The sequence below is a fragment of the Prosopis cineraria genome, unplaced genomic scaffold (genome assembly GCF_029017545.1).
Source record: "Prosopis cineraria cultivar Desert tree isolate PC_DT_omini unplaced genomic scaffold, ASM2901754v1 PC4, whole genome shotgun sequence".
In the NCBI taxonomy this organism is placed as follows: domain Eukaryota; kingdom Viridiplantae; phylum Streptophyta; class Magnoliopsida; order Fabales; family Fabaceae; genus Prosopis; species Prosopis cineraria.
Genome location: NW_026555335.1, coordinates 39,988,348 through 40,132,526, shown reverse-complemented (window position 1 = coordinate 40,132,526; position 144,179 = coordinate 39,988,348). Strand labels below are relative to the sequence as shown.

At 32.4% G+C, this 144,179-nt stretch overlaps 16 protein-coding genes across 21 annotated transcripts in view; 8 read left to right on the top strand and 8 right to left on the bottom strand.

The window, feature by feature from the left end:
• The window catches only part of LOC129309958 (transcription factor MYB86-like), a 1,643-nt gene extending 880 nt beyond the window's left edge, over positions 1-763 (top strand). Inside the window, exon 3 of the mRNA XM_054951749.1 lies at positions 1-763. This exon is cut by the window's left edge and continues 274 nt beyond it. Within this exon, the coding sequence (XP_054807724.1) occupies positions 1-483 (483 nt within the window). The 3' untranslated portion in view covers positions 484-763.
• Positions 764-16,074: 15,311 nt separating this feature from the next.
• On the bottom strand, positions 16,075-18,437 carry LOC129308043 (uncharacterized). The gene has a single exon (XM_054949014.1). The coding sequence runs from the start codon at positions 18,106-18,108 to the stop codon at positions 16,312-16,314; it is 1,797 nt and encodes a 598-aa protein (XP_054804989.1). The 5' UTR covers positions 18,109-18,437; the 3' UTR covers positions 16,075-16,311.
• Positions 18,438-27,857: 9,420 nt separating this feature from the next.
• Positions 27,858-28,643, bottom strand: LOC129309451 (60S ribosomal protein L27a-3-like). Its single transcript, XM_054951033.1, has one exon. The coding sequence runs from the start codon at positions 28,560-28,562 to the stop codon at positions 28,122-28,124; it is 441 nt and encodes a 146-aa protein (XP_054807008.1). The 5' UTR covers positions 28,563-28,643; the 3' UTR covers positions 27,858-28,121.
• A 5,660-nt stretch (positions 28,644-34,303) lies between these two features.
• Positions 34,304-38,937, bottom strand: LOC129308809 (DEAD-box ATP-dependent RNA helicase 20). 3 transcript variants are annotated; one of them, XM_054950201.1, is made up of 10 exons: positions 38,553-38,932; positions 37,734-38,443; positions 37,473-37,652; positions 37,224-37,385; positions 36,968-37,122; positions 36,294-36,386; positions 36,083-36,168; positions 35,774-36,000; positions 34,811-35,044; positions 34,304-34,724 (listed from the first exon to the last, which is right to left on the bottom strand). In XM_054950201.1, exons 1-10 carry the CDS (start codon positions 38,606-38,608, stop codon positions 34,621-34,623), a joined length of 2,007 nt encoding a protein of 668 aa, XP_054806176.1. In that variant the 5' UTR covers positions 38,609-38,932; the 3' UTR covers positions 34,304-34,620. The 3 variants fall into 3 exon arrangements, 2 of the variants coding, with proteins under 2 accessions (XP_054806176.1, XP_054806177.1); XR_008592746.1 differs by lacking the exon at positions 34,304-34,724 and having other exon boundaries at positions 34,904-35,044; positions 35,189-36,000; positions 38,553-38,936; XM_054950202.1 differs by lacking the exon at positions 34,304-34,724 and having other exon boundaries at positions 34,908-35,044; positions 35,712-36,000; positions 38,553-38,937.
• A 2,469-nt stretch (positions 38,938-41,406) lies between these two features.
• Positions 41,407-43,117, bottom strand: LOC129308197 (uncharacterized). Its single transcript, XM_054949243.1, has 5 exons — positions 42,581-43,117; positions 42,244-42,362; positions 42,033-42,151; positions 41,809-41,963; positions 41,407-41,495 (listed from the first exon to the last, which is right to left on the bottom strand). Exons 1-5 carry the CDS (start codon positions 43,068-43,070, stop codon positions 41,476-41,478), a joined length of 903 nt encoding a protein of 300 aa, XP_054805218.1. The 5' UTR covers positions 43,071-43,117; the 3' UTR covers positions 41,407-41,475.
• An 8,212-nt stretch (positions 43,118-51,329) lies between these two features.
• Positions 51,330-54,803, top strand: LOC129307789 (ferric reduction oxidase 8, mitochondrial). The gene is made up of 8 exons (XM_054948698.1): positions 51,330-51,510; positions 51,591-51,684; positions 51,760-51,945; positions 52,032-52,269; positions 52,517-52,844; positions 52,931-53,189; positions 53,277-53,950; positions 54,177-54,803. The coding sequence occupies exons 1-8, from the start codon at positions 51,354-51,356 to the stop codon at positions 54,353-54,355; spliced, it is 2,115 nt and encodes a 704-aa protein (XP_054804673.1). The 5' UTR covers positions 51,330-51,353; the 3' UTR covers positions 54,356-54,803.
• A 2,000-nt stretch (positions 54,804-56,803) lies between these two features.
• On the bottom strand, positions 56,804-59,258 carry LOC129309359 (L-type lectin-domain containing receptor kinase S.1). Its single transcript, XM_054950924.1, has one exon. The coding sequence runs from the start codon at positions 59,091-59,093 to the stop codon at positions 56,973-56,975; it is 2,121 nt and encodes a 706-aa protein (XP_054806899.1). The 5' UTR covers positions 59,094-59,258; the 3' UTR covers positions 56,804-56,972.
• Positions 59,259-86,849: 27,591 nt separating this feature from the next.
• On the top strand, positions 86,850-88,081 carry LOC129309489 (uncharacterized). The gene is made up of 2 exons (XM_054951087.1): positions 86,850-87,080; positions 87,185-88,081. Exons 1-2 carry the CDS (start codon positions 86,939-86,941, stop codon positions 87,622-87,624), a joined length of 582 nt encoding a protein of 193 aa, XP_054807062.1. The 5' UTR covers positions 86,850-86,938; the 3' UTR covers positions 87,625-88,081.
• Positions 88,082-92,618: 4,537 nt separating this feature from the next.
• On the bottom strand, positions 92,619-94,915 carry LOC129309022 (uncharacterized). Its single transcript, XM_054950369.1, has 3 exons — positions 94,832-94,915; positions 94,616-94,735; positions 92,619-93,008 (listed from the first exon to the last, which is right to left on the bottom strand). The coding sequence occupies exons 1-3, from the start codon at positions 94,913-94,915 to the stop codon at positions 92,850-92,852; spliced, it is 363 nt and encodes a 120-aa protein (XP_054806344.1). The 3' UTR covers positions 92,619-92,849.
• A 2,206-nt stretch (positions 94,916-97,121) lies between these two features.
• Positions 97,122-102,757, top strand: LOC129309808 (C2 and GRAM domain-containing protein At5g50170). Of its 3 annotated transcripts, XM_054951528.1 has the most exons (10): positions 97,122-97,696; positions 98,220-99,431; positions 99,567-99,749; positions 99,859-100,142; positions 100,373-100,489; positions 100,650-100,912; positions 101,007-101,178; positions 101,828-102,100; positions 102,321-102,560; positions 102,670-102,757. In XM_054951528.1, exons 1-9 carry the CDS (start codon positions 97,321-97,323, stop codon positions 102,543-102,545), a joined length of 3,105 nt encoding a protein of 1,034 aa, XP_054807503.1. In that variant the 5' UTR covers positions 97,122-97,320; the 3' UTR covers positions 102,546-102,560; positions 102,670-102,757. The 3 variants fall into 3 exon arrangements, with proteins under 3 accessions (XP_054807503.1, XP_054807502.1, XP_054807504.1); XM_054951527.1 differs by having other exon boundaries at positions 97,123-97,696; positions 102,321-102,757; XM_054951529.1 differs by having other exon boundaries at positions 97,354-97,469; positions 102,321-102,757.
• Positions 102,758-104,101: 1,344 nt separating this feature from the next.
• Positions 104,102-106,740, top strand: LOC129309938 (plant intracellular Ras-group-related LRR protein 1-like). The gene is made up of 3 exons (XM_054951722.1): positions 104,102-104,990; positions 105,368-105,534; positions 105,930-106,740. The coding sequence occupies exons 1-3, from the start codon at positions 104,229-104,231 to the stop codon at positions 106,558-106,560; spliced, it is 1,560 nt and encodes a 519-aa protein (XP_054807697.1). The 5' UTR covers positions 104,102-104,228; the 3' UTR covers positions 106,561-106,740.
• Positions 106,741-106,995: 255 nt separating this feature from the next.
• Positions 106,996-107,720, top strand: LOC129307907 (uncharacterized). The gene has a single exon (XM_054948853.1). The coding sequence runs from the start codon at positions 107,183-107,185 to the stop codon at positions 107,546-107,548; it is 366 nt and encodes a 121-aa protein (XP_054804828.1). The 5' UTR covers positions 106,996-107,182; the 3' UTR covers positions 107,549-107,720.
• Positions 107,721-112,906: 5,186 nt separating this feature from the next.
• On the top strand, positions 112,907-116,988 carry LOC129308560 (serine/threonine-protein kinase STY13). Of its 2 annotated transcripts, none has more exons than XM_054949755.1 (6): positions 112,907-113,668; positions 114,028-114,171; positions 114,308-114,503; positions 115,700-115,824; positions 115,943-116,101; positions 116,220-116,988. In XM_054949755.1, exons 3-6 carry the CDS (start codon positions 114,335-114,337, stop codon positions 116,532-116,534), a joined length of 768 nt encoding a protein of 255 aa, XP_054805730.1. In that variant the 5' UTR covers positions 112,907-113,668; positions 114,028-114,171; positions 114,308-114,334; the 3' UTR covers positions 116,535-116,988. The 2 variants fall into 2 exon arrangements, with proteins under 2 accessions (XP_054805730.1, XP_054805729.1); XM_054949754.1 differs by having other exon boundaries at positions 112,908-113,668; positions 114,028-114,160.
• LOC129308559 (pentatricopeptide repeat-containing protein At1g08070, chloroplastic-like) lies at positions 115,504-120,190 on the bottom strand. Its single transcript, XM_054949753.1, has one exon. It carries the CDS (start codon positions 119,920-119,922, stop codon positions 117,823-117,825), a length of 2,100 nt encoding a protein of 699 aa, XP_054805728.1. The 5' UTR covers positions 119,923-120,190; the 3' UTR covers positions 115,504-117,822.
• Positions 120,191-124,655: 4,465 nt separating this feature from the next.
• Positions 124,656-125,267, top strand: LOC129307675 (uncharacterized). The gene has a single exon (XM_054948532.1). It carries the CDS (start codon positions 124,711-124,713, stop codon positions 125,035-125,037), a length of 327 nt encoding a protein of 108 aa, XP_054804507.1. The 5' UTR covers positions 124,656-124,710; the 3' UTR covers positions 125,038-125,267.
• Positions 125,268-125,730: 463 nt separating this feature from the next.
• Positions 125,731-126,481, bottom strand: LOC129307674 (uncharacterized). The gene has a single exon (XM_054948531.1). It carries the CDS (start codon positions 126,312-126,314, stop codon positions 125,856-125,858), a length of 459 nt encoding a protein of 152 aa, XP_054804506.1. The 5' UTR covers positions 126,315-126,481; the 3' UTR covers positions 125,731-125,855.
• Positions 126,482-144,179: the final 17,698 nt, after the last annotated feature.

The window sequence follows — 144,179 nt, the reverse complement described above, 5'->3', positions numbered from 1 at the left end:
TCAGCACTTGCAGGAAGTGATAATTCGAACCAATTCGAGAATAACGGTTACGACCCGTTGGCCTTATTTGAGTTCCAAATGGGCGGTTTAAACCAGTCTGAGTTCGGATTCAATATGTGCTCAATAATGCCACCAGGTCTGATCACCAATTACATGGCGGATCAGTTGCCATCGGATAACAATTCGGGTTCGCGAATCATTTCGAGCAATAGCTTGAGCAGCTATTTTCAAGGAGGAGGGTGTCAGATGATCAGTAATAACGGCTTGATGATGGATCCATTAATGTATCAGTTTCAAGTGAATGGGATGAAGAACGAAGAAGATTATCATCAGTTGATGATGAAGACGACAGGGTCGTCGTCGTGGGAAGAAGATGGCCAGATTCTGAATCAAACCTCCGTGGATTTCACCGCCACCTATCCGTTAACGTCACTGTCAGAAGATCTAACGCCCGCGAATTTTGATGCTTTCCACCATATGTGAACTGTAAAAATTCTTTCTTTTTATTTTTGATTGATTCTTAACATAGGAAGAAGACGGTGATGTGATAGTACAGAAAATCCCCTCCCTCCCTTTTGGATTGTATTTTTTTTTTTTTGGGTTTTTTCATTTCCAATTGATGATGTATTTGCCATCTGGTTTCTTCTTGGAGATTTCATGTGACGATTCTTGCAGATTAATTAATTAATGAGTGATGGTAGCTAATTTTGTGGCCCTAATCTTTCTTTCCCCCAATTGTCCAACTAATCAATTATTACGTGAAGTCACAGTGCTTTTCTTCTTCTCTCTCCTTTCTTTCTTTGTTTTTTTTTTTTTTTGGGGGGGCTTTACGTTTGCTGTCATTTAGACATCATACATATAGCATCAGCTGGTCAAACACTCTTTTTTTTTTTTTAATTTATTTATCAACTTTCGGTATCTCAATTCTTGGACAACTTGCGGGCAAGTCTTCACAGCTCGAAATCTCTAGTTAAAGTTAAACTGAATTAATCCCTTTACTGATTAATCCAAACACATTGTAGTGTCAAAAACTCCATCAAAAAGATTAAAAATACCCATTCTTTTATTAGTGTGCATGTGTGTGTGTATAAAACTATATATCGAGAAGCCCGTGTGATGTTGAATTATAGACGGGTCCATAATTAAATATGCATATGTATATATATAAAAGCGGTGGTAGAGCTTGAATAAGAAAGTTATCATTATGGGCTAGATAATGTTTGTCTATATATACAAGTGTGTGTGTGTGTGTGTAAACTGGATTTGTAAGGCTGGCAATATATCTTGGTGCTGGGGACTCCAAACAGTCTGAAATTGGGTGTCCCATACATAATTCGCATTATTGGGGAGAGGCGCGTGTGTACATGTACGAACGCAGCTTATTATAGGGTAGGGCCTCTGAGTACAATAATATTGCTTTTAAGGTCATCTTTTTGCTCTACAGTCAAGCCTGCCATAACTCCATGCTTCTTTTTATGATCATCTAACAGTACATGCAGATCATTGTATTGTTTCCTGCATGGCCTTACCCTTTTGGATCATCACACTTGTCACATATCGTTCAGCCCAAATTCTGCATTTTGTTTGAGTGATTTCATATATAGATGAAAGTTTGTCAAACTAACAGGTGCACAGAGTTTAATTAAGATAATTCATCTTACTGATGATTTATAAATAATCCTCCTATATATTATTCATAATCAATTTTATTATATACTCCCCTTGGCACTATTTATAAAAATAAGATACAAGAACTTTTATTTATAAGTCATGTTATTAAATTTTTAAATAAAATTTTTTCTTTTACTCCCAAATTAAATATTGGTGGGAGAAACTTACTCCGGTCCTTAATAAAGGTAAAATTAACCAATTTCACACTTTTAAAAAATATATGTTTTCCAGTTTCACACTTCTTTGCATATTTAATTATTGTTGTCTATAAACTCAAACCATAATAAATCAAGAAGAGGGTAAAATTATTGGGAAATAAATTAATTACTCTAACTTTGCCTTATACCAAGAACTCAAATAAACTTTCAAAGTTTGACTCATATTAAGGACTAGAGGAAGCATATTATTAAAATATGTATATTCAATAAAACTTAATAAATTTTTAGACATAGTTTACAGGTTTTAATATTTTCCTTAATTATGATAAATTATGTTCAAAATAACTTATAAATAAGATTATAAAAATAGTGTTAATATTGATGGTATTGATTGAGATGAGGAAGACATAATTAAATATGCATTAAGTATGAGATAGTGTAAGTAGCTGGAGGCAAAGCAAAAGTGAGAGAGTGTACTACTAATTAAGGGGGATTTAATTGAAGCATTTAAAGGTAAGTGAAGAGTCAAGGATGAGAATAATTAAAGCTGCTCCAAAATTGCACGCAAGACCCGCTGTAAAAAGTCAGATGAAGATGGAGGAGGAAGTGAGGAAGACGACGATGATCATAACTGCATCAAGGCAGTACCGAGTTGGTGGGTTTGTGTGTGTTGGAGGCTAAAAAACAATTCAAAAGAGTCAAAACTCTTGTACCACACATATGGTCCTCTTTGGCTGTTCATACTTCATACCCCTGTTCGCCTTAGTTGGCGTTGAAAATCACTGTTACAATTCTAATTATGATTCGATACACGCACACGCGTCGCGTACACTAGTATTGTACTCATTTGCATCTAAATATAATCATTTTTTCCTAGTTAATTTTAATTCAATATATAAACAATTTAATACATATATATTTTTATTTTATCACTTATATTTATTAACTTAGATATTTATGTAAATACATCTCTCACTCATCATGTAAAATATATTGGTAATTGAGATTAAGAATAAAAAAAAATAATATATATTTTTTTATAAAAAAATTTTTATTGATATGTGAATTATTTTTTAAAAAAAATTGCTTATATTTAAATCAGAGGGTGTAACATCTAAATTTTCCAATCAGATGCCACATGCACAACTAACACTACTGTTCAACGCACGACTTTGGCTATGGTGTTTCTCATTCTACTATGGACTTGGATTTGGGGCTCTTAATACACTCCAGTGCTCTAATGCCTTTGTGCTTTTCTAAAGTTTTAAGATATTAATTACATCCCCTCAACTAGTGGTAATTAATGTGTATATATAAGAGGCATGATCATGGATAGAGAAATTAGGAATAGTCAAGTGTTGATAATTCTGTCACGTAAGGAAGAGAAAGCTGGAATTGTGCTTCTCACTTGGCTAGTCTGCTGTGTTTGCTTAAAAAAAAAAAAACACTTACAATCACATTATTTCTATTTATTTTACATTAAAAAATGCAGATACTATATTTTACTATTAGATCTTGTAAGATTTAAATTTTTATATTTCATGTTCTTGATATTTTACACACCTTACACTTACTATTATTTGAAGTCATTTGTTCCTAATTCATATCAAAATATATTTTATTTAAATAGTTTTTTTATATGTACTATATGTGTGTGTTATAACTTAAATCACAACCTAATAAACTTTAAATATAAATTTTAAACTCACTAATTTTATATTGAATATGCCATTATTTTTTTTATTTTCATATATCAAATAAAAAATGTTCATAACAATTTTTTAAAAATATATTTATTTTTAATTTCATATTCAATGTTTTTTAAATGTGAAATCACAATTATAAGATATGAAATTAATTATTAATTATTTTATTTTATTTTTAAAATTATTTATTTTTAATTATATCGCACATTCGAGTAAGGGTCCTGACTCCGCCAATGAATGTATGAGAAAGTATATATATGTATAATGAGAATTTACCGCCTCTTTCACACTATATATGACAATGCATGTTTAACGGCAAGAAATATGAGGGGTAGAATCTAGAACAAGCTAAGTGAAGATAAAATGATCGTATTTGAAAAGAAGAGGTGGGGACGCATGGTTCACATAATCATAATTAAGGGCGAAACTTGATTAAAAGCAAGGTATTAGTTGTAAGATTGACGTTGACAATAACCAAGATGCTTAACTCACAACATGTTCACACTCACATCCATGAAAATTAACTGCTAAAGGATCTGCCGCCAAGGCAGGCATAAAATGATTAAACCAGAGATAGCAGATATATTTGGAGGCTGTGTGTGTCAGAATGATTCGGGCTTTAATTAAGCAAAGTTAATTTTCAGGCGTTAAAAGCAAGTCATCATCGAATTATCTTCCGAGACATAGCATCATAATAATACACTGACTTTAGATATACCTTTCAGCTTTTATGTTAAATCATGCCAAGGTGAGGAATTAGTCGTCCAAGCTAATCATAAACGAGGTTATATGCCGACGCAGCTACATGAGAAAAGCTGTGTGAGGAGATTGAGGGAGAGGACTACTCTCGAAATGGTCAATAAAGGTTAGCACAGGAAGACGCACATATATTTCGTTTTTTTTATTTAAAAAAAAGGTTAATTATGTGCGTTGAATTGAGTAAAATAAGATATAATGGTCACTGGTCAGCCAGGGTTTCTCCGACAAGTAATATTGGAATGGTGGCTTTTGCTGAATTTGTGCCTTTTAACTTTCCATGTTCTAGCTACCCGAGATTCCCACGCCGACGACATATGTTCTCCCATAAAGGCAAACCCAGCGATTAAATATGTTGCATGCTAGCTTCCTTGTAATCCCAAAAATCTACTCTTTGTGGAGTCTTACTTATTAGTCGTTGTTATTGTTGATTACTCTATTAATATGCTCGATCTTAGGAATAAAGTGCTTTTTAGAAGAATTTTTTTGTTGTTAATATAAGGCACTTGATGATATATTAATTACATTTTCTCAATACGGCTCCTATTTAAATTCATTAATTATGAGAGAGAATATAATGTAAATTTAAAAACTTTCTTTTGAATATGTGTAAAATTAAAAGTTTATTATATTTTCAGACAAAATTATATTTTCGTCTCTTTTTTTTTAATATATTAAATGATGAATATTTTTAAAAATTTATATTTATATTTTAAAAAGATAAGATTGTTAAATGTAGTTAATAAAATTTATTAGTATATAAAATTTTATCTAAAAGTATTTTATAATTTACAATAGAAGGAGTAATAGATATCGAAGAAAGTAAAATATAAAATTTTATAACAAGTTTTACTCTTTACAGATCATTACAAGGGGTTTTGCTTGATTCAATTCAACTCATGCATAATATTTTGGAAAAAATCACTCTAAGGTCCCTTGCACATATTCTAATTACCAAGAGGCTTCATAAACCGTACAAAATACTTTCAAGTCCCAATTTTATTATTTTAAATATTTTTTATGTTAAATTACTAAAATATCCTTGTTTTGCCTTTCTTTTTTTTTTTTAAAAAAAAAGGACTTACCACCACCGATTGTCATAGCTTTGACCAACCACCACTCATCAGAGCTTTGAATAGTCCCTATCACTAGCAGACTAACCATCGGAATGCCCACTAGCGACATTGGCAATGAAATAATTTTGGCAAGGGTGGTCTTAAAAGATTAGAACCCAGGATCACATGGTTCCCTAAAAGGAATATGAACCACTAGGCTATCAAAGCCTTATATATGTATGTATGTATGTACTCATACATACATACATACATATTGTTAACCTAATAAAATTGATGCCAATTCCATGCATTTTTCTATACTTTCATTGATTAACTGGTTCAATTGTGAATATTTTGGATTTAAATATGGACACTACATCAAAACAATAATTTTCTCATAGCATATTTCTATAAGAAAATGCCTAAAATTCCATGAGAACATCATTTTTTACGCCAAAAGATCTGTCACTAAAATAGTCAAAGAAAAAAATATTCCACACGAACAAAACAATGAGAATCATTTCTCACACCATTATTTGTAAGAAATTCTCACGACCTTTGAAACCGCAAGACATTCTCTCGAAATGGTTTTAAGAGAAGTTCTTTCAATGTAAATATGAGACAATTTCTCATACATAAATGGTGTGAGAATTTCTCTCATATTATTATATTGTGAAAATTTTCTATAACCATTTTTTGTGAGAAATTCTCACGTAGAACAAATCTGAGAGATTCCTTTTGAAATATTTTTAAGAGGAATTTGTTAGTCTTTCATAATAATGTATCGTGAGAAGTATTACAACTAATGCCACACCACCTGCCACCTTGTGTCATGTCAGTTTTCTGGTATGCATCAATTAATCCCACTTTACACAACACCTCACGCCACATTAGGCACCACATGTGCATCTAGCTCATGCCACGTCACCTACCACCTAGCGCCATGTCACTCATCATGTGTGGGTCAGCTTATACCATGTCATCTGCCATGTTACCTCCTCATATGTCACATGTCACTTACCACCTTGCGCCACGTCACCTCTTCATGTTATGCCATTTATTTGTTGCAAAATATATCAATGTCAAGACTTGAACCTTTGACCTTTTACTTTCTAAATCTTGTGCTCTCTTTTGCTAGTTGAATTAAAATGCGCCTGTAATCATCATATGTGAAATTAATATATATTAACTTCACACACACATATTAAATAATATACTACTAAAAAGATATACATATATTTTATTTTATTTTTAATTAATAATATAATAAAAACTTATATGACTACTTATATTACATTTTTAATAAAATATTATTTTTTATCAATAAATATTATTTTTGTTATGAAGATGAACTTAAAAGAAGAAAATTTTAAGTATTAAATTATTTCTTATAAATATTTTAACCAATTGACAATTTTTATTTTTATTTTAAAATTAAAATAATTAAATATATTATTTATTTATCATATGTATTATATTAGTTTATGTTAGTGACCAAAAAAAAATTTATGTTACATATATATATATATATATATTACTTTTATTATTTCCCCATATTTTTCTCAAAATCTAATAAATGAATGATTAAATTTGTATCTTCTCCCAAAATAGTTAAATGTTTTCCCTCCTTTCTTAAAAATAAATTTTATCCACAAATTTTTAATTATCTTAAAAAATATTTTAATAAAAAATTAATTTTAATCATATAAATTTTGTTAATAATTATTTTAAAAAAATTTTAATTTTTAATGAATACCAATAGCTTACAATACAAAAAAATTATAAGGATATCATATGTGTTCAATCTAGATAACCTCTAATCATTACCTATTTCAAAACAATAAGTCAAAAAAATTCAGGTCAAGCCTAAAAAGCCAAATTCTTTTTTGTCATTAATAAAATAAAATTCAAAAATTAATTTTTTAAGAATATAAATTGAAATTGACTAAAAAATAAAAATAAAATAAAATAATATTTAACAATTTGGTTATTTGGTTCAACCCAAAAGCACGAGTTACGAGGACTAAGTTTGGTTATATGACTTTTTTTTATAGAACTAATAAGCATCTATACATTATTGTTTATTTAAGGATACTGGAAGCTTTTAGAGAAAAAAATTTCAATATTTTTGTACTTTATTGTAAAAAAAATGTATTTAAATAACTTTCTCAAACTCATTATCAATGAGAATTTCTCATATTTAATAATACAGTGAGAAATTTTTAATAAAAATTTCTTATGGGGTAGAAATTTGAGAGAGATTCTCTTAACATATAAATTGTGAGAAAAACATATATTTACTTTATTTTATTTTATAAATTACTTATTTATTTTATTTGTAACAAAAATAAAATATTTCTATGCTTAAAAATGTAGATAAAAATATTTATGGTTTGATTTTGGACAAAATCAATATTATTTGAATTTTTTTAATTAGTTAGTAACAAACTTCATATAAAATTAAAAAAATATACACTTAAATATTTTTTTCATAAAACTAATTTTTAGTTAATTGATATTATTTAACAAAATTATTGAAAAAAAAATATACACTTAAATAACTTTCTCACAATGATTATCAATAAGAATTTCTCACCACTAATAAACTGTGAGAAATATTCAAGATAATAATTTCTCATAGGAAGAAATTTGACAAAAGTTCTCTACTTCTCTTGATATATTATCTATGAGAAATACTTGAAAGGAATAATTTGAAAAATTTTCTCACAGACAATGTGTCAAAAGAAGTTCTCATTGTTAAGCTAACTGTGAGAAACGTTTGCTTAAAAAACTTTCTTACATAAACTATTTGAAGGTAATTTCTCATAGTATAAAATCTGTGAGAATTACTTATAGGCAAAAATTTTGTGAGAATTTATCATCGATAAAAAGCATCGAAACTCTATCATTTAGAAATGTTTTTCATGAGCACAAAATCCGTGAGACTTTTTTTTTTACATTTATTTTCCATGAGAAGTTGTTTTTATCATATTTTGATAATATTCCTTTGGCTTTCTCATGACTAACAACCGTAAGAAAGTTGCCACCAAATTAGTGCCATAACACGCTACAATTCTTGCAAAATTTCTCACACAATTCTTACAAATATTTCTTTTATATCATAGTTGTGAGAAAAAAGGTATGAAACATCATGCATAAATTGATTTTTCATGAGAAAAGCTACAAGAAATTCTCATGTTTCAATTTCTGTGAGAAATTTCCTTGAGAAAAAGACTTTTTTCTTGTAGTGAGAAAAATGGGCTTTAGTTTTTGTAAAGAATCTTACCTTGATTTAAACTTTAAAAGATCTCATAATTGTATATATTATTTCATGTGATTTCTAATGGGTATTCGTAACGATAGAGAGCCATATGATGCTTGAAGATGCATTTGGAAATATAAATGCAGTTAAAATTGAACAATAAATGAAGACTGAGAGCTCTATGCCATGTATCCTAGCATATGCACAGTACGCCACAGCATGTGGCATAGAGAAAGGCTTCCAAAAATTGCACAGGCACTACGATTTATGTACATAACATCGTGGCACACTTTCACAATTTTGCACATGCGTCGCAACGTAATAACAACATGCCACGGTGCATAGCTTAAATACTACTTGCGTTTTAAGCTGTAGAATGCAAACTAGGTTACATAAGCCTATCTCAATGCCTCCAGATGGATACACATGAATTTTAGAGGCTCTTTAAAGCTTACTCTACTAGGATTTAAGGTTTTTGAGGGAGATTTGATCAAGGATTGAAGATTTGAATAGATTCAAGTGAATTTTTTTTATATGGGTGTTGAATAAGTCATTGTTTATTTCTCTTTTCTAAATATGAGCAGCTAGTTTTCTTGCTCTAGGATTATTTTGAAACTTTGTATGAACTAAGACTTGAATATTCCTCTCTTTTAATAGTTAATAATGTGTGTGTGTTTTTATTTTATTCTATGCTTAACGCTTCTAAGTGCTTGATCATCATTTAAACTGTTTTGTTTATGTAAGTTGTGCTTGAAAAAGCTAACTTGAATAAAATAGTGTTAAATTTGAAGTTTACAAAGATAAATGGATGACTTGTTTGTACAAGAGATATTTTATAAACCCTTCACAATCACATTAAGGTTGGTGCTTAAAACTTATTTTTGCTAATCATTTTTAAGAGATTGTAAAATTTTAGTATTGGAAAATATATTTGATTTTGACTTAAGAAAGCTTTTTTAAATATATTAAAATCTTATTCTAACACTTATTTTCATTACAAATCATTTTGAAAGGAAATAAATAAAGTCTTATGAAATTCAAAGGGGGGAGATAATCTTAAGTTTTTGTCTCTTGAATTTGTAGTATAAACTAAATTTCTAAAATACCTTTTTAATTTTATTTTTCATCTTTTCACACAAACACTATACTTAATTTTGCTCAACCTAATCCAAAGCCTAATAGTGAATTTTTAAATCTCTTTTGCTTAAATTCTTGTGGGAACGATAACTTGAAAAAACTCTATATACTTGTAACAACTTGTACGCTTGTGGTAACGCTTGATGACAAACATATGTACACACACACACACACACACACACACACACACACACACATGTATATATATATATATATAAAACTTGGGGAGATAAGATTGGTGAAATAGAATTTAGTAGTCAATAATGTATAAAATAGTTGTTATTTATATAGGATAACTTGTCAATGAAAAATATACACATCCAGTAGTGAATGAAGTATAAGATACTCGTTATTCACGTTGGGTGATTTGTCAATGGAGAATATACACATTTATTAGTCAATAATGTATAAGGTACTAATTATTCACGATGAGTCACTTTTCAATAGAAAATATGCACATCTAATAGTTAATGATGCATAAGAGACGATGCATAAGAGACTTATTATTCAAGCTAAGTGACTTGTTAATGAAAAATATGCACATTTAATAGTTAATTACATATAAGATACTTTTTATTTACTAAGTGACTTGTCAATGAAGAATATAGATATTTAGTGATCAATGATGTATAAGATACTTGTTATTTATGTTGAGTTGCTTGTGAATGGAAAATATGCACATTTAGTAGTCAATGATGCATAAGATATTTATTATTCACTCCGAGTGACTTGTCAATGAAGAATATACACATGCTATAGTAAATGATATATAAGGTACTTCTTATTCACGTTGAGTCACTTGTCAATGGAGAATATGCACATTCAATAGTCAAATATGTATAAAATACTTGTTATTCACAATAGATCACTTGTAAATAACCATATCTTTCATTAACAAGTCACCCAATATGAATAACAAGTATTTTATACATAATTGACTATTGAATGTGCATATTCTTCTTTAGCAAGTTATCAACTAGCATGAATAACAACTACCTTATACACTATTGACTGCTAAATTCTATTTCACTAACCTTGTTTTCCCAAGTTTAATATAAGAACTTCAATAAAGACCCCTTGACTACACTTATTAAAATTCAAATCTTCAAAATTTTTGAAATTTTACTATAGTCCAAGGGTACTGATTTGATATTAAATTTTTTTTAAAAATGATAAAATTGTCCTTCATTTAAATTAATATCAAAGTTACCTTACTTCACTTGTTCACTTACTTATGAAATATTATTAATTACTTTACTTCACTTATTTATTTTCCTGTGATGAAATTAAGTGAAAGTTTGGCAATGAACAAGTGAAGTAGGATAATGAACAACAGTTCATAAATAAATGAATAACATATAATATAGAAATTAATAAGTTGTTTTAAAATGATTAAACACTTAAAATAAAAAGAAGTTAAGTAGGACAATTAATAACATTCTATAAGTAAATGAATAAGTAAAGTATGATAATGAATAAGTGAAGTAGAAAAATGTTGATATTATTTAAATTTCTAAAATTCCAAGCTTCTAAATTTCAATAAAGACCTCTTGATTACACTTATTGAATGATTTTTCCTAATATTTTTTATTATAGAGACTCATATGAACATAATTTATACTTTAGAATAAAACATAGTTTTATCATGAGAATTTTCTTTAAAAAAATATTTTCAATTCTTACAAAAAATTTAGGAAAGGTTCATTCAAGTAAGAATAATAATAAAATTTTGAAAGAAAGAATTAATAACAATTAAGTTTTCGATAAAATATTTTAAAAATAATTTTTGAGTATTGATTTCAATAGTTGTGAAAAAAAATTCAATTACTAATAATTTTTATATTATAATTTAAATAATTTATTTATTATTAAAAATCATGAATTTGTAACTGATTTAATTGTTATTAATTCGTTCTTTTGAGAATTGTCATTCTTTTAAAATACAGGTGCACGGCCTGGACTTGAATTTCAAATTTTGAAGCCCAATCTCAAATTGAATCCAGTACCTGTTAAGACGAAGTTCAATCCCATCAGCATCCATTTTCACGTTCCAGCCTTTAAACGGTGAAAAATAATCAATTAATTTTTTTATCACACGTCACAAAGTAGTTAAAAAAAAAAAAGTCATGCTTATCTTAAGTTTTGCTGAGCTTGTTAAATACTTATGGTGTGATTATTGTGGAGATTTTCAACTCATCAATAATGGAGTGCAGTTTATCGACAATATAATTAGTTGGAGTTATAGTATTTCAGGAAATCATTGAATAATTTTGTATCAGTAAGCCAATCTCCAATTAATATTAATTGGATGTAAAAGGAATAAATAATCATGAAATCCGATGAAAAAAATTACAAACTGCAGGAAATATTAATTCAAAGTTGAAACTAATGACATGATAATAACTTGTATTCCACATATATGAATCATATTAACAGCTAGGGGGAACTTGAGGAAATGTAATAATTAGGCATAGAGAGACAGACAATGATGACGCGTTGAACTTAAACAGAGGTTTCTGGAAGCCTTAGACGACGAAGGATTAGACAAAGTGAAAGTTAGTGTGACACACTGTGATCAGTGAAAATTGTGGAATGATGGATCATTAATTGGGATTAAGACCCTAAGGACTATATATATTAATATAATTAGGAGCATAAGTTGGGGTGGAAACACATAATTGCGAAATATCTGAGGGACGATTGTGTTTGACATCGTGTAGCTCTTTTACTTAGTAGAGTAAAAGTGCCAAGGTGGGCTGCTTTCGTTGAATTAAATTCGGCTTTTTGGCTTGACAGTGATTATGATCTTAAACGCCACAAGGGAAACAAGCTGCTTTTTTCTTTTCTTTGGGAAACATTATATATATATATATATATATATATATAAGCCAACAAACTCGAAAGTACATAAAGCTTGCAATTCCTTAATTTGAACGTCTCAATAATGGCTTCTCCATCAACAATAAGCTCCGAGTTGATACATCTATTTGGATGTGTCTTTCACTCATTGGTCTTTCCTTCTTCCAAATTCATTACGAAACTTCTTATCACACACACATATTCAGTCATTCCATTGAGCTCCATTGATCGTGTGACATGATGAGGGAGCCATTTTAAACCTTAGCTCTCATGTTGAATTCATATAAAAGAGAGTGAATTTTTCTCAAGATTGAATGTAGATAAAGCCGGATTCAAATGTTGTTCGCTGTTAAGATCATGTTTTAAATATACAATATGAAGTTGTATATCACCATATGAAATCGGCTGCATGAATCTTGTTCACTCATTTTCTAAATATAGATCAAATATTATTATCATGATAGGTTGATCAGTTGCATTTAAAGGCATGTTTGATAGTAAATTATTCTTTTTTATAAAGAATAAAAACAATGGGAAATGTGAAAAACAAATTATTTTTGCGTACACATGCGCACACACTATTTTTATCATCATGACGTAGAGCAAACCCTTTTTGTTCTGGCAAACACAAGTCTCTTTTTATTACTTCTGTCTAATTTAAGAAATCATACGGTTTTTTTTTTTTACAAAAAAATCACATTCTTATTTTCTTGATTTTTTTTTCTCTCTTAAAGATCCTTCACACAAAACATGCCTTAAATAATATAATACCCTATGAGCAACTTTGTGCCAACGAAACCTGAATTGCAAACCATGTTGGGAAATGGGAAATGGCATTCGGCTTTTTGAAAACACAGGAAAAGACCTAATCAACAAACTGATGTTGCCGGTCTAACATTAAAAAATGGCCAACCCTCCGTTTCTGAACAGGCCAATTGTCCTCTTTCTTTCAGTTTTTGTTAACTTCACAAGTACAATCTGTTCCCACCACACTAAGAATTATATTCCATAAGAGATAGCAATGAAAAAGACCCAAAAGTAGTTTTTCCCATATTAATCCACAAGATTCAACAGTGACATTGACGCACATGTCTGTTCCCTGTGTCCATCTTGACGACACAAAACTTGCTCCTGGAAGAATCTTTTTCCATTTTTTATACACAAGATGCGTTACACGCAAAAAAAAAAAAAAAAGGAATAATCACATTATTTTAAAAAAAAATGCACCACAAATTAAGCAAACAAGGCATTTCTGCACTTCACTGTTTCGACTGGACCGAATTGGCCTGGCCCAACCCCAGTCGAACCAAGGGCTGAATAGAGCTGGGTGGTCCAATATCTTGATCCATGAATGGTTTTCACAGTTCAATATTTGTCCAAATAATGCGCCCAAAAAAATATTGTCCAACTATAAGTCCATCGAGAGTGCCAGCTGCCTGCAGGCTATGGAGATTGGAGATATATTTAAATTAATTGGGTAAAATAAATGACTGCAAATGCTTTGAAGCTAAATAAAGAAGTAAGAGATGACGGATATAAGAAGTGAAAGAGAGCCCTCTGTAAAGTAATACTGTCCCCTCCCCCACTCTCTCTTTCTCCAAAAACAAAAACAAAAACAAAAACAAAAACAAAACCCTCTTTTTTCCTACATAACAGCAAAATTAAAGAAGAATTAGTTTTCAAACCATGATATCTTAATCCTCTCTGACGAAGACATTTTTAATTAAATTTTACCATTCAATGAATTAGTTAATTATTTTTAAACTAATACTATTTTTTATATTTATTTTATTTAATAGGATGTTTTACTTAAAAAATGAATATAAAATAATTTATTTATTAAAGACATTTAAAAAAAAATACATTAATTACACCTTAAACATTAATAATATCTTATATTTTTTAATTTCAAACTCTCAAGAAAGAGAGGGAGTTCAACATTTGAGATAGATAAATATAGTGAGCACATACAGGGGACTCTGTAGATTTAGTTTCTCTCGCACTGCAACGCTGTGTCACCATCCCCTTAATCCTCAAACATTGGATTCATTCAACAAGTTACCCATTTTAACCCTCGGCGTGTTGAGTGATAGAGAGTCAGTTACGTCAGAAGCATGACACAACAAACAGATACAAGTGACTAGAAAAATCCACGACCACATCAGTATCCTGCACAAACTCCTTGGTAATTAAAAAAAAATGAAAAATGTAAAATTAAAGCGTTGGAGTTGGATACACTATTCCATCAGCCCCGTCCATTAAAACGAGGGTATTCACAAATCATACTCCAATCTACATTACCACTTGCTAGTACAGCAAAATACTATCAGCAACGGCAGCCTTGTAGGCTAAGAAGCACGGACACACCCAAATGGCTGCTGTATATATGACACGGACACGTGTCTTGAACGCGGATGCAGTGTGTCCATATTTTCAATTTTCTGCCGATACGGTTAGGAACGGGAGAGTATGGCTAGATTCGGCAAACCGCGTTTTGGTGTTTTTTCCCCTAAAAACAAGATGCCCTTCGTTGACTCTGAAACTTTCATTCCTAAATCCCCTCGTCGCCTAGCTTGACTCGTGTCGCTCTACAGCTACCACAACAACTTCGTATTCGTGTCTTTGCCTTTGAATCTGATTGGAGAGTTTGGTGACCATTCCTAAAGCAGTAGCCCCGATCAACTCGCCGATGACAGTTCGACCTTCTCTGCCTACTTCGTCACCCTTGCTCGTCCTGTCAACTAGCATAGTGGCGTCCCTCACCACCGCCGCTTTGCCACTCCAACCTTCTCTCCTCTCCTCAGTCGATCTGTCTCTCAAGTCTCAACTATTCACAACATACGTTACTCGCAAAACTTGGTTCCTTTCCCAGCAAGGATTACCTCATCATGCAATAATATAGTTTAATATTTATAAATTGTGACATCATGCAATAATATCCATTTCTAGGTGGCTGCCTTCTTTCTTTGTATCAGTACTTAATATTTTAACAAAAAAATATCTATAAATTTGCCAAGTCTGTCTTTATCAATATCATAGCCCACAGCTTGTTCTAACTTTAGATAATATATATTTGTTTGCTTTAAATATTTATCTTTTGTTATTTGATATTGCTTAATTATTTAATTGCTTATTGTATTGAAATTGAAAATATATTCAAATATTGAATATTTAATTATATATAACTGTACCTGCATCTTAAAATTTTTGAAAATTATTGTGTTTGCATATCATGCTGTACCATATTGGATACTTATACCTGTATCAGTGCTTTATAGCTTGTAAGTTTATATAATGTTAATACTAATTCAATCAACAAAGTCTAGAAAGTTTACGATAAATTATAACCATGTTACTTGGGACATTTTCATAGGAAGAAAAGGAAGGATGACATCAGTGAGTGCGTATGCATGTATGTATGAAAACACATACCACGATACAAGGGCAAGAAATTACCAAAGAAAGTTACATTACGTGCAATTATTTCTGGATAGAAAATTTGTACATTCATCTGTTTCCTCAATGAATAAGCTATGCCAGGCCAATGGATAAATAGTTCGTATGATCAGTCAGTAGTCCATGATGGTCCATAAATACTTACTTCAACAATAAGGGGCATTGCATTGAACTTTGCAATTCCACATCGTTAATAAATTCGGTATAAATACACACTTGCTTATTTGAAACACTTACAGAACAGGGATCGATTATGACACAAAAGGTTGTCTGTGCAATTGAGCTCCCGCTTGATAAAGAGTGAGGTTGTGAATGGCTTTTGTGAAAAGATCCCTCAACTCAGGATGTTGAGCTATAACAGGACGAGCCAGCCCCTCGAGAGTACTCAAGGCATGTTCTTGCTCAAGAACCTTACTATTGCCTACGTGGATGGCAAGGTAACAAAGTAGAACTAGGCCATGTTTTTTGGCACGATCGTTGACCCGAAGCAATCTCATTAGACTAGGAACTCCATTGAACTCCATTATTGTGTTAGAATGATAGGAAAAATTGTAGTTCTCAGGGCACACAAATTTACCCAAAGCAATAGCAGCTTCAATGGCAACATCCACTTCCCTATTACCAAGTTGAGCAACTAAAGGACCAATAATTTGCGGAACTTTTCCAGGAAAATTTCGAGCCACTGACCCTATTGATTTAATGGAAGGAATTTGCAATGCCGGATTGGTCTCCTGCTGAATCACTCTCAAAAGCTGATCCACGACTGCCTTTGCTGCTGGAGCAGTAGGCTTGAAAGCCACTCTTCTAAAGTCAGCATTGGATTCTGCTACCGCAGTTATCTCCATGATTGCCATAAGGCAATTGAGCTGCAATATACCTGTTTCTGTCTCAATCATTTTAGCCAAACAAAGCAAACCTTTGGTCTCTGTAATTTTCTTGCTGGTTGATAGACTTCCTCTCGAGAGTTTCCACAAGGCCTCTGCACAACTTATTTTGATCTTTTTCTTCATGTCAGAACTCTCAACCTCCCTTTCCCTCCTGTAATTCCCACTTCCTTTGCTACTTCCATGATCAGAATTCGCAGAAAACGATGATGAACCAGAAGATGACAAATTCACAACCAATGAATGAATACTTGCTCTTCCCGCTTGAAGCATGGGGTCACTGAGAACTGTATCCATGGACAACAAGGAAATCAGTGGTCTAGTCACATTTGCTCTCACAAACTCCTCCTGAGCAATTTGACCCTGTTCTGCCATCTTTGACACCAAATTTGCTACAGCAACCTGAACCCTCATCGGAGAATCGCCGAGAACCTGAACAAGAATCGGAACCCCAAGAGATGCTACGATGAACCCGACCACTCTCTCCTGGTCAGTAGCGATATTGACCAAAGCATTAGCAGCAGCAAGTTGAGCATCGGGGGAAGCAGACTCCTTCAGTAACTTCAGCAAAGGTAGAATCCCACTTTCTTCCATGATAATAATCTTGTTGCGCTCGTTGTCTTTAGCGATTGAAGCGAGCTCGTTGGCCGCCTCGGCTCGGTCCTTGAGCTGGCCCATTTGAATTGTGGCTGTGTAGGACCAAACCCAAGCGAGAATCGGGTCGTTGCTAGCGATCGGAGGGAGAGTCAATTCGATACCACCGTCGGAATCAAAGATACTGAGAAGCCACTTCATGTCGCCGATAGAAGATTCGAGAAGGGTGGAAACCTTCCGGAAGTCAGCGGTGGAGGTGATGGAGAAGACTTGACGAAGAACCCCACTGTGCTTCTTACATTTGCGGACAAGGGTTAGGGCTCGTTCGAGGTTCTTGGAGACTTCGGCGACAATCCGGCGAACGGGTGGCTCGTAGAGAGAGGGAGTGGTGGAGGCAAGTCGGACGATGGACCGAAGCATGGTCGAGAGGTGTTCCACTTGCTTGGCGAGTTCGGAGCAATCCGGCTTCGAGGATTCGGCCTCCTTGGCGGCTTTGATAACTCTGTCTCCGAATAAAATGGGAAACGAGAGTTCTTCTTGGATGGTCCTTTCGTCTTCAAGGTTCGCCATCGGAAAGAAGACGACGACGACAATAAACACTGGGGCAGCAGAGACGAATGGCTTCTCTGCTTCGTTTCGTCGTGTTTTTTAAAATAAAAATTGAAGAGCGAGAAAGCTACTATTAATTAAGATTGAAGGAGGATTCTGGGTAGTGCTAGTTTGGCAGTGAGAAGGGAGGAGAGTATCGCCGGCGAGGATAACGATGAAAAAACTGAAACGGGAAAATAGCTTGTGAGGTAAAACTGAGGGGTTGAGAGGAATGAAGCGAGGAACTGCAAGTGCAACGTGCAAAAGACGTCAATGGTCAAAAGGAGCAGCTTTTGATTGAATTATTGAGTTGCTTTGAAAATGTTACCATTCTATGTTGCTGGAAAATAGGCGCGGGGTGGGTGGACCTGGCCTCTCTCAATTCCCTCTTCTTTCCATTTCCTTCTCACTTTCAATCTCAACTAAAGCCAGTCAGTTTGATGGATTCAATTTTAATTTTTCTCAAAATCAATCGAATGAATTAGACAAAAAATTTAAATTAAATTGAATTGAAACATTTGTTCAAACTGAATTAAAACTAAATGAAATTATAATGGTTCAATTCAGTCAGTCTATTTAATATATAAGATTTAATTTGGGTCTATGAAATCTAATTGTTCATATATTTTTCAATCTATTTTTTCTTAATATTAAAGGTCCAATAAAAAAATAACAATCTTATATCATAATTCATGAAAAAATTTATAAAATTTAGTACTATTGCGTTAAAAATTAAATTATAAAAATAAAAAAACAAAACATCACATTAAACAAAAAAAAATACTACTACTACAAGTGACAGAAAAATGTTTCTTACTCATTTATATGAAAATTTATTCACCTTTTTAAAAATATGAAAAAAAAAATATAATTTAATCAATTTAATTTATTTGATTTAAGAATTTTCAAATCAAATCAAACGGATCAATTAAAATTCTTATTTAAAAAATTGAATCAAATTATATAACTGGATAGATCAAATCAAATAAACTAAATTCGATTTGATTTGATTCAATCTTTGATTTTAATTTGGTTTTGCTCACCCTTAATCTCAACCATTTTTAAATTATTTAAATTTAATATTTTATAAAATTAATTGTTGAAATGTGAAGTGAAGAGTGGAGAAGAAATGAAGAGGAGAGGGAACAGAGAAAAGCCAAGTTTGGTATGACTAATGACAAGGACTGTAATTTAATTTAAAAAAATTATTAAAAAGACTTGAACAAAATATTTATTGATCATAAGACCTTAAAATTTGGTCAAGATCTTGGATCCTTCAATGACAATATGTTTAAGAAGTAGATGACTTAATTACTTCTAACCAAATCCCCACCTCTCCTTTCCGACTTTGATGTGATTTTTTGTATTGTTCTTGCCGTAGCTCTATGATTCTAACAACGATCATCGAAGGTCATGATTCCAAGAGTGATAGTGACAAAGGAGGTTAAGGTAAGGTCTTGGTTTTATAAATAGCTAAAAAGGCTATGAAGAACAACATGCTTCTGTGTTTATAATGGCGATGACAACTGCAAAGGGAGGGGGAGTGAAGAGTTGAAGAGATAGGGAAAAAGCATGCCATACTTCATCAAGCGCTATCCACCATTATTGGGCTTGCATGGTTGTTTTGGAGCAAGCAGTGAAGAAGGCTTGAACATTAGGTCCTCTTTTATTCATAAAGTCCGGCGAGATTGATTTTTTTCAATCTAACTTTGAATCTATATTTGAATTTTTTCCTTGAATCTCTTTCCCTTCAATTTATGCCATTTACACTTTGGTCTCCAATTTTTGCACCTCAGTCTCCAAGATTTGTTCTAAGTCATTGGAATTTTTTTGTCTCCCAAGCTTTTTCCCATAGTTGTGCAAAGCATCCTTAGCTCATGCCTTTTAACTCCTCAAGAAGTCGTTGCCAATGGTGCTGGTGTTATATTAAGTGTTTGTGATGATGAAGTTTCTCGCTATGAAATTGCTACTTTAACAGCGACTGTTGTCCCCACACTTTTGCATCCTCCTCCCACAACAACTTTGGATGATTATGCATTTGGCATAAGGATAAGTTGTATATTTTGCTGCATTGATACTAAAGCTTACGTTATGATGCCAAGCTAGTAATCTTTATGCATCAGTTTTCATTTTATGTTATTCATCAATACCTTTATGAGAGAATCAAAGACAACCATCACCTCAAACATGCTATTAATGTCCAGAAGAAATCTCAAATATGCATTATAGGATCAAAGTAGTAACTCATTTATTTATTCTGAATTTTGATTATTAAATATTTGGTTTTGCCGCTAGATATGAGTGAATTGGTTTTCTAAATCTGGTCCTTGAATATCTTCAAATTTTGTTGTGTCAACTAAGGGATAGAAATTGGTATTTAACTAAATCTCTAACATGTGTCGCCACGTTTTTAGATTGAGAGGTTGAAAAGTTTATGTCCTAGCTCTAGAATAACTTGACACAAATAACTTCATCAAAGTGCTTAGTTGAGTGTGCTTGTTAAGTGTTATCTTTTAATTCTCCCTTTGTTGTTGTTTTTTTTTTTTTTTGGTATTGTTTCCAATTGGCCACAGTCAACATTTCATTTTGTTAGAACTAGGATTAATTTTTCCTTATTATGTGGGATTGGATTTACAAAATCACTTGTGACCAATATCCCAAATTTGTTATTTGTATTAGCTTCTTCAACAAAGTCATGTTTGGTTATTAAAAATGAATGGAATATAATAGATTGAAAAACAATCAAAACAAAAATTTTCTTAACGGTAAGTATGATAAAAATTATTAATATATATTACAAATATAAAAATCATCACACCCTCTAAAAACCTTATAAATCATGATTCCCAACCTTATAAACTAAATTACCCTCTCCCTTTTAATGATCTTTTTTTTCTCTTTTATTTTTTTAATTTATTTCATTTCATTCCTTTTTACTAACCAAACAGAACCTAAATGATAAAAGATGTGTTTATATTATGAAAACCATTTTTAAGAATTCTCATTTTATAATCTATTTAATCCTTTGCTTTCTTCTTGTTGGCAAAAATAAATTCTCTATTTTATTGATGATTGATTATTCCCATGATTGTAATCTAATTTAGTCCCTTAATATGGCCTTGATATTTAAAATTGATTTCATCACATTATGCAAGGCCTATAATTTATTATTATTAAGTCCTATAATGTTTGGCATTAATTAAGTCTTTTGATTGAAGGATTGGAGCTGTAAGTGGGAAAAAATGAATGGTGGTGGTTTAATTTTAATAATCTTCTCAATCATTATTAATGGAAAATCCAACCCTTGTTTATGCATTGGGGTTATAATAAGGGGATACTTATTGGAAGAATACACATTTTTATGAATTCATACTCGACGCTACAGTCAAGAAAGTGTCTTTGCCTACTTCTTTAATATGTTATTTGATAAACAAGAAGGAAAGGCTAAATATATGAAATAGAGCATTCGTGATGAAGCTAAATCTACATTAGCAATTTGTTTGAAGGAGCTTAGACTGAAATACTTGCAATCCATTGTTAAATGCTAGTGTATATATAGGAAATTGTTGTAATTTATAAATGTTATGTTGAAGTATTGAACTAAGCATATAAAGCTAAAAAAAGATGCAATATCTTGTAATTTAATGTAATTTATGTTATCAAAAGATGTAAGAACATATTACTATTTAGTGATAAATGTATTTGTTGTTATTCAATTGTTTTTCATGCTTTAAGTTGATGTGATTATATTTAGATATAATACGCAATAATGACTAGTAAGAATATTCATTAATATTTTTAGAATATTCATTTGTTTTTCCGTAAAAAATGATAAAATTTTCATAATATCTATTTGCATTTTCATGAAAATTGAAAAAATTTTTAGAATATTCATTTGTATTTTCATGAAAATTAAAAACATATTCTATTATTTCTTTCTGTTCATATGCAATAAACTTCCATGATGTATAAATTTTTTTTTTTGGCCATATGCAACACTCTTTCACTTATACAACACTATCTTGCATATGCAAATTTCTTTCGTGATATGTAATTTTTTTTCATTATATGCAACAACTCTTTCACATATGCAACACTTTCCCTTCATATGAAATGTTCTTTTGTATATGCAATACTATCTCATAAATGCAAGTTTCTTTCATGATATGTAATGTTTCTTTCATTATATGCAATCATTCTCTTATCATGTGCAAAACTCTTCCACATGTATAGATTTCTTCCACGATATACAATGTTTTTGCTGTCATAAGCAACACTCTCCCACATGTGGAACACTCTCTTGAAAATGTAGATTTCTTCCACAATATGCAACATTTTCCCTATATATGCGACAATCTTTCGTTAAATGCAATACTCTTCTACATATGCAAATTTCTTTCACAATATGCAATGTTTCTTCCATCATACATAAGACTATTTCATTATATGCAAGAAACTTCCAGAGGCACATAATAGATGCAGACAAATTAACACTAACCAACCTTATGTGACATATTAAAATTGAAAGATCTTTTTTAACATATTGACACTAAAGTACCTTATGCTATGTTCAATAAATTATCATCGAAGGATCTTGTGTGATATATTGATAACAAAAAGTCTTGCTCAACCTTATCCATTTTTTTTTTTGCCATTAAGGGCATTTAAGTTATTTATCTCCAAATTATTGCCAATAAAAGACCTAATGTCTTAGCTCCTTTTTTAAAATAAATATGCTAGTAAAGTCTTTTTAAACAATTTTCCTTTAAATTTATGTTGAGAATGAAATAAATCATTTAAAAAAAAAACTACACAAACAAGAAAATAATGGTTGGCATTTAAAACGGATCCAATCAACCTTAGTAAAAATTACTACTCCTATAACACTTATATTAAGTTTTTTTAATAATTAGTTTAAATATACAACTCATGCACCCGGATGCCAAAACAAGGTTCAAACCCTAAACCACATTTGCAAGAAGGTAACATTGTCGTTGAGACAACTTGCCATTGGCATCACTTATATTAAGTTAATCTTTTGTAACTTGACTTGTCTTAGATCATTGATATTAAATTTTAATGACATGTAAGATATTGTATATCTAGTAAAACACGTGCTTTTCACTTGAATTGCATATTTGTATAATTGAATAAAACTTATTACAATTTAAATCAAAATACATAAAAATTAGAGAAAATATAACTTCAGTTTTGTTAAATTTTCATCAATTATCGATCTTCTTCTTGAATTTTAACTCAAAACTTAATTTTTGTAATTAGGGAAAGAAAAAAAAATGATATAAAAAGAAAAGACAGATGATGAAAAAGAATTTGAAAGCAAGTTAAAGGGAATAATATAATTGCATTCGAAAAGGCAGTGGGAGTGAGTGAGAGAGTGATGCTTTTACAAGGAAGAAAGGAGGCAAATATGAAAGGTTACACAGAAAAAGAGAGAGAGAGAGAGAGAGAGAGAGAGAGAGAGAGAGAGAGGATGTAATGTATGGGTCCAAGACAACTTTTTTTGTGGGTTAAGCATGTGAGTTTAAATTAATTCTGATTGAGTCGGGGTTGGACTCTTTCACGAAAAGAAAAAAAAAAAACTATATTGTTATTATATTTTAAAAATTTAAATTTAAGATGAAACTTAAGATCTCTAATTAAGTTGATAGCATGATACAACTCTCTTATCAATTTCGTTTAAAACAACTTTTGGTGGGATAACCTGCTCAAAGCTTTGACATTGCCAGCCACTCACACGCTCTGCATGGCTAGGAAAATGGAGAGCCGATTCACATGCATTCAGTTGGGAAACAGTTTCCATTTCAATTCACTGGTTTTGTATTTATTCTTGGTCCATCCTGGATTTGGTTACTCTGTCAAAACCCGTCCATTCATTGATCAATCTTTTTCACCTCAAATACTGACTTCACAACTGAATACCTCTCTTTCATTAAACATGAGTACCTTTTTAATCTTAATTTATCATATTGTGAAGGATTAATCTCTTTCGCTAATTCTAATCGTGGTTAGTAAATTGCAACACAATTTTGATGATAGTATTTTAGCAACTATATTCAAGATGACCTCCACATTTTATAGATTATGGATATTTTTTTTTATATACAGAAGGAAAATTATGAAGATTAACATACACATGAGCTGACGATCATTCATGGATCCGATCAAATTAGGCCACATAAAGCTTATTCAAGTTAGATTGGGCTCTTGCTGTGCGAGCCTAATCTAATCCTCCCCCTTTTCTTTTTTTAAAATAAACATTATCAGGATTTTAATAAAAAGGAAAATATCATTCAAGGATTATGAAAGCAATTTAATATCAATTAAGGACTACAAGATTATGAAAAATCACTACAATATCAAGGAACTGATTTAAAAATAATTTTAGATGAAAAAAGATTATAATATCTCTACTTTTCTTTTTTAAAAAAACTTGTCAACTAGAAAATAATTTGTTATTAAATGCAAATGAGTATTTATTAATTAATGAATGGTTACTTGTTAAAACTTGATCTACACTTGTCTCTTCCTACAACCAAATTTTTTCAAATTTTTAAACTTATCAATTAGCAAATGACTTCTTGTTAATTAATTAATAACTACTTGCTGAAACACGATCTATATTTATCCCTTCACACAATCAAATTCTTTCATATTATTGAATCTGTTAATTAACAAATAACTTCTTATTAAATACAAATATGTATTTGTGAATTAACAAATGATTACTTGTTAAAACAAAATTTATAATTATCCCTTCTCACAACCAAATTCTTTAGATTCTTAAATTTATCAATTAATAAATGATTTTTTATTAAATACGAATGAATATTTATTAATTCATGAGTAACAATTTGTCAATTAAAAAAAAAAGGCAAGGGTATTATAATCTTTTTTAATCTAAAATTATTTTTAAATGAATTTTTTGATCTTGCATTGATATTTTAAAATCTTTTAAGCCTTGATTGATATTAACCTACATAAAGTTCCTTGAATGATATTTTCCCTTTTAAAAAATATACGGCAATCTTTAAGTGATCAAGTTTCACTTTTTTCATGTGACAAAACAAGGTTCACATTTTCATCAAGAATACCGGCATTTAGTATTCAATTGTAAAAGAAAAAAAAAATATATATATATATAACGAAAATAACAAACACAATCAACATGAGTCGTGGGATCTAACCTAATAATTTTAAGCCAGGTCTTTCAAGAAAAAAGCATACATGTTTTCTAATATACTTCCTTTCAATTATTATTTTTTACTTGTTTTTTTATATAAAAAAATCATCTATTTTAATAAACATTTATTAGACATTTTCTAAATCACTTATCATTATTTATATTAACGAAAAATAATTAATATATTTTTATATTAATTAATACAGAACATTTTAATTCAATTTTTTTATTTTTAAATATAATTATTATTGTTAACCGACTTTTTTAAACTATATAATATAATTTTTTTATATAAAAATACAGAAAAGAGTACACTAATTTTTTTTTTTTTTTGCAGGTGGGGGGGGGGAGGAATATGATGTGCATTCCTTTCGAGTTTATTTATAAAACCCTAACTATTGGTCCCGAATACAAGATCTTTTATGAAATTTAATGAAACATCAGTCTCACTCCAGAAAATGCCCTCTTAAATAATGGTTTTTCCATGCCCCCTCCCTCCCCCAATGAACCCAGGAGTCATTTTCGAAGTTTGTGAAAATTTTGGGCATTTAACTAATTCCAACGAACTTCCTCAGTCTCCTGAAGGTAGTTAATAGGCCCTCATAAGAAACACAGGAGGGAGTATTTTTTGTGATTCCAAACTTATCAAAAAATACTTATATTTGGAAGAATTCGAATCTTGATGCCTCGTCTTTATCAGCTAACAGGAGGGCCTTCAGAAAGCAGGCGACGAGGAAGATAGCGGAACCAGGTAAATTAGTTGAATTATTACTGACTTCAATCTCACTTTTTCCCAGTACCATTTCTCCTCTTCACCCTCATCACCTAAATCTACCAAATACCACACACGAATTTCATCTAACACTGGAATCAACAGATGCAACACCATGAAGCTCAGCTTGAAGTATTGTCTATCCTACAAGGAAGAGGTTATGTTCTTTCAATCAACAGAAATGGTTATCTAACGTATGAAACTAGCTGTGGTTTCCCAGGAACACCAGACAACCAGTAACACGAAGATAATTTCATATGATGCCATTAAGTAGGTTACAAATATGAAAGTCATAAAACACATGAAAACTAGATGGACGTGCTGTACGTTGCAATGCACCAGGTCTGATAAATGAGTGACAAGCTTGCTATAGTTCTACATCACAGTTTGGACAATCACTTAACATTCATTCCACATTAAGCAAAGCCAAAGTAGTAGTAGAGCTAATGTAATTTTTCAAAATCCAAACCCAACGATGAATTGCCACATAGAACCTATGATCATATTTGCGTTGTCTATGAGGGGTAAGCATCATCTTCATATCAACTGCCATTCTTCCCCCACTCAATCTGATATGGTCAAACCAGTTCAGGTGTTTGATTCACTGGTTTACCAGCCGGTCAGATCTGAATCTGATGTTAAACCGAACCCATGTAAGTCCAGTTTTTGGTTCGTTTTTTGGAGCCTCTAGAGTAGGAATCTAGATCATAATCAATTGAATTATTACCAATTTCAATCTTTTCACATGAACATTTACCACAAAAAATTTAAACTGACCCTAGAATCAAAAGATACCACACGGAAGCTCACTGTATGAAGTAGTGTCCATCCAAAAGGGAAGAGGTTATGCTCTTTCAGTAACTAGATTTTACTACATATTATGAATAAAATTTATATTTTATAAAAATTATATTAGAGGAAGGTCTAAAAGACAGTGAAACCACAATTATCAACATAAAACCATAAAAAAACTTGTAGTAGATATGGGCATAGCAACAACTATGTACACACTAACTTACAATATTACTGGATGCAATTAAAACTTCTGGAGCAAATACGTTTAGGCTACCCCCCCACCCAAAAAAAAACCTCGGATGAATAATATTAACTTTCATATTTAAGAATGGTACCCTCATCTGATCCCTTTGCCTTCCATGCACCAAAATTACCTCTTCAATTTAATCGAAAATAAAATCTCCATAGGATCCAAAACAAACATTATTCAAACATTTACTCCCCATTTAATGCATGAAAAGGTTAGACTTACATAATGATCAATTATTTATTGAAAGGTTAATATTTATTATAACTAATAATAAAATTGTGTTTTAAGGGTTGTAGGACAAAAGCTAGAATGACAACTTTTTCTTAATTAAGCTAAGATTCATACTCTAGAAAACCTTTATACACGTGCTAGAATGAGTCTTGTAACAATTAACTGATTTTCCCATCACATTGCCTTTGATCTTTGATGAGATGTAATTTTTTCTATATAATCAAATAGATAAAAGCCACACTATTAGCTCAATCTCATTGGTAGAAGAGGTGAGTGAACTTAGATGTATATGAGACAAAAAAAAACAAAAAACTCTTGATATCTTTTTTTCTTTTAATTTTTCTTAGATACATAGCAAGACTTTATTACCCATGCAAGAAGATTAAAAAAAAATTGTGCATTGAACTAAGTCAGATCCCGTCGGACGATCACCTAATATTCTTCTCAAATTATGCAGACCAAAGTAGCAGAGCTCGTATGCATTTTCAAAAATCAAAATCCCAACCAAACAATGTATTGCCACATAGAACCTATGATCATGTTTAGCTTGTCCAAGGTAGATAAGCCATAATAAATCAAATATTATGTGTTGCAAGTAGGCCAGTTCACGCTAACTAATAAAAATATATTTAAATCCTCACATGTTGACTGAAAACAACATCAGAGGTCTCAATAATTCAAAATCGATATTGATAGTGTCTAAAAACATCGGAATTTCAACAAAGTTGTAATACAACATTTTAACCTTAAGCAGTGAGGACAACAGCTCCTCCGGCCTCCTTGATCTTCTTCTCAGCAATCTTGGACACGAGCTTGGCCTTCACGACGACGGGTTTGTTGTCAGGCAAAACCCCTTTGCCCAACACCTTGAAGTACCCAAATTGAGTGACGTCAATCAAAGGGGCGTTATCCTTGGAAGCCTTATCCTTCGCTTCTTGGGGAAGAAGGGACCAGAGCTTGTCGATGTTGACAATGGGGCAGTAGAATTTGTTGCGAAGCTTGTGAAAGTATCGCATACCAACCTTACCGAAATAACCAGGATGGTATTTATCGAAGAGAATTCGGTGGTGGTGCATACCGCCGGCGTTACCTCGACCTCCCGGATGCTTCCTGTGCTTCCCGATACGGCCATGTCCAGCGCTCACATGCCCTCTCTTCTTTCTGTTCTTCTTAAATCTCGTCGTCATCCTCCTTGCTCCTCTTCTCTTCCCTCCTTCCTGACTTGCAACCACGGAGCTGCAGCTCGGACCAAATTAGGGTTTCGGTATTTACATGAGATTGTTTTTAAGATTTGAGCACTTTTGGTGGGCTTAGTAGGCCAGCCCAGTTGTACAACACCAGAATAATCTCTCTCTCTCTCTCTCTCTCTCACAACAAAACAAAACAAAAAAAAGAGTAAAAGAATTAATAACAAATCAAAATTTAAATTCCTATTAAAAAAATGTTTATATATCAGATTTTATTATATCTTGAATAAGATTATCGCTGTTAAAAAAATATCCTTAAATAATTAAAAAAAGGGGGGCGCTGCTCCATAGGCTAACTCATAGTCCAAGTAATCAACATGTTTTTTTTTTTGGGCAAAAAAAAATTATCAACAAAATTATATTATTTAAGCTGGATTCTTCCATTTGCATTCATTTATTCTATCAATGTATAATGTATCAAATTTTTTATTTAATATTCAAACAATGTATCTTGTGTTTTTTCAAACCATGTATAATGTATCAAACTAGTTATTTAAATCATGTATCTTGTGCTTATTCATCAAAATAAAATCCTGCGGACTTATATTTATAATAATGTTTTACATTTTTAAGATGTTGATTTTTTTCCTTTTTATGAAAGGAGATGAAAGGGAAGGAAAAAAGAACAGTAAAAAGAGGAGAGAAAAGAAGTGTTAAAATTTGTTGGGCTGGCAAAACGGCCCAGACATTATTTTACGTTAGACAACATATTTCTAGTTCCTAATTTTAGCTCGTATTTTTAGCTCCACCCTCGTGTTAAATTATTATTTTATAGAAATTATCTTGCTTTAAAATAACGTTATTTATGCTTGACAATATAAAGTTACATGCTCAGGCTGAATTACTTATGATATTTGTTACTTGTGAATGATATAATTTAGGAATTTTTATAGGTATCAATCATGTTATAATATCAAATCAAACAAACAGCCTAACATTTATTATATTTTATATTATAATTAATTTATTATATTTATCAATGATATACAATTATATATCAATGATAAATACTTTATAAATTTTTAAAATTTTAATGATAAACCCATTGTATATTAATAATAAATTATTTATATATTAATGTGAACTAACTATACTTTTAAATTTTAAAAAAATTAATTCATATTTTTTCGACACAATTTTTTCAACTGGCAAGCCAATTTATCATATAATTTATATTAATTTTATATTATATATGGATTAATACAGACGTATTGATTGCGCCTAAGAAGTAGGCTAGAGGGCAAAACTTTTAAAAATTATCTTTCATTAATTGGTTTTGATTAAGGTTGTGTTTCGATTTGTTATTTCTCACTTTTCAAAAGTCTTTTCCTGCTTTTCAAATCCCAAATATTGTTTGGGTGATTATAATATGTGTAAACTAATTTTGTAAAATGTTTTGAAAATGGATTTGGCAACGTTGAATTTGGGGGCATTTGAAATAGAGATGTATAGTGAGAGCATTTTCTCATCTGACCGTGCTATCCCTGGTTTTTCTTTGGTGTATTTGACAATGCACTCACAAGACAGAATATGAATTTTCCACATTTATTTCAAAATATATTTAATATTTAATCAATTTAAAATCATCTGTTTGAACTTTTAATTAATTTCTATATTGATAAAAAAGAATATTTAATTCATTTCTATAATTTCTATTTTTTATTTGTTAGGTAAATATTTTTTATTGGATGCTGGCTATCCAACATCTAGCAGATATTTAGGTCTTTATAAATGTTATAGGTATCACCTCTTAAATTTTAGATGTTCATCTAAATTTGCAAATGATAATGAGATTTTTAACTATTATTACTCAAGTTTAAGGTGCACGATTGAAATAGCCTTTGGGATTTAAAAAAATATATTTGCAATCTTATATCACCTATTTAGTTATTTGTATCTAATGCAAGTTCATTTAGTTGGTGCTACAATAGTTATACATAATTTTATTGGAAGAAAATTTAAAACTAATTTTGACTTTTTGCATTTTAAGGATGAAAATATGATTGACCCTTATGATGATAGAGATGAATAGAGTTTGCAATTTAATTAAAGAGCAATTTGTATATTATAAATTGAAAAATCATGTTAATTTTCAATATTAATATATATTGAATTATTTATTATATAGCATTTTTTGATATGTCAAACTTTATATTTTTTATTCTTATTATTTAACACATCAAATTTTATGTTATTTAAAATTTTTATCATATTTTTTAAACATTTTTAATATGCTACATCTACAAATCATTATAAATTAATTTTTTTTTATAATTGTGTACTCAAAAGTATATTTCACCCTATACAATCCAAACAATTTTTAATTTATCAAATTAAATTTTAAAAAAATATATTCAAACATAAATTTTGTTATAACAATTAACTTTTACTTAACTTATTTTTGTCAAATAAATTTTTGATAAATTGATTTTTTACCAATGAAAAACAAACACACACTAAATTAAGTTGTGCAAATCCATCAAAAAAAATTAGGTCATGCAAAATTAAACGGTAGGAAATTTAAAAAATCAAAGAATCAAGGAAGCTAGTCCAAATTAGTTTTGAGTTTATCAGGTATCCTAATATAATTTTCAAATTTTGAAGAAAAATAAAAAAATTATTAAAATTTCTTATTTTTACAAATATTTTAAATTTAATTGTCTTGATAAATGGATGGAAACTTTTGCAAAGTATCTTGGCTTCAAACCCATGACTGTTATTAGGGTTTTTTTATTCTACTATCTTTTGGTACACTGGAAACGGGGAGCATAAAAATGAAATTAGAGGTGGAAATCAAATTTTAAATTGTTTGGTATGTCGTATTTTAATTTTATATGGAATTCAATTCAATCAAAAATGACAGAAATGAATTTCATCTGTCGACCTATGGAATTGAATGGAAGTCAAATTTGTATCACTTTTTCCCTTCTTATTTTTGGACTCCTTGTCTCCCTTAGTCACCGGACTGACAGAAAAGCCCTTCCTCCTCATCTCTTATCATCACTGGACACCACATCAGAGAACAGGGAAGATGCCAGCAATGATTATGTGTCGTATGTCTATTGTGAGTAGGGAAGATGGTGGCAGCGAGCTCTTCCTCATCATCACTAGACTCTTCCTCTTTGCTTCCTTTTTCTTCATCTTTGACTTCGACTCTGTCTAGATCTCCAATAGTAACAACGACCAAATCTTGCCTCTTCACTTCATTCTTCATCATCTTTGACTTCTCCTTTCGCTATTCACTTCATTCTCATTCTTCCTTGTCTTTGACTTCATCCAAATTGACAATCTCATCCAAATATCTGACAACAATAGCAACCAAAATCTCCAACAACATCTTTAATTCATTGTCATCAACTGCTTCATCTTAAGATTGTTGTTGTTGCCTTGAAAGACTTTTCAATTTGTGCTGCTGATGGATGGTGGTGTTGCACTGCCGCTGGGGATTGGTGTCTTTGATAGGAGTGGATGGTATTTTACTGGTTTTGTTAATCTAGGGTTTTTTTTTTCAGCAAGGGTGTTTGGGTCTTTTAACATTATGAATATATATTTTTAATAAAAGTTATATAAAGATTCTATAAACATACTAAACATATTTTTAAACTCTATATCTATTTTCATTTCAATATCTATTTCTATTTTTATATTCATTTTTATTTTCATCAACATCATTTTTATAATATCAAACGGGGCATTAGAGTTTTCACTTGCCCTGTAGTCAAGAAAAACAAAATATCCTTAATGGCTTTTTTGTTCTCCTTTTATTTTATATATCTTTTTAAAAATTCAACGCAACATTTATTGATATTTTTCTTTTGATATTCTTATTTATATGAGTAATGTGAAAATATTTCAATACATTAAATTAAGGTAAAAATTAGGAATATTATAAATATTTTAATGTATTAGAATGTTAAATATAAATAAACTTGAATTGATATGAAAATTTTTAAATTGAATAAATTTAAATTTAATAACTAATATATTTTTTTGGCCACTCTTGTACCAGTGATCCATTCCTAACAAGTGACGTTAGTAACTCACACTAGTTGGCACTGGAGCCAACTTTCGCACGGCACCTGTATAATTTGTGTGTCACTCAACAATGCCATGATTGGCGCTCACATGCCATCGCTTCTTTCTCTTCTTTTTTAACCTAGTCATCAAGGAATCATATTCTCCCCTTCTTTGTTATTTTCGGTATTTACAAGGGATTATTTATGATTAACCCAAGGGTAATGATTTAATCAGTTTTTCTTGGGCAATTCAACTAGAGATTGGGTTAGCATCTAGGGCCTTGGAAAAAATGATATTAGTTATGATTCTTAGATAATATAAAATATAGGGAAAAGGACAAAAACAATACCTCTAAAATATTAATTTGATCTCTTAAAATATCATAATTTTTTTAAAGTTTCTAAAAACTTTTCTATCATTAATGAATTTATATAAATTATTAAATTACTCTTGTTGAAAATAAATAATTTACAAGTTTTGTTTAAATATTCACAACTTTTCTTCTTATATTCGCAACAATACAACAACAAATCACAATTTGATATTATTGCGAATATAAAAATAAAAATTGTGAATATTTAAACAAAACTTGTGAATCATTTATTTTCAATAAGGACAATTTGATAATTTATAAGAATTCATTAATGATTGAAAAGTCCTTAAAAACTTCAAAAGAATTATAACATTGCAAGAGACTAAATTATTATTTATATATTTTTTAAGAATTTTATTGTCATTTTTCCTAAAATATATTACTTTAAAGCTTAAACTTCTTTCATAAAACAAGATTACAGAAATAAATAGTGTAAGGAAAGTAAGATTAAGACACCAAAAAATGAGTTGTTAAGAATCCTAATATCAATATCTTTTAATAAACTTGATGAGCAGATCAATCTGTATAATTGTTAGTTTTTTAAAAATTATGATTCAAATACCATGATAATCATGTGCTATACAACTCCTTGCCAAACACTATTAATCATGTTCTCTCTTAAAATAATATATAAAAAAATGTAATTTAAAATGAGATTTAAATCCCCTGAAATTTAGATTGGTAGATTTCTGTAAAGGTTCTTTTTTAAAAAAAGAAAAAGACAGAAATTATATTTTATGAAAATTAATAAGATGAGAAAAAAAATACTAAAAAAATTCAAATTCTTCAAAATCAATAGACAACCGTACTGTTAATGATGCGTTTTTGAGGTCCTACCAAGACATAGTACAATAGCTTCTTCACTGCCATCTTCCCTAATTTATTTTCACTTTACTCTCAAGTTCTATTACATATTTTTTAAATAACTACAATTACAACTGCATGAAATAAAAAAATATCACGACATAAGTATAGATAATTTTTTTACCAACTTTAAATTTCAAATACACACTGTTTAAGGTAAATAATTTTGCACAATCCATGTGACACCAATAACTCCTTACTTCTTTTCTTGCTGAGAGCATCACCTTGTCGTAATTTAACACATGCTTAACTACAATTACAATTATTAATTAATCACAACAGTCAAAAGAGGTCCTCACAACAGTCATCTACTTGTTAGGGGCAGATGAAATTCACTGGCATGCAATTAGAGAGAATCCAATTCCCAGGAATTTGGCATCACCTGTCTGAATGTGAGGAAGGGTTCGTACAAGAAAGTGCAAACTAGTGAAGTTATAGGCATATTAATATATGTTTGGATAAAACCCACGTCAATACACACCTATACATGATTGATTTGATTTAATAACTTGCCATTTATCAAACCGGACCAACCTGATTTTTCTGGCTGTCTACATCGCCCATGCAGTGATTTCTTGCAATGAATTTCCTTCAACGTTGGCCCCAAAAAAAAAAAAAAACAGACTACCAATTTCTCAAATGCCTCATCAGCGAGCTATGATCACACGATCACAAGAAATTTCCTAGAGACGCTACAATTAATGTGTTCTTTCAAGTTTCAAATGTAATCCAAGCAAATACAGACTACCAAGGCTTCCTTGAACCCAGAGGAATGGAATTAGATCCTGACATGTGACCTCTATTACCATAACCTCCCCGTCCCCTGGAGCGGAAGTTTCCCCCAGATCCTACAAAATTTTCAAAAACAATATCAAATAATCCTTTATGATCAACTTAAAACATCGAGGTGGTGGAAAGGGGCAAAAAAGATTACCAAATTGACCAGAACTGGCTGACCGAGACAAGGCAGATAGAGCAGGACTCACAATCTGGCCAGCATCTTGCAAGATCTTGATCAAATCCCTGGCAAACTTGACATTTGCATGCGTGAAAAAGGTGAAGGCAGTTCCTTTAGCCCCTGCACGACCGGTTCGACCAATTCTGTGGACATAATCTTCCAGGCTTGAGGGGAAATCATAATTGATCACACATTTTATGTCCTTCACATCTGCAATCAACAATGCGAAACATCATAAGGATTTATAAGCAAGGGTTTAGATATGGGAAAACTGCGAAAATCCTTATCCCTGCACCCCTAAGATTATGGAGATCAAACTCAAAGTCAACACATTCGTCACATAAATGTGCCCACCTTAACGGCTTAACCTTGCAGGGATAAGGAGCAGCTTCACCATCATTTCCACCTCCCATATCCAATTATCCACTAAGCATGCATGAGTCAACCAGGCTGCAGAGACAACCAGCTCCCTAACTGTGGATGGGCTGCGATCAATTTAACTAGATTTTTAAACAAAGGGAAAACGGTTGTATCGCTAGGAATAATTGGTAATTAACCTTAAATACCAGGCATTAACCCATCCTATCTAATCACAGCCCCACACTGTGGTAGCCTATGCCAGAAATGATAGACCAGCATCTCAGCCATATTAATGGAACTGTGCTCCAGGTATCCATGTAACATGACCACTCAAAATATGATAGTAAAACAAAAACAGCACCAGGCAGTTTGCTGGAAGCAACAAAAGAGCATCATCTTTCAGTGCAACCAATTAATCCCTTGGCCAAGTTTGAGAAAGTTCCAATAGACTGACAATATGGCATCCCTGCATACCCAAACCACAAATTTGAAACTGGACAGCAGCTGGCCGACTCACCTGTCTCTAAATTTTTAGCCCAATCCCAAAAGCCTAACATTCCTAACACACAGTGATCCTACCAAGACCCCGAGCAGCAACATCAGTGGCAGTCATTATTGGACTTCTGCCACTCTTAAATTCAGCCAACACCCAGTCCCTTTCGGCCTGGTTTTTATCACCATGGATAGAAAGTGCAGGCCAGCCATCCATTCTCAATTGTCTTGTAACTTGATCACAACCCTTTTTTGTCTCAATGAATATAAGAATTCGACTTCCATCCATCATTTCTTTAAGCAATCTGATCAATCTGCATTTGCACAACCAGCTTATAAGTATTAATTTGGTGGGTAGAACAATCAGCCGTATTGTTTATCAGTGAGAGGACAAACCTATTGTATTTCTCCACCTCTGTTACAACTTCAACAACTTGATTTATAGATTGATTTGCTTTCAGATCTGATGATCCAATAATTACCTTAAAGATGATGGTATCCACAAAACAAATAACTCAATCTCTAGTTTCATAACAAAATCAACACAATTATATACTAATTAGTAATGACAAATAGCATGCAAAATAGAGATTCTATGACAGTAAACCTTATATGGGTTGCGTAGAAACTGCCTTGCCAGAGTTTCAACCTCTCTGGGCCATGTTGCACTCCAGTACAATGTCTGTCTATCAGGCCGGATCTGTTATATATTAAAAAAAATAACTGAAATTTGAAAATGCACCACAAAATCCGACAATGAAATGAATAGGATATAATGACAATAGTACCTTCATATGTTTGTACATTACACAAATTAAGTACACCCAAGAGTTGATTCTTTAAGGGTTAATTTAAGATTGTGATTTATGATTAACAGTTGCTTATATTCTATATAAAAGGATTACACCACTCACAAAATAATTAATTTGATAGCAAGGAACTTCACTTTTCTCGTTTTCTTTTAAACTGACAATCAGCCCCCTTTGATTGAGTATTATATATTTGGCCTGTCTTTAACCCCCCCCCAAAGAGCTACAGATATGATTTTAGAACTTCTGCCACGGCTATAAGATACCAAGTTAGACATCTAATATTAAGTCAACTGCAGGAATCAGTTTAATGCAATTGAACGCTTTACCCAACTTACTTAGAACAAAATATGGAATTGACAACAAAAAGGACCAATGAATTTTCCAGGCTATATATTTCACCACTTTCTGATGTTGCTGTATATTTGATGGTTGTATAAAGCCATTTCAGTACAGTGACTATGATCACTACCTGCCCAACAATTTTTCTTATCTGAGGTTCAAAGCCCATGTCCAGCATTCTATCAGCTTCATCCAACACAAGGTAAGTCACTCTTCGCAGATTTGTGTGCTGAGCTTCCAACATATCTATTAGCCGACCAGGTGTAGCAATAACGATTTCAACACCTGCAAAGAGCCAACAGATAATAGTCTCATTCTTTCATCCATTTTGTCTATATAAAGGCTCAAAAAACAAGCCACTTAAGTTTACTGAAATGAAAGCATACCTCTTTTAAGATCACGAATTTGAGGCCCCTTTGGGGCACCACCATAGATACAAGTACTTCTAATATTTGTTCGAGAACCAAATTTTAAAGCTTCTTCCTGAATTTGAACCGCTAACTCTCTAGTGGGTGCCAGAACTAAGACAATGGGACCTTCACCTTGTACTGAATAAGCAGGCAAGATATCAAAATGCTAAAAAGCCAGAAAAAGCGGAAACTTGAAAATAAGCGAACATGGAAACCAATGCATACCCAATCGAGGTTGTGCGCTGATGTGCACTAAAGAAGGAAGCAGATATGCGAGTGTTTTTCCTGAGCCAGTCTCAGCAATGCCAATCAAATCTCTACCCTTCAGAGCCATGGGCCAACCTTGAGCCTGAATTGGTGTAGGCTCCACAAAACCCAATTTGGCAATCACCTCAAGGCAGTAATCTAACATGTCGGATAACATGATCAGCAAAAGAAGTCAAGAAAAGTCATCAACAATCAGAATACCAAGAAAAGGTACGTCACCAGGAAAGTTTGCATCTTGAAACGTTCGAATTGGTTTAGGAATGTCTTGCCCTTGCACTGTGATCTCCCTAGTGGCACGGTAAACCATAAGCTCATGATCAGACATTGCCCGTACCGATGGGCTTTCAATGTAAAAATTCTTCTCAAAGGGAACCAAATTTCTAAAATCTTGCTTGGGAAGTGCTATGTTGTCCAAGTCATCCTTGGAAGATCCACCATGTCTTCCTCCTCTCCCTCCGCCACCATCACCACGGCCACGGCCACGGCCACCACCCAATCCAGCGGCTCCACCGAATCCTCTAGCTCCAGCCCCACCTCTCCCCCAAGTCTTATCCCCGTGAGACCCACCAAATCTACCACCTCCCCGGCCTCCCATCAAACTGCTGCCCCGATCTCTTCCACCCCCGCGACGACCTATGTCATCTTTTCTATCACCAACATAACCGTTTCCGTGTCTACCACCGAATCCTCTTTGGCTAGTCCCACCTCCGCGACCTATGTCAAAGCCTCCAGGAGGTGGCATAAACGGCGGCAACTCATTATAATTTGGGGCAACAGGTGCCGTTCCAAAAGCACCCCCAGCTCCTCTTCCACCCATATTATAACCAACCGGTGGAGGAACATGAGGAGCAGGACCTCCGCGGCTGTAGCTCGAGCTGGCACCCCCAATCACTGGAGGGACCATCGGCGCCATAGATCCAACTAAATCACTGCATTGAGAAGAAGAAACAAGCGTTGAAGAAAAAAGAAAAAAGAAAAAAGAAAAAGCAAAGTACATGTAAAAGGCGAGTATATAGGATGCCAAGATCCACAATTTACCTCCTGCGGTTGCGATAAGAAGTCGAGTCAGTATATCTGTTGTCGTAAGGATTCATATTCAGATCCTTTTGGAGTTAGCAATCACGACTAAGATTGCAGAGAAGAAACCTAGGGTTATCGAAGTTTCGGTGCGGTTCCGAAGACCACCGAAGGCAAGTCTCTTCCGTCTGTTGTTTTTCAAGAATCAAAATTCATGGCAGTGTTTCTGCCCTCAAGCGTCGAGAGGATTACTTGCGGTTCCGAATTGTAATTTGAGCGCGGAGAGAAACGAATTTGAGAATCAAAATTTCACCCAATATATGTGATGCTCGGAAAATATCTGACGGGTGACGACCGATGCTCATAAGAACGCCAATGCGTGAGCCCAATAAAAATACTTCTGTCTTATCTTTTTCGAGATTTTGATTTGATGATTATTAAACATTCGTACACTTGTCATCGTATATATTGTCCCCAAAAAATTACTGTCTACTAATCTTTAATTTCCTAACACTGTATTTGGAAGATATTTTAAAAGGGGAATGAAATGGGGTGGGTGACTAAATGTTTGAAGTTATTTGTTCGTGGGGGGTTTTTTTTTTCTAAAGGGATGGAATGATAAAGAGGGGCTTTAAAGCCCTCATTTACCCTCCATAATTCCATTTTTTGTCTTCTAAAGTTGGGATTAAGAATGGCGTAGTATAATATAAAAAAGTTTTCCTTACAAAAATATTATTATTATTTAAAATATATTTTTTATAAAACTAATATTAGAATCAAGAATAATTTTTAAAAATTCAAATAAACAACATTTGTCAATTATTTTTATGTAATAATAAGTTAAAAATAAATTTTAAATTTTAAAAGAAACTTGAAAAAATTCAAATTTTGGCCAATGGACATTCAAATAGAGTTAGGCCCGAAAGGTCAAGTTTAAAGATCCTGTCTAAATAAGAGTTTAGATTTTAAAAATTAAATTTTTTAAAGTAACTGAGCTTGAAGGCCTGGCCTTGATAAGTCCTACAAAAACGAGTTCGGGCTCGAGCGACCTTTCAATCCCTGATAAGCCTAGATATCTTATACACACACACGTACATACATATATTTGATTGATAATGACACAATTTGGTTAATATTTATTGTAAGTAATAAAAAAATTATAATAATAATTGACATTGAATTCTCACATTCATCTTCAACAAGTGAATCTATATCTGAAGAACCTAATATTTTATTTTTATATGATGATGGGAGGATTTAGATTTACATTGATGAAAATTTTAATCTTCATTTTAAATTTCAAATTTTAAATTTTTGTTGAATTTTATATGAGACTTTAATTTGTTTCATGTTGAATTTTATAATATTATATTTAAATTAAAATGTTGAAGTTTTTTTTTAAAAAGAGGGCTTAAGGGCCCAGTCCTGAATTCTTTAAATAAACGCTAGGCCTTAGAATTAGATCTAATTTTGGATAATCGGGCTTTAGAGTCTAAGCCCTTAAGGGTCGAGCCTGTAAATACTAAGCTCTTAAGAATCGAGCTTACCCTGATTCCCACCTCTACATTTAAGTATAGTGTACAATCTTACCTTTTGTCATATTTTTCTCACTCTTACCATCTCTCTCTCCCTGCTTTCAACACTACAACTTTGCTGTATATTCCTCTTTGTACAACAGGTATGTTTGTTTGAGCAGCCTTGCTACTTGCTTTTTCTTTTTATTCTTAATTTTTAGGTATTTTATTTGACCATTAATTTTAATTTTAATTATTATTTTTTTGTTAGACAAATATTATAATTATTTAATGGGCATTATTATTTTTTTTAAATTTAGTCATATGGGTACTATTGGAAGGAAAAAGTTTAAAACCGTTTCGTTTCATTCATTTTATAATAACTCTCAAACAGTGGTTATGTAAAGCCGTTCTTTTTCATCATAAAATTTCAAACAATGAAAAATTTTATTTTATTCTACTCCATTTCATTTTATTTTATTAATAATTATTTCTTTTCATTCAATTTTGAACTCTCAAAATGCACTCTAACAATATAGTAATTGTATTGTGTGTACTTTTTTTTTTTCACGCATCATTAATCCAGCCAATAATGCTTACTTGACATCGTTAATCTTTCCATTGCATGATTTCCATCTTGTAACCGAGAAATCCCATCTCGTAAGGCTAAGTCTACCTATCATGATTGTTTTGAGATTTACCCCCCTTCCTTTTTTGTTTTACAAAGAATAATTAGGCAAATGTGTATTGAGAACATGGCTTAACAAGTTTGTTTGTCAATGATTTTTGTAATCTAGTGGTTAGTAGTGTGTAAATTACCCTGCAAATGAAAGATTGTAAATTTGATAGCCTCCCATATTTTAAGTAATTTTTAATTTTGCCCCCATGCTTTTCATTCCTGAATTCATCCCCTAATCTCAAGTGATTTGTCCTATTTGTTTGACTCCTTTGAAAAGTTAATAGAAATATAGCAACCGCAGAAAAAGAAAGATCAAAATGTTTGCCTATATTTTGAAAGTTCGGCTAATCTAGCAAGTATTAAGATGTTAATTAAGTTAAGATTGACACGGTTTAAGGATAGAAAAGTTTTAAAACTGTGACAAAAATAATATTAAAATTAAACTCAAATTTATTCAGTCAGTGAACTCATTATCAAAATTAAACTCAAATTTATTCAGTCAATGAACCCTCTAGTGAGTTCACTGACTGGAGGTATTATGGATTAGCTAGGGGACCTGTTATGTCTCATCTCGAAAGGACTTAAGGGAGATCTTATTTATATAAATGAATGTGTTGTACATCTCAATAGATTAGTATTGTGGGAGAATAATTATCTCGTGACGAATAACTTTTCATACGACACGCTATGGACAGCCGATGCTTCTTCTTCATATACAAACCAGCAAGAGCAATTTTTTCCGATTGGATGATCAGCCATCAAATTCTAAGGCTGAAAAGAAAATGATAACATAACATTTACATTATTATTACATTTCTGCAACCAAATAGTCACACTCCCACAAAATAAACCCAATCAAAATGAAAAAAATTTAAAATATTTGTGAATGACAACACACAGCACTAATCGAATAATTATTCGCTTACTTCATTCATGCGCCCTGGAATGAATAGGAGATTAAATTAGAGTTAGAGCCACAGACACAGAGAGAGAGAGAGAGAGAGAGAGAGAGAGAGAGAGAGAGAGTTCAAGAATTGTAAAATGAAACAACATCCAGAAAATGTCAGCAATTAAATGGACTTGCCTGAAAAGCAGAGGCAGGACAAGAATCTTCCTGAGGAGTGGTGTCTGTGTTGGCTGCTCTTCAGAACTTCATTTCCTTCATAAACCAAAGCTACATCACAGAACTCGGGAGCATTGTGCTTCACTATTTCCCCTCTGCTCAATTTGGTCTTCCCCCTGCAACACCAATTCATTTGTTTCATGGCATGCCATAATCAAAGCTCCATAAAATCCAAGCACATATACCATGATTGGGGAGGCTTTTTTATTCCCATGACGAGGTTTTTTATGTTAAGAACATAAATAAGTTCCAGAATTGCTTTGGCTGTATCATTGCTCTCCAGATGCAACGTTTCTGCACTCACCTATATGAAAAAACAACGTCAGAGGAATAAATAAAACTTGAGGCGAGACTTAGAAACAATGCAAACATTTCTGAATATCCATGCATATACACCTGAGCGTCATTACTCAACTGCAAGTACTTCTGCAAAATGTTGTTCCTCCTGTTGATCTCTTCATTCTCATGACTTGTCACTTGTTGTTGGTCTAATTGGCTTCTTGGCAAGTTTCCCACTGCCACACAGAGAAATCGGTGTTCAGGTTACTTAAATTCTTGATATACATTCTGATAGTTGCAATCAATCAATATAATTGCCACATCAGAACATAGCTGATTTTCTTCCAAAACAAACACAACAATCAAAATAAGACAAGTTATTCCAATGTTGTTCAAGCACAGAATGCAAATATGAGTGAAGAGATCAGAAACAGTGAGTGTGGCTAGTTATTACGTGGCGTAGGAATCAAAGCGAGTGGAGGAGAAACATGGATAAACAAAACCCGAGAACTAGGAGAGACAGCATGATCCAGAGCCCATTTTACGACGTCCATGTCATCTTTCCCAACAGCCACGTAAGTGTCGTCTGCTCCACTTTCTTTGCCAACTGTTTTGTTCTTTTCATCCTCAGGTACCTCCTCTATTTCTGATGACACAGGTTGTCCATGGTGATGCTCCTTCTTAAGGTCGTCTTCATCGCCAGCCTGATCGATCATGTCATTCAATACCACAAGGTCGCCTTCCCTGGGAGTTTTTGGTGTAAGAATTTCCTTGAGGTTATAATTGTGATCTGAATTGTGTTTCGTAGCAGCAAGAGGGGTGCCATTAACAGCCTGCTCATGTTCAGACCACCATCGTTTTCTGGTGTAGTAATCCTTGGCTTCTGCTGGTTTGGGATATTCTTCACGGTCTTCCATGTCTCTGAATCTCTCCTTCTGTGACATCAGAAAAGAAGGATGATGGCAGAGAGATATAATGAATTTTCTCTGATTCCAAATTGGCAGTTTTCAACAAGGGTTCGTTGAAAGCAAAGCCCGGGAAAAGAGACTCTCTTTTCTGTCAAGATTTGCATAGTTCTTTGGTTATGTCAAAATTGTCCTTTTTGGTAGTACAAAGTCTGTTTTAGCTAGCAGCACAACGTCTTACTTTGCATGTCTAGTTAGAGATTAAGAAGGAATAACCTGGTATTGCTTTGAAACTTTAAATGGTTCGTTGATATCCATGATCCAGTGCCTGAGCCATCCTTAGGCTGCCCTGTATATATTTATTCTAATTTCACCATATGGTCAATAAAGTTAAAAGGCTTGAAGCACATTGTCCAAGCATTCAACTATTTGAAAGTGGGATATAAAATAGACCAGATTCATTTTATAATTTAATGGTTAATAAATAGCTAATCAAATCTTTTACAGCAATACTCTTGGCTTATTCTGTTACGGTAGAGTAGTATCTCGCATAGTTTTGTCTTGCAAATTGACCTTGATTAATTTATTTCATGAATTATGGCAAACATGTGAACCAAGTTGCTTGAGTGAAGGTAGAGCCTATATGCTTCATCAAGTGATTCTTAACTGCACACTCTCGTAGACAAATAATACTAAGTTAGAGATTAATTGTTTCAAGGCTTTTCTAACCTTCTGATGTTTTCCCTATTCATTAAAATAAATATGTTCATTAATCTTGTAATCTACACCATGCCTTCTGATGTTGTATTTATATTGTTAACAACAAGGGAATATTAATTTCAAGCTATTTAAATAATATATACTCCCTCCTATCCTAAATTTAGGAGTTAGATTATTAATTTATTAATATTAAGAAAATTATTTAAGTTAGTTATTTGTGAAAAAAGAGTATGTTGATTTTCTTAAGATATTTCTTTAAATCATTTGCACTAAAAGCTAAATTTATTGAAGGAATCTCTCATTTAATATGTGTAACCAATAAGGATAGTTTGAGAAAAATTATAAATTTCAAATACCAAATTAAAATCTTACATTTAAAGTCAAAACCCTCAACTTTTTAAAATTTTACTCCTATTCTAGTCATTTCCCTTAGATAAGGAAGAAACACGTATTTTTGCACGTGTTTAAATATATCAATATTGGATTTAAACTCAAAACTTCTTTCAAATAACAAAGATAGCATTACTATTAAGACAATCAAGGGCCTATTTAATTTTATTACATTCCACATTTCAAAAGTCATTCCCCACTTTTCAAATGTTAAATGTTGTTTGAGTATTGTAATAGATGTAAATGGACTTTTTAAAAGGACTTTGAAAAAGAGAATGAATGTGGATGTAACAGCTTACAATTTGAGAGCTTTTGAAAAGCACTTTGAAAAAAGGTATCGAAATTTATTTTATCATTGACCATGTTGCCCTTCAGTGCAATGCAAACCACAAGTCAAATATCAAAGAGCATGCATTTTCATGATCAATTCCAAATGTAATTTCAAATGTGGTTTCTGATAGAAAAATGGATAATGTTTACAATTTTATTAAAGATCAAATTGTATATTATAGATCAATATTAATAAATATTAAACTATTTATTATATAATTTTTCCAATATTAAAATTTATATCTTTTATTCTTATTATTTAACATATTAAATTTTATGTTACTTTAAATTTTTTTCACATTTTTAAACATTTTTAATATATTACATTTGTATAACAAAAATTAAAAATTATTATAAATTAATATCCTTTTTAGTCATTGTATATTTAAAAGTACATTTTAAAAGTATAAATCATTATTAATCCAAACAATTTTTAATTTATCAAACTAACTTTTAAAAAAATATATACAAACATAAATTTTATTATGACAATTAATTTTTACTAAATTGACTTTTACTAAATGAATTTTCAGTAAATAAACTTTTAACAAACTGAAAATTAAATATACACTAAATATTATTTTAAATGTGAAGATATCTTTTGAAAAATTTTCAATTTAACAACTACTTCTATATTTGGCATGGTATAATTAATCTCATTGCTCAATTTATTATATCCCACTTTCGAGTTTCGAGACACCAGAGCCACTGGTTTCGCCACCCAAAACACACGCTAAGCGTGAAGGCCGAACATGATTAATGATTTACTTGTTGAAGATTTTAGCCTCTATCATTTGACAATCTTGAGGGGTATGTTACCGTATGGCTGGGGGTAATTAATAGGCACCCAACAACTTGATTTATTGAGATGCTCTCCGTGTAGGCCTCCACTAATCGAAGCAACAGATTCCACGCTAAGCAGTACATGATTATCACTATAGCTTATCAAAAACGCGAATCCAGAACAAGACATCCCTCTGCAATTATGGACGCGAAGATTAATGATCGAGTGAGGATAACAAGGTAAAAAAATCTTTCGTTTTGTACATCTGAACTTGAACAACAACATGTCTAGCGTCTTTACTCCATGTACGTCTGCTAAATTTAAGCATGGTTTTTCAGCTACCTCCTTGTGAATTGTATATTTCTCTGTATCGTGCTCAAGTGTTTGATGAGTCGCCTCAATGGAATTTTTACCTCAGTTGTGTCTTGGTGAAACTGCTCTGTTTTATTCTACTTTGCTGCATCATATGATAAGTAAATTATCGTCAGGAATAAGTCAATTAATCAATAATTACTATTGTTGTGGTTGATATTAGATGATGGGTGAATATTAAAAACTTTATTCCTCTATCGTGTTCCAACAGCATAGCTGGTGGCTATAGTTTCTGATCTGTTTGTAATTAAGTGTCTGTCCTTCAATGAACAAACATGTGATATTTCTCCGCCACGTATTCAGTATAGATAATGGATCCTTTGATTGCAGATTGACACTAATGGATAGCCACAAAAGCCTGTCATTCCTTTGTTTTGCGGAAGAAAGTTAGAGAAAGAAACAAATCCTAAGTTAGATTCCCATAATGTTGGGTTGGACCATGAATCCACTATCCTTTCCTTGGACGGACCATTAACCAAACAAGATGATAATAAGTCAATAACATACAGCTGCCAGCCTACCAGATCAACACTTGAATATGATACGGTGACAGATCAGAAGTTTGGATCTTCTGATTTTTATTTTGTTGACCAAGAATCTTCTAATTTTCTTTGCTCCATTTGTTGACAGTTTTAGAAGCAAAACACAAAATATATGCACTTATCTCTCTATTAACTTGGCAAGAAACGGAGAAAAAAATTGGACAGAATCTAGATCAAGGTTCTTAGAATCAAACCAATCGTCGAACTCGTGTAAGTTTCATTCATAATTTACTAGTCTCACTGTAATTAATCATAATCAAATCAAAGGAAATTAAATATATCAATAAATAATAATATTATCAGCATTTCATGTAATATTACAAAGATATTGACTAATATAACAAAAAGAAATATTTTAAAGGTTATTTTATGATCTAATAAAAAAATAAGTGGTTAGATTTTTAAAACGGCTAAGAAGTTTTAAAGATATGAACTTTAAAATTTTAAACTTCTTAATTCAAAAATATAGGCATTTCAAATTAGTTTTGATTGATTTGTGGGTATAATCAAACCAAGCAAGAGAGAGTAGCTTATTCTGATCATCTTAATGTTGAGTAAGTACAATAAGGTGATTTGTTACTATAACTAAAAGCTATCAGAGATAAGAGAGAGACCAAAGAAGATTGAAAAATGCCATGTCTATTACTATTATGATGGGTATAATATAAATACAAGGAGGAAGAGATAACCTAATGATGACTATTTACAATAATATCTTATCAAATAATATCTCTCAATAATGGCATAATAAATATTAATATATCTTTAGAATATTCTATATAACATCATCCTCAAACTCAAGATAACTTAACAGAGAATAACTTAAGTTTATTTATTAGAGACTAAAAGCGTCCTAGATGAGCTTGGTTCAAATTGGAAGAAGTCGAATGGTACCCTAAACAACATGCTATCGAGTAAAGTGATGGTCAATCTCAATGTATTTGGTCCACTTTTGAAACATATCATTGTGAGCAATCTTGATTGCAACTTGACTATCATAATAAATGTCTATGAAGGAGCTTTGAGATGTTCCTAACTCATCAAGGAACCAACAGAGCCAAAGTAACTCAACGGTAATGTCTATTAGTGCACAGTGTTCAAATTCAGCACTAAAGTGAGAGGCTAATGTTTGTTTTTTACTTCTTCAAAAGATAAGGGAATGACCATGGAAGATACAAAAACTAGTCGTAGACTATCGATCATCATGATCACCACTCCAATCGGCATTAGAGTAAGCCTGCAGTGAAAGAGAAGAGCTAGCAAAGAAGTGAAACTCATGATACAGAGTGCCTCTAATATACCAAATGATCTGAAGAACTGCTAAATAATAAGTTGTGTAAGGGTTTGACATAAACTGGTTAATAATGTAAGCTGCATAAGCAATGTTAGGATGGGTGATAGCATAAATAAGTCCCCAACTAACTGGCGATAATGGGTGGGATTATTCAATAGGGTGTCATCAGTAGAAGTATAGTGAATATTCAATTCAATAAGAGTAGTTTCAACCTTTTCATCAAAGAGGTGAGCTAAGGATATCAAATCGATGGCATACTTGATCTGAGAGAGATATATACCATTACTCTCATGGTAGACCTCAAGTCTAAGAAAATAGTTCAATCTACTAAAATCCTTCATTTCAAATCGTTAGCCCAAGTATGTCTTGAGTTTTTGAATTCTCACATCATCATTACTTGTGATAATCATGTTATCAATATACAATAACAACATAACAATATCATGAGTAATGGAGCAAACAAAAAGAGCTAAGTCATGAGAACTGTGAGTCAATTTGACTCATAGTGTTACTAAACTTAGCAAACCATGCATGAGGAACCTTCTTGTGCCCATATAGAGCTCAACAAAGATGACAAACCTTATCTTTCAGATGTTGATATCTGGGTAGGGCTTCATATACACTTCTTCTTCTAGATCTCCATTTAGAAAAGCATTTTTAACATTCATTTAATGAAAATGTCGGTGCTTAATAGCAACAATGGTTAAAAAATTATAAATGAAAGTCATATAGGCAACAAGTGCAAAAGTCTCCTTATAATCAATAGCATACTCCTGAGTGAATCCTTAAGCCACTAAGTAAGCCTTACGTTACTTCAAAGAGCCATCGGAATGAGTATTATTTTTGTAGATCTATTGACACCAAACCAAAGTTTTATTAGGAGGAAGATTAACAAGATCTCAAGTATGCATTTTTTTCCAGGGCCTATAATTCCTCATCCATAGCTTACTGCTAGAGGAGATCAAGAAAGGCTTCCTTAATATAAAGTTAATATAAAGTTTAAGAAACTCAAATTGATGTTTTATCTTATAGATAAAGGTAAAACGAGAAAAGTCATCAATAAAAATTACAAAATATCAAGATCCCTTATAAAAGGAGTAGGTGCAAGACTCCAAATATCAAAATAAATCAAATCAAATGGAGAAGTAGCAATGGAATCATTTTTATGAAAAGACGAAGTAGGTTGTTTAGCAATCTGATAAGAAATTCATTATAAAGACTAATTATGAACAGAGCCTGAAGGATCACTAGAAATTAAAGGCCGTAATTTACTCAAAGAAAGGTAATCAGGATGACGATGCCATAAGTTAAGAAAGGAATCAAGAGAAAAGGATGTGGGGGCAGTATGTAATGTGGGAGTAATGACCTTAGGTAGGTGCATTAAGGTGAGCTTAAACATATAAATAGCTTTGCGCCCAATCCTGACAACTTGTCCTGTTTGATAGTCCATTCTAACACAACCATGTTTTCTAAATAATACATCATAACCCATATCAACAAGTTATCAAGGTTAAAGCTAATGGTAGGAACAAAATGTATCATGAATAGATAGGGAAGGCAAAGAGACAATACCAATGTGACTAACAGGCATTTAACGGTTATCAGTAGCATGTATAGGATAGGCAGTAGAGTTAGGTGTCATAAAGGAGAAGAAATTTGCTTGACCTATCATATGATTGCAACAAAAAGAGTCAAAATACCAAGTAAAAAAAGGTAATAGATGGGCTAGAGGAATGGGAGATGAGCGTGTGCGGCAAAGTTTTAAGTTTAACCAAAAAAGATCCCAAAGTAAATTGAATCTCAAGTGCAATAGGGGAGGATCCTAAAGGAGACGGAGCAAGATCATATTTTTTTCAACCAAAAGCAGTAATTGCAACTATTTAAAGTGACTAAAATGGTTTAAACAACCTTTGGATTTGCCATTTTTAAGTCAGAGAACCATAAAAGCACCAATAGAAAAAATTCAGATATCATAAAATAGGAAACCAACTGCAGGTACAAGGTTGTGTTCCACAAAAGTTGTAGTAATAGAATAACTTCCACACCAAGCAACGAATAGACAATCCAATTATTGAAAATGACAGACTATGATAGAGAATGCGGAAGCAAAATTGTACTAGTTTAGAGATAGAACCCTAAAACACAATAAAAACACAAGAACAAAATGAAAGGGACAAAATTTATGACGAAAATAAAGAAAGAAATGAAATAAACAACGAGGTAATAGTCAAGGATAAGATCCTTTAGAGCACCTGCCTCTAAGAACCTCAACCTTCAAAGATATCATAAGAGTTAATCACGCTCTTAATCACATATGTTTCTCACATGAAATGCTACCATAAAGCACTAAGGCTCACAAGAGTTATAAACTCTAAAATGAATAATTTTATTCAACTTCTTTTTTCTTTACAAGAGGGAGCATACCTATTATATATAAGTTCATAGAGAAGACTATTTCCTAAAATTAAAACCTTAATTTCCTAATACTAAAAGGAGAAAGAAAATAATATAAAATAAAGAAGAAAATATTCAACCATATAATTGAGGAGATATGATCCTAAAATTATGAAATTACAAAATGTAAAAATTAAAAATAATATAATTAATTATAATCTTTAACTTAACTTAAAATAAAAAATTATAACTAGTCTTGCTCCTTAGGAAAGGAAGTCAAGTCAAAAGACTACTAAAATTAAAAACAATTAAAGAGACAATTAAGGGATCAAGGACTCAAAATCATGCCACCTTTAACTTCTTTACCAGGGTTTCATACCTCCTTGCTTGCAAGAGGCTCCACTTATAGTCTTCCTTGCATTGGGCTAAGGTTTGTACCTCTTGGGCTTGATTCTTTGTAGATTTGGATCTTAAGCACATCATACAAGTCTAGATGCTTTCCTTTAGGCTTGAGAGAAGTGCCCCAATGCTCTCCAAGCTCTTAGACTTTTTACACAAGACTGAACAAGGCTTGCTTCATAGCTTTAGTTCAGGCTCTTGTCATTAGATCTCCAATATGCTATGAAAGATCTTTAGGCACATTGGATTAAAAGTGTTGGGCTCTTTACTCCTTGCCCTGGGCTCTTTTCATGCCACCATACTCATGATTATCATCCTCAAACTTCGTTGCCATTAATACCATGTCATCTGTGCCATGGGATCCATCAAACTAGATATTATAAACTTGTTGACCAAATTTCAGCCTAATCCAACAATTAGCAAATTTGCAACTTTCACTTATCGAGACTGCCATGTAAAGATGTAAAAATGACTTTCTCTCTTATTTTCTCACAAATGGTTGCACATCAATTTGAATATCAGGATGGAGGTTAGAAACACTAAGGAAGGATGTCACTTTTTGGAAACTTACTTTTCATCCAAAAAAAAATTCTATGGCTTTGGTACCATGAAAGCTATTAGAGATAAGAGATTGGAAAATGTCATGCCTATTACTATTGTAATAAGTGTAATATATAGAAGGAAGAAGAGATAACCTAATAATGACTATTTACAACAATATCTTATTAAATAATACCTCTCAATAATGGCATGATAAATAGTAATATATTCTTAGAATATTCTAAATAACCATTATGTATGTAATGGCATGATGGCTAAATGTCGAAGATTAATGAAGAGCCCTACAAATTAGATAAAATTAGAAAACTGATAGTCGAAGATTAGATATTGGAATTCACTTTGCATGAAATTTTGACAGCATTGGCTCGATACAGAGAGTGCTTTGAAGGCGACAGGCACTTAAGGGAGTTGGTGGGACTTAATCCAATCTTCTAACCTCCGAAAGGAAGCTGCTTTTCATCAGAGTCCTTTATATATTGATACTTCCCTTTCTAAATCAGGCCAGCCAACCGCACAGCCATCTTAGATCAGTCAGCATGTCAAGTTCCAATCTTCCTTCTGTTTTAACATATCTTATGATTATCGTATGTACAGTCTGGACTTCTCTTTGGGTTCTGAAGCCTACGCAATTGTGGACAAAAAGATGGAAAGATGCCGAAGATAGTGCCAATAAAACTGTGTTTGGCTACTATGGTAATCACTTGATCTTGGACTTTGGAAGTCTTGCCATAAAATTTTGCGAGTCCAGTAGCAAGTGATATTGGATATTGCAGGTTTGAACTATGCTGCGTATACATTTCCTATAATTGCCGTCACTATAATAGGACTTGTTTTCTTGGATTTAAAGTCTGGAGAACGAAGAAGCAGGTAACATGATGCGCGACATTTCAATTTACTGCTGTTGAACATTTCGCTTCAAAATTTACTTTGTTGATATTACAGTAAAGCAAGGAGTCTGTACACTGTCCTCTCAAGTCCACTTGTGGTGAATAGTCTTCTGGGAATCCTATCCAGTATTGAGATACTGCTAGTTTTTCTTTTCATCCTCTTCTTAACATGGACCTTTTATGCTCGCATCTCTAACGACTTCAAGAAGCTGGTACCTGATAAATCACTGAAGCTGGACTTGTAAGTGCTCTTATGTAATCTTGATGCTTTCTCTATTATGTTGGATAGTTAAAAAGAATAAAACAAAGATCTTGCCTTCATTTCAGATGGGAACTCAAGTATCTCAGAGTAGCAACCAGATTTGGCTTGCTAGCAGAAGCCTCCCTGGCTTTGCTTCTTCTTCCTGTCTTAAGGGGTTTAGCCCTGTTTCGAATACTTGGCATTCAATTTGAAGCTTCAGTGAGATATCATACCTGGGTTGGAACAGCAATGATATTTTTCGCTGCAATCCATGGAGGAAGCACTTTGCTCATCTGGGCTGTCAGCAGCCACATACAAAACGAGGTGATTCCTAAGCATGTTACCATTATCTCTTCTTTCAATCTGGTAAAATGCTCGTGCTTTCAATTTTGTCCTCCACGTATCATTTCTTTCAATCTAGAGTAAGAGACTGAAACAAAAGAAATGAACCATGAAGGATAAAATGAGAAATGTAAAATGGCGTTTTCCCGTAGTAACAATTGTTTAAGTTCGCATCCCTTTTAACTCCCGTTTCCTCTTTCACCTTTTATTTTTGTCTTTCTTCAACCAGACATGGAAGTGGCAGAAGACAGGACGAATATACCTCGCTGGGGAGATTGCACTTGTTACGGGGCTAGTTATCTTGTTCACTTCACTTCCTCGAGTTAGAAGGAGAAAGTTTGAAATCTTCTACTACACCCATCATCTGTACTCAGTATTTCTTGTATTTTTCTTGTTTCATGCTGGAGATAGGCACTTTTACATGATCTTCCCAGGAGTAGTTCTTTTTGGTCTTGACAAAATCCTTCGTATCATACAATCAAGGCCAGGAACTTGCATCGTTTCAGCCCGAGTTTTCCCTTGCAAAGCTGTGGAGCTCATTCTCCCCAAAGATCCAAGTACTTAGCTCCTTTCCATAAAGTAGTGTCTTTAAGGAATATAGAGATCAGAAAATACCTGAGGTTCTTGTTTCTGTCATTCGCAGGACTAAACTATGCTCCCACAAGTGTGATATTTATGAAGATACCAACCATATCAAATCTCCAATGGCACTCCTTCAGTATAACATCTAGTTCCACTGCCGATGAACGAAAGATGTCCATGATAATTAAATGTGAAGGATGGTGGACGAGTTCGCTTTTTAACATGATACATGCTGAGCTGGGCAGAGATTCTGATAAGATGAAGGGTATACCTGTTGCAATTGAAGGACCTTACGGACCTGCGTCTCTGGACTTCTTGAAGTGAGCAAAAAACATTGTGCCAAGCACTTTTTCTTAATCTCTTTTATTTTATACCATCTTTAAACGTTTGGAGAAGTATTTCTGCAGATATGACAGTCTACTTCTGGTTGCTGGAGGGAGTGGAATAACCCCATTTCTGAGTATTTTGGCAGAAGCTTCCTCAGCCACCAGCACTAGTAGATTCCCCTCAAGGATACAACTTGTGTATGTCATCAAGAAGGCACAAGACTTCTCTCTGTTGCATTCAATCTCCCACCTGTTGCTCAACGAGTCGCCTGGAAAGTGTTATTTGAAGCTAAAACTATTTGTAACTCGAGAAAAACAGTCAGGCGTGACAGTTAGAGACCTGCTGAATGAATTCTATGAAGTAAAAACTTTGCACTTGAGCAGAGAGTGTTCGAATTATGCAGTACACGGGCCAGATAGTCCAACTTGGACGGCTGCCATTTTAGGATTTTGCTCCACCATTTTTCTTATTGTTCTTATTTGTCTCAACCATATAATTCCACCTGAGAAGGGATCCGAAAAGTCCAAAGACAAGACTCCCTCTTGGGTTGTGGATATGCTTCTTATGGCTTCTTTTGTCATAGCTTTAGCTTGCAGCACCTTGATGGGAATCTTTTTGAGGTGGAGAAGGCTGCAGAAAGGGATTCCACCAACCTCCCAGAAAGAATTTAAGCCCCTCGATTTAATTTCTACTGAAACCAGGAGTACCTTTGAAGAACATGAAGTCCATTTTGGGGGACGACCAAACTTTCAAGGTACTGGTTTCATTTTTTTTTTTTTATACATTTCCAACTCATTCTACTATTTTAAATGAAATGAAATAAATTCACCTACAACTGTCGGATGCTTGGCATCAAATTTGTCGATAAAATTATGCCATATAGAGTGGTATTTATAACAAATTGATACTGAATTATGAAATACCTTGATGCAATCTTGCGTTACGAAACCAGAATTGATATGGTGATTTGAATTGAACAGATATATTTAGGGAGTTTGAAAATGAAAGTGGGGGAACAAATACTGGCGTGTTGGTATGTGGACCAGAGAGCATGAAGGAGTCGGTGGCCATGATTTGCCAACAGAAATCCAAGTGTTTCAAGTTAGGTTCCAAGAAAAGCGAAGCCTTTACTTTGCACTCCCTCAACTTTACACTCTAGGTTCAATTACAATTTCGAGTGAATGTAAGCAATGAACACCCCAAAAAAAAAAAAGGAAAACGGGGGGAAAAATGACATGAATGGTATCTTGATGTGTATCTTTCTTTTAACAGGCAATAATTATCTGAATATGTGATAAGTTTAGAAACCAAGTTGTGGACACAATCGATAGACATGGGACCACGTTGCTTAATCAACTATCTCACTGTAAGATCAGTTTTCGGGGCGTGGTTATGTCACCATCTTAACTTTTCACAAGCAAAGCCTGCTTCCCTTTTCAAGAATGAGCTTCTCCATTCAATTCTCTCCTGAAAAGTCACTCTGTATGACCTAAGGTGAAGGCCGATGAAAAGTCCTAGCATGAATTTTTTTTTCTCCCTTTTTTTCTCTCTGACTCTAGATGTATTTCAGACAAAATTGTGAACATCAATGAAATCAATTAAATACAGCTTGAAAATCTTAATTTTTTGAAAAAAAAAAAGGGGATTAAAGACTTTTAAAACTACTCTTTATTTATAAGGGAAAGAGAAAAATAAAGATATTTAAAGAGTGAAATAATAAGGAGTAATTTTAAAATAAATTTAATTACTAAATTATTTTCTTTCTTAAAATAACTTATATTATGGAAAATGAAATCATTCTCAATCAGGAAAATAAAGTATCAAATCAGTAGAGAGGGGTTGGGAATATATGTTTTGCCATGAATTAATGAAATTCCACTTCATATTTAAAAAAATTGTGTCCTCATCTCCTTTGCCATTACATTACATGCTTTAATTTCACGGGTTGTTTCGGGTGTGGTTGGTTTAAAAGAAAAGAGAAGAGAAAAACGGGGGACAGTGTTTTTAATGTTATCTTCTGATTTTAGGTTTGGTTTGATTTTGAATTATGAATCATCCAAAATAATACATATACATTTAGTCACAATTTTTGGTCCCACTCTTTATTTATTTATGCTCATTTACATTTTAAAATTAATTGCAACTATAATTACAAGACCTTTTTTTCCTAGCAGGCTCATTCTTGAGCAATGTTTTCATAATCAAACTGAATATTAAATTAAAAAGGCCAACAATTCACAGTTTACATAATTTAATTAAGTTAGATCAATGGTTGAATTGATGGTATAATAATTAAATTAAAAAAATTATATATAATAACCTAAATATAAAAGTGTTACCAAAAAATAAAGTCAAATATTTTAAATTTATTATGACTTAATAACTCACATGATATAACATAATATCAAATGACTAAAAAAGTGATCATTTAAAAAAATTGATAAAAAAAGAAAAAATGATATTTTTTTAACAGTCTAATTTTTAAAAATCGAATAGTTCTCAACTTGATCCTGGAACTTAGTTCGAACATCAGTCTAAAGCAGCCCAATTCCCAAATAGTTTTTTCATGCTAACCTAATCAAAATCTAGACTAATTGATGCTTGTCTGGCGATCCAGTTTTTTAATCATCGTTCTTGAGTATCACTGAAAAAGTCATTGAAGGGTACTATTTATAATACATTTCATTATTTTTTATGTTCAACTTTATTCCTTATATTTTATTTATAAATCATTATAAATATATTTCACTTAAATCAAGAAAAACTTTAAAACTTATTAACTTTATTTAAAACTTTAATAAACTTAACTTTACCCTTATTAAATTTACATACTTTAATAATCTATTTTCTCTCTTGAACATTCAATGGAAGATAAAAAAATTGTGACAAAAAAATATTGACAAAATTTATAAAAAAGACCAATTTTTTTCCATTTCTACCCCATAAATAGGATAAAAAAGAATATCTTTTTACTCTTATTAAATACTTTCTTCGCTCAAATTATAGGACACTTTAAAAAAAATTATTTTAAAATATAAGGTACTTTAAATAGATTAAAAACTTATTAAATGCACCAATTTTAATATTATCCTTTCTTTTTCTATAATTAATTCTTGTTCTTTCTCTTTTTAATATATTAAATTATGGATATTTTAATAATTTATATTTTTATTTTAAAAAGATAAAGTTGTTAAATATATTTAATAATATTTATTGGTATGTAAAATTTTATCTAAAAATATTTTATAATTTGAGACTGAGGAAGTACTTATTAAAAAAATCATTAAAAATAATTGATCTTGCCAATATAAAAACTTATTAAATTTAGTGATAATAAAATTTAAAATTTCCTTTAATTCTCATAAAATAAAGAAAAAATTACAACAAAATCTCTTTAAATTATATAAATAATAATATAATAATAAATTATAACTTCGAATACCAAATCCATAATATTGCTATAAGAGTAATTTAATTATTTATATAAATTTATTAATGATAAAAAATTTTAAAAATTTTAATAAAATTATAATATTTTAAAATATTAAATTATTATTTATGTAACTAAAAAATTCTATTATTTTTTTTAAAAATATATTGGAGGTAATAAATAGAACCAAAAGAATTACTCTCTTTTTTAATCACAACAAAGTTAATGAATAGTCGAACACTACATTTCTTTACACCATATAAATATGCAATATTTACTGATTAAATAACAAAAACAACAGAGACAGTTACACCGCTAGCGTGGTCCCCTGCTGCGCCTCCTCTTGTTAGTCGCCGTCGCCGTCACCATTCACAGCGCCGCTCGCGCCCCGAGCTAACTCAGACAACGATTCCACCGGCGCCGCCCCGAGTTCCTCGCCCACCAAAAGCACAACCACCTCCTTCATGGTCGGCCTCCTCTGCGGATCAGGGTGACAACAAGCTAGACCAAGCTTCAAAATCATCTCCATGTCTTCCTCATCGTACTCACCCTTGATCCTTGTATCCGCCGCCTCCACTGCACTCCCTTTCGCATACAAATCCCTCACCCAATCAATCAGCACCACCTCATCTTCCGGCGCCGACGTCTCTATCGGTCTCCGCCCACACGCAACCTCCAACAACACCACTCCGAAGCTGTACACATCGCTCGCCGACGTCGGGGCAGCCACCGACGCCAGCTCAGGTGCCAAATACCCCAACGTACCGACCACCCTCGTCGTGTTTGGAACTTCACCTTGTTGATAAAGCTTAGCGAGACCAAAATCCCCCAATCTACCTCTCATATCCGAGTCCAGCAATATGTTGCTCGATTTAATGTCTCTGTGTATCACTACTTGATCCCAACCATGGTGTAGATAGTTTAGCCCTTCCGCGACGTCGACGAGGATCCGGCGACGTCGTTCCCAGCCTAGAAGCTTCGCTGGTTTGTCGAAAATCCATTTGTTCAGACTTCCATTGGGCATATAGTCGTAAACAAGCATGAGCTCGTTCCCTTTTCTGCACCATCCCCTCATCTGAACCAAATTCTTGTGTTGAAGCCTCCCCATGCTGGAGATCTCCGCCATAAATTCTCGTAATCCCTGCTTGGAATCATGGTTGACGCATTTGACTGCAATTTCTGTGTTGTTCCACAGTGTTCCTTTGTAGACTTTCCCGAATCCTCCTGAACCTAAAAGATTGTCATAGCGGAATTCATCAGTAGCCACGCTGAGCTCCTCATATGAGAATCTGTGGGGCCAATACTCTAGCTCCCAATCTTCAATTTCGTCCTCTTGGTCTCTCAATTTCTTGTTTCGCCACCACAAGTAAAACCCTGAACCACAAATCACCGTAAAAGCAACGCATCCAACCACAATTCCAGCAATCGCTCCTCCAGAAAGCTTCGAAGACGACGACTCTGGCTGAAAAACTGGTAAATTTAATGTGTTAATGTCTCTCGCAGGTCCACTGTCGCTAAAGCTCCAAGCTAGAAGTCTCTGTGCTTCAACCCAATTCGTCTTCGATGCAGAAAATCCAACATACATCTCCGCAGAGACGTAATTAGCTATAACGGGATTTTTATACGAAAGCGTGGGCCTTGATGGGCGAGGAACGCCAATTGGCGCAACCGTAACATTTATTTCCAAATTTGCTCCATCGAACTCTACCCAAGCTCGAACGTTTCGACCATTACGCATTCGAATAGGCACGAAACCACCAGTTGAATTATAGTAGCCAGCAGATCTTTTCTCGATGGATTCGATGTTGTTCAGATCAATCCCGATGTGGTTATCATCTGGATCGTTGAACTCTGGGTTCTGTCCGGTGTCGAATTCAACAGCGAACAGGGGAGAGACTGTGGGATGGGTGGCGTTGGTGAAGAGGCCAAAGTACTGACTGGCGAGGGCGCCGGGAGGAGACATGGTGCTGGTGAGGACGAAGGCAAGACCGAAACCTGGGCTGGTGGAGATCTGGGGCAAAATGGAGAAAACGAAGGAAGTGGAGAAGGAAGAAATGTTGGAGGAGTTTGAGTTTGGTTTCATGGTGATGGCGGTGGGGTAGAAGGATCGTCCAAAGGAGTACTGGTTGGAGTCGTTGGTCATGCGGATGACGGTGTGGTCGACGCGAGCGTCGCTGATGAGAGTGAGGTTGGTGCCATTGATGATGCCGTTGAAGGAATTGAAGAGGAAGTCAAGTGCAGAGCTGCGGGAGATCTGGACGAGGAAGAAGAGAAGGAACAGGATCGTCCCCATCGCTGCTGAACCCGTCGCCGTCATCGGCGAGGGGGAGGAGGGGGCGAGCAGGTGGGTGTGGATATGGTCAGCGCCATCAAGATTAAGGCACGCATCCAATGGTTTGTATTTAATTTTGACCAATAAAGAGCAGCAATACTGTTTATATGGGGGAGGAAAAATAAGACGAGACATGTTGGAGGGTTGCTGTGGTGGTGAAAATAAAATGATAAATAATGAATTGGACAATAGATTTGGACCTAAAGTCCTGCACACCTAAGTAAAAGTTGGTGCGGAGATAATTAATAATTAAAAATCTGATATGGTGGTGTAGATACGCTGGTGATAGTATGTTATCATTTCGCATTCTATGACGTTCTATGGACTTTAGAGTTGTTTAGACTTTAGATATTGCGGGCCGTGTTGTCTTATTTAACATATAGTATATAATATAGTGTCTGTATGGGTTTGTATGAAGGAGGCAGCTTCTTGCCTACTTCCCTTAAAAAGCAAATTGACCCAAAACAAAAACAAAAACAAAACAAAAATAGAACGTGGGTATGTTGAGAACTTTGCATTGGACAATGTTTGATAGAGTAAATCCTTTGCGTACATCCAGCTAAAGAGTCCGAATAGAAATTAATTTATTAGTGGTGAACAATATAATTCATATTAGATTATCAGAAGTGTGAGTGAAGAAAGTGGGTACGTAGGCATGTAAAATGCCTAAAATTGTGTGTGTGTGTGTGTGTGTGAGAGAGAGAGAGAGAGAGAGAGAGAGAGAGAGAGAGAGAGACAGAGAGATGTGTACAGAAAGCATGTAATGATCTCCTATAATGTGTATGTACGGTCGTAGATCTTGAAGCTTAAGCTTTTTCATTGTATATCTTGTAACTCGAGTTTTTGTCATGAAATAAAGAGTAGTGTCACATAGTCTAGTAATTTGAAGTCCCGCAGGGCAAAAACGAAAGAGGTGAAGTCTATAAAGAGGGACTACATCTCAACAGCCAGGGCAGACTATCTCATAACAAATTTTTCATGTATAAAATTCCACTGTGTTTTGCATATAAGTTCTCACTAATTTTCTTTTATTCTTTTGAAGGTTTGTGTTAATAATATTTTATTATTGTTGATAAAAATTTAAGTATGCTCTTCTTTTGCCTCAAAGATGTATTTTACAAATTAAATATGTAAAAACGGAATATTTGGCCAGAGCAGCCAAGTCATCATGTGTGGGAGCGAGAGGGTAGTTTGACTAGTGACGCGCATGCACACAGGGAGGTTTGTTTTCTCTTTAAATTAATATTTTTAAGAAAAGCAATTGGGCCCAAGTTGAGCCCACTAAGAAGGGCCAACTTAACCGAGGAATAGATCCACTGACGAAAACAGGGAAGGAAAAGAGAAGTTTAACCAGAACGAGGACCAAGTGGGAGTAGGAATGAATGGGCCATTAAGTTGATATTAATGCAATGCACTACATTAAATGTGTTTCCTTTTCAAATTCCCATCAAGATTAGTGCCGCATTTAATCTTTAATTTTATCTCGGACAGATTATACCTATGCTTGATTTTTTTTTTTGGTAATAAAACCCTATGCTTGATTAAAGAAGAAAGTGTTTCCTTTTGTACCAAAAAAAAGTGTTTCCTTTCCGTCTTTATTATATTAATAATTAATAATAATAATTGGGATAAGTAAACTTTCAATTCCCCAAGTTTGGCTCAATTATTAATTTAGTTTCTCAAATTTAATTTTGGATAAAGATGCATTTTTATTTTTAAAATATTCTTCAAAGAGCAATCAACATCTTAAATTATTGGTTAGAGCAATTTTAACTTTAAAATAATTAAAATAAAGTATTTTTGTCCTTTTCGTTAAGTGACTTAACGATCAACGTCGGAGTCATAGTTGATATTTTTAACAATCAAAATTTTCAAAATTTTGATGGCAACAATAAAAATATTTTTATTTTAATTACTTTAAGAAAAAAATTATTTTAACAAATAAGTTATTGTGTTGAGGACTCATCAGAGAATATTTTAAAGGCAAAATACACCTTTATCCTTTAATTTTTATTAGTTGGTCATTTATATTTTTTTAACTTATCATGTGAATCATTTAAATTTTAAAATATAAATTAATCTTTAAAATAACTTAATGTTTAAAGTACAATGATGGTATGCATATATGTTGGAGAGAACAAATTAAGTATTAACCGTCAAATCATTTTTTTATCAATACAGCCCTTTACATTGTATTTTATTCTTTTATTTTTTAAAATTTCATAATATTTTTTTACATAAATAATTATATATTTTTTATAAGTTAAAGATTATTTTTATTCATCAATTTTATTCTAAGAATATGTGGATATCGCAAATTTGACTATGAGACATTGTTGCTCTTTGTCACTTGAAATCTGGACAATCAACATTTTGACATCGAGTCACCTATGGTTTGTCGTTTCACATTAATTTTTTATATATTTTTTCTTCTCCCTCTCCCCTCTTTGTCCTCCCTCTCTTCGGTGGTTCCGTTACATCCTCAACAACCTCTAGTGGCTTTAGTCTCAAACAGTAAACAAGTTAGGAACTTCTAATATATCATTTTTCATGTTTTTTGCAATGTTTTAATTTGTTAATTTTTTTTTGAATCATTAATTTTTACATAAAATAAAAGATATTTTAATATTTTAATATCCTAAAATTGTGAATATTTATTTTTTTTTCAAAATTAAAAAGGCATATTTGCAGTGCTTTTCTTTTAAAAATTGTAAAAAAATGTAATTTTTTACCGTCTTGGAATATTAAAATATCAAAATATCTTTTATTTTAAAAAAATTAATTTTTTAGTCCTTCAACTTTTAACTCACTTATAACTCAGTCCCTCAACTATAACTCGCTGCAACTCAATCCCTCAACTTTTGATTTACCTATAACTCAATCCTTATTTTTTAATTTTTTTAAAATTTTTTATCAAATAAGAGGAATAAAAAAATGCTCATATATTATTTAAAAATACTCTCTTCTTATTCATTAATGTGAGATATAAGCTAATATGAAAAAAAAATTAATAAAAGTTAAGGGACTAATTTGTAAGTGATTCAAAAGTTGAGGGATCGAGTCATAGGCGAGTTATAATTGAGGGACTGAGTCACAGCAAGTTATAATTGAGAAACTGAGTTATAAATGACTTAAAAGTTAGAGAATTAAAAGATTAATTTTTTTTTATTTTATATGTAAGATAATGACACAATGAAAAAAAAAAAAGTTAGGAAGTTAGGGCATTATATGAGAGAAGGCACGTTGGGCCCTCACGCCCAATAAATTGAGCTTTTGATTCTGGTGCAAAGAGCCATGGGAGCCTCAAGGCAATTAAGACAATTGCATAGGGCCCAAAAAACAGTCATTAATATTCTTAAACGAAGGGATATGTATTTGTACAATTTTGTAATAAATGCTAAATGAAAAAATAAAGCCCTGGTTTTTCTCTCCATGAGAATAAAAACATTTACACATTTTCAAAATAAAATTTAATTATTGGGTTAGCCTTAATTTAGTCATTAATCATTATTTATTATCTTTTTACATACTACAATTATTTATATTTTATAAGATCCTTTAGTTCACAGATATGCACATAGATATTGTTATAAATCATTTAAAAGATTTTATTACTTATTTAAAGAATTATAAAGGAAATGGTTTTGCATCTACTTTAAAATTTACAAAAAAAAAAATATAGTTACTGAAATGAACACAAATCCTAATTTTCATGAAAAATATATAATTATAGAAAAAAATATTTTAATGAAAGTGTTAGTGATGAGCTCATATATTCAGTTGAAGATTATTTTTATATTAAATATTTTTTATACATTTTAGATCAATTAATTTCTTCTACTGAGAGTCGATTTGAACAATTTTTAGAATATGAAATTATTTTTTTATTTTTTATTTGAATCCAAAAAATTTAAAGCTTTAGATGATGATGAATTGAAAAAAAATTTGTATTAATATTGTTTTTAAGTTTTAATGACAATTATGATATTGATGGTTTTGATTTATTTTTATAATTAAAATTTTTGAGAGAAATATTAATAGAAGAAATTAACATACCAGCTGAAATATTAAACTATGTCAAAAGGTTAGATACTTTTTTAAATGTACTTATTACTTATAGAATATTATTAATAATACCTATAACAGTTGCTACTGCATAAAGAAGTTTTTCAAAATTAAAGTTGCTCAAATCCTATTTAAAATCAAATATGTTAGAAGATCGATGGAAATGGACTAGCCTTATTATCTAGGATTAATGAGCCAATAAGATCCTGAACCCTTGCTTGAAAATCTTCTTGGACCCGAAACTCTTAAAATATGTAAAATAAATTCTAAACTTTTAAATTTATAGTAAAATAAATATTGACAGATAACTTTTTTTAAACACCGTTATTGTCTATACGAGTATTGTAACAGTTAGGGTTAAATTCATATGAAAATATATCCTAAACAGTACCAGGTTAATGACTAAGGTTTATGTTGCTATAAATTTAAAAATTTAAGGTTTATTTTATATATTTTAAGAGTTTAAGATTCAATGTGATTTTCAAGCAATAGTTTATAATCCTATTTACTCATTAGTTCTATTATCTATTAAGACTGAAACATTAGAATTACTTAATTATAAAACTTTGTTACTTAATTTTGTAACTCAAAACGTTAGAAAAAGTAATATAAGGATTAATAATTTATTATACGTTAGGCTTTTTTATTTATTTTGTCTTAGGCCTTAAAACCTCTTGACTCCCGGCGCTCTGGTGCTGTGACTGGTTTCTCCCTTTCTCCTCTCCCCCTCTCCCCCCTCTCTCCTGCAAGCTACATCCGAGTCTGACTACGAGCCCGGAGCTAACGAGTATGCAGCTGACTGCAAGCTTGCCTCTCTCTTGCAAGCTTCATACTTGCCACGAGCATTTGTTGTGGTCACGTACGTCTTATGCTCTTTTCCATATGGTATCTCTTGTTATCTTTCAAAAAGATCATGATTAGATCCTTCATAACCTCTTTTTTGCTTTCTTAGGATGCTTCGCCTTTGTGCGTTTCTCTGGGTCATTATTTTATAATTTGGATCGTCTTTTTGTCTTTTCAAAAAACATTTGACTTTTGATAATAATAGAAGTCCACACTGATTAGCAATATCAGGCAAGCATTATATATAATACTATCAGATTAATGACGCTTTTTATTTATTCATCATCAGTTTGTTCTCTCTCCCACTACAATGATTCCCAACAAGATAATTATTGAGGACAGACCAGGCTAATGAGGATAAGGAATGCTAAAACAAACTGATCAGTTTCTTTGAGCCCACTAATTAAACATAACCCCACCCACACCCCATTCTCATTTAACTCTAACATATGTAACAATCGAAAGTAAGAGGAGCAGGTTTTCAGAGATCTAGATGCTTTTCTTCCTCTGTTTCTTACAGAATTTCAGAGAGAGTTCTCGTTCTCTCGACTCAGCACTGCCCCTCGAGTCATGGGATAAGGACTCTGTCGAAGTCTTGAAATGGCTCGTTCATGGTTCAAGTACCATAAAGAAGCGATCGTGTCATCTATTTTACGTGCCATGGTTCTGGTATGGCTATGAGATCGCAAGTCTAGTGCTCCGGTGAGGCTCATTGACGGCATGGTGGAGTGCGTTGGAGATTTGGAGGAGAGAGAGGGAATGGAGGTGATGCTGCCATAGTTTGTGAGCTATTTCGACTTCTCCGATGATATGAAGCCGCCGGAATTGCATAGGGAGAGAGAAGATGGGGAGAAGAGAGATGAGAGAGAAGGTGGGAGGGCAAAAGAGAAGGCGTAGGGCTTACATTTAATATTTTTATTGTAAAATATATATATATATATATATATATATATAAAGGTGGAACTCAAAGACTAAAACAAATTAAACAGAAGCCAGGCAAGCTAACGTAAAGTTATTGAGTTAAAAGATTTCACACGTTTAGTCTTTTGGGTAAAGTTAAGATTAAGGGCCTCTCAATTTTGTTTAAAAGATTATTGAACACTTTAATTCAAATATTTTATGAAAAAATATATTAAAAAAAGTAAATATAAGGCTTACTAACAATAAATAAATAATAGATCATAACAACATGACAAGGGAAAGAATAGTTAACTTAAAAAATAGAATCGATCTTTAGTTTAGTGATACAAGACAATCAAACAATCAAACGGTAACTTACAATAATATAAAATCACATTGTGTATTATTTTGTGGCGAACAAAATTAATTAAAATAGTATCATAATTGAAAAAAATAAAATTCATAAAATTAATCAAGTCTTTTAAATATAAAAGCTGAACTATTTAAATAGACTTTCAAGAAAACTTAAATGAGGCAAATATAGCTAATCTATAATTCCAAATAATGGGAATTCAAGCATGAAAATTGTTAGCAAATGCAACGGATTCCATTTAAGGAGGGGAGTCGAAACTGTATTGAGGAAAAAAGAAAAAGAAAAAAACATGAGCTCCCGCACTAATTTGAAGGCAATCAATTATGATTCCTCCCCCCCCCCCCTCCTCTCTCTCTCTCTCTCTCTCTCTCTCTCTCTCTCTCTCTCTCTCTCTCTCTCTCTCTCTCTCTCTCTCTCGAATTCATGGATTACTATAGAGATTTAATTTTAAATAATTTAAAAAAATTTAAAATTTTAATTCAGTTTAAAAGAAAAAAAATTAAAAAAATTAATTCTAAAAATATCAAAATACCTTTAGCTTGTTATACAAAATTACTAATTTTTAATTTTTTTTATTTCACTTGTTAATTTATGAATATGGATTGCAAATTTTACTTGTTAATTTACTAATATTAATTATAAATTACTGACAGATTTTATAATTTACTAACATCAATTATAAATCACATATACTAATAAAACTTATTAAATACATTTTAAACCTTATCTTTTTAAAATAAAAGGACTGAATTACACATAATTTTTCTAAACTTTGAACCATGTATAAATAACCCCATTAACTTTTAAAATTTAATAATAAACCTCTTTGAGTTTCTATATTTATGCAAATAATCCTTAACCATTAATTATACACCACCTTAAACTTTATTTTTGCATGCGTTTAAACCCCCAAATTTTGAATAATATATGGATAACCCCTTAAACTTAAGTTAATTATGTGTAAATAATTAATGTATAAAATTAATCATATAGAGTTTTCTACATAAATATAAAAGTCGGGGGGAGTTCATTGTAAATTTTCAAAGGTTAAGAAAGTTATGTGTACATGGTTCAAAGTTTAGAGGAGCAATATATAATTTGGCCAAAGAAAAATATAAACGTATAAACATATGCTTCATTTAATATTGCATTCGTAAAGGAATATAATAAGAAGGGTAATACTAAAAAATTATTATTAATAAAATTCTATTTTTTATTAAAATGTATTATATTTTGGAAAGTTGAATTCCTCTCAAATTATCTTATAGTTTAGGACCAGTTAAGAATTGGCTTCTCTCCACATGCTAATTGCAGGGTTATATTTGGTGTACAGAGATTAGAGAGACGAAGAGGGGGCAATATGTTGTTTTGACAATACAATGGGTTTTTTTACCAATACACTATAAACACTAAAAGAAATTAACTAAATGTTGCAACATGAAAAGTATTTATCAAAATACTATACTAAAAATCATTCAAATTAGAAATCATTCAAATTAGGAATAAGTTTGAGATTGTGAATAACTCGTTTGAGCCAAAAACAATTTTAGAGTTAGACATTATTTTTTTATTCAATGAAAAGCAGAACCAGCTTTTTTTGATTGATGTGATATTTTATTCAAAAATCTCTACTTTATTTGGTGTGAATGATTTGTCAAATCCTTTCCTACTTTTGTTTTTCCTGTGTGACATTACATTTTATTCAACTCCTACTAAATTTGGATCTTTTGTGTCTTTACTTAATGATCCTACACTTTTTTTGATTAAATACAATATTTCTACTTTTGAACATAGTAAACTTTCAAATGAAGCACCTGCCACCCCTCTACAGTCAATTTCTTTAGTTAACATTGATTTAATTTAAATACGTCGACTACACAAATAAATAAAACACTTGAATCTCAAAAAAAGAGAATTATACAATAGTAGCAACGACCACAATGCATGAAAAGGACAACAAAATGTGGTACTAATAGTCACTATTTGTAAAATAAATTAATTTTTGCTTTTCACTCATATAATTTAATAATTCATTATTAATTTTCATAAAATCTAATAATTATTTATTTATTATTAATAATTTTTAATTTGACACACTTTATAATAATTCCTTGATCATATTAGTAAGAATTATTTTCTCATCATTTTCATTCAAATGATTACTACATTATTAGATAAAATCAATTGATATGACAAGGCCGTGCAAATAATGTTGAGAAATTGTTCCTGTCAAAAACAAGTTTTAATGTATTCGGAGACTATGTATTAAAGAAATTGTTCTTAGTTTGAGTAATTTTATAAATCATTCGATGCAAGAATGATTTTAAGTGTACTATTTTAGGAAATAATTCTCACAGCATCGAATTTTGATATTTCTTTTACTATGCATAGTATCTTTGGTAAAAGAAGAAGAAGAAGAAGAACCAATACAGTGCCTGCTGTTTGGATTTTATTGAAAACCAATTTTAAAAGTTAAAATTATATTTTCATAAAAATATATTCAGACATTTATATTACATGACACGGCAGACGCACATATAGTTGAGGGTGGCCCTCATCTTAAGAAAATTTACAAGAAGGAGGTGAGAGTTTTAAAACCTTACCCTCGTTATCCCAATAATTTTGAACTGACCCAAATTAAAATGTATTTAAGTTTAAAAATATTTGGAGATTTTATATTTCACTCAAGCTCAATATGTTTTAATTTTAATTTTATTATATTTAAATTTAGATTATTTTTATAAAAAATATCATTTTAATGTTCCTTTTTAATAGTTTATAAAATTAAAATTAAATTAAATAATAAATATTTCTCATAAAAATAAAATCTGAAATTTTAAAAGCATACAAGGAAAATTAAATTAAAAAACAAAAAGATGAAGTGACTCTTTGTTGAAAAAAAGGGACTGATTTGACACGAAAGACAGAGTGAACAGAGCGAGATAGAGTAAGAGAGCGAGCTTGAGAAAATTAGTTGAAGTAAAGGGACAAATAAGAAATTTTTGCTACTATTTAGTATTTAATTAAAGTGATCTCCAAGTCCCAGACTTCTGCTTTTTCACTGACCACATATTCAAACCCAGCGGACGGCCAAACGTTGAGAATTAACACGGTCATTTTGACTTCTAGCTTTAGCTTATTGTATTCTATTTTTTCAAATTTCCGAAATGGATTTTGCAATTTTAGGCTTAACAATGTTTGGATTCATCTTTTTCATTATATTTCCACTGTCATTGTATTCCAAATTTCCGAAAAGCTTTTTCATTTGCCATTTTCTGACCTATTTTGTAGTATTAAACAAAATTATTCATTAGCAATGATTGTGTTGTTGGCAAAAAATAGTACTGTTTGTGCCATTTAGATAATTTTAATTACATGATTTAAATTTTTCAAGGTTTTGAGCACAAAATGGAAAGATTTTTGGAGAGGAAATTGCTATCACTTGAGCAATCAATATCTTCAAGACTCTGTGATTCAAATCTTCAACAACAAAAGGCTGGAATTAATTTAGAAGATTTGCCATCAAATCTCATGAAGCAAATTAAAATATCATCCTGAAAACTTATAGGATATATAAATATTTATTTCATATATTAAATTATAAATTTTAATTATTTTTATATTTTATGTAATTCATGCCTCAACTAGCCTAGGGTCTTGCGTTTGCCGTTGATTATATATCAAAATCAATTATAAACATTTATATACTATAATTTTTGTAAAAATATGCAGACACTCTACACTCATACACACACGATTGAGATAATTACAGAAAATTGGGTTTGTTTGCATGGGATTCGATCTACCCAAAATAATGGAACTCAGAGAATAATTTTAGAGTAGGCAACATTGATGATCATGGACATGGAGAACATTGGTTTGGGTTTTTGTTGGGAGAGTTTTTCAAAATAATGTAGGAGTATATTACTCCTTCTCCTTTGGAGGGAAAAGGTTCGAAGGCAAGGGGCAAAATTTTCCCTCCCCTCCTCTTCACTTTACCAAGTCAGACATGAAAATTAAAGAGTAAAATCCATTCCTTCATCTGTCCTGATGATCTTGCATGTATGCATATTTAGTCAACAAGAGGCAACATTGCTGATCATGCATTCTTGAGTTTAATAAATTGGAAGAAAATACGGCAAGGATGTATGGCCATGTTTGCTAAAATAGAATTATTTTTCTTTTAGAGAAACAAAAAGGGAGACGGAGAGAAACTTTTATAAAAAAAAAATCATATAATTTTTTCAATTCATCATATATATCATTTTATCTGAGACAATCATAATTGAGGCACAATTAGACACTAAATATGAACATTTTTTTAACAAGAATTCAAACTTTAATTTATTATGTTATGAGAAACTAGGCAAGAAAATCTTTTTTTTTTTTAACTATGCAAGAAGAAATGGGAAAAAAATTATATTGAGAATTTGATGTAACACGAATGCATCTTGCATAGTTATATACTCAAATTGAGGGTGATAGTTAATTTGTAAGTGAAACAAGGGCGAGTATAGTCAAGGCAATGAAAGAACAAACCCATCAGTGTAATCCCCTCTAACTCTATCATCCGTGGTGACATGTTGGAAGCCATCGAGACAAAATTGAATATGGGAATGTGAAGTTTATATGGAGTGATCGAGGAGGGACGTATCTAATTGCTTGTATGTTGCCAAACATCCTCTTATCATTCCTCCAAACATGTGAATAAAGAGTCTCCTCACAAGGCTTGTTCAATTCCTATCTATTATGTTCATCATCTCTTCCAAGGACCGCAATTGAAAACTGAAAAGTATCCTTGTTTTATATATATATATATATATATATATATTATTTTCTTAAAAGAAAAAGGGATTGCAATATAATTGAATTCAATACGAATACCTGGGGGTTTTTTTTGGTACAATGCCATAAAAAAACGGTGAAAACAGACAAATCAAGTTACTTCAAAAAACTACAAGGTTTTTGCATTTAAGGATGATAATATCAAAATTGTGGCTTGAAACTTAATGAATAAATAGATTGGCGCATTTATTTGAGTGAGCAAAAAATTTCCATAGTACTAGGATAGTATCTAAAATTCATTATTAATTTTAATTTTAAAAAAATTAAAAATTTTAATTAATTAAATTATAAGAGTTTGATTAAAATAAAATAAATTATAGAGATATAATTAAAATGAAATGAAGTTGTAATCACCTGCAACTTTCTTATTTTTTAATTAAATTTCCTTGATTATTGTAGTTGAGGGCTCCACAATTATCATGGCGTTGATAGAATCAAAATCAGGATTGGGTTTGAAGGACCGCCCGTTTAAGCCCATTTTTATAATGATTAGGGCTTAAAAAATTGGCTATTTTTTAAAAAATCAGGCTTCGAAAGTCGGCCTAATAGGCCTTGAAAAAATAAACTCGGGCTTAGGCAGCCCTCCAAGCCCGATTTTCTTTTTGTTTTACATCACTAGTTTAGCTTGTTAATAATTCTAGATCATGTTATTTTGCTGTTGAATTTTGTGTGGGGACTTGTATTAAAATTATTTTATACACCTTATAAATTATATGTCTTAATTTTTCATTTTATACACCTTATAAATTATATGTCTTAATTTTTCATTTATATTCCTAGTTATTGTCCGTTTGGCTTATCCAAGGATCAATTTTTTTTTTTTTGCTACCTATTTGGTACATAAATGAAAGAGTATTGTAATGATATTAGATCATTTTTATGATTGGATGACAAATCATTTCTATTTCACTTACAACTTTACCTTTGTTCATGTTATTACCGGACCAAAGTCCCCATTTAAAGAGTTGGACATGAAAGCTCCAATTAGAGAGCAACTAGGAAATATAATCATTACAGGGACCCAAGTCAGCCTTTGATTATGTGATTCTCATGCTTTGATTTTATGATTATTCAACCAAGTTGAAGCAAAGGTGAAAGGGTGACAAAGAAGAAGAAGAAAGAGCAACTAACAATATCGTAAACTCAAAGCACATGCTTTAATTGTATGATTTTATTTTAAAATTTTTTTAAATGAGCTTAAGAGCCCTGTCTTAAATCTTTTAAATAAAGATCACGCCTTAAAAATAAAATACTTTTTAAAAAATTGAGTTTCAAATTATAAATTTATAAAGGTCGGGTTTATATGAAATAAGCTGATATTAGTTAGGCTTGCCCTTTTTTTTAACTTTAGGTGCTGACCCAGTACTGTTTTTCAGGAACGGATTGAGATGCCAACGTATTTTCAGCGTCAACACGTAGCATGCAAGGGTGTTGACGTGGCACGTCCTGGGCCTTCCCCGAAGATGGAACAGAAAAGTAAGGACAAAGGGCCGAATTACATAATTCCGATGTCTCGGATTATGGCCACTTCCAAGGCCAGGCCTGCAAGGACGTGCTGTGGTTCTTTGATTTCTTTTCATCGACCACAGTGTATTTTGGTTCTCTCTGAATTCTGTCTCCAGCACCCCACGACATTCAATCTATTTTATCATCTGTATCTGTAAGTCATGGATCATAATGGTGGCTGCTGATTCCATTCACAGTTAGTTTGATCAAAGTGGATCCCACAATCATTTTCTGGGAAAAATGTGCGATCACTGATTTAATATGTCAAGAGATATCATATAGTTCTTGGCAACCACAATTCTAGATGTTAAAATATTTTTTATGAATGGTATTTATAAATTCTCGGAAAAGCAGTCCAATGTGAGCCATTTTGTAAACATTACATATTACATATAATTTTCAACCATATCAAAAAAACCAAAAAAATGCTTTGGTGGCTTGTACTAAATAACAAGGTGCTTTCCTACGTGACCGATCTTCTTGTTAAGTTTAGATTTGATTTTTTCCTTCTCATCCAAAATCGACACAGTCCAATTAAATTATACTAAATCTGATTGATCAAAACAAGTGGTGACATTATTAATAGGATCCGGATCAATTTTTGAGATTGTCAAAGGGAACTAGCATTGTTTGATCTGGCTTGAACTGGTTGGGTTTAAATCCAACTAACTTCATGAATACGTTGCCCGCAATTTAGTTCCAAATCCCAATCTGTCATTTTAAGGACGTTCTTTTCAAATTTTTGGTCTGACGGGTTTTTTATATATATATTCATTAAAATACTTTACTTTGTTTTTACAAAAAAAAATAATGTGAGCTACGAGTTCTTGATATTAGAGCTGGGCATATCACCAATCCAGGCCATATGGGCCATATGAGTTAAAAGGAATATGGGTTGAATTAAGTTTATTTTATTTTTATATGGGTCAAAAAAATTTTAACACAACTCAATCTAACTCTTAAGGGTTGGCAAGTTAAATAGTCTAATCCGCTAATCTATTTTATTTTATTTTTAATTTATTTTTATAAATTTTAAACATACACCTAAATGAAAATGATGATGAGTCTCATGATATTCCTTCATGTTGTAATTTATTTTAAATTTACCAAAATGTTAGTCAATAATATTTGAATACAATATATGAATTGAGCCAACCAAACTATCCCTATTTATTTATCAAAAGTCATGAATCTACAACATTCCCTCATTTTTTATATATTTTTTATTTTTTTAAAAAATAGTATGAGTTAAATGGGCCAATCCTAACCTATCAAAGTTTGCTTATATGGTTCAAGGGTTATTTAGTCTCGGCCACAAAAATTCATTTTTATTTGGGTGAATTTTTTTCTAATCCAACCCAATTAATGTGATCAATTATTTGGGCCAACCCTGTATAATCCAAACCTATATTCCTAGCTTTACTTGAGATTCACTATAAATTCAAAACATATGATGACTTAAATAATATTTATTAAATTTTATTTTAATAAGATTTTAGGAAATCCAACGCTCATGGAGAAAGAGTTCAGAAGTAAAATAACTTCAATTGACATGGTGAGAGTTTTACCGATCAATACTTATAGGTCTTACACACATACCATGTCAAGAAAAAGCAATAAAGTTAATGGGTAACTAACGAAAAAAAAATTTCCTCCTTAAAAAAATGATTTAAAGAAAAAATTATCTCAGTTGTCAATACATGGTGCCTATCACTTTTTGAAAATAAAGTTCATGGATAAAAATAATCAAACCCTTGAAAATAAGATTGCAATTTCTCACACAATTGAAATTCATTTTTATAATTATTTGAGCATTGTAGAGATAATCATTAATTTTTTTATATAACAAGAATTCAAATTCATAACATCAATTATTATAACAAGATTAAATGATAGCTTTTAAATTACTAGTTCAAAAATATTTGAGACCCTAAATTCATTTGTAGTGTAATTTTTACCTTCAACTTTTAAAAATGATGCAACATGATCCCTACCATTAATAAAAGTTAATATTAATTGTCAATTGATTAGAAAATGACCTCAAAAATTATATAAAAATCAAAAAAATTATAAAAAAAAGGACCTAAAAAACACAAAAAAGGACTAAGAAAATTTTAGTAGTCATTTTTTGTAATTTTTTAATCATTTTCTGATCAATTAATTATTAAAGTTAACTTTTATTAATAATAAATGTCATATTGTACTATTTTTAAAAGGTGAAGAGAAATATTATATATATAAAAAAAAAAGTTTAGAATTTCATACCCTATTATCACTAGCTCCTATAGTTTGTGGCAAGACTGTCGTTTAACCCATTATAATAACATTTTCTCTTCACAAATAGAACAAGAAGATCAATTCTGGAAAGCCAATCGAACTTAACCCCTCCCCCCCCCAAAAAAAAAAAAAAAAAGCTAAATGGGGGGAAAAAACAAATAACGGACATTTTGGCAGAACGGATTGTTTGATTGAATTGAATATCCAAAATGAATTTGAAAGGTAACAGATGAAACATTACACTCTTGTATTCAATGGTTGGTGCTTTTTTTTTTTCTTTTGTAAATGGAAAACAAATTTAAAAAGGGAGTGAAGGGTAGAAGAAAAGAAGAAGTGATTGAAAAAGAAATAATCCAAATTTTGTATATGGGAGGAAAAGCCATAAATATTTTCAGATGTCGTAACTTTAGTTAAAGCAAAACTATTTGAGGTGCCTTGTAACCTAAACATTAATTCCCCAACACGTAGGCTACACGGAATCCGCCAATCTGATTTGAGTCAGATGTTTTTGTCGCCAAATTTCGACAGTGATGGGTCCTTTGATCCGATGGTCCATGCATCTACGAGAAAGAGAGAACAAAACAAAAACAAAATATATATAATTGATAACTTGAACATAACAAAACAAGTAGTGGCAAAAAAGACGAAATAATATTCTTCACATACATGAGATTATAGCTATAGCTGGCTAGGCGGTGGCAATATAATGCACATAAATCTTTTTCTTTCCCCGGCCAACTATGCACATAAATCAGAACGACGAAAAGGTCACTAGATGTGAATCAATATAAGTCAGTCATGGATATGTACATGAGATACTTTAAATATTACTTAAAAAGTTATCCCATATCTTATAAATTTAGTTAAATAAATTTTTAAAATGTGATATATAAATGAGATACCAGGAAGTATTTTTCTAGAAAGATGTAAACAGTGACAAAGCCATAATGCTCCTAGCTAATTTAAAAAGTTCCGCAGAGTCTAAGAATTTAGCATGCCTAAAATTTTGACTTTTTATTGAAAGCTGCTCCTAGCTAATAAATAATCAATAATTCATTAGGAAATTTAATTAAATTTATGTTTTCCAAACAAGCATGTGAGCTAAATCGATGTGGGGGACCAAAATTGAAGACTTCCGCTTTCTTTAACAAGTTAAATAATTTCAATTTGTCGTAGAGAAAATTTGATGTATTTAGATTTTCCCATGTTTTGTAGCATTATAATTATGTACTGTTTGTTTTTTTTTTAAAAAAAATTGTCCCTGGTTATTTTTACACACAGTTTTCCCCAATCATAAAAGTAAAAATCATCCTAAAATTCCCCACAACCATTTCAAAAGTCCCATCAAATCTAAAAATATATGCCAAGTCCCTTGAGAGAGTGTATGAGATTGAAATAATAATGATAAAAATACCCATATTATAAGATGTTCGGTTGACATCTTGACAAATACCCATTGTAAAAGTTTATTTTAGTTACAATCCTTTTAAATAATTTTCTTCAACCAAAACCCGCGTAGCAAGAAAGCATAGTTCTGTATAAAAAATTATAGCTGATTACAAAAATAATCATAAATGAAATATTTATGTGTCACTATTTCTTGAAATTCCATTCTAGTTTAGGTTATTCCATGCATTCAAAGTTAAAACACATAAAATAATTGAGATGGGTGAAAAGAACCTGGCATCTCTTTCTTTTTTTTAAAAAAAAAAACAAGATTAGCATCTAAAGCTTATCAATAAAAAAACATGCAAGAATAGAATTGGGAACATGAATCAACCCAAAGCATATGAATTGAGAAAAATATAAGTTAAATTAAATTCAATTTATTTTTGTATGGGTTGAAAAAATTACAACCTAACCCAATGATTGAGAGTTGACAAATTAAATGGGTTAACTTACCAATTCATTTTTTTAATTTATTTTTTCATGAATATAAAAGAATACACTTAAATGACGGAATCAGTTTCGGTGCTTAACACCAAAACACTGCCATTTTTTTTAACCACACATTCATTATAATAATAAATAAATATTATGAAATTATTATTTCAATATTTAATAAATAAATAAATATTAAGATGTTAAAATTAAACCCAAACAATTTAACTCATTAAAATTTGACTTGAATAATTCATATATAAATTTTGATCTAAACAGTTCAGAACTATATTAAAAAATTAAAATTGTAACTAAAAATATTTTTTATTTCATTAATTTTGCACAGTTGTTTATCTATAAAAGATAATATCATTTAAGACATGATTAAGTATTAAATATAGATACTTTTTTTAATAAAAATTCAAACATTGATTTATTACAATGTAAGAAATTAACTCATTTTGCTAGAGTTAACTCCTATTTTAAATTATTTGGATCATTTTTTATTTTTTAGTATAGTTTTCAATGTTCAAACCAAAATTTTTATTTGAACTACTCAAGTTCAATTTTAACATCTTAATATTTATTTATTTATTAAATATTAAAATAATAATTTTATAATAATTATTTATTATTGAATAAATTAATAATAAATTTGAGGTTTAACAAAAGGAAAAGAAAAAAAATACTGCCAAATGACAGTGTTTTGGTGCTGAGCACCGAAACCGAGTCCCTTAAATGATGATGGATTCCAACATGATGTTCCTTTATGATTCATTTTAAATAAACTAAAATATTAAACTATAATGTTTGTATAAAATATAATTTTTTGATACAGAATATATGAATTGGGTGAACCAAACCAAATTATATCCATCAATTTGTCAAAAGTCATGTGGTTCGACTGTTTTTTCTTTTATTTTTTAAAAAATAATATGGGCTAAATGGGTTCAAGGTTAGATCATATGATTCACAAATTATTTGGTCTAATAGAGAAAACTTTATTTTTATTTGGGTCATTTATTCCAAACTTGAATTGACTTTTATGGTTGGTTATTTGGATTAATATATATAATTCAACTCATATTTTTAACTCCATACAAGGAAAAGTACTATCATTTAAGTTTGATCTTGATAATATTTAAAATCTAAATTAATTTATAATATTTAACACACTTCTCACAGCTCTTTATAAGAAATAAATAATCATTGGCTTGAGAAACAAAAAATGGGCAGTGTTTTGTTTCTCAATCTTTTGTTAGGCTACCCTCTTTTTTTTTTTTAAAATAAGTTTTCCTGTTTTGTCTTTTTTGGCTCCTTGAGGAGCCATCGTCTATGGACCACTGGATAACAGTATATGACGCATGGCTTTTGCTATCGCATCAAGAGTTTTTAACTCTTTGGTTAGTGCTCTTGTGGAACCCACTTTCATCGTTTTGAAGACGATTCTCAATTGGTCTGGAAGATGTTTTCATCTTATACTCAACATTTATGGACTCGATTTATTAGAGCTTGAATTCTTAAATTTAATTTTTTATTTTTTACTTTTTTTTAAAACTCAATTCTTATTTAAAAAGTTTAAGATTAGACTCGCAAATCTTATTTTAAAAAATTTTAAAAAAATTATAATAAAATTAAACATTACAAATTAATTAAAATGTTTTGAAATTAAAAAAATTAAAATTTTCATAATTTTTTAAAAATTAAACAACATAAATTAAAAAGTCTAGTAATAAAATTTAAATTTTAGTTAAAAAATAGTTCACTTTTTATGCATATACAGACATTATAATTATAGAAAAAATTAAAAATATGCAGACACTCTACATTCACACACACGATTGAGATAATTACAGAAAATTGGGTTTGTTTGCATGGGATTCGATCTACTCAAAATAATGAAACTCAGAATAATTTTAGAGTAGGCAATATTGATGATCATGGACATAGAGGACATTGGTTTGGGCTTTCGTTGGGAGAGTTTTTCAAAATAATGTAGGAGCATATTACTCCTTCTCCTTTGGGGGGAAAAGGGTCGAAGGCAAGGGACAAAATTTTCCCTCCCCTCCTCTTCACTTTACCAAGTCAAACATGAAATTTAAAGAGTAAAATCCATTCCTTCCTCTGTCCTGACGATCTTGCATGTATGCATATTTAGTCAACAGGAGGCAACATTACTGATCATGCATTCGCCAGTTTAATAAATTGGAGAAAATACGGCAAGGATATATGGCTATATTTGGTAAAATAGAATTTTTTTTTTTTTAGAGAAACAGAAAGGGAGATGGAGAGAAACTTTTATAAAAAAATTATTTAATTTTTTGATTGCTCATAGATATCATTCTATATAAGACAATTATAATCGAGATATGATTAGACATTAAATGTGAACACCTCTTTTAATAAGGATTCAAACTTTGATTTGTCATGTTACGAGATATTAGGTAAGAAGATCTTTAAAAAAAAAAAAACCAGGCAAGAAGAAATGGGAAAAAAAATTATATTGAGAAATTGATGTAACATGAATGCATCTTGCATAGTTATATACTCAAATTGAGGGTGATAGTTAATTTGTAAGTGAAACAAGGGCGAGTAGTCAAGGGAATGAAAGGACAAACCCATCAGTGTAATCCCCTCTGACTCTATCATCCGTGGTGACATGTTGGAAGCTATCGAGACAAAATTGAATATGGGAATGTGAAGTTTATAGGGAATGATCGAGGAGGGACATATCTAATTGCTGGTATGTTGCCAAACATCCTCTTATCATTCCTCCAAACATGTGAATAAAGAGTCTCGTCACAAGGCTTGTTCAATTCCCATCTATCATGTTCATCATTTCTTCCAACGACCGCAATTGGAAACTGAAAAGTATCCTTGTTTGAGTTTATATATATATATATATATATATATTTTTTTCTTAGAAGAAAAAGGGATTGCAATTGAACTTAATACGAATACGTGAGGGTTTGTTTTTCTGGTACGATGCCACACGAAAAGCTGTGTTAAAAAACTACAATGTTTTTGCATTTAAGGATGGACTGTCAAAAATCATAAAACCAAAATTGCCGCTTGAAGCTTAATGAATAAATAGATCGGCGCATTTATTTGAATGAGCAAAAAACTTCCATAGCACTAGGATAGTATCTAAAATTCTTTATTAAGTTTAATTTTCAGGGATTAAAAATTTTAATTAATTAAATTATAAAATTTTGATTAAAATAAAATAAATGGTAGAAATCTAATTTAAAGTTAAATGAAGTTGTAATCACCTGCAACTTTCTGATTTTTTTAATTTAATTTCCTTGATTATTGTAGTTGAGGGCTCCACAGTTACAGTGGTGCTGACCCAGCACTGTTTTTCAGGAACGGACTGAGATGCCAACGTATTTTCAGCGTCAACACGTAGCATGCAGGGGTCTTGACGTGGCACACCCTGGGCCTTCCCCGAAGATGGAACGGAGAAGTTCGGACAAAAGGCCGAATTATATAATTCCAATGTCTTGGATCATGGCTGCTTCCAGGGCCTGCAAGCATGTGCTATGGTTCTTTGATTTATTTTTATTAACCACAATGTGTTTTGGTTCGTTCTATCTGAATTCTGTCTCCAGCACTCCACGACATTTATTTATATCCGTAAGTCATGGATCATAAGGGTGGCTGCTGATTCCATTCACAGTTAGTTTGATCAAAGTGGACCCCACAATCATTTTCTGGGAAAAATGTGCGATCACTGACTTAATATGTTGAGAAGTATCATATAGTTCTACGCAACCATGATTCTAGATGTTAAAATATTTTTTATGAATGGTACTTATAAATTCTTGGAAAAGCAGTCCAATGTGAGCCATTTTGCATACATACATATTGCATATAATTTCCAACCACATCAAAAAAACAAAAAACCAAAAATAAAATGCTTTGGTGGCTTATACTAAATAAAAGGTGCTTGCCTACGTGATCGATCTTCTTCTTCCCCACTTCTCTTCACAAAAGTTTCGATTTGATTTTTTTTTCCTTCTCATCCAAAGTCGACACAGTCCAATTAGAGTATACTAAATCTGATTGATCAAAAAAAGTGATGACATTATTAATAGGATCCGGATCAATTTTTGAGATTATTAGAGGGAACTAGTATTGTTTGATCTGGCTGGAACTGGTTGGGTTTAAATCCAACTAACTTCATGAATACGTTGCCCGCAATTTAGTTCAAAATTCCAATCTGTCATTTTAAGGGCGTTCTTTTCAATATTTTTGGTCTAAAGGGTTATTTTCATATTCATTAAAATAATTTTAACTTTGTTTTTACAAAAAAATTATGTGAGTCACTAGTTTTTGATATTAAAGTTGAGAATATTGTCAATCCAAACCATATAGGTTGGAAAATCTTAACCCAACCCGACCTTTTAAGGGTTGGCGGGCCAAATGATATAACTTATCAATCTATTTTATTTTATTTTTAATTTATTTTTTATAAATTTTAAAAATACACCTAAATAAAAATGATGATGAGTTCTAATATGATATTTCTTCACGTTGTGATTTATTCCAGATATACCAAAATGTTAACCAGTAATATTTGAATAAAATATATGAATTGAGCCAACCAAACTATGCCCATCTATTTATCAAAAGTCACAAAACTCCAACATTCCCTCATTTTTTATATATTTTTTATTTTTTAAAAAAATAATATGGGTTAAATGGGGTAATTCTTACCCATTAGAGTTTGCCAATATGGTTCAAGCGTTATCTGGTTTGGTCCAAAAAACTCATTTTTATTTGAGTTAATTTTTTTCCAACCCAACCGACATAATAGTTATTTGGGCCAACCCGTATAATCCAAGCCCATATTCTCGATTCTACTTGAGATTTACTATAAATTCAAAACATATGATGGCTTAAATAATATTTATTAAATTTTATTTTAACAAAATTTTAGAAAATCTAATACTCTTGAAAAAAGAGTTTAGAAGCAAATTAGCTCTAAATGATATGGTAAAAGTTTTGCTAGTCAGTGCTTATAGGCCCCACACACATACTATATCAACAAAAAGTAGTAAAGTTAATAGATAACTAATGGAAGAGTTTTTTTTCTCTCCTTAAAAAATTGATTCAAAGAAAAAATTATCTCAATTGTCAATACATGGTGCCTAACACTTTTTGAAAACAAAGTTAAGGGATAAAAATAATTAAAACCTTGAAAATAAGATTGCAATTTTTCACGCAATTGAAATTCATTTCTATAAATATTTTAGCATTGCAAAGATAATCATTAATTTTTTTAAATAACAAGAATTCAAATTCATAACATCAATTATTATAACAAGATTAAATGATAAATATAGCTTTTAAATTATTAGTTCAAAAATATTTGAGACCTTAAACTTATTTGTAGTGCAATTTCACCTTTAACTTTTAAAAATGATATAACATTTTTCCTACCATTAGCAAAAGTTAATATTAATTGTTGGTTGATTATAAAATGACTTAAAAAATTATATAAAAAACCAAAAAAAATTATAAAAAAAGACCTAAGAAACACAAAAAAGGCATAAGAAAATTTTAGTAGTCATTTTTTGTAATTTTTTTTAACCATTTTGTGGTCAACTAATTATTAAAGTTAACTTTTACTAATGATAAATGTCATATTACATCGTTTTTAAAAATTAAAGAGAAATAAATTTAAAATTTCATACTCTATTGTCACTAGCTCCTATAGTTTAATGGTGAAATTATCATCTAACCCATTATGAAAACATTTTCTCTTCACAAATAGAACAAGAAAATCAATTCTGGAAAGCGAATCAAACCTAACCCCAAAAAAAAGGGTAAATGGGGGAAAAACAAATAACGGACATTTTGGCAGAATGGATTGTTTGATTGAATTGAATATCCAAAATGAATTTGAAAGGTAACAGATGAAACATTACACTCTTATATTCAAGGGTTGGTGCTTTTTTTTTTTTTTCCTTTTGTAAATGGAAAACAAATTTAAAAAGGGAGTGAAGGGTAGAAGAAAAGAAGAAGTGATTGAAAAAGAAATAATCCAAATTTTGTATATGGGAGGAAAAGCCATAAATATTTTCAGATGTCGTAACTTTAGTTAAAGCAAAACTATTTGAGGTGCCTTGCAACCTAAACATTAATTCCCCAACACGTAGGCTACACGGAATCCGCCAATCTGATTTGAGTCAGATGTTTTTGTCGCCAAATTTCGACAGTGATGGGTCCTTTTATCCGATGGTCCATGCATCTACGAGAAAGAGAGAACAAAACAATATATATATATATATATATATATATATAATTGATAACTTGAACATAACAAAACAAGAAACTATGCACATAAATCAGAACGACGAAAAGGTGACTAGATGTGAATCAATATAAGACAGTCATGGATATATAAATGAAATACTTTAAATATTATTTAAAAAGTTATCTCATATCTTATAAATTTAATCAAACAAATTTTTAAAATGTGATATATAAATGAGATACGAGGATGTATTTTTCTAGAAAGACGTAAACAGCCACAAAGCCATAATGCTCCTAGCTAATTTGAAAAGTTCCGCAGAGTCTAGGAATTTAGCATGCCTAAAATTGACTTTTTATTGAAAGCTGCTCCTAGCTAATAAATAATCAATAATTCATTAGGAAATTTAATTAAATTTATGTTTTCCAAACAAGCATGTGAGCTAAATCGATGTGGGGGACCAAAATTGAAGACTTCCGCTTTCTTTAACAAGTTAAATAATTTCAATTTGTCGTAGAGAAAATTTGATGTATTTAGATTTTCCCATGTTTTGTAGCATTATAATTATAGTACTGCTTATTTTATTTTTTTAAAATTGTCCCTGGTTATTTTTTACACACAGTTTTCCCCAATCATAAAAGTAAAAATCATCCTAAAATTGCCCACAACCATTTCAAAAGTCCCATCAATCCAAAAATATATGTCAAGTCCCTTGAGAGAGAGAGTGAGATTGAAATAACAATGATAAAAATACCCATATTGTAAGATGTTCGGTTGACATTATAGAAGTTTTTTTCAGTTACAATCCTTTTAAATAATTTTCTTCAATCAAAACCCGTGTAGTAAGAAAGCATAGTTCTGTATAAAAAATTATAGCTGATTACAAAAATAATCATAAATGAAATATTTATGTGTCACTATTTCTTGAAATTCCGTTCTAGTTTAGGTTATTCCATGCATTAAAACACATAAAATAATTGAGATGGGTGAAAAGAACTTGGCATCTCTTTCTTTTTTTTTTTTTAAAAAAAAAGATTAGCATCTAAAGCTTATCAATTAAAAAACATGCAAGAATAGAATTGGGAACATGAATCAACCCAAAGCATATGAATTGAGAAAAATATAAGTTAAATTAAATTCAATTTATTTTTGCATGGGTTGAAAAAATTACAACCTAACCTAATGATTGAGAGTTGAGAAATTAAATGGGTTAACTCACCAACTCATTTTTTAATTTATTTTTTCATGAATATAAAAAAATACACTTAAATGACGAAATCGGTTTCGGTGCTTAACACCAAAACACTACTATTTTTTTTAACCAATCATTCATTATAATAATAAATAAATATTATGAAATTATTATTTGAATATTTAATAAATAAATAAATATTAAGATGTTAAAATTAAACCTGAACAATTTAACTCATTAAAATTTGACTTAAATAATTCATATATAAATTTTAATCTAAACATTTTAGAACTATATTGAAAAAATTAGAATTGTAACTAAAAATATTTTTTTATTTTATTAATTTTGCACATTTTTTTATCTATGAAAGATAATATCATTCAAGACATGATTAAGTATTAAATATAGATACTTCTCTTAATAGAAATTCAAACATTGATTTATTACAATGTAAGAAACTAACTCATTTTACTAGAGTTAACCCCTGTTTTAAATTATTTAGATCATTTTTTATTTTTTCGTATAGTTTTCAATGTTCAAACCAAAAATTTTATTTGAACTACTCAGGTTCAATTTTAATATTTTAATATTTATTTATTTATTAAATATTAAAATAATAATTTTATAATAATTATTTATTATTGAATAAATTAATAATAAATTTGAGGTTTAACAAAAGAAAAGGAAAAAAAAAAACACAGCTAAATGATAGCATTTTGGTGCTGAGCACCCAAACCGAGTCCCTTAAATGATGATGGATTCCAACATGATGTTCCTTTATGATTCATTTTAAATAAACTAAAATAATAAACCATAATATTTGTATAAAATATAATTTTTTGATAAATTGTACAAAATATATGAATTGGGTCAACCAAACCAAATCATATTCATCAATTTGTCAAAAGTTATGTGGTTCGACCATTTTTTTTTTAAATAATATGGGCCAAACAAGTTTAAGGTTAGATTATATGATTCACAAATTATTTGATCTAATAAAAAAAACTTTATTTTTATTTGGATCATTTATTTCAAACCCAAAGTAACTTTTATGGTTGGTTATTTAGATCAATATATATAATTCAACTCATATTTTTAACTCTATGCAAGGAAAAGTGCTATCATTTAAGTTTGATCTTGATACTATTTAACACACTTCTCAAACCTCTTTATAAGAAATAAATAATCATTGACTTGAGAAACAAAAAATGGGTAGCGTTTTGTTTCTCAAGCTTTTGTTAGGCTACCCTCTGCTTTTTTTTTTTTTTTTAAGTTTTATAGTTTGTTGGCTGATCTTGTTGCAGTCCCTGTTTTGTCTTTTGGGCTACTTGAGGAGCCATGGTCTATGGACCACTGGATAACAGTATATGACGCATGGCTTTTGCCATCGCACCAAGAGTTTTTAGCTCTTTGGTCAGTGCTCTTGTGGAACCCACTTTCATCGTTTTGAAGACGATTCTCAATTGGTCTGGAAGATGTTTTCATCTTATACTCAATTTTTATGAGCTTGATTCATTAAAACTTAATTCTTAGACTTAATTTTTTATTTTTTTACTTCTTTTTTAAAACTCAATTCTTATTTAAAAGGTTTAAAATTAGACTCACAAATCCTATTTTAAAAAATTTTTAAAAAAATATAATAAAATTAAACACTACAAATTAATTAAAATGTTTTGAAATTAAAAAAAAATAAAATTCTCATAATCTTTTAAAAATTAAACAACACAGATTTAAAAGTTTAGTAATAAAATTTAAATTTTAATTAAAAAATAGTTCACTTTTTATACATATACAGACATTATAATTATAGAAAAAATATCAAAATTTTATACTGTGCATGATATTTATTAAATTAATTTTAAAATAAATTAAAATTAATAATAATGCAACACATGTAAGATTAGGACTTTAAGTTAGTAGGTCCTTCTTGACTTAAAAGTGTATTCTACTAAAAAAAATTAATAATAATATAATAAGATTTAAGGACTGCCTGATTACTTAAAAAAACTTAATTTTTAAATTTTAAATTTTTATTTAAACAGGACTTCAAATCTGATCTTTATTTTTAACTTTATTCAAAGGTCTTTGCTCTGTCAGTCCTCTTCTTCCTATGTTGTTAGCATTTGGCTAGTAGGGGTCTCTCCATCAGCTTTGTGCACAGGAGGAGTTGTTGTTGGCTATCTGTTTTTTTAGTTTCTTTAATGCTGTTATATTTATGCTTTCAGTTTGTTTGCTTGTACTAACCTGCTAGTAATGAATAAGTTGTCTTGCTCTAAAATAAATAAATAATCATTTTACGCAAACTAAAGAATACGATTAACATCAATAATATTCAACTTTTGTTAAGAAAATACTCTTGTTGATTATTTGATTAAACAACAATTCAATCATAGACTATGAGCTCATGAACGTTTGAAACTTTAAATTTATTTTTTGTATAATATTCTCTTTCAACTTTTAAAAGTAATGTAATATAGTTCCTACAGTTAATAAAAATTAATTTTAATTATTACTTGACAAAAAATAATAAAAAAGAACCTAAAAATATGGAAAATTTCTTGGTTCTTTTATGTTTTTTTAGGTCATTGTTAGTTATTTTTTGTCATTTTATATAATTGTTAATTTATTTTATGTCATTTCATATCATAGTCAACCAACAATTAAAGTTAACTTTTGTTAATGACAAAAGTTACATGGCACTATTTTCAATAAAGTCGATAATTTAGGCAGGTTAGGTTTATTGGAGTCAGATTCAATTCGAGTCAGCTTATTCAGATTGAGCTTGAAGTATTCTACCTTTTTAAAAAGACTCATATAATCAAACTTGACTTTAACTTTTTTTAGGTGAGTTCGAGCTAGTATGAATTATCATCTCTACAAATATATAGAGTCAGTAATTCCAACTATCGAGTTTATTTGGGTTAGACTCAATTCGACCCAAACTTATTCAAATCGGATTTAAAATATCATACTCTTTTTTTAAAAATTTTATATAGTCAAGTTCAACTCTAACTTTTTTTCGAGTGGATTTAGGTTGAGTCAAATTACTGTATATAATTTTCAAAGGTTAAAAAGAAATATTATATAAAAATATAAGTTTATAATTCTCATACTCTTATGCCTACTATAATTAAGAGATCAAATTACCTTTTAACCATTGATTGCTTGATAGGGTGGTCATGTATTACTAACATTATAAGAGTAAAACAAGAAGTGTTTAGTTTAACCGATGAAATGAGTTAAATTAATTTACTTTGAGATCTTAAATTTGAGTCTTGATATTATGCAAGCACAGTGAAGACCTTTTCCTTCTATTTAGATGAAAAAAAAAGTTCTTAATTATTTTTTAAAAAGGTTGAGAAATATTGCTATACAGTAATTTCAATGAAAACAAATTTATTATATAAAAAAAATGAAAATTTCTAAGCATGGTACGGGTGTGTTTTATTATATTTTTAATCTTTAAATATGAACCCCTCTTTTTCGCTTTTTAATCTCATTGTAAGGCCTGAGGAATATTTTGAATTAATTTAACTATCATTAATTTAATATTTTAGAATGTAAATGAGATTTACCTTATAATGTAACATCTTTGACGATAGATTTATAGATCAAAGATCACAGATCGCGTGAAAGGAGGGCCCGCAGTAATTTATTTTAATTGCAAAAATATACAATTTAAATTTAAATTAAGCTTCTGGTCCCCACTTTCCCCCTATAAAGTCCATCCTCGGCCCTGTCCTCAAATTTTCACGGTCCAACTCTACATTCTTCCTTCTCCTTCTGTCTCTCTGACTTTCCGATTACACGCTTGTTTTTCCCAGCGAACTTAGCAAATCATGGACTCCAAGCACACGCCTGCACTTAAGTTCCTCTGTAGTTACGGCGGCAAGATTCTTCCCCGTTCCATCGACGGCAGTCTCCGTTATGTCGGCGGCCACACCAGAGTCCTCTCCGTTGATCCTTCAATTGCCTTTTCAGGTTTGTTCCTTTTCTTTTTCTTATTGATGTTGTGTATTTGTTTTCGAATTCTGAGTTGATGATTCAATCATGTTAATTAACTTATGCGTTTTTGATGTTTATAGACCTCATGGGAAAGCTTGTTGAGTTCTGTGGTTCGTCTGTGAACTTGAAGTGTTCGTTACCCAGCGGAGACCTCGAGACGTTGATTTCAGTAACTAATGATGATGATTTGGTCATTATTATCGACGAATATAATCAAGCATCGTCGTCTATGGCTCACCCGTTGAAGATCAGAGCCATTCTTACGCCCCCAAGGTCTCTCAAAAAAGTTTCTTCTTCTCCTCCGTCTTCGCGGTCGAGCGCCGACCTCTCTTCAACTGAATCGACTCGCTCCTCCACTGAATCGTTGCCGTATTTTCCTGCCTATCGGGTCGTCCGTCCGGTAGCGTATCCGGTGGGAGTCCGTAACGGTTGGGGAAAAGCGTGCTGCTATCCCGATTGTTACGACAGAAGCTCTCGATTCCTGAACCGTAGACCTAGCTGCCCCAATTTCTGCCACTGAGTTGATTCCCAGCAAATTAGGGTGGTATAGGAATAGGACTAGTTCGAACTCGGACCACAGATAGAACATACCAGACGATGATGAAACTTTGAGGTGGAGTTAAAAAATATACGGATATTAAAGAATATGCGAGTATAGTACAGTTGATTTAATACGATGATCTACTTCATAAATTCTCAATCGAAGCTGAATTAGACGGCAGTTACTAATTAAGATTCCGAAGGAGGGGTATTTGATTCCGAAGACGTCGGAGATATTGCCGTCTTCCGGGTTCTAGAACGTTTATTTTCTATGTGAATTTGACTAGGCTTAATGCAGATTGAGTTTCTCCTCAATTTGTTGGTCAAAATATTCTCCGTTGATTTGTATCAACGGCACCAATCTTTTTCGTGAATTTCCTACTTGCAGTTCAGAAGGCGATTGGGATTGTGACTTTAGTATTTGATTCTTCTTTAAAGCTTGAAACCGAAACAAGATGTTTTCATTTTTTAGATATTCTGCTTTTTTAAATATTTTTAAAAATATGCTATCAAATAATTTTTTATATTATTTTATTTTAGAGAATAAAAAAGTGTTACTAAAACAAGTTGCCAAACAGGTCTCAAATTTCTCTAGTTATTAGAATGCAGCAAATAATGACCGGTCCAGAGGGATATCATGATAGAGAGAAACAAGCCCTAGAATTACCGATGCCTATTCTCAGTACCATTAAAATTGGATTGCTGGAAAAAAGGATTCTGTAACTAATTATATTTTTTTTTTTGGTACAACGAAATGGTCCACGTTAATTATTATAAAAGGTAAAAAAATATAGCAAATTGCACTCGATGATTTGGCCACTAGCCACTAGCTAGCCTTGGGTTAAATTAGTCTATGTGACAATTTTATTTTGAACTTATTAGAGTTTTGGCGATTTATTTATTTATATATATATATATGATGATTACATGAAGATGTACCAACAAATTATATTTGAAATATTGTATATAAGAATATAACTACTGTACACCTCCGAAAATTAATCAGCCGTTTTTGGATGAAGTTCCGAAAATTAATCATTAGACTGCTCAAGACTGTAATTTTCATAAAAGATAATGATCCTTTTTAAGGGCTGATAGTAAACTTTTAAAAATATTTAATTTTTTTTAATAGTGAAAACTCCGACATCTAAATTTTAAAATAATATGTAGTTTTTTTCCCCCAAATATGTTTTTGGCAGGGAAAACTTGTGCAGCAAGTGGCAACCCTAATAGTCATGATATTAAAAATCAAATAGGTGGTGGTATCAAGTGCCGGTCTAGTGCTTGTGAACCTCTCTGTATTTTCTGAGTGGCTTCCGCCTCTCAAACTCCACTGTGCAAAAAACAAGGTCAATGGAAGTCATTATCAGGCTTGTTCCTCCAGTCATGATTTAACATTTCATGGTTCCTTCCAGAGAAAGGAAACTTTTCCTTTCTTCCTTCGTCCGCGTGTGCAAGCCGCGTGAAGGTATTTTAGGATCTAAGACGAAATTAGCTAAGAGATTTAATGTATTATAATCTATGCATCTTCATATCACTTTTTTAGCTTTTTGAATTGTAAAATTAAATATTACATTTTTATAATTAATTAATTTTAACATTTTATTTTTAATATATTTTCTCTGTTTTAAATTATAAAATATTTTTAGATAAAATCTCATATGCTAATAAAATTCATTAAATATATTTTACAATCTTACTTTTTTAAGATAAAAATATAAACATTTAAAAATTTTCTTCATTTAATAATTCATTAATGAAATAATATTAAAAAGAGAAAACACATGAAAAGTGAAATATTTAAAAAGTATCATTAATAAAATATTATTTTTATCAAAATATCTTATATTTTAAAATGTTAAATCTTTTGTAAAAGTGTTTTATAATTTGAGATGGAAGTAATATAATATAGTTAATTTATTTAATCTATTTCGTAACATGTTTGATAATGAATAAAATTTAAGTAATTTTAATTTTGAAAAACTTCTTTCAGTAGAAGCAACTGTTATTGGTATTATCAATAATATTTTATAAAGAGAGAATTAATTCTCCGCTCCTTATGATTTTTCCAATTTTTGAATCAAGTCCTTGTAATTTTTTTTCTTTTTAGTGGATCCTTATAGTTTATACAGTTAAAGGTTTAAGTCCTTCTGTCTATGATTGCTTCTAAATCTGTTCGTCTATGATAACTAAGGATGATATGGTGTTGAATAAGCAAAGATTAAGCTCACACCTCGATAAACTTTTCGACGTGGATACATGACTAGACAGAGATTGCTCGAGCCTGGCATCTTTCATGTCTCCACCCTCCCTTGTTCCATCTTTCTCTACTCTCATCCTTCCTTCCCAGATCCCATGAGAGGAAATCAAAGAAGTCAATATCAGAGAACCGTGACCTTCAATTGCTCTGGGGATTGGCCACTGTTCTCGCTATCGATTAACTCAAAGGAAATGTCGTTGCTTTCGTTGATTAATATTGGATTTCTATTCTCATACCCAGTCTTACAACACAGGTCAATAATCGATTCTCTTCTCTTTCTCTCCCCTTTGCTTCTTCCAAAAATCACGACTTTCCCTTTTTCAATCTAAATCTTACTCGATCCCCTCCCTAGATATTCCTCATGACGATTGGTAGCAATAAAGAGGACCATGTTCTTGGAGACTTTAGCAACAGATCTGCATGTATTTGTTTTCTACTTGTTCTAGGTACTGGAACAATAGCAAAGACAAGAAAATTAATTTATTGCTTCATTAGGTCTGGTTTACAGTAATTTTTTTGCAAAATGTTTTATCATTTTTATTTCTCCAATTTTGTCTGGTTTATATAATACTTCAATTTTATCAGCTGCTTTGATTTGTGGTTCAAACTTATCGATGTTTTTCCCTCAATGCCATCGACATCTAACGTGTTTGATCTGAAATCTTCCCATCGATGGCGCTCAAACTCGATCTCCCATTCTCTTACATGTTCGACAAATCAACTGGTAACACCGAATGAAATGTATTTATTTTTTCCGCTATCTCCCTTCTCTTCCAGGAAGCAACTCTCTTCTTCACCAAGCTTTCTTTCAGTTGTTCGTGTATCCAGAGGAAATGTGCTGGGTATGTTTAGTCTATGCAATATATGTCCAGTCACGTGTCTATGTGGAAGAATTTGTCCAAGTGTGTGCTTAGTCAACGCTTATTCAGCACCACATCATCCTCAATCACCATAGACTAACGGATTTAGAACCGATCGTGAACGTAAGGACTTAAACATTTGACTGTGTAAACTATAAGGATCTAAGAAAAAGAAAAAAAATTACAAGGACTTGATTCAAAAATTGGTAAAACTATAAGGATTGGAGGATTAATTTTTCCTTTTATAAACAATAAAAATAATTCATTATATCAGATATATAATTAATATTAATGATTAACAAAAAATAATAATTGATTATATGGGGTATAAAATATAAATAGACTTCTCTCTGTTTTTTTTAAAAGGCCTAAGGTGGCCTTCTTATTGGCCTAACATGAGCCATGGCCACGTGCGTATGTGGCTTTGAATAGAATTCAGTAAGAATAGAAATGATCAAATCTTCTTTTTTTTTTAAAAAAAAAAACTCAGAAATGACCACTTCTACCACCAGCAAATTCAATTTAGTTAGAAAAAAGCTTCACATAAAATAAAATTCGCTCAGAGAAGAGGTATGTATACATGGAAAAAAAATTATAGACTTAATGCTTTAAGTTTTTGAATAAAAATGTGATGTCACACTCACTAATATATCATATATCCTTTTGAAACTATTGAAGCCCAACTATATTTTTTCCTATTATGAGATGTTTCTTGAGTCTAACAAATGATGTCAAAGCTTAGTTTTGAAAAAGAATTTAGTATAAAGACAATAGAAAAAGTCTTGTAAGCTTACAAGTGTTATTGTATTGACCTATTATAGCAATTTGATGTTTTCAAAGTGTGGGTGAGCAGGAGAAGTATGTTTGTGTGATTAATGATTTTGAGGGCTAGATTGTTGAGATACTTAGTATGAGTTGACTTGACTTTACATGAAAAAAAGTTTCACATTACAGGTGTGACTCACTTGTATTCTCCCTTCTAAATGTTTCCCAGGCCCAACAAACTTCTCCCAAAAAATATGTTCAATTAATTTAATAGTGATTGGTGCGGTTGAAGAGGCTGCATGAATATTTTCATACGTGGTTATTCCTCTTAGGACTGGCTAGTCGGTAAATTCATGATTGCTGAGCAATAATGAATCAAAGAAAACTTTAGCATATTTCTCTTTAGAGAAGAGAAATAAGAAAAGCAAAATATCACCGTGAAGTTATTCGTAAATTAAAAAAAAACGACATTTAAGAATTTTTAAAAAAATATTAATTACAATTAAGATACTAAAATCATAAAATTTTAGAAAACTATCATGGCTCTTCATTGGAATTAATTTTTTATTGAATTTTTTCAGCACACATGGTTCACATTTTTAGCTGCCATCAATCGTATTTTCATTACTCAATATTTTGTTCTTTTCCGGTTTCAATATTCATTATCTATGGTTTCAATACTGAAAATAATTATATATAAGTGTTTTTTAGCATTGAAAACATGTAAAATGTATATTGATGACTATTTAAAAATTGAAAATACGAGAATTAAAAATGTGAATGATGAGTACTGAACAAATTCAATTGGGGAATTTTAGAGGCTAATTATAGTCTTTCTCTGAAATTTCATAATTTTAGAGCTTAATTATAATTAATATTATCATATGCTACATCAGTTTAAAATACTCAATACCATTGTACCAAGATGCAGGAAATCATCATAAGATATGGCACATTACCCAAAAACCAGAAGAATCTCACACACCGCTAGATTTGTTAACTTTTATGATACTATATATAAATTCTATGATAATGAAGCATCATCCCAAACACAAGAACTTAAATATTAACGTATGTTGCATCATCAAGTTGATAATATATAGTGCATCAACCATCTGTTATTTATTTCTCCGGTTTCTCAGTCTATAGTGGTGGTCTATGGAAACTTACATCAAGCATAACAGAAGAGTGTGTAGCACACATAGCAGGAAGCAAATTGTGGCAGCATGCGGAGCGAATGCATAATTTGGTGCTGGAATTTGTACTCAACTTGGTATTCTCGCAAACAAATATATAAGTTCACATTGATGCACAGTTTCTTCAACCAGTTTCTTGCTCAAACTCCTCACCCTCAGATTCCCCTGCATTGTCGTCAACATCATCATCCTCGCCATCATTATCAAAATCTTCCTTCTCGTTGCCGGTCGAAGTTTTCCCAATCACAATCAGGTTGCTACTCATCTTGCTGATTTCATTACACTGCAATGATTCATGCCGAGATTAATGAGAAATCATTTTGCATGTCCTAGTATCCTAAATGAAGGCTATTATTCTCTCCAATGCAACATTCTGCATGTGCTTAAATGTGAATGGCTATGTACTTGCTCTCCTAATATTGCATGAAGCTCTTCTAAAAGACAATTGAACAAGTGAGGCAACAAGTAGAAAGAAAAATCTGCATGGTTCAAATCCAATCAGATGAATATGTATAGATAAAAAAGAATATGATGGATTTTTTTTTTATGAGGTCACAATCTTATTTGAGGACCAAAGATGCAGAAAAAGGAAACCCTGACATTCTTGCAGTAAGGCAAGGTGCTCACAACACAAATGCATGCCTATGGGGCTCAGAGAGTACATCAGCAAAAGACAAGACAGGAGAATAGCAGTGAGTACATTTGAAGGCCTTGTATCGTTTTGTTTAATCAAATTAAAGAAGGTCCGAGTAATATTTTGAAACTTCAAATGCTTATCCAAAAGCTCCGAGTAGGATTACTATCCATTCAGCAATTCATAATTGCAGTTCTGGGAGAAGTCACACAACTCATGATATAAAAGCTTTCATATCAAAAGTTATTATTTTTTTCTTTTTTTGCCAGAATATCAAAAGTTAATAAAATCACTATAAATCACAGAATATCCATCATCCCTCATGGTTACTCAGCCAGTGAACTGGCATGGGGGAAATCACAAATGCACCATCTAGATATCAGGCATAAACTAATCTCCACAGGCCTTGCTAACTCCTTTTAAAATTTGCAATGATCCAAGTAACCCCACAGAGTCTGTAAATTTCGTTAGAGATTGAGATTAAGGTTACTGATACAATTAGTTATATTGTATATTTACTTTACACGTGTCTCATTTGTATTCATTGATCTGTAACCGTTTGTCCCCCCACTGTACTAAATGTGAATATAGAGAGCCAGCCTCGGTTCCTTGTGCTGAGCATTTTCCATTCCTGTGTCTGATTTCAATCTTGTTCATTATTTAGTGCCCATATCTTCTCATAGCTTGTAAAAATAAGGCAGTTATCCCAAAGATGACGAAATGAAGGTGTGAAGGGCAATCACTCGTAAAGATTACAAGCATGTAAAGCACAAACTAAATTTATTTAATCAGAGGATCTGAATGCTGTGGGACAATTCAGATTGTGATGGCACATAGCTATCCATGGCAAATTAGTCCGTTTCAGATCAGGAATCGCCATTCGCCAATATGATATTTGTCGAATATATAAGCATAATTTATGGTACAATACAATTGAAGTAGAAAGGGCAAGTTATCACCGCATAGAAATGTGAATGGTTTACCAGTTCTACGTGATTTTGATATTTTAAGCTTAACTACGTGCCCAAGGAGCTACGGCCATTGACATTCTTCAATAAATTCAAAGCATTAAAGCATGGAAAATCCCAAAGCTTAATTTAACCTGAGAGATGTAGAAAAGACATTGCTCCCACCAAAATCAGCGTGACATAACAAGAGAATCAGCATTCCCCAATTAAATTCTTGAAGGTACTCCTAACTACATTGTGAAAGCAAAAGTGCGATTTCTTAGAAGAATCGGGAGAAAAAAAGAATACCTTTTCTTCGAAATCAGACTCCTCAATGGCGAGAAGGAGTTCTTCGTTATGGGGATGAGGCCACTGAGATGGGAGTAGAAACGACGTGGGAATCGTCTTCGTCGACAGTGGAACTGCGACCTATACGCCGGAAATTGTAACATTTGGAGAATTACAGCTTCTCTTGTTTCAGATTCCAGCAGCGTTCCTTCCTTCTTACTTGTTTCGCTCCTCAACTCTTCCCTCAATGATCTCAGCACCATGTGCTCCCTCGATTCCCCTTGCTGATGATGGATTCGTTTGACGCACTGTTTGCTGCATCCCCACCAACGGCTACGGATTGTTATTATTAATTTATTATTTTTTAAAACTCCAATTGTTTTATAACATGTTAAAAATATTAATATTTTCTGGCCAACAATATATTCATATTTATATATAAAATATATACGTTTGTTATCATCCCACTTATTCTTATTATAAATTATAAAGAGTTTTCAACTGCCTCATTAAAATTAAAAAATGACAGTTAATTCATTAAATATATTTTAAAATAAAAAAATTCATCTTTATCCTATTAAAAATAAGAAAAGAGAGATATAACCGATGTCTTTAGATTCAAACCAAATATTGAATTAGAATGGCCAGCAGTTCATGATTTATATGGTCTAAGTGGTCAAACTAGTAAGTAATAATTAAATTAAAAAATTATAATAATTTAAATATAAAAAATAAATATGAAATTATTATTTAACTTAAAAATAAAATTAAATATTTTAAATTTATCATGATTTAAAAGTTAGATACTACAACATAACATCAAATGATTAAAAAAATAATCATTTTCTTAAAAAATGATCTAAAAAATAAAAAAATGATATTTTTTGAGTTGTTTAGTTTTTAAGAATTGAATTTAGTTCCTAGTTTGATCTTGATTTTTGATCCAAAAGTTGGTCCAAAACGTTTTAATCCAACTCAATTTTTTAAATAATTTTTTCAATTTGATCGAGCTATTAATTTGATCGGTTGACAGTTTGACTAGTTCAATTTAATTTTTTAATAATTAGATATCAGGCAAATTATGAGACATAAAATTAAATTTATAATAAAGATAAAATTAAAACTAATAAATTACTCTCCATATATATTTTATTAACGAAAAAAAGAAAAAATTGAAGATATGCTAATAACTGTAGGTGTGATGACACGTTCATTCCTCTCTATAAAAGAGGTCACGGCTTCAAACTTGCGTTTGGGCATATATGTGTCTATTTAAATGGACTCCTTTTAAGAAAAATATAAACTTTTGGCATTTGGTAATGGTAATTGTTCGTAAGTTAGTTTAAAAAATTAAAATAAGTTTGTTTTGATGGATTATAACCATTTAATATATTATAAAGGATCAAGAGTCACTTTTATTCCTGAATTTTTTCTCTAGAATCTACAGGCACCTTGACTCGACACTAAATCATTTTTGTTATAATTTTATTTATATATAATTATATATAACTCGATATAATAATAAAAATATTTCTATTGTGATCTTCCATTATCTTCTCCAATCAAATGTATTTCAATTACAATTCTATTATTTTATAATTTCCCAAAGAAAACAAAATAAGGAATCTTATAGATAGAAAGGCTGGCTTTTTTTATTTGAAATAACTAAAAATAACTATTCATGATCTTCAAATACAAACACTTAATCGATGCATATCTAATATTTGATTAAAAAAAATAATTTTCTCGCCTCGTGTCGAATCAATCTAATGGTGGAATAACAGATCCTGCGCCCAGCATTATTGCTTCGCTTGTGAAAAACAACTCTTAAGAAACACCCTCACATATACCCATATTCATTGAAAATATTTTTAAATATCTTTGTAAAAAATCATGAATTTAAGTTTGTAATTGATTTTAACATATACAAATGTTTGAATATATTTTTACAAAATTATAATTTTAAATTTTAAATTTTTTTAATCATCCATAAATGAACTGAGGCTGTAACCTTCCCTTTTAAAGAGGTACGCTGGCTAATTTTTTTTATTGATGCTATTATTAATATACAATATATTAGATATTTAATTAAAATAATGGGAAGAGAATTGTAAAATCAAGAAATTAGAAATGACTCATCATGCATTCAGAGGCATCAAAATCTTGCCACTTGCCAGGGTAAACTTGTACCGTCTCTTTTCCCTTTAATTTCACATTGTAATTCTTTCGTCATCTTGGAAGTCTACCACCTGCTTCAAAAGTTCTTTAGTGCCAGCCAAACATGTTAGCTCTGGATTACATGCCAATGTAGAAAACACTCAAAAAAGGTAAAGACAGTCCTCTCTCTCATTTCCAGTGTCTTCCCGTTTCTTTTTCGTTAAACCGTCTGGCACCACAACGAAACGTACAAGCCACACTATCGCATTTGAAGAAAAAGGTTCCGTTTAAGAATTAAAAGCATTCGCAAATCTAAAGCTGACGTACTAACCAGTAAACCACGAGCATACCATCTTCCACAAGTTACGATGCTCGCCAGTTAGCGTAATCCTTTGGCCCATTTTTCCCACAATCACAAAATTCAATAAAACCGCCTCTCTTCGTGTACTATTCCTTCCACTTCCACGTATTCTCTCGCTCTCGCCTTCGTCCACCGAACCCTTGCTTTTTCAGTAAACCCCATTGAGATCCTTTTTCCTTTTGGCATTATTCCCTGCTTTGCAGCGTGTATGGGCGACATTTTTATTTCAATGTTGAGGCTTTACGTTTGTGTTTTAGAAGCCAAAGACTTGCCTGTGAAGAATTCCTACGTGAAACTTAGACTGGGCAAGTTGAAGTCCAAGAGTAGGATACTGAGGCACACCTCCACCCCTGCCTGGTATGAAGAGTTCGTTTTCAGGGTTCATGACGCATACGACGAGCTTATTGTTTCTGTTTTCAATCATAACGATGGTGAATCCATAGTCATCAATGGTTGTATCGATTTGTTGGGCGAGGTACGGATTCCGGTAGGCTCAGTTGCCTCTGAGGATAACCAGACCTTGCCGCCTACGTGGTTCTCTCTTGAATGCCCCAAGAGCGGGAAATTTGTCAATATATACTGCGGTTTGTTGAATTGTTCCCCTGTCTTTGCTTAAAATTATCCTGTGAGACTGTATTTCATGGTCCTTTTTTTACAATGAGCAAATCGCACAAGTTGTGGATCAGGATGATGTTGTGTCAAAATATCTATTGGAAGGATGTAATGCTTGTTTTGTAATATTTTAAACTGAAATTTACTGATAAACATGCAGTGGGCTGATTTATGAATTTGTCACATTTTTCTATGAATAGTTTCATGAGTATTGGAAATTGTGTGGTACAGAACTAGGACGACATTTGGTCTTTTGTGCACTGGGTTTCGAGTAATTGATTATTGTTTTCTTTTATGGCTTCGAAGTTCAATTCTTTCTCCTTACTCCATTTTGAAATGGAAAAGCTGTAATATAATGTGTATTAAGGATGGTTTAATATACTAGTGTCGCTCTTCTCTTTTTCGCGTTCTCCTTTTCTATTTTCACTCTGCTTTTTTAGTGGCAGTTCATTGTCCATTTTTAAGGTATCGTCTAATATTTATTTGTATAATCAGGGAAAATTCTTCTTACCATTTCTCTTCGTGGTAGAGGGCATGCTTCTTTCCTCAATCATATACATACTCCAAGTTTCGGTGTTGCTATGGAGGACCCTAAAGACCTAGCAGGTCCACGCATTTCATCTCAGGACATTTTTGTTCCCAAAGTTCCTCGCTGTAAAATGCCTGAAGGGAAACAGTTGTTGAAGGTTGTTGCTAAATATGCTAATCGTTTGGACAAAGTTTTCAGTAAGAAAGAAGAAACTTCAAGAGGAGATGATTCTTCAGAACCACCCAATTCATTTTCTGATAATGAAGAAATTGTTCAAGATAATCCATCTCCTTGTAGCTTTGAAGAAGCCATTGCATCAATGGAGTCAAGAGATCATAAATTGGAAATGCCTGAAAATCTGCCTGGAGGTATCCTAGTAGATCAGATTTATGTAGTGTCTCCTTGTGATCTTAATGCATTTCTTTTTGCGCCCAATTCACAGTTCAGGAAAGAGTTGGCAGAGCTGCAAGGAACAACAAATGTTCAAGAGGGCCCCTGGACATGGAAATCTGGAGATATGTGTTTCTTAACAAGAGTTGTTTCCTATACAAAAGCTGCCACGAAGTTAGTTAAGGCAGTTAAAGCCACTGAGGAGCAAACCTATGTTAGGGCGAGTAAAGAGGAATATGCTGTACTTGTTAATGTAAGCACGCCCGAGGTCCCATATGGGAATTCATTTAAGATTGAATTGCTTTACAAGATAATGCCCAGGAAAGAGCAATCTACAGAAAAATGCTCCCATCTTTTGGTGTCTTGGGGCATGGTCTTCATGCAAAGCACAATGATGAAAGGTATGATAGAAGGTGGTGCTCGTCAGGGATTGAAGGAGAGTTTTGATCAGTTCTCCAGCCTACTTGCTCGGAAATTTAAGAAGCTAGATACTTCAGATTTATCAAACAAAGAGCAGGTCTTGGCAACTATGCAAACAGAACAGTCCAATTGGCGGTTGGCAATTAAATATTTTTGGAATTTCACAGTGGTTTCCACCATTGTCATGCTTTTGTATATGTTGGTGCATATCTTCCGTTGTGGTCCAAACGAAACCCAAGGCTTGGAATTTAAAGGGCTAGAATTGCCAGACAGTTTTGGAGAGCTCATTACGAGTGGGATTTTAGTCATCCAGCTGCAACGTGTCTACAACATGCTCTTCCACTTTTTACAAGCTAGATTTCAAATGGGTAAGCATAACGGCCTCATAAGCTGGACACTTATCCCATATATCACTTCAATTTCATTTCGAGAATTAATATGCTTGCCATTTAGTTTTAGATTACATCTTAGGGTTCAATTATGAGTTCCATCCATTTGGACAGGAAGTGATCATGGTCTGAAAGCCCATGGCGATGGATGGGTTCTGACTGTAGCATTAATTGAGGGGGTTGATCTGGCATCCTTGGAGTCATCAGGATTATCAGACCCTTATGTGGTTTTCACTTGCAATGGTAAAACAAGGTCAAGCTCTGTCAAGCTTCAAACAGGAGCTCCTCAGTGGAATGGTGCAGACCTTTTCTTTTAAAAAAATTTGGCACTCATTTGCATTAATATATCTTTTACAAAGATATATGTTTACTGGTAATCTCTATTGATCTTTAATTGAATGTGCAGAAATATTGGAGTTTAATGCGATGGAAGAACCACCGTCATTTCTAGATGTGGAAGTGTTTGATTTTGACGGTCCCTTTGACCAGGATGTTTCCCTTGGACATGCTGAAATCAATTTCTTGAAGCACACATCTACTGAATTGGCAGACATGTGGGTTCCCCTAGAAGGAAAGCTCGCCCAGTCATCCCAATCAAAGTTGCATTTGAGAATATTTTTGGACAATAATAAAGGAGTTGAAACAATTAGGGGTTATTTAATGAAGAAAGGAAGGGAAGTTGGCAAAAAGGTGACAAACTAAGAACTGGATGACTTATTTACCAATTTTCCCTCTGACATGCTTCTCTTAGTCTTAGCATGTAATCATTTTGTAAAATTGTCTTGTAATATTATTTCTTTCTGCTGGCCTTAATGTTATGCTGCTGCCAACTGTAGGCCAAATAAGCAATGTTATACTGCCAACTTGTTCTCTTTTCTATTTTAGAACTGTATATCTAACCATTAACAAGTGGGTGGCAGCTGAATCTTCGATCCCCTCAAAGAAATTCCACATTCCAGAAATTGTTCGGATTACCTCCAGAAGAATTTCTAATCAGTGATTTCACATGCTACCTTAAGAGAAAATTGCTTTTACAGGTACCACGTATGGTTGATATGTTTGTTTAAAACTTAAGATACTATGTTAGTTCTTAAAAAATAGAGTATTATAGGATACCATGACATGAAGAACTCACTGTAATCTGCGTGGAGATATTGAACTCCAAAAACCTTAACATATAGTGCCTTTTTGTTGCAGGGTCGTCTATTTCTTTCTGCAAGAATTCTGGGTTTTTATGCCAATTTTTTTGGGCAGAAAACCAAATTTTTCTTCCTCTGGGAAGATATTGAAGACATCCAAGTGCTCCCTCCTTCAGTGGCATCGATAGGAAGCCCTACACTAGTCATAATTCTGCGAAAGGATCGAGGGCTTGATGCTAGGCATGGTGCAAAGACTCAAGATGAGAAAGGCAGGCTTAGGTTCCATTTCCAGTCATTTGTGTCATTTGGTGTTGCCTCCAGGTAGTAGTCTTGCGTGTTTAGATTCTCAGTATGATCTACTATATTGATGGAATTTATTTACTTTCACCTGACAGAACTCCTTGTTTTAAATCAGGACAATAAAGGCCTTGTGGAGAACAAGAACATTGAACCCTGATCTGAAAGCTCAACTTGCAGAAGAGCAGGAGGATCAAGAAGAAGGCTTTGTAATTCCTGAAGACTTTGGATCTATGCTGGATGAGGAAGCAAAGATGTCCAAGATTTACTCAGCAGAATTTCCAATCAAGGTAAGCTAGTGATTGCTAGTACCCCTGACAGGACTAACACTTTTCATGTGATTTCATGGATAAAAAACCAAGACAATTTGGTTAGAGACCAAAAACAAACTTCATGTTCACTTTATTTCAAAAAGTCGAACTTAAGCATTGATGCACTTGCAAGTTTTCCTGCCTTTTGAGCCAGCATTGAAAGGTTTTATTGCCGTCTGAAGATTTTAACTAATTCCTCCTGATTCAAGCCATTGAATCTGGCATGAAGGAGGCTGTCATATTTGTTGAGTTTCTTTGCTCACAAAATCCTCAGGTTGACCAGATCAAGAAAACCATATGAATAATCGTAAGCATGTTAGCCACAGCTTTTAGAGATAGGCCAATTTTGACGAGCTTACATATATTTTATAATTTAGTTGCTCTACCTGTTCTTTGTATATTTGACTACCGCAGAATGTTGTCTTGCTCTTTCCCATTGAAATCCAACATATATATTTTTTGATACACCAGGAAAAAAAAAACAAAACAGAACAAACTAAACTAGAGCATCAGACTCCAAAACTAGCATATTTCTTCCAACTAGATGAGTGTGTAGTTATTCCCCTTATGATGCATGTCTACGATGTATTCACAAAGTTTTGGTGGCTTTGTTGTGTTACTCTTGTAGATGGGATCATTGATGGAACTGTTTGATGGAAGAGACTTGGAACATAAGATTATGCGGAGAACTGGAAGCATTAATTATGCAACAACTAACTGGGAATCTGTAAAATCCGACGGCTTTGAAAGGCGAGTTTCTTACAAATTCAACCGCCAGGTATCAGTTTTCGGTGGTGATGTCACATGCACACAGCAAAAAGTCCCCATTGAAAACACTGAAGGTTGGATTGTGAACGAAGTCATGGCCCTCCACGGTGTTCCATTTGCTGATCACTTCCGCGTATGTGAAACTAAGAACTCATTTATCATATATATCTTGCAGAAAAATTCTATGGTAGACTGAACTTATGAAGAAAAAATACCGCAACATTTCACGTGCATTTTTCAGTGAGATTTAGTTTGATACGCTTGTCTCATCATGATTGGTTTGGTCTCGAAATATTTAGTTCAATCCCAAGACTGGAGTTTCGCTTCCTGATTTTTTCCCTCGCTGCCTGCAGATTCAGTTTAGATACCAAATTGAGAAATGTCCTTTCGATGACTGTGCTTGCAAGTGTGAAGCTTACATTAAGATAATGTGGTTTAAAAGCTCCGAGTTTCAGCAAAGGATCAACCAAAACATAGAGGCCAAGTTTACAAATCGAGTGAAGGAAATATTTGAAATGCTTCAGAAAGAGGTTTTGTTCATGTCTCAGAGGGACAGATCCATTGAAGACTTGAGCTAGCACTCAGTACAAACTGTGAGCTGGGTGACTGTTTTCTTTATTTTCTGTACACAACAAAATGTATCCTCATTTCTGGCATTTCTGTTCAGTTACAGTAACGTGATTTTTGTTTTTTAAATGCCAGTTACAGTGACATTCTTGATAGCTTTGGAGCATTATAAAGCACTGAACAGCAATGGGACGTAACTAGTGGCAAAATCTGATTATCGATATCTCATCGGACCCTACCCCCATTCGTTCATTGATTTTTCCATGCTAGTCATATCACCTCCACAACCTCATCACAGAAGGAATCAAGGAATATATTCACGAAGTTTCTTGGGAAAATCACAATAAAATTTTATTAAAATATATAAATGATAATTAAATTTCTCAAAATGTTATAATTTTTTTAAAGTTTGCAAGTATTTTTCTGACATTAATGATTTTAGGTTGAATAATTAAATTACCTCTTTTTATAATTAAAAAAAAGGTTCACATGAGGAGTTGTAATTTTTTGTTCAATTTTTGTAATTCACATAATAAAAATTGTGATTATTTAAATAAAAGTTGTAATTGGTTATTTCATTAAAAAAAATTCATGTGAAAAGTTGTGATTTTTTATTTAATTTTTGTGATTCACAAAATAAAAATTGTGATTGCTTTAATAAAATTTGTAATTAAAAAAAATGGAATTAGACTCATAATTTTTTATTTTAAGCAAGGGATAATTTTAATTATTTAATTTAAAATCATTAATATCAAAATATAAAGGAATTATGACATTTTATGGGATTTATATATTTTGGTAGGATTTTATTGTCATATCTCTAAGTTTCTTTTTTAAAATTGAACTCAATTGTAAAGGACTTTTATTTTTTTTTTTAAACTAATAGCTTGTTTTGGAAGTTAGTACTCTTCCTTTTATATTTGTAGAAAAAAAATTGTATCACATAATTTAAAAAAATTAATTAACTATAGTAATTATGTCTAAAAATAAAAAAATTGAACTACAATATCTTTCATTAATTATGTTAATCAAACTTTCATTAATTATTTTTTATGACTATAAATGATAAAATTATGGATGATATTTTAAAAAATTTTCAATAAATGCTTATTAAAAAATATGATTTTACTGATATTAAAAAAATTAAAAGTGATGATTTTTCTTATAACTATAAAACGGAGGGAGTGTAATAATGTAATGACCAAGTGAAAATCTGTCTTGAAATTTATTATTATCATTGTTCAATGACTAATTACCAAATGGAGCTCTGTCTTTAAATTTATTATTATTACTATTTTCAGTGAATCTAAAAAAATTAGTCAATTACAATTCATTTAATTGCTGTTTTGTTATTCAAAGGAGAAATTGTTCCTTATGGTGAGAATTAGAGGCGATGACAGTCGTAACAGTTTTAACTGTGACGTTGGGTGTAGTGGTGACACGTGGGAGGTTAGTTGCATGAAATTCCGTTATTCAGTTAGAAGAATCCCCGCGAGAGCCGCTCACAGCTTAGGAGCAAAGCTATCACCAAGCCGAACCCCGTCGTCACATAACAAGAAAGTAGAAACCGATATTCTCAAAGCAATACTGTAAAGCCCATACATTCACAACACTTCACAACCATCACCGTTTATCGCTCCCACTCCTCCCAGTCACAGAGCTAGCCGCCGCCGCAGCCGCCTCCGCCATCAGCCATGGATCCCAACCCTGGAAGCTTCCCTCTCCTCTCCTCCTTCATGTCCCGTCTCCCTCCTCTCGCTCCCACCACCTCTTCCAATTCTGAGCTCTACGACATCGAACAGCCCCGCTTCCCTCCACCCTCCGATCCTTCTTCCTCATCCTCTTCCAGTATCAAAAATCCTGAACTTGTTGCTCAGATGCCCCGAATCACTGACCCAAAACTGTTGGCTTCCATTGCCCGCACCATCTACGACGTCGCTCAGACCCGATCCATGATCAGAGTCCTTGGCGACCGACCTGACCACGAATCAGTCGACAATGCCAAGGCTAAACTCGCCGATTTGGATGCCCATTTGTCCAGGCAGCTAGAGGAGATCGTGCTATCTCCTAAGCCTCCTCATCTCGACACCCATCAATGGCGGAGTCAGCAGGCCGAGAAAGAGAAGGAGTGCAGGAAATTAGCGGAGGATGAGAAGCGAGTGTACAAAGCAGTGATACAATTGGACGAAATGCACGATGCGTATGAGAAATTGCTCAAGGATGCAGAGAAAAGATTGGAGTCGATTTACAATTCCGCCGACGGGGTACCAGATCCCGAGGAAGACAAGGCGGAGACGGAGGAGGTCAACGAAGAGGTTGTCGGGATTCTGCAAAAGACCTATGGACAAGGGATAGAGCGAATTGATCTTTCGAATCGCGGCCTGAGGCTTCTTCCCGAGGCCTTTTGGCGGATTTCTGGGTTGGTGGTGCTTGATGTTTCAAACAATCAGCTGACGGTAGGCGCATTTAGATTTCACTTAAGTCATATTAAATTTCTTATGAGAACTCGCATTCTGACGCTGATACTGATTTTCGCACCCATCAAGAGTTTAATTTAGATATCTCATCTCTCTATAGCACATTCTGATTTCTTTGCGTCGGAGTCTTAACAAGTAAAAGTGAGCAAAAGGAAAGATATAAAAATATAAAATCTCAAGGGGAATCAGCTTGAACTGTGTGATTACAGTAGTTATTTAGTCATGAAAGCTTTCATTTTTTTTTTTTGAATGTAAAGGCTTCTTGATATGTTCAAAGGCATGGTCTAAGTTTGTTTTTACTAGTTTACTTCCTCTCTCATGATTTTTACGTGCGAGCATCCTGTGTAACATAACAGGCGATTCCTGACGCGGTAGCTGGATTGCAAAATCTTGAGGAGCTTAACGTATCTACAAATCATTTGGAAACACTTCCTGATTCAATTGGCTTGCTGCAAAAGTTGAAAATCCTGAATGTCTCGGGAAACAAACTGAGCGCCTTTCCTGACTCCATCTCTCAGTGCAGGTATGTGAGAAAAACAAAATTACTACATAGAAATTCACAAGAGCAGCATTTTTTGTATCTTCGTTAAGCTTCTTTAAGTGGTTAACTTGAGAAGACAGAGACTTTTGATTGCTGCAAAAGTTCATTGAAAGCCATAATACTTCAGAAAATTGCAGCAAGGATTACATCTTGCAGGCATTTTAAATTCTGGTCACTTTTTCCAATTGTGAACATATTTTATGAATCCCGGTTTTAAAACGGCAGTGATGACGGAAAAATTTACAGATGTGAATGAAGAAAATTTTCGAAGATCGAACTAGAAATACTTGTTTTGATATAGCACACGATAAATTCTTTGCTCTGATTGGAAGAATCCTCTGTTCTGGAAAGTTTAATTCTGTATCATCAATGATTAGGTCATTGGTGGAGTTGGATGCTAGCTTCAACAGTCTCAGGTATTTGCCTACAAATATTGGATATGAATTACAGAACTTGCGGAAGCTGTTGATTCATTTGAACAAACTTCGGTCGCTTCCCTCATCTGTTTGTGAGATGAGATCCTTGCGCTATCTAGATGCGCATTTCAATGAGCTGAATGGACTTCCGAGTGCATTTGGAAGATTGACTAATCTTGAGGTTCTGGACCTGAGCAGTAATTTCGCCGACCTTCAAGAACTCCCTGCGACATTTTCTGACCTGATCAACCTCAAGGAGTTGGATCTTAGCAACAATCAGATCAGTGCACTTCCTGATACATTTGGTCGCCTGGAGAATTTGACGAAGCTCAACTTGGAGCAGAACCCTCTGGAAGTGCCGCCAAAAGAGGTGGTAAGGCTAGGAGCTCAAACCGTGAGAAATTATATGACAACGAGGTTGGTGAACATATTAAACGAGGAAGAAAGGGACAGGATTGCGATGCAAGAACAATCCCAGATGGGGTGGTTAACGCGAAGCACCTCCTGGTTGAAGAGCGTCTCCGAGAACGTTGCAGAATATGTCATGTCTCCTAAAACTCCCAAACAGGCTTATCTTAATGAGCAGCTATAATGCGATGGTCCAATAAGCCGGTCTCGTCCTACCGATTCCTGTCTGGCTAACAGATGATTTTTTTTTTTTTTTTTTTTTGGGTCTTAAATTATCGGATGCTCAAATTCAGCTGTATTTTTCAAGTGGAAGTGCCGGATCAGTAATCTTGGTAGTTTCACAACGTTAATTTGATTTATACTTAATGCGTTTTCATTTATGTCAACTTCATGTACATCAAAATGGGTCCAAAATGATGTCTTTAGGGGCTGGGAGGGGAACGGTTAAAATTCAACATGAATTATAATTAAATTTAAGAAGCCGCTGCGATTAGCTCCTCTTAAGGTCTAGCCATTGGGACGATCACTTGAATGGCTTCAATTTTGGTGGGTGGCGAAACAGTGCGATTCGACAAGGTCACCTGGATGCTCTCGTTCAGGTGTGATTGCCTTTTTCAGATGTTTATTATTAATTAATAATCAGATTAGTTTTGTGCGAGTGGGCATTAGAATAACCTCACCTTACCAGCCTCTCCATGTGCTCCACATGTTCTCAAATTCCTTCATAATTGGCTTCGTTTCATTTACCTTCTGCAGCGTAAGGTTTCGTTGTCTTCTCCAAAACCAAGCCCACCCTTTCCTTCTCCATGACGGTTCGCATGTCTAAGACCACCATCATTTCATTTACCTCGTTACTTTCCTTGACCCTCTTCTGCGTTGTCGCTTCTAGGAGATCTGAATTCCAATGGTCCACGCTGCATCTGATTCTGGGACTGGCGCTCCTTATGGGCTTGGCATGGGCGATCATGGCGTTCCGAGCCACCATGGTCGCTTGGGTCACAGTATTGGTGCTGCTAACCTTTGCAGGCAATCGCCGCCGTGTTTTGGTTCGACGAGGCAGCCTCATCACCGGTGAAGTGACCAGGTACTTTGTCCCTCCTTTACTCCGGCGGAAGCGCTTCTTCGTCGTGGCTTGTGCCGCTCTGCTCAGCTTGCTTGCCGCGCTCAGATGACGTCACCGAGGTAAAAGAAGAACTAAAATTTGCACGAGATTGTTATTATTTTTTATTTTACTGTTGTTGTTTTTATATATATCTTCATTACAATATATGTTTTAATGTGTAATCAATGAAGAGATGGAATTCGCTCGAAACGAAATTCAAGTAGCGAAGGCATCAGTTAACATTGTCTAGTGTATTGCGGTTGTGTTCCAATGTTTAAGCAACGTCTACAGTCATATATGCTTTGAGTGCTGTGATTTTGGAGGATAAAATAAATAAATAGACAAAGGGACAACACAGAAACATCAAAAAATCTAGAAATAGAGTTGAAAAACGAACGGATTCAATTTTTATGGGTTTCATCCCTAACTTAGTTTTTAATTTTTCATCTCTTTTTTGAGGCATGGCTTTTATTTAAAAGACTTAAGGTCGAGTTTGAAAGTCTTATTCCAACAAAAATTAAAAGAAAATTAAATACTATAAATTAATTAAAATATTCTAAAATTAACAAAAATTAAAATCCTCATAATCATTTAGAAATTAAATAATATAAATTTAAAAGTTTAGTAAAAAATAGTTCATTATTTATAAATACACAAACATAATAATTATAAAAAAATAAAAAAAATATTTAAAATTTTATATTATACATTGATATTTATTAAATTATATTAAATTAATTTTAAAATAAATTAAAATTAATAATAATGTAATGTGTGTAGGATCAGGGTTTCAAGCAAGTATATTCTTTTTAGTTTCAAACGTATATTCTACTAAAAAAAAATTAATAATAATATAACAGAATTTGAAGGGCTGCTCGGACCAAGCTCTTTTTTATAGGGCTTATTAAGGTCAGGCTTTTAAGTCCTATTATTTAAAAAAATTAATTTTTAAAACTCAAATATTTATTTAAATACAGCCTTTAAGCCCAGCTCTATCCAAAAGGCAAAAAAAAAAAAAAAAAACCAACAATGAATAACAGTTACAATCAGTCCCCAACCAAAGTTCAGAAATGGATTTTTGTGGAGGAGGCCCAGGTGTTCCAGACTATCAGTAGGCAGCAGTAGATGATGCCTTCCCGCAAGCCTGAAGTTTCCACAAATTATACTATCCTTCAGGAGATGCATTGTTGTAAATTTGTAATCCAGTCTTGCTACAAGGCATTGATGAATATTATTATCTCATTGGACGGGGTATTAATAAAAAATTTTCAATATTACCCCTATTCAAAGAAAATGTGATGCAAGTATAAATTTTTCTGTTTAAATATGAATAAAATCAAAAATTCATTTTATTTTTAAATAAAATTAATAACTTAATTATATTTTCTTAATTATAGTGAGGTGGGTGAAGGCCTTGTTATGGAGGTATATAGCTGAGGCAGGAGAGAGAATTGAATATATATATATATATATATTTTGATATAACCATTTGGTATTTAAAATCAACAGCCTCGACTATTTCAAATTGGAACACTATGGGGCCCTAAAAGGAATGACTCTTTCAAACATATTTTTTCTAAAGCTGATAGTTAAGGAAATTCAAATTTCTTATCATCTAAGCCAACTTGTGTTGTCCAGATAATGGCATATTGTGTATGGCTATCAGTTTTCAAAACCTAGTTTCCACTCTACAAAACTTAATTTTGGGTTAACAGCCCACTTTGCAAATTAGTTTGGGCTTTCGGACGAGAAAGTAAAAACCGAACACAGGGGGATGTTTGGTTGAGCTCATTACCACAGGAGTCCTGGGCTGGAGTGCAAGTTAAAATGATTATGATATCCAACCCAATAACAAGTGTGCTTCGAAATTAGAAAATTATGTTGTCTCATTAATTTAGTTTTAATTTGTATGTATCAAATAGGGCTGCACAAATACCGGACTGGACCGGGTTGGATGTCAACCCGAAGTCTAGTCTGAATGGAGACCGGGTTAGAATTTTCAGTCCAAAGACTGGTCTAGTCTTGTCGGACCCGGGACCTGGACCGGGTTGGACTTGGTCCACCGGGTTACTGGACTAGTCCAGTTTCTTGAATCCAACTCTCTTAAAAAAAAAAGGTCCTCATATCCCCTTTCCTATTCACTTGTATCAATATCATAAGCTTACTACCGTTTGAGTTTCAAAGCAAGCACTGTTTAATTGCACATGATCCTTGTTATGAGATTAATTATGTTTCTTTCAGTTTTTTAGAGTATAAATAATCATCTTTCTCGCGTATTATATGAAGTACAAAAAAGGTGTCATACTATTCAATACCTATAAATATTACTACTATTTTTTTTATTCTTGCAAGTGTCAAAGAGCTAGTTAGAGATTTGTGTTAATTATAAATGTAAGATTTCCATTTTTTTTGTCTCTTGTATTTTATTTTTGTCTAAATTATCCTATAATCATATTTTCATGCGATATGGAGAAATGGAGAAATGACAAATGAGGCTATCAGACTTCAGAGTTCAGAGACCGAGTCTGAAGCATGCACGTGAGGTGTGAGGGTATTGTTACTGGGTTCAACTAAGTAAGATCTTTTTTTTTTGTAAATAATATAATTATTTAATATTTAATATTAAAAAAATAACCTAGACCGGGCCGGACTGATTGGTCCGAAAGAGCAGTCTCTAGTCTGGTCTGACCCGTATGTGCAGTCTGACCCGTTCAGTCCAGTCTTTTGTTCGGGTTGAATTTTTCAAGACCGGGTTGGACCGGGTCACACCGGGTCGGACCAAACAGACCGGGTTTGAGGTTTTTCTGCACAGCCCTAGTATCAAAGTAGCTGTAAGAATTAGTCCAGTGATCATTATTATGATGCAGCTCAGTTAAATAATAACATGAAAGAATGCATGATAAAGCCTACAGCTCCTAAAAACTCTTGTAACTTGTTAGCAAGGTTTTAAAAACCAAACCGCATCGATTAGTTCAATCGTTCAAACCGAAAACCGACCATTAGTCTTGTTCGATCGACCCTTTTAAACCGATCATTATAGAACTGATCAATAATCAGTAAAACCGATCAATAATCGGTAAAACCAAATGAAAATCGAATCTGTTCCTTCAAAAAACCGGATCACATTAAAAAAATTTAAAAAAACTAACCAGAATTTCCAAAGTAAAATACTAAAAGCTTTGGGCCATGAGCTGTGATTTTTGCAAAAATGCGGCTCGGCCGCTTGTCTGTCAGTGTGCGCTCCGCTCCTTTTTATAGTCATGCACGCCTCTTCGCCCTTTTCACGTAGACGACGTTGGGCTCAAATGAATATTATGCACTTACACATATTTTTTAATATCAGCACATTTTTTTTAATTTTGCACTTTCTATTATTTATGTATATTTTTTGTTTAAATTTGATCTTTTTAATTTAGCTTAAACATATTTTCAAAAAATATCTAATATTTATTATTCTATCAATATCTTTCTTAATTTTTAAACAAAAGCTTTATTTATAATTAATATTAATTATGTATTCATCAATAGTAAATCATATTACAAAATATTTATAATATATTTTTTAAAAAAAGACATATTTAAATGTATTTATTATTTAATTATGATATATAAATTAAAAATATATTAATTTAATATCAATCTGTTCAACTACTGTTTAACCACGGTTAAACCAATGAACCGTAAATTAGTATATAGTCTGGTTCAATTACAGTCTGGTTTTTAAAATCTTGCTTGTTAGTCAAAAATTTAAAAGAGGTCTGGGCATATTTTTCATAAAATATGCAATTTTGATGTTTTTCAAGAAAAGAGCTGACGCATTACTTAAATAATTAAATTCTCAATTCAATTTAATACGTGTAAATTTAAAGTTTTTGGAGATTGATCTAAAAAAAAAGATGTTTATACGATAAAATCTCTTCAATATAAAAAGGAAAAGTGACATTGACTTGTTATAATTAGAGTGAAATAAATTGACAATAAAATATATTTTCAGGGGTAAAAATGATATTTGCATCTTAAATAAAAAAATTAAACAATAAATATTATTATTTTTTATACTAAACAAAGTTTTTTTTTTTTTATATTGATGCCAAATGCAACCGAGTCTAGCCTTGAAAACCAGGTCAATATCCCCTCACAAATTTGTGCCTGGCATCAAATGCAACTCGAAGTTCATCATTTTAAGGAAAGCTAAAAGAACTTTATTAGAGTTAATTAACCCTGACAATTGAATTACTATTCATAGTCAAGTGCTCGAGTAAGAAAGAAGATTGAACAAATCTATAGATAACAAAATTAAACGGAAAAGTAAGAAAGAGGACTCTATATCCGCTATGTCACTAACACAACTTTTTACAATCGAGTGCAGTTGCTTTTGAATTGGTAATTAATGATTAGAAAATGGGTTTAGAAGGGTGAGGTATTGTCAAAAAAGCTGAAATCCACATTATCAATGATTCAACAAGCAATCAATTTGAGATCAAATATTTGCATCTCTATTTGCTTTTGAATTGGTAACTAAATTATGGTTCTCAACAAATTTTAATTGAAAGTTGAAACCTTAATTTATTAAAAAAATTATGTTTTTTCAATTTTAATTTAATTAAATATTTTATATAAGTGCTTTAATAATAATAATTAAAATTTTAATATATTATTTTTTTTAAAAGAGCAATAAATAAAGTAAAGATATAATTGTAAAAATAATAATAAAAGTTACGCAATACTTTACATCTTGAACTAAATAAAACTTTTAAAAGATGTCTTATATTATAGTATACAAGGAGTATGACATAACACTCACACCCTCCTTAAATATAGTGCCTATTTTTTTAAAAAAATATTTGTTCTATTTATGATACCTCATTTAAAATTTTAGAATGTTTTATAAAAGATTCTATGCACCCTTATTCAGTGATTGTTCCTCAATCCTTAATAAATAATTTTATCATTGTAAAATATTTAATTGCGAATAGATTTTCAAAAGAAGAAAAAAATTTCACGATCTCTATAATTTGTCAACTGGATATTATATTTAAGAGCGATAAGTGTATTTCTCAACATTCATTGATTAGTTGACTCTGCACGAGAGCAATTCCAGCTAGATGCAAGTAAAAATGAGACCATGGCATCCGCAGGTACACGTGCGTGCAGAGAGTAAGATGTATACAAACGCAAGAGGCCAACAAAGGAAAGAAGATAAATATATGCACATATAACATAAATGGTTACTTTAATCACAAATAAACTTTAAGTGAACAGTTAAAAGATAAGCAAAAATACGAGAAAGATGGTGTCAGATATGTATTATTTTTTTTTTCTCAATATGTTGCCTATATAGCGGGTCGTCACATGTTGACAAGATCAGGTTCCACGTGCCCTTGATTATTTAATGACTCACACAGCCTTCTGAAGCTACTCTTCCCTCCCAAGTGTCTCCCTTCCGTCCCAAAAGAGTCTCTTTTGCCTTCCTTTAAATTCTTTATCAAGTTCCCTATTTATGATTCTGTCTGCAGACCAAGCATTCGTGACGAAGCAAAAACACATGATTACAATATCACAACATTAAAATAAATATCATTGCCTTTAGTTGAAGCTCTCTGGTGGCGGGTAGTAACATTCCATAGCTATAAAGACTTCGTTTTTACTTGATAGATTCCTTCACATCTTCTCTTTGCCTTGCCCCCGCGAACTTTCAAGAAATCATTTTGGGCTTTGGGCTTTGCTTGCGTTTGTTGCCATCCCTCTTTCTTCTCTCTCTCCCTTTCTCTTTCAAGCATGTGGGTTCCATGCTTTTGCCTCCCCAAGGAAATGCAAATCATCAATGAGTATTGATCTAGGGGCCTCACTTTTCGAGATGTGGTTCTGATTCTGAGCTGCAGAACAGCACACTCCAGAGCATGTCTTGTTTAGTTCCCTGTTTCATGTCAGCAATTCCATTTGCCATGCTAATCAGACCTCCAATGGTGTCCCTTTAGGGTTCTCTTCTGACGGTGGCTGCTGGAGTTTTCTGGTTGATGCATGTCTTGAGTATTTTTTATTTTCCCGTTATATCAAAAATGGAATCTGGAGTTGGGTTCCATTCTGGAGATGAGCTTAGATTGGACCCGAAGTGGCTAATTGATCCTAAGCTTCTATATGTCGGGCCCAGAATTGGAGAGGGAGCTCATGGCAAAGTCTACGAGGGCAAGTAAGTTTGTTTGTTTGTTTTTTTTTTTTTCGAAATTCAATATCTCATTTGTTCCGCAGAGTTTACAAATTCCATCTTGATGATCACTGATACTTGCTTGTTGGGTGTCAGCAAATCAATTATTGTCCACTGTTTGATTACTTAAGCCCTCATTCCATGTAATGCATTTCATTCCTTAGGCTTCAGATGAAGTAGTGATTTTGAAGGTTGAACATAATTTCAGCTTCTTTTCTTGATAGAAGTGGTCGCAGCAGCTTCTTCTGTGAGATTTGGGATTTTCTTTAACTGCTTCAGTATTGGATTTAGTTTAAGTTGCAGATATGCTACCCTACTTAATTGTTTTGTTGGTTTCGTTTCAGATACAAAAACCAGACAGTTGCAATTAAAATTTTGCATAAAGGGGAAACTGCAGAAGAAGTAGCCAAGAGGGAAGCGAGATTTGCTAGGGAGGTTGCAATGTTGTCTAGAGTTCAACACAAGAACTTGGTGAAGGTTGGACTTAGGTCTAGGCTCTCCCTGATTCTTGTCCTTTGTGCCAATTACTCATCAGTGAAGCAACAATAGATAAATTATCATTTAACAACGACTACTTTTAAGTCAACAACTGATAGTAAAAGCTGTCGCCGTGTTTATTAACAGTTTATTGGCACCTGCAAGGAGCCTACAATGGTGATAGTCACTGAAATCTTACTGGGAGGAACATTGCGTAAGTATTTGCTTAACATGCGACCAAAGTGCTTGGACATACATGTTGCTATTGGTTTTGCCCTTGATATTGCTCGTGCCATGGAGTGCCTGCACTCTCACGGGATCATTCATCGTGACCTGAAACCTGGTATAATTTCTTTGACTTTCTTTCTGCAATAAATCACTGCTTTTACATCAGACTGATAAGTTTAGTTCGCATGCTATTGTAGTTGCAACTTATGTTAACAGTGCACTAACTTCTCTGATAGGAGTCTTCTTTATGAAAAGTCATAATTTCACTATTATCCATGTTATGATCTCGTAAAATTTCTATGCAAGTAATGGACAAACTGCAAAAACTATGGAAGTATTAAGATATGCAATTTGGTTTCAAATTACTATCTTCCCAACCTCCCATTTCTGGTGGGGTAAGATGCTACCACCTTCTACCTGTAAATCTCTTCACGCTTTCAAGGTTCAGGTTACTTATTTGCAATTGTAATTAAACGGTTCTTATGGTTGCAAAGTTGCATTCACATTGACAATAGAATTTAAATCCTTAGTTAACAATATATTTTACGAGTTATCTCTTAGATGGCTTTTTCATCTTGCAGAGCAGTGAAGGAAGAACATGAAATAGCTCTGGAGGGTCATGTTTTTTTTATATATTCATATACAACTGGATTAACAAATTGTTAATTGCATATGCAAGCAGATTTGCCATCTAAGACTGAATACATCAAATAGAATTGATGGCGAATTAAAAAGAAACATCAAATAGAGTTAAAATCGATTAATTAGTGCAATATGTGATATAGAACTGTATGAATTTGTTCTCTTTTCTCCTTTATATTATTATCTCTCTGTAGAATTAGCATCATCATATCATATATTTACCACATCATTTCTATCATGGAAGGATTCAGATTATCGTTACAATTCCAATAAAATGAACTAGCAGTGGTTGGTAAGACATTCTATTCCCTCCCCCTTGGCTGTTGATTAATGATTCAAAGTTAATCCAACGGTTTCACTAAACTATCATGAACGCATTGATGGAGTATGATATTCATGAACTATAGCTTTCTGTTAAGGGAGGAGGTGTAATCAACCTTTTTATGAGGTACCAATTTTAGGAAAACTTCATGTATGATAAACCATTCTTTTAACATTCTCTAAACAACTCAATTATCTAAGCAGTCACAGCGTAACAAGATGAACAATTGTATCTATGTTCTGCTATGAGCTCTGCAGTACTGAACCTTGCTCATATTAATTTTATGACTTGTTGAAACATAAATCATATACATAATGAAAATATTCCTTAATCTTTTTTGTATGCAGAAAACTTACTCTTGACTGAAGACCAGAAAACAGTCAAGCTAGCAGATTTTGGATTAGCTAGAGAGGAGTCACTAACAGAGATGATGACTGCTGAAACAGGAACTTACCGTTGGATGGCTCCCGAGGTACTCTATTATGGAATGGATGTCCTTTCTCTGCATTTATCTTCTTATTTGAACGGTGATTATGTATGGAGAGGTGGAGACTGGCGTATGGAGTGATGACATCGATTGAAAATTGCAGTTGTATAGCACTGTCACACTGAAGCAGGGAGAGAAGAAGCATTACAACCATAAAGTGGATGCCTATAGCTTTGCAATTGTGCTGTGGGAGCTCTTACATAACAAAGTACCCTTTGAAGGCATGTCAAACCTCCAGGCAGCTTATGCGGCAGCCTTTAAAGTAAATTTCATCTGCTTTATTCTGTAGATGTTCTCATCTAATATCGTTTTCCTAAGCCCCTTGTATACTTTTTATAATTTATTTGCCTAATAATTTGAATTACTCCTTGTGTTTTCAGAATGTAAGACCCAGTGCAGAGAATCTCCCTGAAGAATTGGCTGTGATTTTAACTTCATGCTGGCAAGAAGACCCAAATGCCCGGCCCAACTTCACCCAGATAATCCAAATGCTGCTCAGTTATCTTTACACGGTTTCACCTCCTAAACCGGTGATTCCTTCAAGAATCTTCACTTCTGAGAATACCATCTTCTCACCAGAGTCCCCTGGCACGAGTTCTTTGATGGCTGAATGTGACAACGCTGGGGATACTCCTAGAGGAAAGGAGGAAATTAAGCCTAATGGCTTTCTTTGTTGCTTCAACCAATGCTTTTAATAATTGAATAAGAAGATAGATCGTCTTCAAGGGAGAAATCAAGGGAGAATAATAGATAAAAATGTGGTTAGGTAAGAGTCTAGTCCGCTACCGTGCATTTCAAGGGAGAAATCAACCAATGCTTTTGGAGATTGGTGAAATGTCCAGATCGATACCTTTACAGTTCGAGTGAAAATCAGTTCTCTTTTATCCCTGCCGTGCATTTCGTCTCATGTAGGATTTCAATCATACCAATTAGCGTAATCATGTAGCAATGTAGCAAGAGTTCCATCTAGCGCTAAATTATAACTCGTATGGTGGTAACATTGTGCTCTGCACATTCTGTCACGGTGGGGAGCATTCTTGATGCCACGAGATCAAAGTAACATGATGCTTTAAGTTTTACGTTGAGTAGTATGAGTTGTCCAATAGAATACTCAGGTAGGGTGATTCCCTCTTGAGAGATGATTCGCCATCCCACTTTTGCATGTCATTTGCGTTTAGTTTGGTGGCTCATGATTGGTATGAGGACTCTAACCATCCGAAAGCTAATTGAAGTGTTGCAGGGTGTCAATGTAGCCACTAAGATATCGACTTTTCAACAGCAGCCAATCAATAGGAATAAGATCATATGGGATGTTTGAGTCAAACACTGAATAGCATGAGTTGTCTAACATAATCCTTGAATCGTAGATCTTAGGAGACATTTCTTTCGTTTTCAGTTTTCTTTTTCGCATGGGTGCATAGCAGTAGCAAATAAAACATATTAAGAGGAGTCAAGGAGAATTCTGGATACCCATGTTTGATGTTCACTTTCGTTTCAGTATTCACTTTATGGGCCATAGCTGAAGATCCAGACAAGGTAGCATCTGCTAGCGTTTTATGTTTTAGAGCTGACCCACTGTAGGCTTATTTTGTCACACCGAGATTGTGAAGACCAAATGAAGGATTATTCATTCATCTTAAATGTGTGATGCTTTTCTCCTCGCAAGTGGAAGCTTTGTATCTTTCCAAATGAAGACTTCTCTGAAATTAAAACTGGTTGGAGTGTAGAACAAATCAGCATGTAATGATTATGCTCACTGAAGAGATAAATCGCCAACCAAGGAACGAATGGAGAAACTGAACTAAAATTAACATGCATCTAAAGAAGTAACTAGGAAGCAGTCCAATTGGGGCTTCTTTTAACAATTACAGGCAGGACAAGAACAGCCTAAGTAAACCCCTTTCTAGCCCCCAATCTAGAACCAACGAAAATTTGGCCTGCATTATTCATCATCTTGATCGTGACTATGAAGGTGCTTTGAGTTTACCAGTAATCATTGCAGGAACATGATCCCCCCCGGAAATGATGGAAACGATTCCTATCTCTGATAACGACTTCTCTGTTATACACCTTTGATATTATCTTCATAGCATTGTGGCAATCGGTACAAATTCTAAGATTTTTTGATATTCTAATTGTAGAACCCGGCTTAGTATTGACAAGACCAAATGCAATAGCCAGCTTCTCGCTATGGTGAGACAAAGAAGTTTCTCTAGCTTCCTCCTCTGCATCTATCCTTGCATCGCCCATGTTCGGCTCATATCCAGCTAACTTAATCCTTTTGATCATATCGTCAGTTGCTCTGTATATCTCTTTTGAATGAGAATGTTCATCGTCTTCAGAAAAGAACTCATGAACTACCCCTTGCAGTTCAATCAAGCTACAACCAGGTGATTTCTTAATTCCCATTTCTCTCATCTGAGACCTCACTTTCAAAGCATCCTCACTCCTTCCCGCTAGAGCATATATGGTGGATAGAAGTATATAATCCCCACTATGAGCCGGCTCCAATTGCACTATCTGTCTAAATGATTCTTCACCGATTGGAACATTTTTATGCGCTCTACAAGAAGCCAAAAGTGTTCTCCAAACTATTACATTTGGTTCCAAAGGCATGTTTTTCATAAACTGAAATGCCTCATCCAGTAAACCCGCGCGACCAAGAATATCAACCATACAACCATAATGTTCTATCCTTGGTTCAATTCCATAATCCTTGTTCATACTGAGGAATAGTGTTCGACCTTCCTCGACTAGACCCACGTGACTACAGGCAGAAAGAACGCCGATAAAAGTCACATCATTTGGTTTAACTTTTGCTTGCTGCATCAATTGGAAAAACTCAAGAGCTCTTCTTCCCTCGCCATTACTAGCTAGCCCTTGGATAATCGCTGTCCAGGAGATGATACTTTTGGTCGTCATTTTTTCAAAAACTTCAACAGCACTGTCTATTAGCCCACATTTTGCATAGAAGTCTATGAGAGCAGTCCCAAGAGTGACAGTGAGCTTCAGTTTCTTTTTCTTGATATAGAAATGAACCCATTTACCAGTCTCCAGAGCTCCAAGAACCCCGCAAGAGTAAAGCACACTAACCATAGTAACCTCGTTAGGATCGACATTAGCTTTTTGCATCTCATTAAACAAAGCAAGAGCCTCATAGCATCTATTTGCCTGACCGTACCCATATATCATGGCACTCCATGCAACAACATCTTTCTGCTTCATTTGATCAAACAGTATTCTAGCTGCGTCCACCTGACCACATTTTGCGTACATATCAAGAAGCGAAGTTATCAAATTAGTATTCCCCTTCAGTCCATTTGCCTCAATATATTGAGCAATCCACTCTCCCAAATCCAGATTAGCTACTCTACCACACGCCGTTAAAGCAGTAATCATCGTCACCTCATCAAACCCGACATTCATTTCCAGCATCTTAAGAAACAAGCTCACAATCTCCTCCCAGCATCCGTTCTTTGCATACCCAGCTAACATTGCATTCCAAGCAACAAGATCTCGTTCAGGCATTCCATCGAACACCATCCGAGCAACCTGGATGTCGGAACATATTGCGTACATATGAATGAGCGTATTCTCGACAAACCCATACGACTGTAACCCACGTTTCACAACATGGGCATGAATCTGTTGGCCTTCGACCAATCCTCTGAATTTGGAGCAAGCTTTGAAGACACTGGAGAAAGTGAACTCATCGGGATGTACCGCGCTGGCACACATTTGCTTGAACAAAAGAAGGGCTTCGTCAGGGGATTGCTGGTAGGTGAGGGCTCTGATAATGACATTGTAAGCGGAAGATTTGGGTTCCTCGATTTTGCGAAAAATGGAGAGCGCGTAGTCCAAAGCGTTGGGAAGAATAATGGCGGCGGATTCGAGGAGGTTTTCGGTGAGGGAAGGGTTGAAGATGAGGCGGGTTTTGATGAGATGGGCATGGATTTGGTTGAGGTCCCTGCGGCTCCTGCATTTCTGAAGGATTGTGGATTTAGGGTTTTCAGCGAATTGGGGGATGGTGGTTGTGCAAGTTATGGTTTTGGCGGGAACCAGATATCCTGGAATCGCCGCCATTATGCGTTTGGCAGTTGTTACTCGTTAGCCGTGAATGGCAGCAAGAAAACGTCTGCGGAATAGAACTTCGCTCAACGACATCGTTTTCTGCTCCATTCTGTGTAATATTGTCATGCAAGGTAATGTCACATGGCCGACATTCACTCTTATTTTTGTTTTTTGTTTTAAGAGTCGACAGTGATAAAAGTCATTTATATAATTCATATGATTAATTTGTACAATTATTTTGTTATTACTCTGATAATTAAAAGCAATTCAATAATTTGGCTTTCAAGAAAAACTTGTTTTTGCATAGCAAGATTAAAAATATATGAAAAGAGAAACACATATATATATTCTTGTTTGGATTAAATATGAAACACCACTCAAATAGGTCACGAAACTAGTTGGGCTGAGTAATCAAAACGTCAAGCCCAATATAAATAAAAGAGGCCGGTCCCAAAGTTCTATAAAGTCCATAATAAATAAATATGTCAAAATTCCATCAGTTTCAAATATTAGACTATTAGCACAAAGAGACGATCCTAAATAATGTCGAAATCTACGCCCAAGTAGTTCGGTGAAATGGATTGCTTATCAAAATGGAGAGATCGTGTCATAAGTTTTGCGGGATTCTTGATTCTTCGGTAGAACGTGTTAAGTCTCAAAGAAAAGGTTTCTGTTATGAGACACTATAAATAGAAAGAAGAAAAACAAAGAAATTCAATCAACACTCGATCAAAACTTGCATAATTTATATTTACTAGTCCTTTTTAGTTCTTATTTTTTAGTCTGTAATTTTCAAATACTTTAATTAAATTACACGCTTGTTTTACCAAAACCTGCTGTCTTTTTACATCCGAGCGCACTGTGGTAAGGGAACTTGGGACCCTTTTCGTTATCTATTGAGACCCAGCATCTCTGGCATGCCTGATATTTATTGTTCAATCACGAACAATTTTGTGGCACGCTCGGTGGGACCTGTGTAAACAAAGATGGTAAGGACGCGAAAAGACAAAAGGACTGATAAAACAGGTGCTAGTTCTCACGAACCAGAAGGGATCTCTACGCATGTAGGATCAGAACACTTATCGCCCGATGCTGGAGCAGCTGAACACTTATCATCAGGGAAGGGCTCTCGTTGAAGGTTGGGAAAGTAGGCTGTTGTTCACAACTTTAAAAACCAGATGGGCCCAATAAAGTTGTTGAAGGGCTTCTTGATCAGCGACTCCCTCATGCTGTCATAGAGACGGCATAGAAACATAGTCCCCAAGGCTATTTGATTGTCGCAAAGTAGGGACTGGGCGATCCTTAGATGTAGCTGCACGAGCTTCCCTCCCCTCGGGGCCAAGATCCATTAGCTTAGTAAGATCCAGATGAAGATCAGGTGCTCTATGGTAGTGATGGGCTCAGTGGCTGGCTTCTTGGAGAATAGCTCCATAATCTTTGTATAGGAGCCCGTGCCCCTGATCTTGTTTTCCAAATCAGCAAAAATGGTGGTATAGGAGTCGTGCTTCTCGGGGATTGCGTAGAAGTTCTCCTCCCCGATGATGGGCAGCCTCAAGAACATGAAGACGTCCTATAATGTGAGGGACATCTGGCTAAGCTCGAAGATAAAGGCATTGTAGCTTGGAGCCCAGACACTAAGAAAGGATGTGAGAAGGTCTACGGGGATGCCAATGTCAGCTAGAGGCAGCCAAAATTAGGTAGTATAGACCCATCTCCTTCCACAGAGGTGTATGATCTGACTTTAAATGCCTCACCCAGTTGACCTAGGCACAAGGAGACTGGGGTCAGTTCTTGAGTTTTCTGCAGGATGACTTAGGGAAGGTCGAGGTCGTCTGGGCCAACACCAGGTTATAAAGAGAGGTCAGTGGCCATGGATTCAGTTGCGTGGGAGCGATGACGTCGGACAGGTCAGGAGAAATCGTCAGATACCCGATGTCGCTTTTGTTGGAGATTTGGAAACTCCAAGGCAAAGTGCTGGACAAAAAGGAAGAACAGTTAGAGCACTTTTCAATAAAATAGAAGGGCTAAACACGAGAAGTGAGAAACTTATCAAAAAGCTAGTGATGCGTGGAATAACGAACCCTCTTGAAAAGAAATGAACGATTATGAGAATAGAAAACCAGTCTAAAGGAAAAAAGGGTCTTTCAGACCATGAAATACATACCATTACGAGCCTGCCTAGTGGGTTTACTAGGTTCCGGATAGTCACCAGAGAATCCAGAAAACTACCAACGAAAATAGAAGAGGGTGTTGCGGTAGAAGAAACAGCAAAAGTAGACGAAGCCATTTGAGAGTTAGGGTAGGAGAAATTTTAGCAGACTGAAGACTTAAAGTTCAAGAAATGGCAAAGAAAGCAAGAAAAGTAACCAGAATCTGCAAACAAGTTTATATCGACAAAGGGGGCTCAGAAATGAAGCGACGTTTATATTTTTTTCAAACATGCCACATGATTTATGTTACCAGCCATTGGCACACGGGGGGCATTGTTTGGGCTAAATATGAAATGTCACTCAAATAGGTCACGAGACTAGTTGGGTTGAGCAATCGAAATGTCAAACCCAATATAAACAAAGGAGGCCGACCTCAAAACTCAATAAAGTTCACAACAAATAAACATGTCGAAATCCTGTCAGCTTCAAATATCAGACCGTTAGCACAAAGACATAATCCTACGTAATGCTAAAATCTACGCCCAAGTAGTTCGGTGAAATGGGCTGCTTATCAAAATGGAGAGACCGTGCCATAAGTTTTGCGGGATTCTTGATTTTTCGGTAGAACGTGTTAAGTTTCAAAGAAAAGGCTTCTGTTATGAGACACTATAAATAGAAAGAAGAAAAATAGAGAAATTCAATCAACACTCGATCAAAACTTGCATAATTTATATTTACTAGTCCTTTGTAGTTCTTATTTTTTAGTCTGTAATTTTCAAACACTTCAATTAAATTACACGCTTGTTTTACCAAAGCATACTATCTTTTCACATCCGAGCAAACTGCGGTAAGAAAACTCAAGACCCCTTTTGTTATCTATTGAGACCCAGCGTCTCTGGCACGCCTGATATTTATTGTTCAATCACGAGCAATTCTAAATAAATTTTTTATGTAACTAACGGGATTTTCTTAAAGATTTATTGTTATTTACATTTTAAAATTATACAATTGAATTGACTAAGGTTAATGACTAAAGTTTTATCAATGTTATTTGAATCTAGAAATAAGTATAGGCTTGAAATATAGTCCTGTAAATATGTATACATGTGACTCAACTCATATAAATTTAATGTTATTAAAAAAAAGGGGGAGTTTGTTTAACTTGCAAGTGGCAAGTTATGTGTCTTATATTGTTAGATCCTTGGCAACTGATAAGATCGGTTCTCGAAGGAGTAAAATGTGAACTGATGTGATCTTTTCTAAAGGGTTAATGTTTATTCGTTATAAACCAGTAAAAGTAAGAATAAATTCAGAAAATAATTCCAATCTCAAAGATAATTTAATTTAATTTCAATTAAAAAAGTGTTTCGTGGTTGTGATTTAAAACAAAATTCCGTGGCAACCCTTTAATCACATTTTGCGGATAATGATTCGTTTGTCTCTTATCCACCTCATATGCTAGGCTAATCCTATGGCTACAATTTTAGAATCTATGGGTTGTCACTAAATATCATCATGTTATTCTCATATTTCACATGATATTAGAGCCATCAATACAAGCTAAGCCGTCAAGCTACCGGTATAGTCTAACATTTTAAATTTCTGACCTTGGAAAAATGTTAATTTTTTGTAAATGAATTTTTAGACGTACCCTTACAAGCTTGTTAAACAGAAATTTGAGCTCAAACCAAGGTTGGCCTTTAAGACCATATAATATTTATTCAGTTAATATGTAGATATCATTACTCACTATGTTTGTTAATCCGTCAGTCACCTCACTTCAACTTACTCTATTTCTGTAGCTTCATTTAGTCGAAATTATTGATTTTTTTTTGAAGATTATTGATATAGCAAAATAGCATAATTGAAATTGTTTGGTTTATTTTATTCTTGAAATTAATATATGAAATGGAACAATTTGTTAAATTATGTATTTGCAAAATTAGAAATTTAAATTAAAAAAATTTGACGTCTTCTAGGCCAAGTCTTGAGTCATGTCAATAGGGCCTAACTTAAAAGATATGATCAATTTAAAATATGTAAATTTATGAGTTTGAGTTCTTAAAAGCCTCACTGATCTTATTTACAACTCTATTGACATATATGAGGTTATTCATAACTAACAGTTATAGATTATTATTATTATTATTCTTATTCTTACTTGGATAACAGTTAGAGATCATACATGTAGACTTTTCAGAGATTTGAAAATCTAATGTATTCGTAATACTTGGTGTTAGTATGAGTTGTGTGGAAAATGACATGCAAATTGCGGAAAGAATAAATTTTGAAGGGATGTCGGCATCAGTGGAGGAACATGTTACTTCTGCGACCCAAACTAATGTACCCTCCTCTATTCTCTGCGTCCTTATCACCGCCGCTGCTCTTACCTGTGTTCATCACTCTCAGTGAAAATGGAATCCACCATTTTCCAGATTTCAGGTGGAATCTACTGTGTGAAAGTGACCAAAGCCCAAGGGAATTAGATTCAATCTCAATCCCATCCATTTGAGGAGAATAAATCCAATTACACCTTAAGCAAATTAAATACCCCACAGCTCATACCTGCCTATAAGTATCACCCTGCCTTGGCAGCTTCTTAATCGTGGCTTGTGCTCTGTGATTCATAGAGATCGATCGCATAGCAAAAATGTTGAACTCTCGTGACTACCACAACCACATTTCACATGTGCACAGGACTCCCAGTGTTCTCACTGATGTCCCCAGGTACCCAAACGCCTACGCGGCCTTCAACAAGACGGTCGTCTACGAGGAAGACGAGGGACCTCACCACCACCACCACCACGACCCCCCAAATGAAAGAGAGAGGGTTGAGGTTGTAGAGTATAAGCGAGCTGACAACTATGGCAACACTGAAGTCGTCTATGAGGAGGCTGACCGATATGATGCCGAGGCTGACCGATATGGTAACCCCAGGAGGACCAAGTTGTACAAGTGGAAGACCTACAGGGACTAGGCTCACCAGTCACCACACCAACATGCATGCCTTATCTACTACAACTAGCTTTTGCTAGCCAGGTCCTATGTTATCAATAAACCAATCCCCATTACTAAATAGATGCTTATATCAATAAATTGCCTGTCTAGCTTACACCGGTGTTGTATCCCACACTACTCTTCTAAATATGGCTTGTTACTATTACTAATTAATAAGAAAGCATATGTGCTCTAGCTTTATAATCTTAATGACTTTCATCCATCCAGCATGTATAATTCCATTCAAAACTCGTCTTCAGGACTCTCAGCTATCTATATGAACATCAACTACGTATAAGGTGTTGATCTTGCATCAAGTTCTACAGATGACAGCTGAAGTAAAAATAATTTAGTACATATTGAGTTTCAATTCTAACACTTCATATCTGACCAAATGAAAAGGCTGCCGTTCTATATCCCATTGGACAAGCTGTAGGTTCTTGAGCTACCATGGAACCAATTTACGGGTAATTTCAAGATTAAGTCACCACCCCCGTGTGAAAGTATTTTCAAATACCAAATTGAAAAGGCTTTCCATATGCAGAAATGGTCACCGTCTATTAATTAAAAACAGAGGATTTGGATTGGCAAAGTTATCATGTTGATGTAAGAATGGAAAACTCAGGCATTGCTAACATGAGTAACATATGCAGACTTTGAATGTACAATACGATGAAAAATTGACCAGAGATTTTTATAATTCTTCACTGGTTTTTCCAGAATAATTAACAAAAAGCACGGTTTCCTTCTATGAAATGTCCAAACTAGAGAAGGAAAAGAATTTTCAGATATCAAACTTCAAGTGTTATTTTCGCGCGGAACTTCCTTGTCCTTAAATCTCCGAGAAGACATTTGATTGAACAGATTCCTAAGGCTATTCTTACTCTCCTGCCTACGCCTCCTATGGAATCGACTCAAACTCGAAGCCGAAAAGGGGTCATCAGTATCTAAACCTAAAGCTGTCTCTAACCTTCGGGAGACAGTGACGAGCTCGTAAGAGTCCCAAAGTGATTGATTGAAATCCCAGGCGGGAGCAACGCTGAGTTCCTCCATAGTCGAAGATCTAGTCGTCAATGCTTGAGGGTGAAATCTGGAAGGCTTGCCTTCGAAATTTCGACGACGTGCGTCGAATTCACTGATGGGCCTAGAATTGCCGGAATGGCTGTACCAAGCCTGAGCGACGGCTTTGAGGATTTCCAAGTCTCGCTGCTGCTGCAGATGATGATGATAATGATCAAGCTCTGGGTCTTTCTTCATGGCGTATTCCACGAGGAAGCATCATGTTCATGGGGACATGCTGCTTTCGAGAAAATTAGGCCTCATGAGAATTCAGGAAAGGGATAAGCCGCGGACGACGGAACATGATGCCTTGCTTATCCTCACTCTTGTTATGCTCACCACTCAGAGGCGCCATAGTGAGCAATTCTACACTTGATAATGCAGTGCCATCTTAATCCCTCTTCACGTGGATGTAACGCTCAATTCTTTTTTTTTTTTGGGCCAATGCACTAATTCTTCTTTTTTGGGGCCAGAGCATAATTCTTAATTTAGCTCAAAAAAATTCAATTTATAGATCATACATGCAAATATTAAAAATGTGTGGTCATTTTTTTAATTGAATATAAATAAATTAATTTATTTAGAATTAAAATATTAAAAGTTTAAAGGTATAATTGACAGAATTATTATGCAGAAACTAAAGTAATATTCAAAATTTGTTCTGTGGTTGAATTATAGAAATCACATACCTAAGTTTTCCGTTCCAGAGAATCACGAGTAAATTTCTGACATTGACAATCTAAAAGATCATTACTAATATCAACCTATTGATATCAGGAAGTAAAAAATGTTATCAATCTGAAAGGTCACACAACTAATGCATTGACTCTTGGAACCCCCTAACCCATCGCAATTATTGATTTGAAGTACACTTTCGCAAATTAGTTTCTTTATTTTTCAAAATTGATATGTATGAGAAAATATTAAGGCTTGTGACTTACTTCCTCTTATCCTATTTATAAGGTAAACGGAAAAGAATTTTTTTTATCCTATTTATAAATCACATCATTGAATTTTCATTATAAATTTTTTTTATCCTTCATTAAATGTTGGACAAAAAAAAATATGTTATTGAAATGTATATATTTAATAAGGACAAAGTTGAGAACTTATTAAATTTTAAGATAAAATTAATTAGTTTTAAAATTTTTCTTAATGCTGGTAAAACATGTCAGAAGTGACTTATGAATAAAATCAAAAGAGTAGTTACAATTGATTATATGCTTTGTATACTATACGTGAATGTAATTGGTTAGGGACAACCTTCATTCCATTGCAATATCACCTGTCTCTAATCCAGGACTGGCCTTCCTACATCATCTTGCTACCCAGAACTTATTGTCGTCTTCTTTTGTTTTTGGAAATCAAAATTGCCTGAATTTTGCTTCATGGGCTCAGTAAGGATGAAAGGACCACACGAGAAGCTAAGCATTGATGCCCAAACTCTTCGGCTTTAATGAACAGATTTTTTATGCAAAAGAAAATTTTTTGGAGTGTGGGAAAGGCTTTTAGAAGCTTATTATTTTTCTTCTTCCCTTGGATGCATCTTAACAACTATTAAATAGTTTTAACTCTAAGTAAAGTTCTAAATTAACTTATACTGCGTTTGTTTTAGCTCTTGGAAAAGTTCTCTCTTTCTTTTTTAGGCTAAAAGTTCTGGGTAAAGTTCTAAATCAACTTTCACTGCACTGTTGACTATGCTCTTGCGAGCTTGCAGTTTAATATATACATATGATCACAAGCAAAGGTTGTTATGGGTTTGCTCTTCAATTTTAATGATCCTTTTTTTTTTTTGGGTCGTCGAACCAGTAAACTGTGGCAGCATTTGTGCAATTACATGTATGCCTATATCCATGGTCTTGCGTGGCAGACAATATGCATAATTAGTAATTTTGACTGCTGTAAAGTATAAATAATCATTCTTTGTCATGCCTTTGCATGGCTCCGCTGTGACCGGAAAGACATGTTCTATGGAAAGCATATTGGCCCAGAAGAAATTAGTAATTACCATATCTAGGTGCAATAAGCTTAATATATATAATAGTTTATCCAATTCTTTTGCTTATGCTACCCAAAAGAAAAGAACAGAAATGGAAATAACCAGGTTTCTGTATTAACTTCATTCAGATACCAGCAATCCTAGGTGGTCTAAGTTTTTTTTTTTTAATAGGAGCAGGAAATTTAATCACTTAAAGAAGGCACAGTACAAAACAAGAAATAAGATCAGCTAACCTAAAGACACACATAAAACACTCCAAAACTAGCTAAAAGGGGGGATATTGAATAAATTGTAGTCATTTGACAGGCCAACTTGGACATATAGTCAGCCAACCTATTATCTTCCCTATGCATAAAATTAAAATGAACATACCAATGTCTATCAGGTGGTCTAAAGTTAATGTACATTTTTTTATTTAGTAAATGAATTTTTCAAAACGAATACCTTAACTTGTGAATTTTTCTCTCTTTCATTGATTTTCCTCTTTGCACTTTTACAATTGACACCAGTGTTGCACCGTCAACATCCACTACCACTCCATGAAAGCAATCTCACTCATTCGAAATGTGCACCCTGATGATCACCCCCCAATTAGACACATTAAGACTATCAAAGAGCTCATTTTGTGTAATTAGACTGTTACGATCAACCATGTCTTTGGATAAGCAAACATTTTTTTCAATTGGTTAACTCACCAAGCTAAGTAAGACGAGTTTGATGCTATAATCTATTATGGTTCACCTCCGAGATGCGAAGGCTTGTTATAAGTTGATTTAAACTAATTTTGTTATTATTCATGCACGATTTCATTGTGATCTTTGCATTCCAAAGATAAAATACCGCATGGTCAGCAACTAAAATACAAGTTGAATGAATTTTCACTATGAACTTGGAAGTTGGAAGCCAATACCATACGTCATTTGTTTTCTTTGTAAGGAACCTGCTTGAGGTGCTGCAAGTCAATTTACTTCCTTTATCTCAATGGAAAACTATTTGGACCTTTGTTTTGGTCTGCAAATCGACGCCATCACTCCCTGGCCTCTGGTTTTAGACCAAAGAGTTTTATCTTATCCTAACTTTTGCAACTAGATGGGTAGTGTTTGCATAAATTTCAGTGTTTCACGAGTCCTAGAGGCCTCTCTAAATTCTAATGTGTGTTATATAGATAAATCTCTGCCTGATAAATTATCCTTCCTTTAATTATTTGCGTTGACTTTAGATTCCATGCTTTGTGCTGTTTGTGGTTAGAGAGTGAGTCAAAGGATACAGTCAGGAGTTTGAATGTCGGAGGCAACAGAATTGTCTTTAACGCCAAATTTTGGTTGCCACAGCCGGAAAAAAAAAAATTGGCCTGCGATTGTGGGCTACTTTTCCAGGCAAATTTTAAAGGTTCCATTTTTCTCCCATTACTAGATGAATTGCAGTGAAATATTTCAGTTTCAGACTTTCAGTATCACCTCTGGTTAAAAAAAGAAAAGAAAAGAGACTTTCGGTATCACCCACGCTACGCAACATGTGATTGGTAACGGTGGTCCTTGTGAACATATATAAAGCTCATTTTTACATAAACGGCACTTTGTGATGACCAAAAAACAAAGATAGTATAATGACACTTTACTGCCAGTGGTCCTCTCCCTAGGCCACCTCTTAGATACATTCCACCCAAGTTTTTTTTTCTTCTTCAAACAAAAATTCAAAAGGATAGTTATATTTCTCATAATCTTCTGTTCCATAGATCTAATTGTAATCAGATACTAAACTTGGAGTGTTCATCATGGCTCACGTGTAATATTATAATGCATAGGTCTATATGCTCATGTAGATTCTACTTCAACTTCTCATTCAACCAGCCACAAGTTGATGCCATCATTAATTTAAAGGCCTTCTTTGATTCTTATGGATCAAACTAGCAAGGGAGACAGTATAATATTATGCGCATATAATTGGCATATTATCTATATATATATATATATAGGACCATGTCGGTTGGTTAGTATCTGTCTACATCAGATTCATTACCATTAGTAAAAACCAGATTTAAATGACTGAACATGTGTTTCAGTCAAAAAAAAAAAATGACTGAACATGTGTGTGTGGTCTCACCTCACTCATTTCTATACATGTGCAAAGACATCATTCTCTTCCATAAAGAGATTTCATATCCTTATTTCTTATATGCAAAAACAGTAAGGCGAAGGTCACTGCTGATGCGTGCCCCACTTCCTACAAGCAAATGGGTTGGAGAATTTTGATAAGAGAATGAGAAAACATAACGTGGCCATGTCTAAAATGGCCACATTTTATATTTACACCATTCAATATTCATTTCTTTTTTCTTTCTTTGTTTGAAAAAAGAAGTCTCATATACAGTAATTAAAATATAGATTAGGAATATTTAAGAGGTGAGAAATATCTAACCATTTGACTTACAATATTTGGATAAAGAGTTTGTGATGATATCAAGAACTATTCCGCACAAGACACACAAAAAACACAGAAAACAAAAAATAGGCAAAAAGAATAGGAAGAAATAAAAGATAAAGACAAAAAATTAGAGATTAAAAAAAAGAGAATGATAATTATAGACTTAAATTTTTTGAGACTCAGAAAATACAAATCCTTGAAAAGAAGAAGACAGAATAATAGAGGAAGAAATATTAAAAAAAAAAATCTTACATTTAATAATTAAAAAGTAGATTAGAAATATATAAAGTTTGAAGAGTACAGACACTTAAATAAAGAGTTTCCCACTCTCCAGACACGTAATATGCAAGAAAATGTAAAATATTGGAATCAAGGGCACAAGTGGCCAGAAGATGAAAAAGGAAAGGCAAGGCAAAGACTTGAAGCGCCTTGATTAGACAACAAATGACCCTTTTAACTACGTTTTGCCAACCAAAGAAAGAACAATAACAAGAAATTAATTAACCTTTTAACTCTCTCGCTGTCTAATTGTGTATCCATCCCTTTCCTGCTTTTCTTTTTCTGCTTGTGGAAGCGTGCCTGCTCTGTACATTAAAGAGAAAACGTTTGCATGCGGGAATATAAGATCGGCCCCCTCAACAGTATGCGTGCATCGCAATATTTCAGTACCCCACATACCCACTTTTATCACACAATCTGTGACTAACATATATATATATATATATGCTCTTACAAATCTATCTGTCTATAGCTTGTGCTATCAACCATATATGTAGCTCTGTCTCTCTCTCTCTCTCTCTCTCTCTCTCTCTCTCTCTCTCTCTTTACACGAGGTTGTTAAAGTACAAACATGTATATCCTCTCTCACCATCTTCCTTGGCCTCCCAGATTCATCAGTTTCCAGTCAGACAGAAGCAGAGGCAGTATATATTGTTCATCTCTGACTTTCATGAAATGGGAAGACTTGATTGCAACCGACGACATCACCTGAATCTAGAGCTCCATGCTTTGAGCCAATAACATCAATGAAATGGAAGCTACGGCCTCCTGCATCCATGGGGAATTAAGCACTCCTGGTCCGAATCATCCTTTCTTCATCTTCTTCCTTGTACTTTCGTTTATCATTTCTGGTCCGAGTCTGCAAAGCAGGGTTGCCCTGCCATATGCTTGTTATTGGGTTTAATTTTGCAGATGAGTGACGAATAGGCAGCTATGTTATAGCTCTGAATAGTTAATGATATGATCATGCTACTACTGATCTTATTGCAATAACAGTTCGTGCGTTGTGATAGATCTAGTCTACCATTTGTTCTTGTTAATTCTTTTCATGTGCTATCTGTTCTATCAATAATATTCCGAGTAGTCTCTAGGTACTCTAGGCGTTTAAACGTAATAAAGATCCGGTAATCAAGACTTTCATGTTGTTCTCATAGTGTTCATCTTCATATATATATATATATATATATCTCTCTGCCGGTAAGCATGCTTGCGTCTGTAACTCAGATTTTCAGAAATGAGCGACGATTCTGCAAGCCATGTGAGATGGATCTCATGCACATGTCATATGTGTGAGTGAATGCATGAGAACGAAAATCAGTGAGAAAAAGACTTCTTCAGTTTAAAGATTTTGCACGCTTCTTTAATTTTCTTTCCTCTCACTTTATTTTTTAAATTTTTTCTTCCATTTTGACATTTTCAAACTCAAAATTATCAGACTCTCTTCCTAAAAAATTAATTTATTAAGATCTGCAGTGCACTCGCTTATATAATTAAATCCTCCTTAAATCTTTCCGATGTGAACCTGAGGGGGCTAAGTTAGCTGTTGTAGATGATTGGATGTTTCACTGATAAACCATCATGCTGTGGTTGACTCTTGCAAACAGTTGAAGCAAAATGTACTGTACTTGATTTGCACTGCAAACTCCAACCAGCTCGAAAGAACTGGTTTTGTTGAAGGCTTTGAGACTCATATCAAACTATAATTAATTGCTTGAAAGACAAAATGGTTTGGTAGCCTTTTCCTTTTGTCCTTTTGCTTTGAGGTTTCCTTATTAATGATGAAAAGCTTGGCTTTAAGTTTGACTTTGGTTTGGTGTTGGGAAGGTGCCTGCTAATTGCAGGGCAGGCTCTATCTATAAGATTCACATGTTACGCTCAAAGATGAAGGAAAAGCTGATTTTAGAGGGTAATCATTTGTGTTTGGTTGTGCTCTTTTTCCACAATCTCAATGGTGGCCAGTGACTAAAGTGTAAATTTGGGCACAGGCTTCAAAGCAACTGGGAGATCTCTTGTTTAACCCACATACAATGGACCACCCTTGTTTGTTAGTCTCATTATTTTGTCCTTTGTGGTCCGCAAAACATCGGTGCCACTGACCAAAACGCAATGATTAAAAAATTAAATTGAACTAAATGATCAAACTATCAACGGATTTGAATTTTAACTCAATTAATATAAAAAAATTATTTAAAGGGTTAGGCTAAGTTAGGCTGTTTTGGATCAACAATCAAATTAAAAATAAGATCTGATTTTTAAAAATCAAACTATTCAAAAAAATACTAATTTATATATATATATATTTTTTAATTTTTTTAATCATTTAATGTTATGTTACATCATGTGACTTGTTAAATAATAATAAATTTAAAATATCTGGTTTTATTTTTAAATTAAATAGTAATTTTATATTTATTTCTTATATTTAAATTATTATATACGTATATAATTTTTTAATTTAATTATTATATCATCGGTTGGATCATGTGAATTGTAAATCGCTGTCTTTACAATTCAATATCCGATTTAGTTATAAAAACATTGCTAAAATGACCCCATTTGCAATTCATATTTTTTTAATATATTCATAAAATATTATTATATTATCTGTTCTATTCATAAGTTAATTTTGACTTGTTTTATCAAAATTAATAAAAATCTTAATACTTATAATTTTTTTTAAAAAATTTAATAAATTCTTAACTTCATCTTTATTGACCATACATATTTTAATGATATACTTTCTCTCACCATCATTTAATGAAAAGTAAAAAGAAAAAATTATTAATAAAGATTTAATGATGACTTATAAATAAAATGAAAAACTCAAAAAAAAAAAATCATCCTCACTACTCTAATAGAGAGCATGCCTACCCTTTTTGTTATTATTATTATTTTGAAAATTATGTATAGGTTCTCTAGGGAAGACTCATTTACAAATAAGTTCTGTAAAATTTAAAAATTATAGCCAAATTCCTTGAGACCTAAATATAATCTAAAATTAGGCTACAAAGATCATAATATCTCTGTTAAAAATACATTATATCATTCAAATAATTAATTTATAACTATTTTATCAGTAATTTATAATTATAATTTTAACTTTTTACAACTGTAACTCTGTATATTTAATAATTAAACAATCACGTGTTATTAACAAAGTTTAACATTAATTATTTACAATTACTTTACAGTAATTTACAACTATAATTTTAACTTTTTATAACTATAACTTTATATATTCAATAGTTAAATTAATCAATTTAATTGCTAAATATGAAGTTACAATTGTAAAAAGATGAAGTTATAATTATAAATTACTGATAAAGTAGTCACAAATTATTTGATTGATGTAATGTATATATGTTTATAGGAACATTATTATCTTTTTATTTTAATTTTAAATTACACTCAAGTCTTAAAGAATTTAGTTGTAATTTTTAAATTTTATAAAATTTTATTCACAGGGCTTATATATAATTTTTTTTTGTCATTTATTAATTGAACTCTTAAACTCTAAACTCACGCTACATTCACTTTACTTTCACGGCCTGAGTTAGCTTCAAGTGATTTTAATGTGTGTGTATATGTATAATTTAAAAATAAAAAAATGATCAATATAAACATCAGATAGAGATATAGATTTTGCATGTGATAATTATCATTTGTTTTGTTTTGATCATGTCTCTGAATATTTACTCTCATGGAAAAAAGGAACAAAATTTTCTATTTTTTTCAGTAAATAATTTCATAAAAAGTCCAATGAAACAAATGGAGCCTGGGATTTTTTCATTTTAGATACAGAAATTAATTTTGAGCTGGAGTCGGGCGTTTTTAAATAAACTAACTCTTCGCTCAAAAAAAAAATAATAAACTAACTCAAATAATTCAACGTTTTTTGGGATAAATTCTCACAATATTTAAAAAATAGACTTTTAAATGGGCTGAAAATGAAAGAAGAAAAAATGGGCTTTTAGCAATGAAGTGATATGAAGCAATGGGTTAAATAAATAATGATTAGGAGTAGAGTCCAGTAACAGAAGTTAAATTTTTATAATGTGGTAAATTAAGATTTAAATTTTTGCTTGAAAAAAATATTTACATTTACTATCTGATTGTATTTTTTAAAAAAATTATCTTTAATAAAAAAATATCAATGAGCAAAAAAATAATGATCTCACCAAGATAATAAATAATAATTAAATAATGACATCTTCAGAATCCACATCGCGGCAACCATACCCGTCGGTATCTTGTATCCAGAAAGGGCATCTACTTCTAGAAAGCATATATACCGATTAAAAAATGCATTAATATAAGAAAATAAGATAATTTAGAGCAAAGTGAAAAGGTGTGTATTACAAAACAGTCATTCATATGGTTTTCATGAATGGAAATTTAGAAAGGAAGGGATTAAAATACATGGTATTCAATAGCTCAACTTCAAAAAACAAGTACACTTCTAAATTAAATTATTTAAAAAAAATTTATATACTTAACCTTATATATTTAAAGTGTTTGTTTTAATTAAATCAAAATATGTATATTTATTATAAATTATTTATTCTATAAAAATTCTCATAATTAATATTATTAATATATTAAAATTTACATGTCTTAATTTAATTAAATGAATGTATATTAAATATACAAGGGTAGGTATATAAGTTTTTTCCGTTGTTCAATATGTTACAATCATTTTTGCATTCGGCCCCTTTTTAAGTACAAAAGGCACAGTGAAATCATGCATCAATAAAAATAAAAGATTTAGTTAACTGATAACAAGTCTTTGTACTTTGCGGGTGGACCGGAGTGTCAAACTTATGTTGATTAACTGGGTAGATTAATCAATTAATGTAAGTGTTCGTTTCTAAGACGTGATCGATTGTGACAATCTAATTATGTATGATCAGTTCTCTTTCTAATAGTTTTGCCGTGTCTAGCTAGAAAATGATCGTCAAAATACTTGTTTGAATGAAAGAGATTGTTTTCATGAAGTTTGCAGGGGATATTGACTATAGTTTGTTTTTCTTCTCAAAACAACGAGCGGCCTTCCTTTTTTTTTTTTTTTTAAGTTGATTAGGTTACACTTGAAACCGTGCAATTATCTAAAAAAAAATATTATGAGATACCTGTAAAAAGTTTTTACGCCTTAACGGTGGGTAATTAAAAATTTCAATATTACAACTATCTCTATCAACTTGATAAGCTTGCCAATCGATACAATTTGCTTCTACAAAAACATGGTGAATAGAAACTTGCTATGTTAGCAAATTGTTGATGCTTTTAGGATAGATATGATTCCTTTGTGGTTGTTTGGGGTAACAAATATTTTTCTGGTCTTCATTCAAAAAAAAATATTTCTCTGATCTTATTTATAAATTATTTTTAACATGATTCACTACTATCAAGAAAAATTTTAAAATTCATTAACTTTATTTTAAAATTTAATAAGTTCTTAAATTTATCTCTATTAAATATACACACTTCAATAATATATTTTCTCTCTCCAATATTCAATAAAGGATAAAAGAATAAATTTATGATAAAAATTTAATGACATAATTTATAAATAAAATTAAAATAATTTTTCTGTCTCTATGTTATTGATATAATCAGAGAAAGTACATATAATTTCAACCGTAGCGTTTGGCTTTGGTCAAAAAAAAAAAAAAAAAAACCGTAGCGTTTGGCCACTTTGTGTTGTCTGTGTCACGCCCCTCGTTAATCTTATTAATTCTCCTTTCTCTGTTTTTTTTTTTGTCCTTTTGCTTGGAATCTTTTTTGGCCAATTTAGAGCGGTTGAGGAATGAGGTGCATTGTCATTTTTCCCAGAGAGAGAGAACGCGCGCATACATACATACATACATATGTATATATATATATATATTATATTGGAACTATATATATACTCTCCCCATTTAAAAATATAAGACATTTTTAATTAAATCTTACTCTCAATAAAATAGTTACTTACTTTTTAACTAACACTATTTTTTTATATTTATCCATATTAAATACCCTACAATAAATATAAAGTCATTATCAATAGGGGCACTTTAAAAAAAAGGCAATAATTATATCTTAAAAAATTAAAAATAATTTATCTTTTTGAACATCTAATTTCTCAAAAAATGTCATACATTTTTAAATGGAGAGAGTATATCATAAGGTGGTAGTTTGTATATTAATAAAAAAAATTTATGCGTAATGTTTTTAATAAATATGAAAAATATATAAATTGATTTTGATCTTTTTTCCAAAAAAAATAAAATTAATTATAAACTAGAGAGTAGAGACGTACTTTTAAGTTCATGGGACGCAAAAAAATTTTCTTAAATTACTATATTCTATATTTATTAATAATACACGTACTTAAATTTCTAAAATTAATTATACAGGATCTTTATCTTTAACTTTTAAAGTTAATTTTGTATACTGTTATTACCTCCATGCTAAGGAGACTTGTGGTATTTTTGGGGGGAAGAAATAGTGGCTACAATATTTTGGTGGATTCAAGGGGAGGATAGTCTAGGGAACTTATAATTGTAATTTGTCTTAATCGTTCAAAATGATTAGACACTTCTTATTGTTTATTAAAAGCTTGTTGAACTGAAGACAATCTTTCATCGTCTTTCCATCATTTTGGAATTTTGCAAGTCTTGATACGCACGGAAGAATTATGCGCCATTATATTCCAGTACTTAATTAATTAATCTAATCACGTGCTTTAATTTACGATTTTTATTTTGAATGAAATTAAGCCACTCTTCCTTGTGCGATTCCACATTTCCACTTACATAATTACTTACATGTAAAGGAATCTACCTTCCAATTAATTATGTCCTAAACTACTTCTAAACCTAATTGTCTTGATGTGTCTACTTTTGCCATGAGATTCTGGATATGATAGTGTGTGTTTTGTTTTACAATTTCCTAAAAGCTTGTTTACCAAACTCAAATTTAGATAATAGTTAATGTAATGTGATTTATATTGAAAATTATTTTTAAAAAATTAATGTACTAAATTGAAAAGTTATTTAGATTATATGAATCAAAAGTAATTTAAATATGTAATTAATAAAATAAGGCATGAATGTAAGTAATATTTGTAATGTAAAATCTATTTTTTTAAAATAAAATATAAATAGTATGAAATTGGATATGTTTATAGAAAAGGGTAAGGCTTATGCGTTCAATCTATTATACTTAATATATTTTTATCTAATCAAATTATGACATGTGAATTTTAATGTGCTAATAATATTAATAAAAAATTTTTATAACATAAATAATTAATAAAAAGTATATTTGATTTAATTAGAAACAAGCATTTTTAAATTATCAAGTAAATTTTTTCCAATAGAAAATATATAAGTGATGTAATAGAGTGTCTTTTCATAGCAAAGTATTGACTTTTTTTGCTATTTTTCCTTGCAACAATAAAATAATAATTTAAAAAATTATTTTTAAATTATACATAAGAATATTTTGATAAAATAGTATTACATCTTGTTTTAATTAAGCTATGTTTTCCATAAAAACAATTTAATACAGCTATTATTTTTTTTACTTGAATATATATGTATGTATGTGTAACATTTAACTCCAAGATGATTACTATTTCAAGATGTGAATATATTTTTTACGAGAAGAGAGATCTTCTAAAATTGAAAATCAATTGATGGGATTTTTTTCTAAATTAAGTTTGTCTTTTTCTAAATGCGTTTTAAAAGGTATACTTTTAACAAATGAAATTTTATCAAATTAACTCTTGATAAACAAACTTTTCGCGAACGAATTTTATGGAACTGAAAATAAGCACACACACTAAATGAGTCAAACCAATATTGCGTGGGAGTTGGTTTTTTAAGTGAACTTTATTGTTGAAATAAAAAGCATTTTTGCAGTCCAAAAATTTAAAACCATACAAGCTCTCATTTTATTTCAAAATAAGTACACATGTTTCTTTTATTGGCAATGTTAATTTCGCCAAAAAATAATATGGGAAATGTTAATTACAATAACGGACAAAAACAAAATAAATGACTCTTTCAGCGAAAATTTATTTTTGTATAGTTATTTTAAAAACCCATTTCATGTATTATATCAGCCAATATTTGATAATATACCACTTGGTAATATTATATACGTATTCAAAATTCTTTTGACAAATGCGTAATATCATGTGTAATGGCAAATAGGACATACATAGGTTGTGTTTGGTTAACTACTTAACTTATATGAGAGCTATAATATTTTTTTAAGTAAGGAATCAATATATAAAATTGTGGTTAATTTTAATTAAATCCTTTTGTTTTATTAAATATTATTATCATATCAATGGCATGTCATTCTTGCATTAACAACTTGTTATTTCTAGAATTTTTAAAGAAAATTAATTATAATTTTAAAGACTGATTTCTTAATTTAAAAATTATAGTGGATTAAAACATTGGAGACTAAAATAAACTAAAAATATAATATATTGTAGTATTATGTAAGGTGTAACATTGTATTGCATTTTATATATAATTTTGGATAAAATAAAAAATGAAATATTTACTAAAATAACAATTTTTCATATTTATTTAACAAAAAAAGATCGTATTTAGATGGGTTAAATGACAAAAATAGCCTAAAACTTTTTCTCCAAGTGTACCTGACATCATAAACTTTTTTTTGAAGTATTTTTGCCCCACTATTAAAAATCCCTAACATTAATCGATAACTGAAGTTTGACCAAGATATTTTATAATTTTGCCCTCCTTCATTTATGCGCTTTTCGGTCATTGTTTCCATTCATTGAAAGAAGGAAAGTAAAAGAATTCTTTAGAGAAGTCTAGTCATACATTTATATGGGAAGATATTGATGGGCAAAGAAACATTCATCTCATTTCATGGAATATCATTTAGATGGAGAAAAAAGAGGGTAGTTTGGGAATTAAAAAACCTTGAGAGACAAAATGAAGCCTTTTTTATGAAGCTTTGATGGAATCTTCTTACCAATAAAGAAGCTCTCTAGGTTAGTGTTCTTAGAGACAAATACAAATGTGGATCGAAGGATCTTTCATTTATTAAGAAGAGAAGAACTCGTCCCTCACGTAGAAGGATATATGTGTAGTTTGGAATAGGTTCAAAGAGGGAGTGGGTAAGATGGTTTGCAATGGAGAAAATACCTCCTTCTGGTTTGAAAATTGGTCAAAGTTAAATGTCCCTCTTGTTGAACTTGTCCCTGGCAGAGAAGGATTCATTGATCACAATGAGACTATATCTAATTATGTTAACTAGTAGAGTGATTGGAATATTGCGAAACTGGGGCTTTGTTTCCATCTGAATACTACTGCCTATTTGACTCATGCTCACCCATCTTGAGAGGAGACACGAGAGGATAAATATTTATGGAACCTTTCACTAATGATTGTTTTACTGTTAAATCAACTTATAACTTTGTTAATGCAAGTATTAAAATCAATGTGGAAAGCATATGGAAAATCCTTTGGAGATGGCTAATAGCAGAGAAGATAAAGTCCTTCATGTGGTTCTTTGTGCATAGGAGGACCCCTACATGTGAATTAAGATTAAAAAGAGGCCTTATAGTGGAGCAATCATGTTCATTTGGATATGAGATGATTGAGGATTCAATGCATTTAATCAGAGACTACTAACAAGCAAAAGAAGGATGGCAAGAAGTAGTTAACGAAGAAATTTGGAATGTATTTTCAAGCCTTTAAGGTGCTGATTAGGTCAAGTGGAACCTACTAATGATGCTGGTCAAACTTTTACTAATAAGATTTTTTGGGCAACCCTGTTTAGCTATATTTGTTAGGATATTTAGGTGACTAGATGTAGAAAAGTATTTGATAAGGAAAATACTGAAGATGTGAAACATTGTTCATCTAGTTTTTTTAGGGCTTGTAGTGATTGTGACCTACTTAAGAGAGCCTGTAACATCTTAGAAATTTAAACTTGGTTAATCAAGTTTAAAGAAGGTAATTAAGTCAATTAATGTGATATGTGGTCAGATAGGTTTAATTTGGGTAAATGATTGTGATTTTAACCCTAAAGGTAGGTCCAAAGTGAAGTCGGGCCATTCGGGTATCAAAGGGAGAGAAGAATTGAAGAAGGATCTTCTGTGCCATATGTCACTATGTGAGGATTGTTCATCGCAGCACACAGAGGCAAAACCTTGAGGAAGAGCCTCTTTGTGCCATACGTCATAGTGCGCGGCCAAAATTTTTGATGTATTGCTTGTGCATCGGACAAAAAATCAGAAGAAGAGAATAGAGAAAACAAGAGCAGACATGATTCATTTGCTAAGGCTTATGGCATTGGAGGTTTAAGAGTATTTTAGAGCTAGATAACATCTAATGTAAGGTTACTAAGTTCATTTCTTCCCTTTCTCTTTCATTTCCTCTAGTTAAGAAGTTAGAGTTTAAGTGTTAACGTTGATTTTTAGTCCTTACGAACTATGGGTCCAAACTTATTGGCTAAAATGAATATAATGGGAGTAGTTTAGAGTGTTCAAACCTTACATTAACGATTTTAAGAGTTGTTGGTTATTGGGGACCATTAATGGCTAAAAATTTGCATTTATTAGAGAGTTAGGAGTGTTTGTTAACCATTAACGATGGTTTAATGACTCATTTATGTTAATGTGGGCCAATGAAACTTAGTAAACCTATTGGGTATGATGAGTAGTGAGTTTATGGTTTTGATAAAAGGGAGTATGAGAAGTTATGATATTGAAAATTACCCAAAAATGGGGCAATGATGTTATTATTGTGATATGATTGTAGATTAACTCAACTGGCACCATTGGACCTTGAGAAGAAGCTTGGGAAGTGGTTATTTTAAGGGGTAAACTTTTGACCTCTCAAAGGTTTGAGGTAATTAGGAAAAATTTAGTTTGTATAGTTATATATTAATTAATCACTTGTTGAATTTATTGGTTTGAAACATGTTTGGTATTTTGAATATCCATTGATGCAAATTTGGCATGGTTTGAAGTTGTATTGAATTTTAAAAACAATGTACATATTTATACATGTGTGAATAATGATGATGATTGAGAGTATGTGATTATGTGTTTTATGGCATATGGAGTATAGTGGAAAAAGAGAATCTTATAAACATGATATGATGGCATTAATGTGTACTACATGGCATAAAACTTGTTATTATATGCATAGCATAATCATTGGTAGGAATTCACCTAAGGAGAGGAGTAGATTGATAAATCTATGTGGTATTAGCGGCTTACCGTTAGAATTAAAAGCTTACCTTAACACCGACCATTAGAATTGGGAGGTAGCCATTGTTTTATGGCTGATTTAGGACCATCCCACTTGTTCTTCGAGAGACTTGAGCCTAATTAGTCTTTATCGATTTATGAAGAGGCTATATTAAGGGTACATCACCCCATGATTGGTAGTGTTGGGGGCAATTGAGGTGTACAAATAAGCGAGTTAACCTTAGTCCAGTAGCTCTTCACAAGTAGAAAGTTAGGTTAGTCCAAATTGCGAACGTGGCCACTGATAGCCATTGGTTTCACATTGGAGGTAATGGAAGGGTATAAGGTTAGCATTGATCATGCATTTAATTTCAGCCACATGATTATTATTATTGTGGTCCTACGTGTTTTAATGATATATGGTTGTTATTTTTACAACTTCAAGATGTGAATAATTGTAATATTTAATGATATGAGTTGCATGCCTAGTCACATGATTGTCATTATTGTGGCCTAGGTTATATTTTCTTTATGTGAGTGATATTTGTGTATATTGTCATTTGCATCCATTTTTAATTAATATGCAACTGTATAAGCTAAGTTGACCTTGATTATTGAATAGTTGTACTCACCCTTTATTCTTTAATATTTTTAGGGCCTAGTTTATCAGACCAGAATTAGGAAAAACTTTTTTAGACTTAGGATTTGATGTAAATCCTACTTGTAGACCTCCTTGTTTAATTATGTGTATTTGAATGTTGTTAATTTGCCAATTAAAAATTTATTCCATTTTTTTGACTAATTGCATTGTTATTGTGAAAATCATGTGCACTTTGTACCCTAAGTCAGTGAAATGCGAATGTAAAACTTGTATAAGGTCGAAATATGTATGCAAGTAGGGAAAAGTATATTTTTGTTATTTTAAGATGTATGTTGATGATTTATGCAAAATTACATCTCTCTTGTGTTTTTGTGAATTTAGGGGTTGGGGTTGAATATCTAATTTGCATGTATTTGAATGGGTGTAGTGTGTTGCATGAATCTAAAATGGTCCTTTAAGTGTGGTCTAAAGGTTGGTGTAGGCTTTTAACACATGTGTGAGAGTTTAAACACTTGAGTTGTGAGTTTTTATAATAAAAAAAAAAGTAAAATTGGTACAAGGTGCCCAGCTTTTGATAGAAAACGAATTTGATTGTAAAACTTGTGTCATTAACTAGAGCTAGGAGAAAGCTCTCTATAAGTACCAAGAACACTTCAATCGGATGTAGGACGAAGAAATGGAAAGCGTTGGAAGTTTGTCCCTTATGCTGTCAATTTGACAATAAAGTACTATCAAACTCGTACAATACGCCATGGCGCATGCACCTTACATCGCAACATAGGAGTGATAAGCCGCGACACACATGCTGTTTTTTACATAGTTAACTATTTTTGATGTTTTGTGCAATTGTTTTGATTCTTTCTTGATTCCCATGCTTCTACAAACATTTTAAACTTTGATTTAAGAATTTGAAAGTGTATGGGATTATTTTAAATAAAAAAATTGGTAATCTTTATTGGGTTTAAACCCTTGATTACCTTGCCTTTTTGCAATTAATGGTGATTAAAAATAAGAGATTATAGAGCCCCACTTTTATCCTTTAAGAAAGGAGTTACAAACACTAGCAATAGAGATTTGAGTAGTTTTGTAAGGTTGGAAGTGGATGCTTTAGTTAAGTCTAATGGTGAGACAGGTTGTGGTAGCATTATTTGGGGGAAACATAAAAAGTGAAAGAAAAGTTTTAGTTGTAAACTTCTCAATATTCCTTCTGGTATTGTTGAATTAATTGCTATTATTCATGACCCGAGCTTGTGTTGGGAATGTGGTTATAGGAATGTGAACTTGTTTAGAAGCACTAAACATGCTGACAAGAGGGTGTAGTGAAAATCACCCCTTCAAAGATATAGTAGCTGATGCACATATTTTTATTGCATAAGGACTGGACTATTAATGCAGTACACTTGGATCGTGAAGAGAATGTCTTTGTTGATTACTTAGCTAGGAAAACTCATATTTTTGAAGAGACCTTTTGCATCTTTGATCATCCTCTAAATCCCCTATGGTTTGATGGATGATGAGGGATGCCCCTAT

Bases quoted from the DNA above. Each gene is read 5' to 3' on its own strand.
- LOC129308043 (XM_054949014.1), bottom strand. From the start codon at position 18,108: ATGGCGAACCTTGAAGACGAAAGGACCATCCAAGAAGAACTCTCGTTT.
- LOC129309451 (XM_054951033.1), bottom strand. From the start codon at position 28,562: ATGACGACGAGATTTAAGAAGAACAGAAAGAAGAGAGGGCATGTGAGC.
- LOC129308809 (XM_054950201.1), bottom strand. From the start codon at position 38,608: ATGAATCCTTACGACAACAGATATACTGACTCGACTTCTTATCGCAAC. The intron at 37,653-37,733 runs GTGACGTACCTT...CCGACATGTTAG, and splicing joins TCAAGATGCAAACTTTCCTG to ATTACTGCCTTGAGGTGATT. The intron at 37,123-37,223 runs GTATGCTTTCAT...GGCTCTTTGCAG, and splicing joins AATTCGTGATCTTAAAAGAG to GTGTTGAAATCGTTATTGCT.
- LOC129308197 (XM_054949243.1), bottom strand. From the start codon at position 43,070: ATGTCACAGAAGGAGAGATTCAGAGACATGGAAGACCGTGAAGAATAT. The intron at 42,363-42,580 runs GTAATAACTAGC...TCTGTGTGGCAG, and splicing joins CGCTTTGATTCCTACGCCAC to TGGGAAACTTGCCAAGAAGC. The intron at 41,496-41,808 runs GCAAGTCCATTT...TTTTCTTTTCAG, and splicing joins GTCCTGCCTCTGCTTTTCAG to CCTTAGAATTTGATGGCTGA.
- LOC129307789 (XM_054948698.1), top strand. From the start codon at position 51,354: ATGTCAAGTTCCAATCTTCCTTCTGTTTTAACATATCTTATGATTATC. The intron at 51,511-51,590 runs GTAATCACTTGA...TGGATATTGCAG, and splicing joins AACTGTGTTTGGCTACTATG to GTTTGAACTATGCTGCGTAT. The intron at 51,685-51,759 runs GTAACATGATGC...TTGATATTACAG, and splicing joins TCTGGAGAACGAAGAAGCAG to TAAAGCAAGGAGTCTGTACA.
- LOC129309359 (XM_054950924.1), bottom strand. From the start codon at position 59,093: ATGTCTCGTCTTATTTTTCCTCCCCCATATAAACAGTATTGCTGCTCT.
- LOC129309489 (XM_054951087.1), top strand. From the start codon at position 86,939: ATGGACTCCAAGCACACGCCTGCACTTAAGTTCCTCTGTAGTTACGGC. The intron at 87,081-87,184 runs GTTTGTTCCTTT...TGATGTTTATAG, and splicing joins TCCTTCAATTGCCTTTTCAG to ACCTCATGGGAAAGCTTGTT.
- LOC129309022 (XM_054950369.1), bottom strand. From the start codon at position 94,915: ATGCAGCAAACAGTGCGTCAAACGAATCCATCATCAGCAAGGGGAATC. The intron at 94,736-94,831 runs GTTGAGGAGCGA...TCCGGCGTATAG, and splicing joins CTGAGATCATTGAGGGAAGA to GTCGCAGTTCCACTGTCGAC. The intron at 93,009-94,615 runs GTATTCTTTTTT...GAATCATTGCAG, and splicing joins AGTCTGATTTCGAAGAAAAG to TGTAATGAAATCAGCAAGAT.
- LOC129309808 (XM_054951528.1), top strand. From the start codon at position 97,321: ATGGGCGACATTTTTATTTCAATGTTGAGGCTTTACGTTTGTGTTTTA. The intron at 100,490-100,649 runs GTACCACGTATG...TTTTTGTTGCAG, and splicing joins AGAGAAAATTGCTTTTACAG to GGTCGTCTATTTCTTTCTGC. The intron at 100,913-101,006 runs GTAGTAGTCTTG...GTTTTAAATCAG, and splicing joins TCATTTGGTGTTGCCTCCAG to GACAATAAAGGCCTTGTGGA.
- LOC129309938 (XM_054951722.1), top strand. From the start codon at position 104,229: ATGGATCCCAACCCTGGAAGCTTCCCTCTCCTCTCCTCCTTCATGTCC. The intron at 104,991-105,367 runs GTAGGCGCATTT...GTAACATAACAG, and splicing joins TTTCAAACAATCAGCTGACG to GCGATTCCTGACGCGGTAGC. The intron at 105,535-105,929 runs GTATGTGAGAAA...ATCAATGATTAG, and splicing joins GACTCCATCTCTCAGTGCAG to GTCATTGGTGGAGTTGGATG.
- LOC129307907 (XM_054948853.1), top strand. From the start codon at position 107,183: ATGACGGTTCGCATGTCTAAGACCACCATCATTTCATTTACCTCGTTA.
- LOC129308560 (XM_054949754.1), top strand. From the start codon at position 113,496: ATGCATGTCTTGAGTATTTTTTATTTTCCCGTTATATCAAAAATGGAA. The intron at 114,161-114,307 runs GTTGGACTTAGG...GTTTATTAACAG, and splicing joins AACACAAGAACTTGGTGAAG to TTTATTGGCACCTGCAAGGA. The intron at 114,504-115,699 runs GTATAATTTCTT...TTTTGTATGCAG, and splicing joins TCATCGTGACCTGAAACCTG to AAAACTTACTCTTGACTGAA.
- LOC129308559 (XM_054949753.1), bottom strand. From the start codon at position 119,922: ATGGCGGCGATTCCAGGATATCTGGTTCCCGCCAAAACCATAACTTGC.
- LOC129307675 (XM_054948532.1), top strand. From the start codon at position 124,711: ATGTTGAACTCTCGTGACTACCACAACCACATTTCACATGTGCACAGG.
- LOC129307674 (XM_054948531.1), bottom strand. From the start codon at position 126,314: ATGAAGAAAGACCCAGAGCTTGATCATTATCATCATCATCTGCAGCAG.